At 37.7% G+C, this 144,179-nt stretch overlaps 1 protein-coding gene and 1 pseudogene across 3 annotated transcripts; both read right to left on the reverse strand.

Moving 5' to 3' along the window:
• Positions 1–15,274: 15,274 nt before the first annotated feature.
• LOC131033481 (NAD(P)H-quinone oxidoreductase subunit J, chloroplastic-like) lies at positions 15,275–15,827 on the reverse strand (annotated as a pseudogene).
• A 17,135-nt stretch (positions 15,828–32,962) lies between these two features.
• LOC131044586 (pantoate--beta-alanine ligase) lies at positions 32,963–114,628 on the reverse strand. Of its 3 annotated transcripts, none has more exons than XM_057977943.2 (5): positions 113,946–114,628; positions 78,191–78,304; positions 40,933–41,064; positions 33,362–33,501; positions 32,963–33,192 (listed from the first exon to the last, which is right to left on the reverse strand). In XM_057977943.2, exons 1-4 carry the CDS (start codon positions 114,510–114,512, stop codon positions 33,376–33,378), a joined length of 939 nt encoding a protein of 312 aa, XP_057833926.2. In that variant the 5' UTR covers positions 114,513–114,628; the 3' UTR covers positions 32,963–33,192; positions 33,362–33,375. The 3 variants fall into 3 exon arrangements, with proteins under 3 accessions (XP_057833926.2, XP_057833928.2, XP_057833925.2); XM_057977945.2 differs by having other exon boundaries at positions 32,963–33,272; XM_057977942.2 differs by having other exon boundaries at positions 32,963–33,501.
• Between the last annotated feature and the right edge of the window lie 29,551 nt (positions 114,629–144,179).

The raw sequence follows: 144,179 nt of genomic DNA on the forward strand, positions 1-144,179 counted from the left end.
TTTTCCAATTAAAACAAAATTATTTTTAATCCTATTAAAAATATTAGATAAAAAATATTGAATTCTAATTAATTGATACGTAATACATATTAAATTAAATAGAAATAAAATTAAAAATACATACTTGCATCATGATATCTTTGTCTTCTTTGTTCTCGATATCTTTCTTCCGTTTCGGGAGAATAATTCCTTGAAGTCTTATTTTGCCTTCTCTTCTTGTTCCCCATGCTTTTACAAAAAACCTTCAAATTATTTGCCTTCCAAATAATTTTCAAATATCTTCTCTCATCCAAAAATGCGAATTATTTTAATCATTTGAGTGATAAAAAGCGAAAAAAAATTATGGACATTTATACGATTCCACAAATGAAAAAAAAAATGAAAAATGCGTCGGCCCGAGTTCGAATGAAAGCCGACAGTTAAAAATTGTTGGGTTCGCTCGAACATGGCAGTTACAAAAATGTGCGTGCCAAAATCTAGCTTGCCGGTTCGAGCGAATGGGGGTTCGCTCGAACCCCTTTTGGTTCGAGCGAACCCAATCCGATCGAACACGTGTTCGATCGAAACCCCAAAATTAGAAGTTTCTCCCAAAAAATTTCAGAGTTCTGAAGAATTAATGACTTCGGAGCTCTGGTTCAATACACGAATGAAATAATCTTGATAACCCAAAAATATTAGATGGTAGTACTCGAAGCAATCTTTCCAACGAATATAATTTTGTTATATTTTGAATTTATTATGTTCTTGATTTTTTAATTTTATTAAAAATTGGTTTTTCACCGAACATGAACTTCTCTATTCAACGCATTGGGAAAAATAAGAAACTAATTCAAAAAAATTCTGAAAAATATCTATGCCCTTGGTATTGATGTCTTCTTTCTAACAAAAAAAAAAAAATTGAATTTCGATTTATATAGAACAAGTTATGTGTTCAAACGTAAACCTATGTTTGAATTATGACTAGTCGGACTTCAAAACTTTATAAAATGAAAAATATTGAACATATCACTATAAAACCAAATGCAAGCCCTGGATATTGATGTTACAAACCAAAATTTGAAAGAATTGAGTTTTTATCATTTATAGAAAAAAAGTTATGCGTTTCGGGAGGCACATCACTCTTAAAAAATGTAGTTTGTTGTAAAAAACTACTTTTCGAGGGAGTTGGAAAAAATTTTAAAAAATCTTTCAAAAAAATTTGGAAAAAATGTATATAGAATCTACAAACAAAATGCTAGAAATCACTAATTTACATCATCTTCAAATTTTTAATAGTTTAAAAGTTATAGTTCTCGGAAGTTGAAGATTATTTTAAAAATGTACATCTCAGTGTCAAAAGTGGCAAAAAAGTGGGAACCATTATTGTGAGTTCACCCACAAGTCAGTATCTGTAGAATAGAAACCAAACCGGTTAAAGTCAGACCGGTTAAGGTCTTACAATGTTCTTCACCAGAACAGATCCTGTTAGGAATCTCAATCTCTGTTAGGAGATAAGTCCGATTAAAGACTACCTTGTTAGAGGATTTTAGATTCACAGAAGTGAACCACCTTGTTAGAGGATTTTACAATAGGCTTTTTGGGCCTACCTGGTTAAGGGCTACACACTTGTCAAAGATGTGAGTAATCAACAAGTGTTTGATCTATCTAATAGCACAGCCTGCTTGGTTAGATCCAGTATAACTCACTGCTAATGCATTCTAGCATTACTTCAGTCTTCTCTATCTCTCTCTCAGTTACAACTTGATCTTCTCAGATAAGATCGCTCTTTCAACAACTCAACAAATCACCTTAAACCCTAGCACAACATAAACCCTTTCAGCAACAACCTAAAACCCTAGACATGATGTCCTTTTAAAGGAATCTGATTTCATGTCAGTCCAATAGGATTTCATTACAATTTCCTAGGTTTAATGAGTCTAGACATACTGAATAACACAACACAAAAAGCACCGTCAGTGTGTCGGCACCATCAATCAAACGGTGGATTGGTAACTCATCACAAAATGCCGGTTGGTAACTCATCACAGAGTATTACCGGTTCATACAAAATACCGATTGCCGGTTTGACAAAAATGAAGACTGGTAAGAATGTGTTATGCCGCTTTGCTTCCTCGTACCGCCTGAGATCTACGAACCGCTTGGGGTCGACATGCCGCTTCAAACCGGGAAACATATTCTACAAAATCACCAATAGTCTAACGACTAGAATACAACATACCGGTTGGAACAAATACCTGTTGAGCTCTAGCTCATACATATAAAGGAGATCTCAATACAAGTGTGTCCATCAATGACAATCACAACATAAACATCAAAAATGCCAACAACAACCACGCTATTTAATGAATCCATAGGAGGTAGTTAAGCCATGTTGCGAACCCAAGTGTTGAGCTACAAAACACAAGGAGACCAAGGGTGCACACCTTGCAACATATCTCAGAAAAAGTAGATCCTTAGAAAGGATCTGAGATAGAAGATAGAATCAATGCCCCCCAAGCATAGGGACGAATAGAAGGATTGCACTCCTTCCAAAGAGGTCATACATAAAAAAATGTACCACTTCAAGCAAAGAATAGGTCCTAACCAAGGAACACACATTTACTTGCACGAAGGAAAATCCAACGCGAGAAAGGACATCAAGTTACAAGAAATACAACTCATAGGAAGAGGCAATCTTCAAAGAGGAGAGGGAGATGAATATGCTATCCTTGACCCCCAAGCAAGGAGACAAGGAAAAATTATCTTGTTGCCCAAATATGATTGGAATTGAAGATGCATCACCACACAAGACAAAGAGCCCCCGATAAAGTTAACTACTAATGTCATAGGCTGGGGAGCAAGTTAACTACCTCTTCACCAAGAAAAATTGCAAGCTCGGTTGTAAGAGCTATGTGAGCTCGATCATATTGGTCTTGAACAAATTCTCTAAAAGCTTTACAATTTCCAAGAGAATGAGAAAAACAACAATAAAAAAGGCAATACTCATCACCTTCTTTGTTCTTATTATTATATTTAATGAAAGGAAATATAATATTTTTAATAACACTTCAATCTCCGAAAGATTCTTCCAGCTTATTTTTCTTGATTGTCAATATGGCTAGGTATTGTCTCTCTAGATGTAGGACAAGGTGTGCTAGTGGAAGGAGAAGGATCGTTTTCTTGAGGCAAAATAATTGGTAAAGAAGGAGGAGGATTATTTGATGTAGAAGCATGTTTGGATGGGCAATAGTTTCTATGTCTTGCAAAATACTCTTTAAGTATTTGAACCTTACAAGCATCCTTCATAGATGTTTAAGAATTGGGATATCCTAGGCCTAATTTAGTAAATAGTATGGCAGAGTCTACAAGGATCTTAATTCCTTGTTCATTTTTTTCAAGTCCTTGTCCTCTATAGCCTTGTTTTGAAATAATTCCATATCCAACTTCATAAGATATTTTCAGTTGTGAAGGAGAAGAGCTTTCATTATGATTTTCTTCAAAATTTGTAGTGTAAGGACACATAGAAGGGTCAAAGGGAGAATTATATGAAGAAGGAGAATCAAGAAGGAATATCCTTTGTCAAGAGATTCTCCTTTCTATCATCATTATTCATGTCCTCTTTAGTTGGTTGGGAAGAAGGATCATTATCATCTAAGGCTTCATTGTTTGCTTAATGTTATGTGAGGAGATAGATCATGAATAAAATGCATAAAATCATCTTCCCTACAAATATATTGATGATTAAGATAAGCTCTAGGAGAATAAGGAGGATCTAGAGAGATTGATACACCAACATTTTGGCCTTGCCTCCCCTTGCACTAGATTATGTGTATTAAATTGCTCTTCAATGCTTGATCTCTATGAGAGAGATCATTGATAGGAGTATTTACTCTTTCCTCATTCTCATGAGATACCCTAGGAGAGATACAAGTATGAGCCTTTTCAATGTCATCCCTAGGATTATCATTGGCTACAAAGGTTTTATGTGGTCTACATGTGCAATGCATTTTGTTAAGAATATCATTATAAAACAACAAACAACATGGATAAAAGCTTTGAGAGATGATTTGCAAGTAGGGAATATTTTTGAAATTCTAATGATGCCATATGCAAGAGTACTATGGATGAAAAAAGTAATATAAAGTGAAAGAAGCCATTATCCAACACATGATTTTGATAAATGTAACCAAGAATCAATGTAATCACATGTGAAATAGCAAACCAATCATATTTAGTTAATTCCATTAATTTCATATATGAGTTCAAAATTTAATGAAGTGCATATTAATCAAATTTGAAAATAAAAATCAAAAGTGTTGAAATCAAGTGAGTCAGGTTCACCAAAACGTATTGTTGTAAAATTAGGGTTTCACCAATTAAGATAATAAAACCACTAATCTTACCTAATGGATCATTACATTAAAAGAGGGGGTAAACTCAATAGATCTAGCCACATTTGAAATTGGGAAAAGGGATAAAACACTAATTGAATTTACGAATTTGTTATCTCTCCCTTTTGCATTGAAATTTGAATGTAAATTGTGAAGTTAGGGTAGAACAATGGATAATTGAAGTGAAACAGATTGCTACAAATATCACACAAAACCATAGACAAGGATCTAAGCAAAATAATAAGATCAAAACATGTTCTTGAAAGTTCGAGCTAAATTGTTAGGACTAAGATAGTAGGTCACCCTGGTCCTATAACTCTGAGACGGGTAAATGGGATCTTTCTTGGATCAAGGAGACACACTAGATTCACTGTTGGAAGCTTGAGCAGAAATCTCGGGACCGAGATGGTAGTTCGCTCTTGTCCTCTACTTTTCACTGTGTCGAAATCTAAACATGTTCATCATCATCAACGCTGTTCAAATCCTTCACCACGACTCTTGAATCAACTCCCTAAACACAAAAGGCAAGGAAAAGGGTTGTGGATAGGAGTTTGCGTTAGGTCAAACCCTGGTTTAGGAATTAACCTTGAATAGAATAATGTCAATCTGAAGTAAATACTAGGAGATATAACTCATATCTACAATGGTTGAAAACAAGATTGATGATGCAATGCTCTTTAAATATGATCACAAATGTTGGATGTAATAACACAAACACATGAACATGAATGACCTAATCAAACACACATGCTCGCATGAGGATTGATGTGATTTTGCTCCATGATGCTTGAAGGATGAAATGTTGCCTTAAATGTTTGAGAATGCTTGATGACAAATTCTTAATTGATGCATGAATGATGGGGTATGTGTGTTATCCCCAAATGAATTGATAAGATGTCCTTATATAGGGTCACCTAGGTAAATTACCGATTAGGCCGACCTCCAATGGTCAAGTTGACCCACGAGAATCAAAATCCATTGGGTAGGGAGAAAGCCCACCCAAATTTAAATAGGGTCATGTTTAAGGGGGACCAACGCGGCACACCTCGACCCTCCAAAAAAAGGACCAACAAATCAGCAAATGTGGGGGGCGACAACTCCAGGATGGGGCCCACTCAATGGTATTGATAGGTGACATCAGATTCAGAGCAAAATATGCCAAAATGGGCCTAGGGGGAATGGAGATAAGACACGCTAACATAGGAGCACAAACATGAGGTGTGAATTGTACCTGTTACAATTTAAGACACTACAGACACACACGCATACACATTAGTATGTATTTTTAAATTTTTAATCAACCTTATGTTTGATTACAATGACCTACCTGTAGTAAATTAAAAATAATTTAAAAACTAATTAAAATATAAAAAAAGTACTATCATATTCTAGGCTTTGAGACCTACAAAAGATTGTTTTTCAATTTTCATGAAAATAACCTTGGTTGGAGAAATATAAAGTTAAGAGTTTATTTTTTGTTGAGTTTGTCCCAAAACAAGGGTTAGGTTACCACATAGGCTACTACCTAGACATTTTTAGCTAAAAAAAAGTTCCATCCAAGAATGTTTAAGTCACTTTTGACCAAAAGAATAACTCGATATACATTTAGAATCAAATTAAAATGGATTCTATTTGTATAGAACGTTTCAATTGAAACCATTTCAGCCAAAATTGTTTTGATTGAAATCTTATGTACAAACAGATATCTAGATTTCAATTTTAGTTTCAAATATATATCAAGTTAATTTTTTTGAGTGAAAAAGTTTCAGTAAAAAATCCTTGTGGCACACAAGGGCCATGTAGTTTTAGGAATTATTGTTTCACTTAAAACTATTTTTTTCCATCCCAAAGTGGTACATAGCTCTAAACTTTCATCTAGAAAGAGGAAATCTTAGTTGAGGGAGATAGGCATAAATGTGAAGAAGAATTGATTCATGAATTGTTTGATTTCATTAAGTAAATTGAGTTGTCTTAAGGAATACTTTGCACTTGAGGAGGATTTGTTATACAAATTATCGAATGGAGATGGAGATCAGTTAGCATGGGGGATGGATGTAGGAGTGCATAATACAAGGGAAATCTGCATTGGAGTATCCATGGATAAACAAGAGTGAATGCATGTCAAACTGATCCTATGCCAAGAGGGAACAAAGGAGATATGTTTAGGGCAAGTGGATGGATATAGTAGGTGGATTAAAACCTACAAGTGGTAAAGGAAAGCGGAGAAATGTTTAGAGGAGGTCAATATATGGTAGAAAGAGTTCCATAAGAGGAAATAAATTTAACGACTAAACTTGATGGAGGAGGATAGTATGTGGTTCAACCAAGTACTTGAAGGAAGATACTTATTATAATATACCTAAAATCAATATTGGATCATGCTACATATTGTGTGCATTTTGAAAGGACCACTCAGCTTTGCTTTGTGAACACTGTAATCACAAAATTTCTTACTAGACATGTGTAATGTAGGAGCATCTAGGTCCACATAATCTTGTATCACCAAAAATAGAATAAAGATGTCTAAGGATAATTTTGGTTGTTTGTGGATTTTCGAGTATGTTCACATGACTCTGATGATTAAATAATATTTCAACTAACTTTAGTAGTAAAACAAAAAATAGTTTGTATCTTCAAGAACATCAACTTTTGTAACTTTGGTAGCATCAACTTGTGTGATTTTGGCAAAATCAACCTATCACTATGGTAGCACTATCTTTTGCGACTTCAATATCAACTCATACCAACTACAACTTCAATAGCATATGGGATTCTCAACAAGACAAATGTAATAGCCAATAGCACGAAACCTCATTATAACATAGAATTTAAAGGAAACTTAACTTTTTCTTATATCCAATTCATTTTATTTTGACTCTACCATATTATTTTAGAACGTGTAATTTTCTTTCCTATTATTGTAGAATGTGTGATTTTCTTTGTTACACGGGCATTTTGGACAAAATAATTGGTACTTTTTTCATTTTTGGTGGTTATTTGTCTTCTTATAAATGTAATATGTTCTTGTTCCACTATCTTGGTAGCATTTGGGATTCAACAATTATCCTTTGATCATTATTGTTTCTTCTTTGTCACAACTATTCATTCTAATACCATAATGAGTACGTATATTCCTTTAGGTAGATATTGCATTAATGTTATTATCTATTGGCAACTACATGAGTTTCTAGCTAACTATAATAATAGTTGAGTCATTACCTAGGGTAGGCTCAAAGCATATTTAGTTGAGAAGGGAAGAGAAACCATCGGCAATTTATATGGCAACTCTAAAAGGAAAGTAATATCACCAATCTTCACATGCAAAGGTAGTGAATGTAGAGCAATGAGTACGGAGTGAATGTAGACAAAACAAGAGAGAGAGGGCTAATGAGAGAGGAGGAAAGAGAGTAGACTCCATAAGACATCCTTAGATCAATCACGCATGGTACACAGAGAATACAGAAAGAATGGAGTCAAAGTCTAGAAAAGCCTTCAAAATGTGTGAGATAGTCTAAATTGTGGCCTTTGAAGGGGCATGTAAGAAAAGGCCTATGTGTAGAAGGGAAGTTATAGTAGATCGAATCATGTGTGTGTGGGATTTGGGTTATAACTATGGTGTTGATAAATTATTGTAAGCCATAGTTGCTATAACATGTGGGATTTAATGTGTGGTGAATTTAAGCTCTTATCATCTTGTGAGGGTCAATTTTATTAAATGTAATAAAAATAACATTATTTTGGCTTCTATTTGCCATGTGATTTGTTGCAGTTGAGTGGGTGCTAGGTAAGGTTGTCTTTCATTAAACTCCCTTGCTTAGAATACAATGCACACTTTTCCCCCATCTATATCCTTGGGGTCACCTTTAGTGATCTTTTATCCTTGTTTTTCTTCTCCCCAAGTGTCCCATTGTCTTCTTGTTGCACTTAGCCTTGTCTTCTATCTACTAGGGATTTTATAGAAGGGATTTTTTCTTTTCTAAAACCCTTACTTATATCCTAAGTTTGAAGCACTTGTTTCTATGTTCTTCAGATGGATCTTGTTAGAAAACCCAAAAGGGGCTAATAATGGTATGATCCCCATGAACATTTCCATTTTGTAAGGTTCTTCATCAAAATTGTTTATTGGTCATTCATAGATAAATTTGTGTATGTTGGATATTTTGGCTTATACCAAATAAGTGTGCAATAGAGCAACACAAAGCTCCCTAAAACTTTGATTTCATTTGAAGTATTCAAAAGGTTTGTCATTTCACTTATCTAATGCCCCCAAAGGAAAAAAAAATTAATTTCACACATCTTGTGCCCTAATAAGACACCTATGCCATTTCACAAATCTAGTGCCTTTATTTAGATTGTTGTGCCAATTAGAGTGTCAATTCACTACAAATCAATAATTCCATTATTTCTGCCACTTATATTTTTAATTTTAATTTTTCAATTTTTTCCCTTTTGTATTCTAACCTTGATAATCAAATACCAAATATTTATTTATCTAGACCTTATTCCCTCCCCTCTTCTCATCCAACAAATTAAATAAATATTCATATTTATTTAATTGGCTATTTTATGCATTTTTGCTTAGTCTTATAATCAAATCATGTAGTCCTCGCCTAATTATTTGCACATTCCTAACAATGATCTAAGTCAAGGCTTCATTTGCCCAATTCCTCGCATGCATACACTTGTCACAGCCTGTACACAATGTCTAATTGTGTGTGTTTATTTGTGTCTCGATTCCCTATCTCTAATCTTGAGTGCTAAATTTTGTGTGAATTGGGCGAGTTGCTTTAGTTTGATTTTCTCTTTCATATAAATAGTATGAATTAGGCTAAAATTTCTAAGCAAAATGTTTCAATGGTTTGGCACTTTGTTATATTGATACTTGGGCTTTGTGTTTTGGTTAGTTTTTATATAGAATGGTGAGTACTTTATATGTGGATGCCTCTACTTAGATCAACATTAATCGCAAACTTAATGAGATTCTTTCTCTCTTAACAAATATATAAGGAAAAGATACCCTCTTACTCCTTGTTCGCTTTTTATTAAAAAATAGCAAAACAAGGATGTTGACCATATACAAATACAAGCCAAAAAAGGCTACAAACAACTGGTCAAAAATAATGATAGCAAAGGCCAAAAGAGTACATTTACAACACACTAGCAAAGCAACTAGTAACCCACATCAAGGGTAGGTAGAAGTTTCACCCACAACTCGAGGAAGAATTTGGGACAAAGAGGAAGAATGATCTTTCCTTCATCAACTAACAATAGTCCATGCAACAATATCATTTGGAACGCCAACACAAGGGGGAGCAATCAACCAAGAGTAGGATGTTGACCAAGAGACAAATCCACCATTGAAGGCTAGAGCAGAACAAAAGCAACAAGCGTAGAGGGGTCCACAAGTCCAAGAAGGAACACACCAGTAGCACGAGGTGAAGGAGGATCCACAGGGCCTGAGGAGGCCACACCTGTAGTACGAGGATCATCCTATAAGGAATCATCACCATCCTATTAGAGGAAAAATCAAAAGTCAAGATAGTCAGGTGATCACCATGAGCATCCTTCCACCAAGTGGTAGCACCTCTACAATGTAAAAGAGAAATGTGTGCCCAAGTGGCCAATAGAGAAGCAATGACGATAATGGATGGGGAGACCCTCATAATCCAACAATTGAGTTCATGGCCTATCCCCAACCATAAGAACCATATCCCCAAGAAGAGGTATGGATATGTCAATATCGATCAGAAAGCATGCAAATTTAGAAAGACCCATTGAGGAAGTGGTATCACCAACCTTCAAGAAGCGGCCGATTGAGTTCCCAATGGCCTCAAAAAAATAATTCTCCCAAAAATGAAAGGGAAGGTTGGGAAGACAAACCCACACTAGACACACACTAAGTGGTTCAATAAGAGGGTTGAAGGAGGTTATCCATGGTCTGGTCAAGGGAGAATGGTCACCCCAAGCCCACAGCTTGCTCAAAACCAAATCATGGTCAGTAGAAGAAACAAAGTTGCAACAAAAAAAACCTTTAGCACAAGGGAAAAGCTCAATGTTACCATCAACTAAAGGCTTCCAAGAAACAATCACCCATCGATGAAGAGCTAGGAGAGAAGGCCAGAACCCAACAAATCTACACACCAACCTACAATGGTAGAAATCAAAATTTTCCACCACATCTTGGCCACAAACCACAATAGTGGAAGTCTTGGCACAAGCAAGAGGACAAGGTTTCACCTTGGGAGGGAGCGTAGCAGCAGATCTGGCAACACAGGCAAAGCCCCATCTACTAGCAGTAGAAGAAGGCCCTGGAGGAGGGACCCCAACACTAAAGGGAAAAATAGCCTCACAAGTAGTAGCATCACCCACCACCAAACCAGTAGGAGTCGTAGAGGGGCCATATTAAAAAAACCCAACAGTAGCATCAGAAGGTGCAAAAATTCGAGCACGAGACGCAACGCACACACGGAGCACCAAACCAAATACACCAGGACAACAAACATTGTTGGAGGGGCCACTGTAATAGGGCAAGGATGAGGCAAACCCATGGCCAAAGTAGACCCAAACCCCAACAAACCACAGACTGAGGCAGAAGCAGCACAACCCAAAGGCGTAGAGGTGGGTAAAGTAGTTGAAGAAAATCTTACTCCTTGTTTGTTATGATTATTGAGGCTATGAGGGATCACTCATTATGTGGCTTGTTGAAAGGCTTGAGTTTTCTTTCTAATGATACAATGATTGACTTGCAATTTGTTGATGGCTCCACCCTTTTTTTGCATTTAGTTTAAAAGATTTTTATTCATTTGAGAAAGAGATGAGATTTACTGTATTATCTCTACCTCTAAAATTGTTTTGCATATATCTAGTGTTCTAAGTTGGTTGAATGAGTTCCCTAAGTGGATAAATAATGATTTCTAGTGTTTATAACCCAATGAGATTGTGAGGTACCTTTTTCCTTTTTTCTCTATGGTCCTCTTTAAAAAGAAAGATGGAATTTGATGATCCATAAAGTTGATAACAATTATTAAATGGAATGCCAATCTACTTTCTTTAGTTGGAAGATATTTTGCTAAAAGATGTTTTCATCCTAATTTCTTATATTTTTCCTCTTGTTGGCTAGTGCCAACTAACTAGATTAATTAAATAAAGCAAGCTAATTAGGGATTTTCATTGATCAAACGAAAAGGGAAATAAGAAAATATATGTCATCTTGCAAGAACAATGTGTTAAGCCTTACAGGCTAGGTGGTATGGGTTTAAGTCCAAATTGTTTTAATTAAGTAAATCGGGAGAGAACCCAAACCCTTACACAATAGCCAATGAGATGGAAAAGAGGGATCTCACAAGATGTGACACTACCAAAGAAACCAAAGACTAGTAGGAAATAGAGAACTCAACCTCATGTGAAAGACTAGTCTTACTCGACATGAGCAATGGAATCATCTAGAATCCTACCATGAGAAGAAGAGAGAGGAAGCCTCCCCCTAGGAGGGAAAACAACAAATGATGGGAGAACAATAGAAGGACAAGGTAAAAGCCAAACAATATCCACCGAAGAAGACAAGATTGGAATGAAAGCAATTAGACAAGCAGGAGATCTCAGAGAAGGATCCATCACAAGGTCCATGGGACGAGACAAGGCCACCCTTGAAAAAATACCATCAGAAACCTGAGAAGAAGCACCCTCTGAGGAAACAAGATCCTCAATAGTCAAATGATCATTAGAAGAATTCGGCTACCAAGAAGCACGACCCTTCCTATGATCCTGAGAGCAACTTGAAGCTAAATGGCCAATAAAGAAGCAACAATGACAATGGAAGGGGATCCCTTCATAATCCCATGGCTGAGACCAAGCCCATTCCCCAACCACCAAAACCACATTTGCATGAAGAGGTAAGGAGAGATTAATATCCATCAAAAAACAAGAAAAGGTAGAATGCCCATGAAGGAAGTGGAATAATCAACCTTCAAAAACTGACCAATAGAGTTTCCAATAGATTCATTACACGAAGTCTCCTATAACAAAAGAGGGAGATTCAAAATCCACACCCACACCAGACGCACATTAAGTGGTTCAATAAAGAGGTTAAAAGAACAAGTCCATAGCTTGAGAGAGAAAATTCTCTCCAAGATCATAACTTCCTAAGATCAAATCCATGTCCTCCAAAGAACAAAAAGTAGCAATGAAGAACCCTTTAGCACAAGGGAAAAGTTCAATCTTACCAATCCCAAGAGGCCACCAACATGGGGGCTTCACTTAGTGAACCTGGGTTATAGCACGTGCGTTCATGGCATACTAAAGAATCCCCCTATTTTAAAAAAATATTGCCCTAAATTCCTTTTATGTCACCCCCTCCCAATACACATCCTGAATTAAAAACCCCCTATTTTCACCAAATATTGTATTTTTTCATAGCCGGAATTAAAAACCCCTCTATTTTCACCAATAGGCAATATATTGTGCCCTCATTTTTGGGATATTAAACCCCCCAATATGAATGTCCGTGATATAATATTGCCTAGCCAATGAAGCCCTTGTGGCCGCCAAGAACCCACAACCCAAGGGTGAAGATCTGGTAGGGAAGGCCAAAGACCTGAAAATCTACAAATCAAAGTTATTTGCTAGTAAAAATCTTTATTCTTTGCCATATCTTCTTCACTGAACACCATAGGGGGGGCTAACACAAGGGAGAGGATAAGAAGGCCTACGAGGAGGAGGAAGAACAAAAGACCCAACAACTTGGGCAAAACACACCCCCACCCCTACACCAAAGGAAGCAACCTCTCCAGAACCAGGCACTAGAGGAGGACCATTTGAGACAAGAAAGCTTGAAGCTTAGATAGGGGATGAAATTCTGAAATGAAATGCAATAAAAGAGCCCAATTGTTGAGCAAAAGGCGAGAGAGCACCAAAACAAGCCCTATTACACTCCCTAGAAGCAATAGATCCCCCCACAATACCACTGAGAGTCACAAAACTTGACCCAAGATGCGAGCCAAACATAACAAAAGCGGAACCCACAACCCTCGTGGAGACTCTCAGCAACTCCACAGCACACACGCAAGAAGAATCCACCATCATCTCAAACAAAGAATAACACCCCACTTGGGTTGCCCAACAATGCAAGGGAAGGAACGCCTAATGATTCAAAATCGGTGGGTAGGAGTTTTTGGGTGCAAAAGCGGGAGCAGTGGCCATGATGAGCTATGGTTGTGATTTCGTTTAGGCCACGACTAAACTGGCTCCAAAACCATATTGTCGTACCATAGAAAGTCAATAACACGAAGTTAGTTGTGCATTACAGACCATTGATCGTGCAAGCTACGGCTGTGACTTTTTGAAGGAGTCAATAACACAAAAGTTTATAGTGTCATTTTGGAGCCAGTTTAGCCGTGTCCATTATGTTTAAGTCCAAAATGTTCTTTCAAGGTGTTTTTGTTGTTAAATTGCTTGTGAGCCTTGAAAATAATTGATTTGGCTTTATATGTCCAATAGTTTCCTCAAAGAGAACACTAGTTGACATGGTTTCCATATGTTGGATATTCTATTTGATATTTTGTTGGTATGGTTTAGATTTATGGATATTCTATTTAGATATTCAAAAAAATTGTTATATTTGGAAGAAAAATAATGCCTTAATGCAATGAAAGATTGTGCAAAATCATTTTGAAATTTATATTAATCAAAACAAATTTTATTATGTTTGAATGGCAGCCTAGAGATTATTCATTGGAATGATGGCTTGTGAGATTATTAAATACATTGTTGTCAAAAAATTCTTTAAGTTACTCCTAAATAGGAGTATGCTCTATTGTCCTCTATTGATTAATGCAATAAATTGAATCCCCTCAAGGCTTTCATCTTTCCAAGGATATTTGAGCTAACTAATTCAAAATAATTTAGTCTAATTATCTTGAGCCAATATAATCAATAAATTAGTTGTGGGGGCTACATTTTCATGTCAAGGTGTAAATCTTTATATATTTTTTGTATATAATTAATAAATTGGTTGTGGGGGCTAATTATTATGTCAAGGTTTAAGTTTTGTCTAGTATGTGGTTGTATTGAATATATTGTTCAATATTTTTATGAATGTCCTTATGCTAAACTCGTTGGAACTATTTTTTACTAACTTGGTCATCTTATATGTGCAAGCATGCAATTGGTTGGTCTCACATCACATTCGATTTTATAGATTGCAATCCATCTTTCACAGGAATGGCTCATGCTAACCCGCTAGAAGCAAGAGGAATTAGTACTAAATGGTCAGTTGAATTTACTTTTGCTCAGATTCATGGGTTTGCCAATGCAAGAGATGTACTTGAATTGGTTACCCGACCTCTACGGCGTCAGAAAAATTTAGAAGACTTGGGTCCAACCACTTTGGTCAGAAAATAATAAGTTGAAATTCCAGTAATTGAAAATATCAACATATAGATAATTTTGTGAAATAAAGATCCAAATTGATTCAAATTCATATTATTTTGAATGTTATTTGTGGATGTGAGCCACAGCTAATATTGATTTATTTTTACGGGAGATCCCAAAAATGATTTCTATAATCATTTCAAATCTCCCCATGCTTATATGAGAGATATAAGGGTCATTTCTCTCATTTCTAATGTGTGTTACACCACCGATGAACACGAAAACATTATTTATTTTATTTATTAGATGGACTTAGACAAATGTAGAAGTACAAGCATGAGATTATAAAAAATGGATATCAAAACTATATTTTCCATAAAAAAATGGAATTCGCGAGTAATAGTCATTAATTTTATTCTTTTCTTATATAGATATATATTCTATTTTTTTACATGTATCACCTATGTAGATAGATAGACATAGATCTATACATATAGATCTATGTCTACGTGCATAAACTCTTTTCATACTGGGATTTCATTCTTTTTTTTTTTTTTTGCACTCAATGAGAATCTTGTATTTCATAAAAATCAGGTGCAATATAGTCTTTGCGTAAAGGCCACCCAATCCAACTTTCTGGCATCAATATACGTTTTAGACATGCATGACTTTCATAAAATATTCCCAACATATCATAAGATTCCCGTTCCTGGAAATTAGCACCTTTCCAAATACGTAGAACAGACGGGATTCTGGGATCTTCCCTTGGGACAAATACTTTTATACACACCTCTTTGGGTTGATCTGCATTATCGTTTATTTTCGTAAGATGATATACACTAGCTAAGGAACCCCCTGGTGCTACATCATAAGCACACTGAGAACGAAGATAATTAAAACCATAAACATATAGAGCAACGGCTATAGAGACCCAATCCTCGGCTTTGATCTGTAATGTTTATGTGCCTTGGTAATCAAAACCCAAAGGTCTATGAGCTAACTTATGCTTGGCTAGCCAAGCAGATAATCGACCTTGCATTTCATTACTATTTATTGTCAAAGTATCTGTATAAGGATTTGACATTTCTAATGGAATTTTTCAAATTTATTTTTTATTTCCTGCTCGTTACTTTTTACTAACGATTATTCATTCGCCAGCAACCTCTCGTATTTTCTTCAAATTTTTTAAAGGGTATGATATCTCTGAAATGGGTTCAGATGTTTTGGGAGTTATCTCTAAAGTCGACTCAAACCGAGATTCATAAGATTGATAAAAAAACTTCTCCTCCTTATTTTCAATAAGAATACTGGATCCAAAATGAAACCTATGTTTTCTAGTGAAATACCTCTTTCCTTGTTGAAACTTGTTTCTATCTTCAGATATTTCTTGAGCTATTTTTTCACGAAGTTTTATTATAGCATCTATAATAGCTTCTGGTTTAGGAGGGCAACCCGGCAAATAGATATCCACAGGAATTCACTTATCTACTCCGCGAACGGTACTATAAGAATCTGTACTAAACATTCCTCCTGTAATAGTACAGGCTCCCATAGCAATTACATATTTTGGTTCAGGCATTTGTTCATATAATCTCACTAAAGAAGGAGCCATTTTCATGGTCACGGTTCCGACTGTTATAAGTAAGTCGGCTTGCCTAGGACTGGATCTTGGCACCAAACCGTAACGATCAAAGTCGAATCGCGAACCTATTAATGAAGCAAATTCGATAAAACAACAACTAGTACCATAAAGGAGCGGCCATAGACTAGAGAGTCTCGCCCAATTGGACAGATCGTTTAGAGTAGTGGAAATCACTGAATTTGAAGTTGTTTGATCAAGCAAAGATGATTCTATAGGATTTATCGCCGGCTTTAGATTTAGATAATTTTCTACTCGCCTTTTATTATTCCGAAATTTGGGAGTTAAGACCATTCCAATGCTCCTTTTCTCCATGCATAAACTAAACCAACAATTAAGATAATCACAAAAATAAAAGCTTCTATAAATGTAAATAGACCCAAAATATCAAAACTCATGGCCCACGGATAGAGGAAGACTGTTTCCACATCAAAAACAACGAAAACTAGAATAAGTTATATTTAATACTTCCTCTTAAATTCTTTGGTATATTTAGATTGTTGGTCTTACATCCCATTTGATTTTATAGATTATAATCCATCTATTCCCAAGTGTTCATAATTACTTCCTCTTAGATTTTTTGGTATATTTAGATTGTTAGGAACAATGATGTTTCCAAAAACTATAAGAGGTTATTTACTGATTTCTATCCTGAATAAATGTGGTTATGCAGGTTCACAAAGATAAGGATGATGAACTATGAGATTCTATCTAGATCAACTCCAATTTCAAAGTCTAAAAACAAACTTGCATTTAAACTTGTACGGTAATGTTGAGTGGCCAAAGCATAGGAATATTGAGTTTGTTCTAGTCCATGACAAGTTTCCTAGGAATGTTGTTGCTCAGCCAAATAGTATTTATATTGCGCTTCAAGATAATGATGATGCAATGCTTGGTAATCATTTGCATGTGGCACTTCTACCAAGTAGCCATGTCCCTATTGATGTTATTCCAAGAAGTAATGTTCCTATTGTTGATAGTGTATATTTATCTAATAGTTCTACAATGATAGTGATGATGTTCATTCAACTTATCATGGTGTTCCTGTTAGGTGCTACTAGACTTTTGGCTTCAAGACTACGTGGACTTTAGGCACTTGTATCTTAAATAAGAGATTGATCATTTTGATGAAAAGTAAAAAGAATGATTAATGCAATCCTTGGTGATTTCGTTGCACTTGTGTTATTTTGGTTGTTGGCTATGTTGATAGTTACTTGATTGCATATATGGATGGTTAAATGTATGGTTCTTATGTCTCTTTATGGTAGCATGTTACTATATAAACTATTGTTTAAAGGAGCTTATTTCAATCATTTATGGTCATGGCTAGGAGTGTTATGGTATGATTTGATCTTGCTGATCTTTTTGGTTCAATTTGGTTTCTAGGTACATCTTTCAAGAAGTATCAAGTGTTCTTTGGCCAAAAGTGAGGAATTTTAATGGTTGCTACTTTTATACCTAAGTATATTGAATCCGATTTTTAAAGCACATGCACCATGGAGAGGTTCATGCATTTCATGTTGGCATGGATTAAATAAAGTGCTCCTTGTGGTCAATTAATATTGAATCTAACCACCTTAGACTCTAAATCATAACCTATGTCAACTGCAAAAGATTCCCAAATGTAAGTGTACTCCCTTCATCAAAGTGATCAAGCACTATAATAGAACCTTGAAGAGATTCAGCCCCATCATCTCAAGACTGGGATAGATAGGACCTAGAAGATAGTTAGCATTGAGAATAACATTAAAGTCCAACTTGTGATTAAACAAAGGAAGACCATCTCAATTTGTGGCTTAATTTGAGTTATTACCAAAGCTAGCATTTTTCTCAAAATAAAACATGATCTTCTTTAGAAGTTTCAAGAAAGCAAACACAGTGATGGAGATTACCCTGATCATTACAAAGATATTCGGGCCATCTGATAACAAACTTAAAGTGGTGATATTGTAGATCAAGATCGTTCGTTATTGTTCATCAATGTTGATATATTCAATTACGCAATGTTTCTCATTTTTCAAAAGTACCTTTTCATAACTTTTTGTAGTTATTTAGTTAAAAACAAAATCGAGAATGGAGAGATAGGTTGGAGGCTCTAGGGTTTTTGCCCACCATGAAGGTACACAAACAAACCATTGAGAGCAAGAAGGCGGGGGGAGGGGGGGGGTTGAATTAGTGGATATTTAAACTTTAATTTTTAATCTTTTAAAACACTAAAGACAAAGCGCAAGAATATCAATGAAGAAATGTTGAACAAACATGCACAAGACAAGCACACACATAACACCAAATATATAAGGAAAACCCATTGTGGGGAAAAACCTCGGTGAGAATAACTGCTAGAGTGTACTGCTCTAATCCAACCTCACAGTGAAAATATTTGATTACAAATTTATGGGCACCAACTCAAAGGAGCACCAATCCCTGATCTGAGCACCCACATAGATGATTTGCAATAAAGATAAGTTCAAATTACAATTAAGTTCCTAGCTACAAATGAGGTTTTCTAACACTTTGTTTTTCTGCACTTTTGATCTTTGCTTCTGTCTTGCCTTCGGCTATGCTCTTTGTCTGCAACTTTTCCTCTCTGTCTTTAACAAATTCTCTACCTCTACAACTTCAAATTCTTTTTGTCTCTCCTCTACACTCACTTCAAATAACTTCTCTCTGTGTACTTGCAACTCTTTGTTCTACACCCCCTCTACAACTCTACACTCACCAAGCTTTCTATGCCATCAACAACATGCCTAAAAGATAGTCTTCTTCTTCCTCAAGAAATTTCCTACCATCCATCTAGTTGTACTCTTCTCGAGCTACAAAAATATTTGATCTTCCACCTACCTTGCAGACTATTGACCGTCAGCACTAAATGCACCTTCTCCATCTTCTAGTTCAAATCTCTAAATTTTGATTCAATCCAAATATTATTTTTAGTAGCTTTATCTACTCTTTTGAGGATTTCTCACCGACTAAAGATTTCATATCTTCTCGAAACACTAACACATTTGATCTTGTCTCTGTTATGTAGTCTGGCAACTGTCAACATTAAATGCATCCTTTCCTTGTTTTGTTTCTAACCTCTGTGATCAGATTTGATCAAGCATCCAACTACCATTTTTTATATTCTCATGCATCGACTCTCTGTCAGTATTAATTAACTCTTGCTTAGTTGGTCGAACGTAAAAAAAGAAACTCTCTTTGACAACCAATGTCTCTTCGACAAGGATGCACTTCACCATTTCATGTTTAAGACATCTATGGGTCAACTTGGTCAACAATACAGTCAGACTATCGTGGAGACTCGTGTTCTATTTCTACCATGTGATCAAACAGTCACCATCACTTCTCATTAATCGAACTAGACACTTGTAAGGATCTCGCAGTATCACAAGGCCTGGACATCCTCGATCTTTATTCTTACAATGATGCGTCTGAGTGATACCTCTCTTTCTTCCTTTGCTTTTCCTTCACCTAGCTTGGACACATGTCGTTGAGTCACAACATCGTGACTTAACATTTGCTTGCATCATCAAACCCTACGACGTGCTTTCTTCTATCCTTCTAGCTTCATGTGCCCCAACACAACACGTGGCAGTTGGCCACTTCATCGCAAGCCCTTTTTGATGACATCACCTTTCCATGCGATGGTGCGATATAAGTGACACATCTCAGTCTCTCGCTACTTTACAAGCTAATTTTCCACTATTATCACCAAGCCTCGAGATTGCAACATACCGGCTTTTGTGACCGCTCACGGTTAGATTGCAAGGTCGTGGGTCATAGTGACGATTAACCCTAACCGTTGCGATCATGCGCCTAACATCTTTTGTGACTATTCATGAGTCTATCGTAACATCGCAGCCTTCTCTGGCAATCTAACTTGACAGTTGCAAACTTGTGCTTGAACATGAACCTGACGGTCCATCACAACTTTGGATGCCATACTGGGTCAATCACGACATCAAACACATCACCTCAACGCACCCTCCAAGTTGGGTGGCAAAAACATGAGTCATTGCTCACTTACAAACAATGTGTCGAGCTATATGAATAGCCAATAGTTATGCAACATAGCCAATGTGGGACATATGGTTTAAAAGCCTTACACGTCGTGTTGTCTGAAGATGTTGTCTGAAGAGACTGTCCAACCTGCACTCCATCTGTTTTGTCGGTCTGCATGCATACCTCTATGTAATTCATCCTTTTGGCATCTTAAGGGCTTTTAAACTCGGAGGTAGTTTGTTCATCCAAAAGCCTACTTGCTTTGTTCTCTCTATTCGACCCTGCCTGCACAATGCTTTCTCACTCTGTGACAATGTTGGTAAACAGATTTGTCACTGCGGTCGTTTATCTGAAACTGACCCTATTTGCACGATTAGCAGTTACAAACGTTCCAACAGTTGGAGAGATTGGAGTAAAACCACAACCTTCCTCTGCTTTTGAGAGGGGCAGCTCCCTCGTATGATAGGGGTATTTAGGATTTTTATGTACTTTTAACCTGAAAGTACATAAAGGAGAAAACACAAAACTAGAGAAATATGACTAATAGGAACCCCAATGATAGACATACGAAAACCAACTGAGATTCCACAACTGATAATGATTACAAAGGGGGTTTGAGCACAAAATAAGTGTCGATATGCAATGATGAAGAAATAAAGATAACAAATCTTGACATACGGAAAGAGAAGTTATCTTGACACATCTAACTCAAGATACCAAGAAGTGATTGTGTTTCATTACATCAATTGCATATATTATTGATAATTCACGTGAGCACAAAAAGGAATTACTAATTTAACATACGAAAAATCAGTAATGACAACTTAGAAGAACATCAAAAACATACAAACTTGAAAGCATTCTTTATTGTCTTTGTGAGATTATACAATCTCATAAACCTCATTGTACATAGTGTAAAATTTAAATTCATTACGAGATTCTCTAACAATTTCTGCAGAGTTTCCCCTCTGTCAAAAGTTCCCCCCTTTTACATTACAAATAGCCTAGTACTTATAAGCTTTTCCCTGATAACTAAGTGGTAACTACTTTTTAACCACCTAATAACTACCTTTGCAACATTGAGAAAATAAAAATAAGCTTCATTTTAGTTTTTACTTTTCTCAACTTTTTGTACAAATAAAGCTTATTTTCTAATTTTGTTACAATTATGTGACACGAGTCACTTTTACCGAAAGGTAATTGAAAATCCCCAACTAAGGAATGTTATGTTCGGTTTATCAAGCTCCTTGGTCACTCCATTTGTTTCATCTATGATAGCTTTTGAAATTGTTTCTGATAGTGAGCATTAGTTGTCTTTGCTTTCTCAATTGAATCTATATCTCCCTCATCATCGGACCATTTAGGAAAAAGAAAATTTACATCTTTCCATTTGAAGCAAAAAGATAATTCACCAGGCTAACCATGAGGATGAAAACTTTTAAGTTTACAATGCACTCATAGACTAAGACATTAGACCTTCAAGGACATACATTCCAATCACATCTGCTTAGTGTTATATCATCTTTCTTAAATGCTTTTCCTTCTCTTAAGATAGCTCTAACTTTTGAGCTCTAGCTTCTATCACTTTAATTTGAGGATATACCATATAGTGATTTTTCTTCTTTTCCCAATGAATTAAGTAGATCATATTTTTAATATTTAAAACCAAACCACCAACTCGATCCACTTCTTCATCTTCACCAAGCTCTCCAAAGCTCCATATTTGTCACTATAAAGTCCTATGTTTGAGGAAGACAGCGGTTGTTACATGTCAATGTGATTTCAAGTCTTCTTAAAAATTGTGAATATGCTACCTCTTGATGATCAACTTTAATCCTTTACATCGCATGTTTATGATGCTCTTTATGATACAACATTTGACAAAAAATGTTTAGGCACTCTATGAAACAAGTTGGTGTTGTCTATGATCCCACACTTTGCACGTACGTTAAGTAGAGCATTTCCAAACTTAATGTCTAACAGAAACCTCTGCTAATATACTTCAATGGATGTTTATTACCTGTTCCAAAACCTCTGCAATATCATACCAAACCATAAGACCATATTTCTCTAGTCTTTTTGCCCAGCAGTTCACGTCATTGTCTTTGCTTTCACATTCGCAGCTCACAAACATGGCATGTATATTGTTTATGCTCCCACGATTTGCACTCTTTGTCACACACTTCACGGGAATCACCTATACTTCTACATTTTGCAGCATTGTCTATGCTTCTATATCTGCATTTCTTCAATGATGGCATGTCATGAGATGACATTAATTTGAGACATTTGTCAACCAGTTCATTGCGCTGTCTGCGCTTTAACATTTTGCAAACATATCGGCCAGAGCAGTCACAACTACAACATCTGACGAAATTCCTCTATCCTTTTATGCTTTGACGAATGTCCATACCTCATAAGGAACTGACAAAGGCTGTGGCAATCAAATTTACACCTGTCGTTTTGAATTTGCTAGATAGTTTCTAAAACTTTTTTAACATCCCCACTTTGTATACATTTTGCAATCATTATACATGATGAGACAAGTCTCTTTGAGTTCTGTCAAAAGTTCATCATGTCACGTTCATCTTGTATTAGCCACGGCTTGCATTAATAAGGAAATCATTCAAACCTTTCACTTACCTTGTCTTCGCTTTCAGATTTCATTCATGTCCAATGCAACTGTTGCAACTACAATATAAACAAAAGTTCTTTGTTCTTCCTGTTTTGATGGACATCCATACATTGATCCAAAGCTTTGATTTCGGTCTAGCCTTTTATTCCTTTGTAACAAAGGTTGTAGCATTTTGGAGATCCAACTAAAAACAACGACACTATAAATACTCAAGTCTCTTTCTATATATGATCTCCAGGCACTAGAAAAAGCACATGCACACGACCACCATAGGCTTAGTTGACATCTTACTTATAAGGTTTATTTTATGCTCAAGATAGACAGCGCGAGCTACAAGGCCGACCATGAATACATAATGATAAACTATAGGTGTAAGAAAATAAGAATTACTCATGTGACTGAAACATATAGAACTTTCATCCACTAAACCCTGCACGATTGTAGAACACAAGGAGAGCTTGCAATGTTAGGATATGTTCCACAGTGTTTCATGGATTCAAAGGTTTTGAGAACTTCTTGCAAAATTTATTTTGTGCAGAACCATGTATAATTACGATGTTGCATGGTAGGCATGACCCTTGTGCAACATTCTAGTAAAAGAGTTCACATGTCGTGTCTATACCTCCACATTTCATCAAGAACCATACTCACAGACATTTCACGTACATTGTCTATGCTTCTATATTCTGCAGTTGCGGCATTCTGTCAAACACTTCACAGCATTGGCTATGCTTCCACTTCTGCAGTTTGCAAATAATTCAAATATTTTTTAAACCTCCCCAACAATCCATTTGTGTATAGCTTATCATCACGACATGTCAAGAGAACACATTTCTTTGAAGCATCCTTTATTCATATTGTGAAAAAGGTTAAGGATGCTCCAAAACGGAGCATTTCTAACCTTTTTATGTAACTCATAAAGCGGGCCCACACAAGGTTAGAAAATTAGGTTAGAGATGCTCCATTTTGGAGCAATTCTAACCTCTTTTGTGAGAGGTTATAAATTTGGGTTAAGAATGCTCGAAAATGGAGCATTCCTAACCATTTTCTCTCAAGGGCTACGATTTTGACCTCTAGAAACCATTGACCACGAAGTGGGAAAAAGGAGAAATGAAAATAATGGTATTTTTAAATAAATTTTTCCCCCAAATAATCTCAATAGGAAATATGGAAACCAATTTAAAATATTAAATTATTTTTGAAAAACAATTTAAATATTTCCCATTTAAAATTCAATACCCAAATTTAGGAAAACGGCCATAACTTTCAATTGATAAGGAGTTAGGCTCCGAAATTTGAAGCACATGTTGATGGTAGGGAAATGAGCAAACATCATCATTTATTCCTCATGACAATACCTAGGATGAGGAATTTTAATTATTTGCGAGCGAGGGACATCAAAATTTGAAAGTTTAAAATATAGCAAACTGTGAATTGGGTTCAAGCAAAAATTGGTCACATGACACAAAATGATGCTTAGGACATGTCTATCAAATGATTTCCCTCAATTCTTTGTAATTTTCAAAACTCATCCATTTTTCATATTTTGACTGGCAAAGACCTTCGATCACGTGCTCACTCATTATGCATAGACACATATTTGGGCCTTCATTCAACATTGGGACCAATTTGAAGTTCAGATTTTGGGCAACCTTGATATCAATAGCAATCCAATGCCAACAGACCATGCATGGGCACTCTTAGCAGGTTTATAGAGGAGGGCTTGTTCGAAACCCAAATATTTCGAGGTGGTGACATCCTAGTCGAGTTTGGGAGGATATGTCAAATGGAAGACGAAGTGCTTTCTCTACTAGACGATGGGAACCTAAAGATCAACCGCAGCAAACCCAGAATAAGTGGGGCTTTGCAAAATCTTCTCTGGCTTGAGCACAAGATTCAAGCCATTGGAAGGCAAAATGTTGAAGTCGAAAGCTCAACCAATGCCAAAGATTCAAGAGTAGATACACATTGAAATGAATCAAAGTCGAGTTATTCCATCGAGATTGATAATCTAGAATGGTAGGATACTGTCAAACTATTCAAGGAAAAAGCTTTCTTTATGAAATGGGTTAGAGTCTAGCCGACCTTTTCCAAGGTGCAAAAATGGTGTGACGAGCATTGGGGAAAGAACTTTGTGTTGAAAACTCTCCTAAATCGTTTTTTTCTGGTTATTTGTGAAAATACTCGAGAGAAACAGTGGATTTTGAATAATGGTTGTTTCATGATGAGTGGGATGGGTTTCTATATCAAGGATTATGTGCCAAATTTTGATCCCACTAGGGTTTCCATTGAAGAGATTTTAGATCGGATTCATCTATATAATTTACCCCACGAGTGTTGGGATCTTGAACCTATAAAACTCATTGGGAACAAGATTGGTAAATTTATAAATGTGGATGAGGCTCTGGAAAATAAGGACTTTAGTATGTATGCAAGGATTTGTATCCTTTGGAAACCATTTCCTCCGCTCCCATAAGCAGTAGAAATCCGAACACGACAGTTTTTGGTGGCAGCAGATTGAAGTGGAGAACATAGTAGAGAATTGTAAGGTTTGTAAAGAGATTGGTCACACTATGGAGGAATGTCTCAAAGATAAGAAGGGGAAAGATTTGGAACAAAATATGCTCTCTAATAAGCTTGTTTTTATTAAAGTAAGCAGCAAAACAAGGGTGCTGGCCCTTTATATAACAACCCGTAGGTGGCAAATGAAAGGCAACAAAACAAGGATGAAAAGGCCATGAATATAAAGCCTACCAAATAAGCAACAAACCAAAACCCAACTCAAGAGTGGGGAGACACACCCAAAACTTGAGATAGAGGGGTTTGGGGTGGTGGGGGAGGACTTCCCCTTTCGCCTACAACAAACAGCAGTCTAGGCAATACTACTATTAGGGACATAAAAAGAAGAATCAAGTGAGGAGGTAACCGCAAAGTTTTTGTCCGCAATAGCAGTAGACTATTGCAAAACAACATCCAGAGCAAATTCACCAGGAGCAAATCGATGTTGCAGAACAAGAACAATAGGTGTAGGAGCCTCAGGGACAAAGGAGACCACATCAGTAGTAACGAGGGGGTCAACACAAGCTTCAACAATAGTAAGAGGCACAACCTCGTCCCAAGGGAGTCATCATCCTCTTGTGAGGAGTTGTCAAAATCATAACTAGCAACATTGACAGTCAAGTGATTAGTAGTAGTGTCCTTCCACCAAGCAGCAGCACCTCTGTGGCGAGAGAGAACAATCTGAAGCTAAGTGACCCGTTGAGAAGCATCTCTGACAGTGAAAGGGAAGGCCCTAATAATCCAAAGATTGAGTTCATGGCCTATCCCCAACCATAAGAACCACATCCCCAGGGAGAGGCATAGAGATGTCAATATCAATCAAAATGCGGGAAATGGTAGAATGACCCATGGAAGATGTGGAATCATCAACCTTCAAAAATCGGTCAGTAGCGTTGCCAATGGCCTCGTAACAAGCGTGCTCCCAGAAATGAAGGGGAAGATTAGGAAGGTAGACCCATACCGAATGCACATGAAGTGGTTCAATAAGGGGATTAAAGGAAGTTGTTGTCTAGGGTTTGATGGATAAAGAGTGAACTCCCCAAGTCCACAACTTGCCTAGTACCAAATAACAATTGTGAGAAGAAGCAAAGGAAGCAATGAAAAAGCCTTTAGCACAAGGGAAAAGCTCAATGCTACGAGCAACTAAAGGATTTCAGGAATCACTCACCCAGCGATGCAGGTCCGAAAGAGAAGGCCAAAACCCAGCAAATTTGCATACCAACACACAACATTGATAGAAATCAACATTTTCCACAACCTCTTGGCCACAAACCATCACAAGGGAGGTCTCGGCACAAGAGGATGAATCCCCTTAGGGGGATGAGCAACAGATCTGGCCACGCGAGCAAAGTTTTGCCCACTAACAAAAGGAGGTATGGGAGTGATCTTAACACCCACAATAGGATCACCATCAGCAGCAGAGGCAACAACACCAGAACGAGCAGTCACTCCTGCACCCAAGGCATCATTACCAACTCCCACAACGGAATGTTTCAAATTGGAGGCAACAACACCCACAGCTCCAGTACCCACAACATTAGGTAGGGCACCCAAAAGCCGGGGGGGACACCTGATCCACCCTCAACTAGATGAGCCAGCACAACACCTAGAGATACAACAACAACAACAACAAGTGAAGAGTGCATAGAGGCAGCAACATCCACCTTAGATGCAAGGGTGTTCAAACATTGCAGGGCAGGAGAACTGTTGAGGAGTGCTCATTGTACTTTTGTATGGCTAGACTGTTATTCTAACTAATAAGCTTGTTACTCTGGATAATGGTTTGACTAATCCTCAAGTTCAAGATATTCATCAAAGTGATCCTCGTGGGGGACAATCCCAAATGTCCCTTATGCATCGGCATGATGAGGTGTTTACAATAGTGAACCCTCCTAACAATCCCATTGTTGAAAATGTGGATGTGGATTTTACCGATCCATCAAATAATCGGTCACTAGAGGTAGAAGCTTCAAAATGTGGGTTGGTGCATCTCATTCTAGATGAGTCAGTGGCCCCAACCATAGCTTTAGAGACGTGGGTTTCTTATCGAAGAGAAGGAAACAAGGAGGTTAGAGTTGCAGGTGTTGCTAATATGGAGAAAGTAGTGGTGGCAAATGATAGCTTTGTGGAGTGGTCGGAGCCAGCAAGTAATGACAGGGTGGAGCAAGTTCCATGTCCCATCAAAGAGGGTATCCTTATGGTTGATAGCCTCAACTAGATGGGTGAAGGGGAAGTTGTCTTTGGAAATTCGGTTAAGACTATCTTAGGACCTCAGGAACTAGAAGGAGATAGGAAAGTTGGGGAAACAGAGGATCTACCTCTTAAGGATATTCAGATGTCATTAGTTAGATTGTTCACATTCAACGGTGAGTTTGGTGAAGAGGATTCTTCTACTCTTGGAATCAAACAAGATGGAGTTTCCCCCCTAGTGGAAGAAGAGGATGAGTTTGGTATGGGAGATTCAAAAGGAATTCTTGAAAATTTGTTGTTTCACAAAGGACCTAAGATTTCACCTAAGTCATAGGGTTGTTGAGCAAATTTGTAAGGATATGGAAGGATATGCATCAAGGGGTGAGTCTAGGGCAAAGTCAAGTCAATTTCAAGGGGAATTATGCCAAGAATAGGAATTTCACTCTTGACCCTTCCAAAGGGTCCAAAGCGAATTCCTTTACAAGACACTCCGCCTTGAACCAAATTAGGAGCTAATCCATTCTCAGGCTTGAGTGAAGGCAAAATAATTGTATGAGTGAAGAAATGTGGAGAATGAAGATAGGATTTGAACCCAAGGATGAATATCGCTCCTGACGCTTCCTAAGGGTCTAGAGTGAAATTCATATAAGACCCTATTTCTTCACAAAATCTAGAACTAGATACCAACTTGAGGAGCAAATTCACTTGATCGTGATGGAAGGAAGCCTAACAAAGTATGTCCAAGGCATGAGAAGGAGAAAGGAAGTGATAAATTAGCTCAAAATGAGAATTTCGCTCCTGACCCTTCCAAAGGGTCCAGAGCGAAATCCACTTTTCCTCTATTTTCCTCTTTAATATGACCAAATTTGTTGACTTCTACGGTGTGTTGGGAAGACTTCGATGCATATTTGCCTTTGAGAAGAGGTTTGAGGCAACGAAATGGTGAAAATCAACCTAGAATGAGAATTTCAATCCTGACCCTTCCAAAGGGTCCAGAGCGAAATCCTCATTTGACCCTCTATTTTGCCTAAGGCATCGAAAAGTGAAGATGTTGAGCTAAGTGGATGGCAAATGGACTTGATGGTGGTAAGGAGAGGTGAGTTTGATCAAAATTGAAGGCAAATTGAGGCAATGGAATGTGAAATCAACCTAATTTATGAAATTCGCTCCCGACCCTTCCAAAGGGTTCAGAGCGAAATTCTTAGAAGACACCCATTTCTTCCTTGATTAGACCAAGATCTTAGTTTCTAAGGCATGTTGGGAAGGTTTTGATATGTTCTTGCCTTAGCAAGAGAATGAAAGCATTGAAAACTGAGGATTTTGTCCTAGAATGAGAATTTCGCTCCTGACCCTTCCAAAGGGTCCAGAGCGAAAATCCCCATAAACACTATTTTCTTCCTTGCTTAGACTACCAACCTTGTTCCTTGGGCGTATTTGGAAGTGGATTAACATGTCTTTGCCTTTTGAAGTGATGGAATGTAAAGAAATGAAGGATTTCAGCCTAAAATTAGAATTTCGCTACTGACCCTTCCAAAGGGTCCAGAGCAAAATTCCCAAAATCAACCTTTTTCTCTCAATTTTGTGTCAAGCCAAGTGTGGATTAGGGTGAATTAAGATTGAGGATGTCCTTAAGCATGGATTTAAGTTGCTTGTGCTCACCAAATGTGAAGGAATTGAGCTAAAACGAGAATTTTGCTCCTGGCCCTTCCGAAGGGTCCAGAGCGAAATTCTTGAGAACACCTATTTTCCCCTTGGAGAAAGTCAAATCCTTGGTTTTTATGGCGTGGATAGGAGTGGAGTGTTGTGTCCTTGCCTTTTGAGGTGGATTGAAGTTGAAAAAATGAAGAAATGAGCTCAAGAACATGGATTTCGCTCCTGACCCTTCCAAAGGGTCCAAAGCGAAATTCCTAAAACGTATTCTTTCTTCCAAATTTTGTGTCAACACAAACCTTGATCAAGGTGAAATCAGTTTTGAGTTACCCCTAGGCATGCCTTGGAATGGCTTGCGGCCACCAATGATGGAGATTTTCAATTTCGCTCCTGACCCTTCCAAAGGGTCTAGAGCAAAATCCTACATAGGTCATGTCCCTAGCCATGATTTTTAGAAAAACTCTTCTTTCAAGCCATTTTGAGGTCAAACAAGTGTTGTCTTCGTGAGAGGGGAATCCAAAGTTGAGAGTTAAAGGAAAGCAAGGTATGAAGAATGAATCTAGGTGAAGGAAAACAAGCAAATCAAGAATTTCGCTCCTGACCCTTCCAAAGGGTCCAGAGCGAAATTCCCAAAATCACCTAATTTGCCCATGATTGAGATTAAGAGATGGATTCCCAGGCCTTGATGGAGAGAAGACTAGTGTATGCTTGCCTTGGAAGGAATTTTGGATTAGAGAAATGATAGAATTTGTCCTAGAATGTGAATTTCGCTCCTGACCCTTCCAAAGGGTCCAGAGCGAAATTCCTAAAACCTCTATTTTGCTCCAATTTTGCATCAAACCTAGTGTTGATTGAGATTAAAGGCATCCTTAGACATGCATTTGAGCAAGTTGTGGTCAAAAAATGTGAAGGTTTTGTCCTAAAATGCAAATTTGGCTCCTGACCCTTCCAAAGGGTCCAGAGCGAAATTCCTTATAGGTCTTGTCCTTGGCCAAGGTCCAAAGCGAAATCCTCTTTTTTGGTCTTTTTGGAGGTCAAATCAATGATGTCCTCAGGAGAAAGCGATTCAAAGGTCAAGAGAAGTTCAAGGCAAGGAGATGATGAAATTTGAGCTAAATTGCAAATTTTGCTCCTGACCCTTCCAAAGGGTCCAGACCGAAATTCTTATAGGGTCTGTCCCTTGGGAGGATCTTGACCGAATTTCATTCTAATGCCTTTTTGTTGATGATTTAAGGTAGAAAATGCTATGTGAGATAAATATATCATATGTACTTAATCATCTTTTGGATTGTTTTGCAGGTGGAAGAAAATCAAGCCAGGGCAAGGACGACCTATTCTAAGCCCATCACCATCAAGGACATTCCAGATGCATAAAGGAGGACTCAAGGTGTTTTCAAGCGTTGGAAGACTTCAAGTGTTCGAGGAGTTGCAAGTTAGCCTCAAGACTTCATTCTACCACATGAAGAAACCACATGATGATAGAGAAGAATGACACTTCAAGGCGAGGTATGCTACCAGAGAAAGAAAACTTGACAGTAAGGAAGCCTCATCAAGCACATGGAAGTCAAGGAGGTACATCATTCTTCGCATCAAGGACAAAGGAGGATCAACCAAGATACAAACGTCAGACAAGGTGGCATCTCAGTCACTTTTCATCCAGTTGGATTGGTCCACCTCAGCATGTCCAGATTCAATGTACCTGACTCATCAGGGATGACACGAACTTCGGTGTACCTACCCCTGCTTCCTATTGGTCCTCGCGCCTAGAATGTAATTTTCTCATTGGCTAAGGAAGTTTGTTATAACAAACCCTAATTAGGGTTTCTATCCTTTAATCCTAGCCATTGATTCTAAGTCAATCAGAGCCATCAATTTGTAAAGGGCTCTCTATATAAAGCCTTGGCTCCTTATTTGTAAGGGTTAATAGTCAGAGAATAGTTAGGAGTTAGCAAAAAGAGAGATAGTCAATAATTAGTAGCTCAATAGTAGATAGCATTTTAGAGTAGAAAGATAAGGCAAAGATTGTTGTCAAGACATTGTTGCAAAAGACATGTAAACTTCATTGAAGGAATGGTGAATTATATGTGTCGATTCTACAATTTGCATGGTCTCTATACTTCTCAAGTTTAATTTCATGTTATTAGATGAATGGAGTAAATTTGTATGATCAATGGTGAAATTTGTATATCCATACTACTAGTGGTTTGTTGATTGCAAACTTGCCTTGTGTAGTCAACTGGAATCATTCAACTCAAGCTTAACTTCAATTATCGCTTCTTCATTGATATGCATCAACCTGACGATGTCTATGCTTGTAGCGGTGATCTGAACATCATAAAGTTATTCTTAGAAGATCGCACTAACCTTATGGAGATGATCATAGCATGTCAAAGCAAGACTTAGTTAGAGTTTCATCAAAGGTCATCCATTGCTCCCACATTCTTAGTGTTAGAATTAGATTCCTCTCCAACCCTTACCCTTTTTCCCTTTTTTTAAAAATCAAGGATCAGTAAAGACCCACGTTCCAGTGATATCCAAAGTAAATCAACGCTCAGGTCATCGAATGTAAGTCCCCTTGTGATTCTAGCAAAATCACATCATACCGCAAGGGCTTATCCACACGTAGAGAATCTACAATGAGAACCTTGGAGCTACTTCGATTGATCCTTCTGTGATATCTTCAGCATTCAGGGAAGCTTTATTTAAGAGAGGATAAGGTACATTTAGCTATTTTATTCTATGTTTGGTCGTGTACAAAAGACACATCAACAGGCAGTAGTGTTGATCAGGTGGGAGGATTTGAAGGCTTTTCTGCAGAGAAAGGAAAGAGAACGGGATGGAAAGAGCGGAAGGGGAGTAGACAAGGGCAAGGAGAAGGCAGAATTTGAACTCAAGGACTACTGGGTGTACGGCCCGATTGTGTCTAGTGTGAAGGAGGATTGAATGTCATGAGTATATTTTGTAAATTTTGTGAATTTTGTATACTTTTTGGATGGATGTATCGAATGTATGTAACTAGTAGGGTAAATTTTTATAGGGTTCATATGCTATAGTTTTCAAAGGGCCTATGTATGTAGTGTGTAAATGGTGGAAGGGTAATGTGAAGGTGGATTTCTGGTTTTTGTCAGCTATGGGATGTAAAGGGACTTGTTTTTGTTTGAATGTCAGGAAAGGTTTTCTTTGGAAATATCAGAAAATCTGATGTAATTACTTTTTTGATACTATTAATAAAAAATAATCTTATTACCGACCAAAAAAAAGTCTTTGTAGTTACTTTAAGACTAAACTTAATTTCTAACATATATTAGCCTATTAATTTTCCAAAAAGGAATTATTCATCCATATTACATTTATAAAATGACACTAAAATGTTACTGAAATAAATAAAGGCAAACATAAAAAAAGATAGAAGAAACATACAACTACTATTAACTACAAGGAAATTCCTTGGAGAAAAAGCAGAAACGAAGCCAAACCAATGGTAATAAATCTGTGCTCATTCTCACGGGCAAAACTTCCATGATATTCTACTTTTCTTAGAGAAGTGGGTAACCAAAAGAATTATCTTCAATAGGAAACAGCTGTAATCAATGGGGCATCACACTTATTACAACGCGAATTATTTTAATTAGTGTGATGTCACCCTCTTATTACATTGATATTTCTAATACCACCATGTTATGTCAAGAATGAAAAATGAGGGGCAGTGAACGAAATGAGGTAATTATCTTGGAAAATTTATTTTCACAAAAAATATTTGCCAAAGCCCTTCTGATTACCTACATATAAGCAATTATCTTCTCAATCTCTAGTATAAGTTGAAGCTCAAGTCATTACAACTGAGCTGAACATTTAAATTCTGGTGAAATGAAAAAGAAAAACAGTTATGAAATTCTCTAGCTTTTGCCTAAGTTTTCTTGTAGAAAAATCACTCTAGCATTAACTAACCATTTTCAATAGCTTCAAGAAGTTGGAGCTTGTAGTTCAATATTATCAATCAGCCTGACTCCTCCAAACCAAGCCGCAACACACAGGACAACTGGGAGGTCTATTCTGTCCACATGTTGCAATGTTTCTTGGTCAACTATCTGCAAATAAGTGGAACAGTTAAATAAGATTTCATATTAAGCAAAAAAGAATCTTTTAATTTGGTAAAATAGTTTCCACAGCAACGATCTACCATGCAGAAGAAAACATTAGTTCTGTTGCAACATTCCTGTAATTCTATTGATCCCTCTTTATCTTCATTATGAAGGTCAAACCATAAAGTAGTAGATTTTCTCATGCACATGTTGCCAAATGGTCATTAAAACTATTGTATATAAGACTCATTATTAATCCACAGTAAATGAGATATCAATAATGAAATTAAATATTTCATACTCGCCATGAATTCCACTATATTATTTTCTGTATTCCATGAGTTGATTCCCCAGGACACAAGTTCCCTAGGGGGCAGAGATGGGGAAATGCTTTGGTGACATTCTCAATGCATATCTCCTCTTCCAAGGAATGCTCATCATCAATATTAAAAAATATACAATTGTCAGGAACATTAAAAGTAAGTAAACTTGAAAAAGACAATGAAAAATAAAATCATAAAAACATTTTGAAAGAGAAATTTTTTTTAAATGATAGAAAAACCATAAAAATGTTATATGTTATTCGTTTTAGTTTTTATTCTATTTTTATCTTTCTTGTGCACCGTCATCCCTTAACAGAATGTGGAACATAGACACTCCCTTCGACCCTTTGTATAGACACTCCCTTCGACCCTTTGTAATGTCCCCATTTTGAAATAGGATTTAATAATAAATTAATATATATGAAAAAATTAAAATAATTAAAATTTCGTTAAGTTTAATTAATGCTCAACAAGCTCCCTCAAACATGAGGTATAAAAGGGAGAAGAGAACTTCATTTGAAGCAACGATTTAATAGATATTGAGAAGTGCAGATCTGATTTGAATAATAAGACAGCAATGAGGAGACATGAACCTTTAAATGGATGTCTCTTCCAAAGAGATGCATCTCCTCAATCGAATTTGAAAGTATAAAAGGATATGGAAGGAAAGAAAAAAACAATGGAGCATAGGAATTAAGGAAGGATAAATGGAAGGAGGAATGGGAAGGAAATAAAGGGTTGTGACTCGTTCAAAGGAGAATAATTATGAAAGGTTGTGACTCTCTCAAAGGGTAGAAATGATGAAAGGGTGTGCCTCCCTACATAAAAAGGAAGATACAAAGAGATGGACTGCAGTTGGAGGAAGGGAATGGAAGGAGATCAGCAGATTCCAGAATAGCAATCAGGCAGATAATGATCAGATTAGAAATCCTTATTTGTTAAAGGCTGTAGCATTACTATTCAGTTGTGATATGCTTAGATATGTGTGTGATATGTATGCTTGATGTGTTGGCTATAATAAATAAGGATGTAATTGATGAATAATTCTTAATAAATTGATATAGGCTATTGTGTGAAGTGACTAGATTTCCAATCTGTCTGTCAATTTGCTGCAACCAACCATGAGGTTAGGAAAGGAATACAAGGAGGGAGAAACTGTTATGAGGTCCTCATCTAAACATGCCACCTCATGCTGGTGATGGATAGTCCCATGAGGACATTGGGGTGAAAGGAGTGCTCCACCCTTGGTCTTAGAAGGGAAGGACACTCCGGACACCCTATTGTGACCTCCCCACCAACCTCAGCAAGAGTTGAATATTGGAATAAATTCAAAGGGATCTCAATAATAGACGGTAAATAAGTGGGCACGAGTAGGAAGAGCAGATACAAGTGTCCTCACTAGTACACCGCCTCATGAAGGAAGGATGGCTGAATGCCACATGAGGTCAAGAGGGATGGTATATCCACTCTTGGGCCGAGGGTAGACAGTTGCTTCGGGCACCCTATCATGTCCCCTTATCCGGGCCGTTATGGTTGAACCTAAATAATAAATATTAGATGATTAAGATGATTATGAATATATGTTATCATATCCTAGCAATGATAACTGATATTATATATTGTATTTTTCAATGATTTGTTTAACATGATTGCAAGGTCACAACTAGGATCTATCTTGCTTTGTATTCTTTGGGTAAAGGTTATATCTAGGATCTATCTTGCTTTGTATTCTTTGGGTAAAGGTTATATCTCTAGCTATATTATGTTCTTTGTTTCATTGGATTTGTGAATTTAGGGCAAAATATAAGGTAATCCAAAAAGGGGACATTAAACCCTCCCCCTACTTTCTCTAGATGGAACAAAGGCTCCCTCACTCCCTCAAACCTCTAGTCATGTGCCCTTTCTCTTGTTGCTCGAGATTTGAATTCACTCCCAATTTGAAGTGCTTGCTCTAAGACTTGCCTATGGGTTTGTCGAATGGCTTGAAATTATCAATCTTGGACTTATTCATAAGTTGCCTTACATGCAAAAATTTTGAGTAGGTCTTAAAGAGGCGATTTGGAGGAAATCCACTTCAATTCAGATTTATGGCCTCAAACCTAAGCTATACTAACAAGATTTTGTTTTTCTCATTATATTTGACATATAGGGTCTTGAGGGCATTGGTATGCTCTTCAAAAGATTAACCATGCCCTTGGCAAAGTTAAATGAATTGTTCTTCATACTTGCCAAATGTACTAATAGGATACTTTCAAGGCATCAACACCAGACCAGCTTTTTGTTGGTGAAATTATATAATTGCACCTTATATTAGGTTTACATAGGTAATTCATTTTATTTATATAGGTAAATTAGAAAATAAGAGAAGAAGTCAGTTGTCTTGATTGATGAGATTATTTGCCACCTCTACCTCATTCATCTCCTTTATTGATAATAGTTATGTGCCACCTCCCCCTCATCAAGATGAGTTCACTTAGCACCTCTACTCTTACATGTTAAGTCTGTCCTCTAGTTCACTGCTCCTCTAGGACCCTTTCAACTTAACTTGTGCATGCCTAGAGTGCATTTATTGTAGTCCATTTATTTTGTTTTGCACACCATGAATACAAATATTGAAATGTTGTTATTCTCATCTTATTTGCATTTAAATTAGTGAAATTTTGTTGTTTTTGTTCCAAGGGAGATCTAATTTATTGCTAGTTCTTTATTAAATCTAATATGGTATTTGAGCAAGGTAGTTAAGTCTCAATTAATTCAATGTAGGATATTGTTTATGCTTCTTTTACCTAAGACTTATAGTTTTTGCAAATTGGGTGTGTTTTAATCACTCATTGTAAAAGGCCTCCAAAAAAGGAAATAGATTGTTTCGTTGCAACATACTTTTGGGGAGGTTCTCTCATCCTCCATCTTTTCTCTCCTTAGAAGGGATTTTTATCCTCGAGATTTTCTCCTTTTCTTTTGTGGGATACACCACTTTCTTTGCACCTTGGGATTCTTCATATCGCACATGGGTACCTCATCGTCATCTGCCTTTTTCATAAATAAGAGGACAAACTAGTCACCCAAAGTGAAACGTGTTCAAGAGCTGTCGGAGATTGGGGATCAAGGCTGATATTTGATGTAAGCCAAAATTTGTCAAAGGTTGAGGATTGGGGATGTTACCCGACGTATGCCCGAGTGTCATTGAAGATCGAGGATCAGGGTTTCTTCCTAACTCATGTCAAAGAGTCATCAAAGATCGGATTTTAGGGATAGCATCTAACCTAGCCAGAGTGGAAGGGTGGAAAGGACTCAACAACACAATGGAGTCTGAAGATCGGAGCTACCGCCTAACCCATGCCAAATCGGGGAGGAGGAGAAACTCCAAACACCCGAGAGAGAAGTTTGTACGGCCTATAATGCCAACTTATGATGTAGCATGCGGAAATTCAAATTCGGGCCTTGCACATTTTGGGCCTAGGCCAACTAGTTTGGTATTTGTGTTAGGGGGCATATAAAATTAGAGAAACATTTCGATTGTAATCATCCAAGTTATATCATCATATTTTCTGGTTTTGGGCACTATGTGTTCAAGCTATCTTCTATGGACAAAACCCCATAGAAGACTATGATCAATGGACAAAAAACCATTGGTTGTTGGAATTAGAGGACAAAAAACCTTTGGTTATTTGATAGCATTCTCACTTAGAGAGTGCATTGGAGATTCAAGGATTTACAAGAAAGTTTAGTGAGTCAATGTGTGCATCGTTGATTAAGTTGTATGTTGATGTGTAATAACTGTCATAATAATTACCTTGTTGTAGAGATCATATCATAATCAATATAAGTTACTGCTGAAGTTCGAATCATTTATGCAAGTTTATTTGTGATGTTTAAGTATAAGTAGTTATTGCAATAGATTGGTGAAGATTGTGTTTATGTTATTTGGTGAATATTGTTGTTTACATTGAAAAGTTTGGAAAGCGGCATTAAACCCATACTAGTTGTCTTGCCATGATCTTTTTTTTTTCCCTAAGTTGCACTTAAGGTGGGTATTGTTCACTTGATGTAATTATATAACTGCATCTTGTATCAAGTTTACTTAAGCAGTTCATTTTATTTTTTTAGATAAATTATGAAATCAGAGCACATGTCAAGTCCCTTGGTTGATGGGATTCTTTTCCAACTCTGCCTTGTTCATCTCTTTGATTGAAGTAGTTAGGTACCACCCCTCCCTCATCGAGATGAGTTCACTTGATACTTTTGCTTCTACATGTTGTGTTACTCCTCTAGGACACTTGTCATCTGGACTTGTGTAACCAAAGTCTATACCATGGTTGAAAAACTAGCCAAAACTCTTTTGACTTGTGAGTACTCCCGAGTCAAATGTCAATGAGTTACTCGCCCAAAAACTGTCCGACCAGTTTTTGAAAAACTCCCAGCAATTTTTTCCTATAAAACTCATTAGTAAATGCAAAATATCGTGAGTTTTGTATCAAAAACTTGTCCAAATTCATTTAATTTATTATTTTTTGCTTGCAATTGAAAAAAAACAATTTCCATTGGTGGTAAAGGTTTCAAAGGCCTTAGTTTGGGCTTGGTAGTGGGGGCTCCACCCTTCAACCTTGCCCTCACAAGAGGAGCTGTCCCTCAACCCCATTGGGGGCATTGCCCCCAAACCCCCACAACGGACATTGCCCCTTGACCCCATTGGGGGCATTGCCCCCAAACTCCCACAAGGGGTGCTGCCTCTTGACCCTGTTGTGAGTGTTGCCCCCAGACCCCCATGAGGGGCACTACCCCTCAACCTTATTAGGGCCTCCACTCCCAAATCCCCATTAGTTATTGGAATCTGTCAAATAAAAAACTTGATTACAATGAGGGGGTGAGGGGGAATTGGGATATAACTCTTGATTTGCCTACTTTGACGTTATTATTGCACAACTTGCCAAAAATATTTTTAGATGAGACAACTTCTCCATATGACATGGCTAGTGGAAGTGGCATTATAGCTCATTTAGACTTGAACTTGTTTTTTGGTCTATGGTATGTATTAAATTCTAAAATTAGTAATATGCTCAACAAATTTAGTAATATGTGTTTTTGAAGAACATTTTTAAACATTTATTTATATAAAATGTTTGATAAAATTGCCGAGTTATTGCCAAGTTTTTCACGAGTTTCAAGACTAAGCTTCATGTAACTAGCCATATTATGATTGTGCTTACAAAGACAAAGTGACTAGAAATGACAAGACAAGAATCTTGATCTGATACCACAAGTTCAATGCCCAACAATAATATGGTGTACAACATCAAAATGAGGGTTTAGATGTGTTGTGACCAAGAGTGGCTTATACTAATTCTTTTAAAAAATAATTAGATACCATGATGTAGAGAAGAAACAGAAACACTTCAGAAAAAACCACAAAAAATATGTAAGAGATGTAACGACATGTTATATTATATTCATGAATCTGCAAACTTTGTACAGAATTTGGGAGGTGATGTATGGCTCAACATAATTGGAAACTAACTCCAAAGCTAGAGGCCCTGTTCTCAACGAATATATATTACATATTTAACAAGCGTATGACATGAAGAAGAAATTGGATGAGTACAAGATGAAAACCGTCCAATTTCTGTTGTTTGGCAGTAGTAGCAAAAATCTCTCAGGAATAAATTGGCAAACCAAAATAAAATAAAGAAAGAATTTTTCAAGTAATGGAGGTTTCAACAGAAAAAAAATTGGGTTAGGGTTAAGATTCAGTTTAGGGAAAAATCAGAAAATGTCACAGCACAAAATATAATAAAAAAACAAGAACCCTAATTTTTTTGGACCAAAAGATGATATTTTATCACGAAAAATTACAATTTTTCTTGATAAAATCATCAAAAGTTGGGTTGACTGATTATATCAAAACTGTGATTCTTTAAAAAATTAAATCAGCAGGGGGGTCAAGTGGCAATTAATCAGGATAAATCGGCAATTTCTGCTGTAGATAGACGATGTTTGACCTTCCAGACTTTACCATTTTCAGGAGACAACGCGGAACAAACTCCAAGTTTCTGTTGGGCTACTGGCACCTTTTCTCAAGCCAGAATGAAAATTATCTTGTGTGGTTTCATCCATTGGTGGTTGAAGAGATGAAAGCAAAGGTGGATGGTGTACATTATTTGCTGCAGACCTGGATCTGTGCACAATGATCAGACTCCCAAATCCTCCAAGATGGAAATTTCGAACATTTGAATCTATGTTATTTTTCAATATGGGAAAACAGACAAAAGAGAAAGGGTTAGATGTTGTCAGAGAATAAATCAGCCTGCAGTTATGCATGAACATACGCATGAAGTATATGCATGTTGCCAAATTTCATATTGTAAATTTGGGGTACTTGTTGTATCCAATCTAAATTCTCACGCTCCCCTGCAGCCACAAGTCATTTAATTTAGTGTCTCAAATGTCTGAATCTCAAAGAGCTATAAGGCTTGCTGATTAACGCATCTGTCTGTGTCTGTGTGTGTGTGTAGTTAAACTAGAAGTTAATTTCTACTTAATGAAAACAAAAGGTAGCAGATATTTGGTTGAGAGTGCAAACATATTTAATTGAAAGTCTATTGACACAACTTAATTGCAAGAATTGTGGCATGCAGACTCTACTGTGCTAGCAATCTAAAATTTTAAATATGCACTGGATTGACCATTTTCTACAATATTGCTTATGTAATTCAAAGTTCACTACATTGATAATAACCAATTGCCCATCACTTCAATTTGACTCTAAAACCCCTTGCATTTTTTATAGTTTTTTATCACACATCTTTCTCAAGGGAACAGTAATAATCATAAGAAATAAGCAGACATTTTCTGATTTTCACAAGAACATGCTTAGCGAAGACTTATAACCATAAAATCAGTTGCAGTTAGGGATATTAACATGTGGATGATTGTTTCAAGGAAACAAGAAAAACACACACAACTTGAAAGATAACAGCATTGTATACCATTTCTAAACTTACAATGGTCAAAACAAGTTTGGAAATTGTAATAATATGATTTCCACAGTCCATGATGTTAATGTAAGAAAGCATATGTAATAACTAAAAAGAAGATTTTTTGAATGTTCAAGATTAACCTCCACATAATCAATTTTGCCCCCAGCATTACGAACAGCCTCTAGAACTGAATGTTGCAATATTCCTGTAGAAATTTGTCCATTGCATACAGCATCTTTAACTTGATTTAAAGATCTACAAATAGACAATGCCTGCAGAAACATTGAAGATGTTATAATTATCCTTAGTGTAAACTCTTATATCATCAAATAATATCATACAGTAACTCAACGAAAGGCTGTGTATATAAATACAAGTCATTAGGGAGAAGCAGCTACAGGAAATCCTATCCAAACATATTCAGTATGACTTAAAGAAAATACAAATTGACAACTAGTTGATTCAAGTTTTTGAATTTCTTCACAGACTACACATATTTTATTTTTCCTGACCAGAATTAAAACAGCAAATTACAGCAATTTAGTTCAAGCCCAGGTATAAGCCAATTCATTGCATGTGGACCTGTGGCATTTTCACATATCCCATGGCCAAAGCAATTTCCAACTTTTTCTTCTACGGTTTGGTTAAGTCTGGCCCTACTTGCATGTGCCTTGCTTTTAGGTCACCTACTACAAAAGGTTGAAAGAAAATATTGTAAAAATATGCATAACCTGGTTTTAAAAAGCACTTTAAGAAATTTTAACCACCACATTTATACAAAAATTGCTGTATACACAAGATGCTTTTCAGTATCATTAGACCAGGCAGAAAACATATTGGAAAAAATCAATTTGTACTTCAAAATTATTTTTCATAATCATTCCCTTTGGCAAAAAAAATCATTAAATGAATTCCCAATATCTGTTTTAGGTCAAAAACAGAAATATCTAATAATCCTCAACATTGAAGGTTTTGTATGCAACTACATCCAATTTATGTTCCTCTATTTTTTTGGTTGAACAGAAAATAATATGTAAAAGAAAAAATTAATAACAACCTCAGTCTTAGCTTGAAGAAGGCACAAGAACTGTGGCATTTCATCTGAATACTTTTTAGTGCGATGCATGTCTGCAAAAGGGCAAAGATCAAAAGAACAAAGATAAAGTGATTATGCAAAAGACTCAACCATCCTAGCAATGCCTCTAAATTTCACAAGCAATTGGTGTTTCTACAAGAAGCAATAACTGAACCAGGACCTAATGTCAATCGTAGATCACATACACTCCAATCAACAAATGCTCAAAGATCAAAATAGTGGAATGGAGAGAGAATCCTAAAAGAAAGAAAATAGAGACAACTGCAAGAGAATTTTGAAAATACTCACGTTACTCACATTGAAGGGTGAGAGTAAAGTGTTGTTTATATAGCAAAAACTAGGCAAATACATCCAAGAGGTGCATTAATTCCAACTACCCATAATAGGTGGGAGGTGTTACCTACTTGGTAAATGTCAAAACATGTGGCAACACCTACTCAGACAAAGATAAATGAATGGTTATGAGAGGTAGCATATAAATCCAAAGGAGGGTGTGAAAATTCACAATCCCTATGTAGGAGAGAGTGGCACATGTAGCTGATGGATTGAGCCATGTGGCCTCAAATTAAACAAGTCTAATTAACCTAAGCAAGCTTAATAACGTGTAAAAAAATATTCCCTAACATAAGGAAAATAAAAAACCTACACCAACACCCCCTCTTAAATGTAGCATAGGTGGGTGAAAAGATGGGTCCAAACAAATGAAATCTGATGAGGTACCCATGTACAAAGGGTTCGCCCCCAAAAAGAAGTAAACCAATAAGGGGAATAGCGCCCCCCCTCCCCCACCGGTCCCACAAATAGAGAGAAAATGTCCCCCTTGTAAAGTCCCCTTCTCAGTTCTAGACTGATGGATAGAGTCTTAGCCTATTTTGGAAACCCGTAGGCTAATCAAAGACTAAATTAGGGTTTTTGTCTTCAGGAAGGTTTTTGGAGAGCTGTTTGCAGGAGTTCTACAGTTTGCTCTCTACATTCTTTCTGGGTTTTTCGTGAGCTTCAGGATGTTATCACATGCATTCCAATCAGAGAAGATTTCTGAATTTACTATTTTTAGTAAATTGCGACAAGCCGACGACTGTTTGCTTTATAGGGATGTCTGGGTTATTTGAGAGCTTCAGCGTGGTTTGACATTCAAATTCTTTGGAGATGATTTCCGGACTTACTATTTTTAGTAAGTCATGACTGCTACTTAGAATGTAATGAAAATGACTTTTGACACACTTACTATTTTTAGAAGTATCCTATTTATAGTAAGTACTATTTTTAGAAGTGCTATTTTTGGCAATGGTTCTACAACTCAGCTCAGTGGCTATGTCTGGCAGTGTTATTTTTGGCAGGATCCTGTGTTCGAACTCAGATGACTATTTTTAGCAGTTCAGTTCAGAGCTCCAACTTAGTTCAATTTTGGTGATTTCCAGCACTTCAATCTCAGGCTCAATTTGACAATAATCAGTATTTGGGGAGAAGGTATTTTTAATATATTAATACCTTAGGCATAAGGTTTTAATATTTGATTATTTTATGGATGGACGACTTAGGAAAAGGAGAAAATAATAATTCTATCCTAAGTCTACTTGGGCGAATTATTTCACCCCCTTGCTGGACACCAAAATACAATGCATTATTATTATTCTATATACTTTATGTTATCTCCAAAAGTTCGACTTAAGAGGGGTCATGTTTGAACGCCATTTGCTAAGGGGAAAATATGAAATGCAACGCCTAAGGGGTGAAATGAAATGTAATGGAATTTGGGCGCCATTTGAGTGGAATTTGAATTTGAATTTGGCTGGTGAAAAGTTATAAATACAGGCCTTGGGCTCTCATTTGGATATCCAACCTTGTTATGATAACGAAGTGCAGTCAAAATGTCGTCAGATTCTTACTTCGAGTGATGCATACCTCCCAGTGCCTTAGTTTCGTGCTTGAAAGATAGCGCCTAGCTGAACGTATGACTGTTTCTCATCCAGAGGAGCAGACTAGGCTCAATGTGGTGAAGATTTGTGTGGATTTCTGAGTGTTCTTGTTGCTGGTCGTGAAGTGTGCTAAAGTGAATTTTTGGTCACGGGTCTCAGTGTGTCATTCTCCTCGTTATAGGTATTTCATCTACCTTTCTTTATGGTTTAGGCGATTCATTTTGCACGTTTATAGAGCTTAAAATGGTGTTTTGGATTTTATTTTTGCAAAATTGTACCTTATATGGTCGTACCATGTGGCTGGGCACTTTGGAATGCGTGCATAAATTATTGGGGTCTGTTTGCCATGTTTTGTTGTTCTAGGAATGATCGCCTACCTCCTAGTGATCATTTGCTTTCAGTTTCGTGTCATTTGGTTAAGAATTCGGTGAGTTGTGAGTGTTTTAGTGGGATTTGGTGTTGCTGGTCTGTGTGTTTTCAGCGTACTGGGAGTATATCAGAATTAGAGTTTTTGGTGTTTGGAGTTGGTTTTGGGATAGGACTTGGTTTCATTTGAAGTTGTTGGTCAAGTTATTGCACTTGGATCATCACTCTTATATGCTATGATTCATATTGTTAAGTTGGTAGTAGTACTAACAACAATTTCTATTGTTCTTTCTTGTCCCACTGCATAAGTGGAAGAGGCTGGCCTAGCCGCCTATCTTTGGAATAGTGATTTCCCTTAAATTGTAATCCATATTGTGCATTGTAAAGCTGGTTAGTAGTATTAACAGCTATCTAATTGGATTATTGCTCTTAGTCCCACTGCATAAGTGGAAGAGGCTGGCTTTGCCACCTATTTTGAATATTGTAATACCGTCCTCCCGCTGCATAAGCAGTAGAGTTGATTGTAATTTCATTTCTAATCCTCCCACTGGATAAGCGGTTGAGTGATTGCTTCTTCAGTTTCTTGGCTTGTCCTTGGCTGGTTTACCTCCAACTGATCTTTCAGTATTCTCGTCAGCCCACTGAAAAGTGGAAGGGGCTGGCTTGCCGCCCAAGTATTGTAATCAATTTCAGTTCTTGCATCTAACGATCCCCTCAACACTGTATGCTCTCACCCTCTCAGATTGGGCTCTTGGTGATCAAAAGGTGGAAAGGGTTACTTTCAGCAGTATTGGGATTTCATTTTCTAACCCTAACGGTTGTTTGTGTTGATTGTAAAATCAAATAATTAAAACAAATTAAGGGGGATATTACAGTGGTATCAGAGCTCGTTTTCCTACCAGCCTATGAGTTCAAATTGATCAGAGTTCTCCATGAGTGAAAGAGACATCCGATACTACAGAGAACATAGAAAACAGCAGTATCAAATTCCCATAGTGCCAGTTGAAGAAACTTTTTCATAGGTAGCAGTTGATTTAGTTGATTCTATGGTAGAGAGAACAGCAGAATAGAAAGAAACCCCTGATGCCAGAGTAGAAAGAAAGTTTGATGCCATGATGGATATGATGTCACAGTTGTTGGCCAAACTTAATCAGAATTATGGTGGGACTCCTAATCAGCCCACTAATGGACCTGAAACTAGCACTTATAATAACCCTAGAGGAAATGGAAACGGGAGTAACCATGGAAGCAACACTGGAGGAACACCTGGAGAGTCAGTTATCAAGACCTTTGCAACCCGTCTTCCTACCCAAGGAAGTGCATCAAGCTGACATTGAGATACCAATAGTGGATGAAATAAGGAATAGTTACGTGGAGTATGCTTCTCTCCCTGGAGAGATCTAGAATATCCTCACCTTGGACCAATTTATGAACCAAAAGAAGAAGAGAGGTGGAAGATATGATAACCGCCCTTGTGCTCCACGAGATTATCAGCAAGCCCTTGGAAAGGTTACTCTAGCCCACTTTGACGAGAGTGATAAGTGTTCTGCTAGATCGTGGGTTCAAAATTTGGACAATTATTTGTCCTTGAGACCAATGTCGGAAGAAAATGGAAAAACAGTAATTGAGGTTGTGCATGATGAATCTCTTAATGTTTCTTATGGAGCTAGTGACAGTGTTGAATGCACTCATGTGCTTCTAGAGGAAGAGTAGATGAAAACTGAAGATGTTAAACAGGAGTAAAAAGAGAGGAATTCAGATTGCTTTTGGGATGTCTCCAATGAAGTTCATGTAACTTCATATGATGAGGAAATGGATACATCTAAGGATGCCTACATGGTAAAATTAGAAATGGAAAAGGTTAACAGGTTGTTGAATGGAGATTCATGTTATGAAGCTGAAAATAATGCAGCTAATGAAGAAGTTCCTAATGACCAAGAGGCTGTCCTATTTTGTGAGTTTAAAAAATACCAAGATGATGACATTCAAGGGGCAGATTTAGAAGACCAATCAGAAATCGCATTTAAGAATAATGGTGTTGAGACTCATAATTTGAAGAATGAGCTCGACAAAATTCTGAAAGTCTTTGATTTGGAGCAGTGTCCTAAGTTGGAATTTTCAGATTTAGGACAGCAGGATAGTTGGTCTAAGTTGGAAAAAGGAAATACTTTTCAGATTGTTAATAACCCTCTTTTTGTGATGAGTGTTGATGTGACCTTAGAAAATCCACTCTTTCAGTTGGATGATGAGATGGCTCTTAACCCTGATGACATGAATGAGATATGGGATCCAAGTGTGGTATGTAATTGTGAAGTAGAACAGGTCGAGTTGTCTATTGGGCCATCCAAGTTTGTTGGTGACTTACTCTCTACAAAGGACCATGATGGTGTGGATTGCCATGATTTGATGGTTGACCTCGGAAGCCTACAGTTTGACTAGGAGTATTGCATTGGTGATGAATCTACAAGCATCATTGAATGAATTTTCAGTGGGGGCCAAATGGGAATCTTAGGAGTGCAGCAACAACATGGCAGAGCCACTCCAAGGTTGGTATCTATGCACCAGACCCTCTTCAAGGATTGTTGGTGACAAAAGACGATGGAAGAAGTATACCATGGAGTGTTGTAAATTTGAAAGGTGGTTTTAGTGCTGCTGTTACCTCATGTTTCCGTGACCAAATGAGCCCATTTAAGTTCTTGCAAATGGAATGGAAAGAGATTATGAGTAAAACTTGGTTTCCCACCAAGTTGGTGATTCTTGGGAAGTCACTTCTAGCACATGGTTTGAAAAGAAAATTGATTTTGGCTGAAGTTACTTAGTATTGCAGCAATGGTTCTTCAATGCAAAGGTTATATATTGAAAAATCAGATTTTCTCAACTGTAGATTTGAACAATTTCAGTCCAATCAGCTTATTGTTGGGATTTTTTTTGGGCTTTAGATAGATTAGATGTCTGTTTGGGCTAACCAGTTTGGGTTTTGGTTGAACATCCGGGCACTAGAATATTGTTATTGCTTACACTCAGCTTGTAATGCATTTGGGACAACAGATTTGATCTTAGAGACAGTTTCTATGACAAAGTGCAAGGAGTAGGGAAGAACACCATTGTGGCTGATGCTTTGTCAAGATGGCTGCATTTGAGTTTGTTGGTTGAGATTACTGCAGATTGGAAACACCAAATTATTGCAGAGTATGCCAAAAATCAGTTTGCTACTAGCCTAGTGGAGGACACTTTGCATGACGGAAGGTATCAGATGGATGATGATTTTGATGGAAATATTGTCATTGATGTCAAATGGATTTGTTGATTCATGGAGATTGATGAACAAATTGGATTACTATGTTTTACATTTACTATGGTTACATTATGTCTCAATACAGTGATGATGCAGCGATTATGAATACATATACTACAGCTTCATATATAATATACATCTACAGAAGATGGTAACACAGATGTTGATATATATATATATATATATACAAAGCCCGTATGACAGAGTATTAATCTGTATACATAAAGTCAGCATATGCAGGTTACATTAATGATCCAGACTGCAGTATATATATACAGGTGTGTCATAGTAAAGATGTTGATGATATAGCGTCAGAAGCAATCCTTCAGGGCCATTAAATAGATATCAAATATGAGAATGGCCTATCGGCCTTACATATTTAATAAACCGATTTACTTATGCATTAATATCGAACCTATTGATTCATCGGGTTTGTATAATTAATCATTAAAGTTGGTTATCGGGTTTGTTTTATAAACATTAGACAATCAATTTAATTAACAGATTGTGTTATTAATGAATCGGTTTGTTGAAAGGCAATTATGAAGAGACACGTCTTCTATTGGAAAGACATCGGATTCATTATATATGGAGAATACATCCTTCTTATTGGCAGATCGTGGAAGATAGAAATTAATACTCAGATCGAAATATACAAGAGGCGGATTTAAGATAGATATTCAGTAAGCATACTACAAATTCTCTGGCAAACCAACGTGATCTTCTGTAGCAATCCGACTTATCCTTCTGCAGTTCATGTTCAATGAATCTGATAAGTTAAAGAGTTTCCATTCTGCAGCAATAAGAATTTGATCCAACATACCTTCGGCAGATTGAGTTTTGACAGTTCAATTTCTATATTACCTTGTGTGGGTAATTGTTGTGTGCATAAAGCTTCAAGCAGTGAAGCCATTACTTGTATATCATACTCAGACCTGATTATATAAATAGCTGTTAATTTTTGTGGCTGGGTTTTTCACCTTCATAAGGAAGGTTTTCCCAGGGTAACTTAGTGTTCATACTGTTCGTTTGAGGTGAATTTTGTTTTCTAATATAATCTGATCGTAAATTTAACAAAAGACAGACTCAGATATACATACTCTTAAGGCAGCAGCATATATATAGAGACAGCAAATATATGTATATATACAGACATTGGAATTGTTTATATTAATTGTATAAACAATAAACCTTAAGCAGCAGTTACAGACAAATAAGAAATATTATAAATAGAAAAGGTGGTCTATTAGGTGCAGCAATTAATGTTAAGAAGAGTAGCAAATTACAATAAATTGTTTTGGGGCCCACCTCCTTATAATACAGCCCCACTAAAAGACAAAATAATCCCACGTATAAGAGTTATAAGACAGTGGTTAATTCATTCAGTTTGAAATAAAGATGAATACGTGGCAATTAAAAATATAAATAAACATTATAAATTGTGGAAAGGTGCAAGGTAAGATATCCATTAATTGATGAGTTATTATTGACATTGGTCAACACTGCTTGCCACCCGTAGGATGATATGGTACGTGGTTAAAGAATGAAAAGAAACTGATTAATATTTGTCATACAAACATAGTAAACAGACGATATAGCAAGAACAAAACATTTCCAGAATCCATTCTAACACTGTCAGCAGCAAATACACACTATATAGAGTTATATTATACTCAATCTTTAAGGAGAACGTGGAAATAAAGATGGAAAGTATTTTATGAAGATGAAACGATGGTAATCAGAAAATACATAGTCATTCTACGTGTTACAGAATGTTAAAATATGACGGGACAATGGAATGCGGTGGCAGGTAGAAGATTCACGAGAAACAACACCAAACATTGACTACTGTCAACGCAAGGGAGGAGGTGGCTTCTATGAAGCCTGACTACATTAATAATAACAATATCAAAGGATATTTGAATAAAATCATATACTTAAAAGAATTAATTTATAAAGACATCAGTTCGAATAAAGATATAACTAATGAATCGATTCATTATAGTTGTAACAAATATTTGTTAATTGGTTTGTGAAAGGATATGCGACCTTTCACATAAGGAGACAAATGAATAGTCATGTCTTTTGAAAATAAGACAGACTATATAATTCAGTCTTGTGTAAAAAATTGCATGTGAGTGATTCTGAAAATATAATTCAGATAGAAAAGAGCTTTCAGATGTATATGGTGTGAAAAATAAAAGAAAAGTATATTATGTGAAGAGTGTGTGAAATGAGATAATTCTGAAATTATATTTCAGATAGTTCAGGACAGAAGAGAAGAATATGCAGCAGAAATATAAAGAAAAATAATAGACATGAAGTAAACATAATTATACTTCAGATTCAGATAGGGTGAACAATGAGATAGTTAAATCAGAATTGAAGACAAGATTATGAGAAGTTTGTAACTGATTATAAGAAGAATCAGTAATTAGATTATTGCAATTTTTCATATCAGAACTTAGAAAAGGTGTGTGGCATAATAAGGAAAGTATAATTCTGAAAGTATACTCCAGATAGAGTTGTGTGATGGGTTTAAATATTAAAAAGATAAAATCAGGGATGTAGAAGATGATACAGAATTTGTAAAAAGAATAAATTTGTGTATATGCTGTGGAAATAAATTGTGAATTCGTATAAAGATAATAAATGCTTAATGTTGAAGGTTTAAAGAAATATCAGGTACAGAGTTATGAGAAGATTGTGAAAGACCCAATTTCAGACTATAGCAGATTTGTGAAGCAAACCCAAGCACGTTTATGAAGCAGAATTAAAGCAGATTACAGATAGATGTATGATCACTCAATGGGCAGATTATAGATAGATCTGTGAAAGGTTTATAAACTGATTTGTATCACAGATTTATGAGGAAAGTGTGGCCAGGTTTATATGACTGGTTAGTAATGTTCATCATAGCAGTTTGAAGAAAGGAATTAAGTGTCCATCATCAGTTGAGAAAGCAATTATCAAGGTGGAAATTCAGATTTATATGAAGTGGGTTGGTGCTCACTAATTCTGGATTGGGGAGTTGGTGCTTCCAATGGGTTGGTGCTCACAAACAAAGTTAGGGGTTGGTGCCTACGAAATATTGTAAAAGAAGAAATATATAAAAGCATTGATTTACCGTGGTTTTCTCCCGTAAGGATTTCCACGTATATATCGTGTTCTATTTTGTTTACAATAGTTATATTACATGTGAATGTTGATCAACAATGAATTTGTTTATAAGATAAGTTATATACATGTAATTGAAGTTGAAAAAGTTTAAGTTGGATAAATTTGTTGTTATACTGATTCACCCCCCAACCCCCCCCCCCTCTCAATATAACCGTGTGCTCTTCAGATTTGATACACTATAAAGGTGGAATCTTCTTAGTACCTGATTCCAAGTTCAAGAAGAAGATTCTTCAATCATTTCATGACATCCCCATGGCTGGTCATCAAGGGTATTTCAAGACATATCGGCAGATCCAAGGAAGATTTTCTTGGAAGGGACTCACGGATGAGGTCCTTCGCTACATTATAGAGTGTTCGGTCTGCAAACAGAACAAAGATGCACACACTTTCCCAGCTGGTTTGCTGCAGCCCTTACCTATTCCTAATCAGAGAAGGCCAAGCATTTCAGTAGCTTTTATCGCTGGGCTACCAAGGATGCAAGAGAAAGATTGCATATATGTTGTTGTACACGTATTGGCTAAATTTGCACACTTTTTTGCCATTACCAGCTCATTTGCAGCGGCTCAAATTGCTGATTTCTTCTTCAGAGAAGTATTTAAATTGCGTGGTTTGCCAAAAACCATTGTGAGTGATAGGGACAGCAAGTTCCTAAGCATCTTTTGGCAGGAGATCTTCGGATTGAGTGGTACACTACTCACTCCTAGCACCTGTCATCACCCTCAGACTGATAGACAAACTGAGGTTGTGAATAAGTGGTTAGACGGTTATCTCAGAAAGTATGTGTCAGGGCAGTAGAAGGCTTGGGTGAGATGGCTTCATTTGGGAGAGTATTGTTACAACTCTTCCTATCGCATGTTGATTAGGATGTCTCCTTTCACAACCCTGTATGGATATGAGGCACCTAGCTTTGCTGATTTGATTTCTGGAGATAGTAGAGCCCCTCAAGCGAGGGATATGTTGCAGCAAAGTCAAGACATTCTAAGATATTTGAAGGACAACCTTTAGCATGCACAGAATCAGTAGAAGATGTATGCTGATTGGCAGCGAGTAGAGCACTCTTTTGAGGTTGGAGAAGTGGCTTATCAGTTGGAGTTACCTGAAAATAGCAAGATACATAATGTTTTCCATGTGTCATGCCTCAAGAGGGCACTTGGAAATAATGTGGTAGCTTCATCAGATCTACCTCCCCAGGGTGAGGAGGGACAGTTGGTGTTGATTTCAGAGGCCATTATTGATTCCAGGGAGCATTCGTTGAGGAGGAGGACTCTAAAGATGTATTTGATTTAATGGAAAAACCTTCCAATTGAGGATGCAACTTGGGTAAATGAGCAGATTTTGCAGCATCCAACCTTGCTATTGCTTGAGGACAAGCAATTTTGGGAAGAGCGGACTGTAATGTCCCCTTCTCAGTTCTAGACTGATGGATGGAGTCTTAGCCTATTTTGGAAACCCGTAGGCTAATCAAAGACTAAATTAGGGTTTTTGTCTTCAGGAAGGTTTTCGGAGAGCTGTTTCCAGGAGTTCTACAGTTTGCTCTCTACATTCTTTCTGGGTTTTTCGTGAGCTTTAGGATGCTATGACATGCATTCCAATCAGAGAAGATTTCTGAATTTACTATTTTTGGTAAATTGCGACAGCCCAACGACTGTTTGCTTTATAGGGTTTTCTGGGTTTTTTGACAACTCCAGCGTGGTTTGACATGCAAATTCTTCAGAGATGATTTCCGGACTTGATATTTTTAGTAAGTCATGACTGCTGCTCAGAATGTGATGAAAATGACTTTTGACACACTTACTATTTTTAGCAGTATGCTATTTATAGCAAGTACTATTTTTAGCAATGCTATTTTTGGCAGTGGTTTTGCAGCTCAGCTCAGTGGCTATGTCTAGCAATGTTATTTTTGGCAGAATCCTGTGTTCGAACTCAGATGACTATTTTTAGCAGTTCAGTTCAGAGCTCCAACTCAGTTCCGTTTTGGTGATTTCCAGCACTTCAGTCTCCAGCTCAATTTGGCAATAATCAATATTTGGGGAGAAGGTATTTTTAATATATTAATACCTTAGGCATAAGGTTTTAATATTTGATTATTTTATGGATGAACGACTTAAGAAAAGGAGAAAATAATAATTCTATCCTAAGTCTACTTGGGCGAATTATTTCACCCCCTTGCTGGACACCAAAATACAATGCATTATTATTATTCTATATACTTTATGTTATCTCCAAAAGTTCGACTTAAGAGGGGTCATGTTTGAACGCCATTTGCTAAGGGGAAAATATGAAATGCAACGCCTAAGGGGTGAAATGAAATGTAATGGAATTTGGGCGCCATTTGAGGGAATTTGAATTTGAATTTGGCTGGCAAAAAGTTATAAATACAGGCCTTGGGCTCTCATTTGGATATCCAACCTTGTTATGATAACGAAGTGCATTCGAAATGTCGTCAGATTCTTACTTCGAGGGATGCATACCTCCTAGTGCCTCAGTTTCGTGCTTGAAAGATAGTGCCTAGCTGAACGTATGACTGTTTCTCATCCAGAGGAGCAAATTGGGCTCAATGTGGTCAAGATGCTGGTCGCGAAGTGTGCTGAAGTGAATTTTTGGTCGCGGGTCTCAGTGTGTCATTCTCCTCATTCTGGGTATTTCATCTACCTTTCTTTATGGTTTAGGCGATTCATTTTGCACGTTTATAGAGCTTAAAATGGTGTTTTGGATTTTATTTTTGCAAAACCGTACCTTATATGGTCGTACCATGTGGCTGGGCACTTTGGAATGCGTGCATAAATTATTGGGGTCCGTTTGCCATGTTTTGTTGTCCTGGGAATGATCGCCTACCTCCTAGTGATCATTTGCTTTCAGTTTCGTGTCATTTGGTCAAGAATTGGGTGAATTGTGAGTGTTTTAGTGGGATTTGGTGTTGCTGGTCTGTGTGTTTTCAGCGTGCTGGGAGTATATCAGAATTAGAGTTTTTGGTGTTTGGAGTTGGTTTTGGGGTGTGTGAGTTCATTGGTGTGAAGAGAAAGAACATGGTTTCATTTGCAGTTGTTAGTCATGTTATTGCACTTGATTCATCACTCTTATATGCTATGATTCATATTGTAATGCTGGTAGTAGTACTAACAGCAGTTTCTATTGTTCTTTCTTGTCCCACTGCATAAGTGGAAGAGGCTGGCCTTGCCGCCTATCTTTGGAATAGTGATTTTTCTTAAATTGTAATCCATATTGTGCATTGTAAAGCTGGTTAGTAGTACTAACAACTATCTAATTGGATTATTGCTCTTAGTCCCACTACATAAGTGGAAGAGGCTGACTTTGCCGCCTATTTTGAATATTGTAATATTGTCCTCCCGCTGCATAAGCGGTACAATTGATTGTAATTTCATTTCTAGTCCTCCCGTTGGATAAGCAGTTAAGTGATTGCTTCTTCAGTTTCTTGGCTTGTCCTTGGCTGGTTTACCGCCAAGTGATCTTTTAGTATTCTAATTATCCCGCTGAAAAGTAGCCAAGTATTATAATCAATTTCAGTTTCTTGCATCTAACGATCCCCTCAACACTGTATGCTCTCACCCTCCTAGATTGGGCTCTCGGTGATCAAAAGGTGGAAAGGGTTACTTTAAGCAGTATTGGGATTTCATTTTCTAACCCTAGCGGGTGTTTGTGTTGATTGTAAACTGAAATAATTAAAAAAAATTAAGGGGGATATTACACGCCTCCCTCCCTCCCTCTGCCCCACACACACACACAAAAGTAGAGAGAGGGAAAGTGAAGGATTAAGAAGCCCCTCATAAAGTAGACACTTATGACACCCCCACCAAAGCTCGCAAATGCAGGAACTTGCTTTTAGTGAAAGTTTTGGTGAAAATGTCTACAATCTACTCCGATGTTGAATGGTATTTAAGATCAATCATATTTTCTTGAATCAACTCCCAAATGTAGTCCATATGAATCTCATGTGTTTTGTCCTCTGGTGATGGACTCGATTCCTTGAAATTTGTATAGCACTTTGGTTATCACAATTACAAAAGATGATTGTAGGCTTCCTAAATGGAATGTCGAATTCCGTGAGATTATTTTAAAGCCAAATCACCTTAGTGGTGGCATTAACTGCCCCTCAATACTCAACCTCTATAGATGAAAGAACAATTGCAGATTGCTTCTTGCTCGACCAACAAACTAGATCAAAATCAAGTGTGAAGCAATATCTCAAAGTAGACATGCAATCCTGAGAATCGCCTACCCAATTGAAATCTGTATATCCCACCGAGTCAATATCCACACCAATTGCATACTGAAACCCTTAATTGTAAGTACCCTAAATGTAGTGGAGGATCTGCTTAAGTGCTTTCCAATGCAACTCATGTGGCTCCTGCATGAATCAAGAGACCATGCCCATAGCATATAAAATGCTAGGTCTCCTATCAGTCAAGTAGATGAGACTACCAACAAGTTGTTATAAAGTGGTAGCAACCCAAGGTGAAGAACACTTAGCCTCAAGTTTGACCCCTAACAAAAATGGAGTTGATACAAGGTTACAGTTAGCCATGCTAAATCAAGAGAACATATCAAGAGCATACTTAAGCTATGCAATGAAGATACCTAAAGATGACTCAATGATCTCAATCCCCAAGAAGTAATGAATAGACCTAAGCTTGACATCAAAAATTTATCATATAAAGTAGTTTTTACTACCTTGATGGTGGATGGGGACTCCCCATGATCAACAAGTCATCGACATAGAGAATCAAAAATGTGAGAGCATCATCCTACTACAGAATGTATATGTTTGAATCAAAATGGCATCGAGTGAACCCAATTGTCAAAAGGCAAGACTCCATCTTGGCATGCAAGTGATCTTAAGATAAGAAATATCATATTCTTGATTGATTGTTAATTACAGATGCATGGTATAATGGTACTTCAGAATCAATTGTAGATCAATTAGTGAATTATGCTTGTTGTCTTTACCTGTATGAATTCATTTGCATTCTTTGTTCTTAGCTAGGTATTGTTGTGACCTAATCACACATCACCCCATTCCAAATAGGGACCCCCTACTTTTTAGGTCCTCTTGATCTTTTGGTTTTGGTTCTTTAGGTCTTTTTGCAGCAATCCCTTTGGTCTCCCTGATCTGCAAGTGTTTGATGAAATCTGATCAAGTTTGCAAGTTATTTTAGCGAATTTTTCTAAGTCTGGAACTCATTTGGTCTATTTTAGGGTTTTGCCCTTCAGACTTAGGTTTGAGGTCTTTTCCTTAGGGTTTTGGAAATATGAACATTCCATTGAAATCAGAGCCCTTCAAGGAAGCTACCAATAAAATTTGAGCAAATTCTGAGCACTTACTATTTTTAGTAAGTTTCTATTTTTAGAAAGTTTCACTGTATCCTAGATTGTCTTTATTTGGCCAAAAATCAAACTTACTATTTTTAGTATCATCTTGTCCTAATTTTGCCCTAATTTTGACGTTTTGAAGTACTTACTATTTTTAGTAAGTCTATTTTTGGCAGGTCCATCACAGGGAGTGTTTACTCCCGACGGGGTATGTCTTTAGCAACTAGGAATAAACAAAATAAAGTATACACATAACAGGCATATAAATTACATAGCATGTAAAACACAGAAAATATATGGCAGAAAGATCAGCTTTTATTTCCAACATGTAATAACAACAATACATGCTTCCTTTCCCAAATACAATATATAGATAACTATCACTTGTCGATTGGTTAAGGCCACCAACCGTCGGCAACTGCCAACTGACTCTCGGGAGGTAAAATGTTATTACATTTGCCATTTATTGAGCCTAACAAATTTTATTTATTTAATTATTGACGACATAATTGTCATCTACATAGTGGTCCCAACACTGAAGACAGAACGTTCTTGAAAATCTTCGTCTAAATCCGAAAAGTTAAAAAAGCAAACAAGTGGTCAAAAAAATAGCTGTGTGAAATCCTTTCTTGAAGTGGAAAAAGCATTGAAATCGGTCCAAGGCACGAAAAATCCACTTCATCCTGAAAATGGCATCCCAATCTAGAAAAGGTCAAAAATGGCTAAGTCGGGAAGAAAATCAAAGAAATCCTTACCATGGCGAAAATGCATTCCAAAAGAAGATGGGTGCTAGATGAGGGTCTTGGAGGAAAATCCTCCACAACATGGAAATAGCGCTCCGAATAGAGGATGGGCACCAAATAAGGGAGGTGGAGGAATTTTCCTCCAAGTCAATTTTTCCTCCACAAGGTGATTCTAGCGCCCAAGTTAGAGGATGGGCGCCAAATAGGGGTTGTGGAGGAATTTTCCTCCCAAGCCCAAATTCCTGCACACTATGAAATCAGAGCCCAAGGTTGAAGGAGAGCACCAAAATGTTGAATAGGAGAAATTTTCATGTGCAAAGCAAAATCCAATACCAAGTAAGAATTCCGCCCAAGTCAGTAGTCAGGGCGTTAAAATGAAGTGGTAGAGGAATTTTCCTCCAAGATCAAAATTCCTCCATAAGGTCAAAAATACACTCCAAAATGAGCAAGGGCGCCAAAGTATGGTAAGGGAGGAAAAGTATGGTAAGGGAGGAAAATGTTTTCAGCGCTTAAATTCCTCCACATGGTCATTTCAGCACCCAAGACTAGGAAGGAGCACTAGACAAGGATCAAGGAGGAATTTCTTGATGTGTCAAACATTCCCCCATAACATGGAAAATCTACCCAATTCAAGGGGAAGGGAGCCAAAACAGGACAGGGAAGGAATTTCCTTCCAGGTGATGAATTCCCCCACATGATGAAATTGACGCCCAAGATTGGAAGAGGCGTATTGAAACAAGGGCAAGGAAGAAATTCAAAATTCCTTCCTCAAGTAGAAAATTTCGCCCAGGATGAAGAAAATTCCAAGGCACGCACAAAATTGGCCAAGACAAGGAATTTCCTCTCTCCTGAATTCTAGGAACTCTAAAAAATAGAAAAAGCGATTGATTGATCATAAATCTCCATTCGAACAAGATGAATTCAAAAACACGAAAAAATTCTTTCCAAATGAAAAATTCTCTCCAAAAATCCAGACGAATAGGATTTCTTTCCAAGAGGAAAAATTGAAAAAATTATTTCACAAAAGGAAAATCTTTCAAAGTATCCTTTTTGAATCCAGAATGGAAAGATTTTCACAATCAATGAGTTGGCGACATGCAAAGGGAATATTCCGCATTTATGACACAACTTAAGAAATTATGGAAATTTTCATTTTCGAACTCAACCTTAATGGCAAGCCTGTTTGCATGGCGAGTTGTCAGGGAAACATGACGCATTCTAAATGCAACTGCAAATCTTAACCTCTCGCTAGCTTAGCAGCTTAGTAGGGAAATTCTTTTTAAACGAAGGATTGGAATTCATTTCTCACGCAACTTTTTGAAGAAATTTAAAGTGAGAGAGAGGTGGAGAAAAGTCAACGGGAAAGAATTTATTTATTTCTAAGTTCTTGTTTGTGGAGGTTCTATTTTATTCCAATTTGGGAATTCACACGCTGGAATTCTTTCTTCATCAATTTATTGAATTCCTTATGATGATTTGAATGTTAATTTATTTGTTTTGTAGGAATGGCGAAACTCAGCAAGGCTACGGCTACTTACTGGCAAGCACAAATTAAATATGAGATGAAAGGATTCCTTCCAGAGTCCAAGATTATTTCAAAGTGGAAGGAAATCAGCGACACCAACTTAGGAACTTTCCAACTGGAAGCATTCTAGAACAGAATTTTTGGAACTACAAGACGTGCATCGTCAGCGCTCTCCATCAAATTTGCCAACAGTAGAATTGTCTCAGTTGTCGTCTTCCCTCTAGCCATTCAATGCCCAAAGCTGATTTTAAAGTGCACGAAACATTATAATCCCAGAAGAAGAGCAATTCTGACATCAGATGGCAAGCTTCTGGCTAACCTGACAACCAATGCAATTGGAGAGACATTCAGGATTCCTGCATTCCAATCCACGACTTACAGAACCAAGGATAGAGCTGCAATGATATATGATGTTGGCGTGGAGAGAAGTGCCGAAATAATCAACAAAGTCTAGATGCAGAAGTCAAGGCCGCACATTTCCAAGATGCCCAAACAGATCACCAGTTTTGACTTAAAGCAAGAGTATGCAGACCTCGTGATGATGATGAGTAGGATTATGGGATGTCCACATGCCTTCATATTCGAAACATGGATGTTTTTCTTCATCAACGAAGTAATGGAAGGCAATGGAATAGTGAATTGGGCAAGATTGATCAACCACTATGTGCATGAGTAGCTGAGGAATTTGAAGGAGAAGCGTACCCAATCTTTTTACATGAGTTCATATGTTATATATTCACTGCAAGAATGGGAAAATTTGATGGCTTGCCAGGAAAGGGACCCATGGGATGTGGAGCAGGCCAATTGAAGGTTCACAAATGCTATCCACGGTTAGATCTTTCAAGTTAGTCAGTGACACCTTCAACATGCATTTAACCAAATTATTACAAGGTGAACCCCATACAAGGTTGTTGTCGGTAGCCAAAGCGTTGATATAGAAGTACGGAGCCTGGTATATTCAATTTCCAAAGTTTACCTATATTCGGGTTCAAGGATTCTCTTTTCTGCCGCATAAACTACCGAGGTATCCGACGGACAAAATGATGTTGTTGGAGCTCACTAGACAATTGACCGCCGACGACAAAATTCAAAAGAAGTTGTCAATTGAATTTCCTATTGTTGTAGGTGATTATATAGAAATGTTTCCGACATTGGCAGCGGTTGAAAATTTCGTAGATGAATTGGCATTTTATCACCTGACATCCCATACAACTAGATCCTACTTTGATCCCTACAATAAGATAAGGATGGATGCCGAAGTGAAATTCAAACACAAATTCCACTTGGAGGACTACTGGGCTAACACCAAGGACGATCTTGACATCAGAAAGAGGATGTTCTCCAAGTTGTCCCTTGACATGATCAGACTTTGTGAAATAATTCAAGTGCCGAATCTGGTCAAGGAGGATGGGAATCTAGTTCAACCAAAATTTGAAGGATAGGCCCATTCAGGCTCCGGATTGGTTGGAACCAGAAATTGATGATCTGGATATTTTGACTAGACTGGTCCTAAAATTCACCAAACATTGGGTTGATCAGCACATCACAAGGCTGAAGGCAAGAAATGTTCACCTAAGTTACCAATTGATGGAAAACTTGGATTCCCATAGTGGGGTCATCACAAGCCCAAGCTGAGGAAGGAGAAATTCCGCAGGAAGGAGCCAAGCAAAGTAAAGAGAAGAATGTTCCTAAGAAGGTACGAATGAAGAAGAGAAAAGAAGCCCAGCCGAAAGAGCCTCGATAGAAAAGACCAAGGGTAGGGGAGGTACAGTCGCCAGCTAGCTCTTCCAATTTACAAGAAGTTGAAATGTTTGCATAGGAGGTCCCAAGGAGTCAACCTCAAGACAATGTTCCTGATAATGCACAAGCACAAGATATGCTCAGCATCAATGCTTCTCAAAAACCGGTTCAGCCAGAAATTCAAAGGCAAGAACTTCCTCCCAATCCAAAACAACAGGAGCAAGATGGTTTCATAGAGACAATTCTGGAAGACTTGGAAGAAGTTTTGTTGGAGCAAGTGCCCATGGAAGTTCAGGATTAGCTAGCAACCACTCCAAAATGGTTTAAGGAAAGAATGATTAGAGAGTCGGAAGAAAAAATGGATCCAACACAGGAGTTGGAAAAACTTCTCAACAGAATGGACAGACCAGCAAAAAAGAAGGCAGCTAGGAAGTTTTCAAAGATCACACGAGACGAGTCTGGATCTAGGATATTACATTTGGCTGAGCCTATATTGGATAAAGATAGAAGTGAGATCACGCTTGATGAATATGTGATCACAGAAGTCAACTTAGGGCGTGCTTCCACAGGTGGTGGAAGATTTTGATGAATCTTCCTTGGCAATAAAGGAACAAATGAAAAAGATGAAAGAAAAAATTAAGAGGAAGATCCATTTTTTGTACTTCCCTCCTCTCTTCCTAAGGAATCTATTGATGGTGCTGAAGGAATTAGGAAAAGAGCTCAAGCATGTAAAGTTGAGATTTTAAATGATCCTAATTTTGTCTAAGTGTAAACCTTGTAAGCGTTAACATGTTTTTGAATGACCACGTCGATGATTTTTAAGTGCCTAGGTGTTTTAGGACCTTTTGGAGTTGTTTTCTCGCTCCTAAGAAGTTATTCAGGTTGATTTTGCCCTTTATCCCGATAAGTTTCCTTGTGTTTCGCCCACATTTTGGTGAATTTGCCTAAGTACAGATGAGTTTTATTGAGTTTTGAAGTTTCCTAGTGGTTTTGAGTGGAAAAATCATCATATTCCGGATGAAAATCCATATTCTAAGGGTTAAAAGGTCAAAATTCCAGACTAGAGGTGCTTTTCCCCTCATATTCCTGACTACCCATGATTTTCGCCACTCAAAATCCAGACTGGAAATGGATTTCCCTTGGAATCCAGACATGCCTAATTTTTCCCCCATTCAAAATCCAGACTAAGGGCGATTTTCCACCAAGATGATTAAATTTTATCTTAGTGTTGGGAATTTTCCTGACTACCTTCGAATTTCTCCTAGGGAGTGTGGATGAAGTTGCGGATAACTTAAGTGAGGATTCCTAATGACTATCGATTTTCCACCAGGGCTTTTCATGACGAATTTTGTGGATTTTAGTGCGGATAGTGATTCCAAACTTGGTACGGATTTCCACCAAGTGCAAATTGAAGATTTTTAAGTTTGGATTGCTATCCAGACTAGGGTCGATTTTCCCCTATAGGTGTTTTTTGGACAAAATGATGATTTTAGTCGGGATTTTGACTCCCAACTTGGATCGATTTTCCCTTGAAGGCAATTTTGTGCAATTTATGATGAAATTTTGTCTGGATTTTTATCCAGACATGGGTCGAATTTCCCCAATGTGCATTTTTGAAAATTTTTAATTATTTTTATTTGGATTTTTTAATCCAAATAGGGATTGATTTTCCCCATGGGTCCAATTTTGGATGAAATTTTGAAATCTTTTTAATAATGTGACCCAAATTTAATTGTTTTAATGACGTTGACGACTATTTAAAAAATAAAAACAATTAATAAATGATTTGCAATGAGCATTAAATGATTTTCACCTTCTAGAAGCAAATCTTTGTTAAGATATAGCCCTCATGAATCTAACTAATGGTAAATCGGTTATCATCTGGAGAGTGATATATTAACAGAGCATACAGTTCGGAAATTAAACATAAACAAACTAATTGTTATGAACGGTTGCCTCCGTAGGGGCATGTCCATACGTGGCAACTGCCACATATGGACATGTCCCTACGTAGGCAACCTTTCCTCTTGTATTTAAACCGGATTCAATGATGGAGACGATCAATAACTCACGGCAATCTGTCTTCCAGAATCGCTGTCATTATTCTTCGATCCATATTTCACAACAAGGTATCAGAGCCAGCATATTAAGAGAATAAATTAGACAGCCATATTACCCATAAGCATTTATCGGAAGTAAATAACAAATCAACACAGAGGCTATATACGCAGAGGATATATCCGACTAAGAAAATATTCAAAATGTCAAGTAATCTGAGAGTGGAAGATAGACTCGAAGGAGCCTCCAACTTCGTTTCCTGGAAGATATGAATCATTGCCATTCTTGAAGGACTAGAATTAGAGTCTTACATAGAAGAAAATCTAGACATGCCAAATGATGAACTAGAGAAATCTACCTGGAAAAGGCGTAATAATAAAGCAAAAAAAATAATTATTGACTCAGTCAAAGATCATATTCTTCCATCTATAGCCAAACTGCCTAAAGCGTATGAAGTATTTAAAACCATTAAAAATACATATGAAGTTAACAATGCGAGCAAAATGTTAACCTTGAAACAACAACTTTTAAACATAAAGATGAATAAAGATGATACAATATCTACATACTTTTCAAGGATATCTGAAGTAAAAGACCAATTACAAACTATTGGAAATGAGGTAGATGATCAAGAAATCTCTCTCATAGCCCTAAGAGGATTACCAATTTCATGGGAATCCTACATTCAATGTATTAGTAGAACACCCCCCTTACCCAAATTTGAACAACCTAAGAATGAGTGCATTCAAGAGGAATATCGACTAATCTCAAGAGGATTAGGGCCAAATAAAGAAGGAGAAATCGAAGCACTTAATACAAATACCTTCAACAAAAAGAAAAAGTTCTCCAAACAGAAGAGAGGAAATAAAAACCATCAGAAAAGAGATATGTCTAAAATTCAGTGTTACAAATGCGACAAATATGGGCACACTCACACGAATTGTCCAGAAAGGAAGAAAACACAAGCTACTCTAGCCGAAGTCAAAGGAGAAAACTCACTTTTCTTCTTAGCCCTATCAAGCGAAATAAATACAAATAAAAACACTTGGATCGTAGGCAGTGGAGCATCAAGGCATATAACTGGATTAACAAATCAGTTTGAAACACTTAACGGGCACTCAAGTGAAGAGGTTACTATTGGAGATAACTCCACATATCCTGTGAAAGGAATTGGGACCTGTACTATCAAACTAAGAAATGGAGTATCTCTACAATTAAAGGATGTTCTGTTAATACCTGGAATAAAAAGAAATCTAGTCTCAATCTCAAGCCTAGCTAATCAAGGATATCGGGTTACCTTCAATGAAGATAAAGTTCTACTCTGGCCTAAAAATACAAATATCAAAAATGCCGTAACAGTAGGTTCAAGAGATGGTAGCCTATACAAACTATGCAGTGATCAAAAGGAAGCACTAAATCTTGAAGTTTCAAATAATAATGACTTATGGCACAAAAGATTAGGTCACCTAAGATATAGTGCTCTATCCAACATAAAGAAGATTACTTCAGGACTACCCCAACTAAAATCTGAACACACAGGCATTTGCAAAGGATGTGCCTTGGGAAGGAATGTGAAAGTTTCTTTTCCCTCAAGCGAGCACAAATCAAAAGTTATTTTAGAACTAATTCACTCAGACCTATGCAGTCCCATGTCAACACCATCCCTAACTGGATCCTTATACTACATAATCCTTGTTGATGACTTTTTTCGAAAAACATGGATATATTTTCTAAAGTGCAAAGACTCAAATGAAGTACTATCTAAGTTTAAAGAATTCAAGGCACTAGTAGAAAACCAGTCAGGGAAGAAAATTAAGGTGTTAAGATCTGACAATGGGGGAGAATATACATCTGACAACTTCAAAGACTTTTGTAATTCTGTTGGGATTAAGAGGGAGTATACTGTCCCATATAATCCACAACAGAATGGAGTAGCAGAAAGAAAGAACAGAACCATAATTGAAGCAGCAAAAGCCATGATGCATGACCAAAACTTACACACTTCAATCTGGGCAGAAGCTTCAAATACAGCAGTCTACATTCAAAACAGATGTCCGCACTCAGTTCTAGAAAACATACCTCCTAAAGAAGCTTTTACAGGGAACAAACCAGACTTAAGTCATTTAAGGATATTTGGCTGTCCCGTATATATCCATGTTCCTAAAGAAAAGAGGACAAAACTAGAACCATCCGGAAAAAGAGGTATCTTCATTGGCTATAGTGAAAATACTATAGGATATCGCATTTACATTCCAAGGAAAAAATCTGTTGAGATAAGTAAAGATGTAAAGTTTGAAGAAAACACTACACTCAAAGAACCTGAGGATGATAACATTACTAAAGAAGAAGAAGATCACATAACTGAGATTGAGAGGGAGAATATCATAGAAAATTCCGAACCTTCAGACACTGAGAGGGAGGACATCATAAGAGCTTCTGAACCTCTTGTTGATGAAAATATTGAAACACTCAATAACAAGAAAAGACCTCTATGGGCAAGGAAAATGATTGAAGAGAATAATGTAGAACCAAATGAAATTTCCAAAGAAAATAAGAGAACAAGAACTCTAAAAGGTTATGCTGCACTTCTAACCGAACTCACAAATTCTGAACCAACAAATGTCAGAGAAGCCTTATCAAAACAGGCTTGGAAAGATGCTATGGTTGAAGAATATCAATCTATACTAAAGAATGATGTTTGGGATATAGTGCCTAGACCAAAAGACAAATCAGTTGTCTCATCCAAGTGGTTATTCAAGATCAAATATGCATCTAATGGCAGCATTGAAAAACATAAAGCTCGCTTTGTGGCCAGGGGATTCTCTCAGAAAGCAGGAATTGATTATGAAGAGACATTTGCCCCAGTTGCCCGGTATACGTCAGTAAGAACAATCATTGCAATTGCAACATCCAAAGGATAGAAAATTCACCAAATGGACGTAAAGACTGCCTTCCTAAATGGTTCAATTGAAGAAGAAGTATATATAGAACAACCAGAAGGATTCACCATACGTGATAAAAATTGCTATGTTTGTTAACTAAAGAAAGCTCTCTATGGGTTAAAACAAGCACCTAGGGCCTGGTATGCAAGGATAGACAACCATCTCTCCAAACTAGGGTACTTCAAGAACCTAGCAGATCCCAACATCTACTTCAAGGTTTCAAATGGCAATATGATTATATTGGTCCTTTACGTGGATGATCTTTTGATAACAGGAGAGGATAATCTCATTGAGAAATGTAAGCAAGATCTGGCAGCAAATTTCGATATGAAGGATCTAGGGCTTCTACATTATTTTCTGGGATTAGAAGTATGGCAGAAGAAAAACTACATCTTCCTAAATCAAGGAAAGTACACCACAGATATTCTAACTAGATTTGGGATGATGGAGTGTAAGCCATTAGCTACACCAATGGATAATTTGCACAAGCTGAAAATTGAGGCAGATAATTCAGAACCTACAGATCCCACACTCTACAGACAAATCGTCGGTTCACTCATGTATTTGGTAAATACTCGTCCTGATATCTGCTATGCTACAAATGTATTAAGTCACTTCATGTGCGAACCTAAGAAGATACATCTAATGGCTGCTAAACACATTCTAAGATATTTACGAGGCACAATCGGACTTGGCTTAAAGTATGAAAATGTTGAGATTCAACTTGAAGGATATTCTGATTTTGATTGGGCCGGAAGTACCACTGACCGTAAAAGTACTACAGGGTGTTGCTTCAGTCTTGGTTCTGCTATGATATCTTGGTTCTGCAGAAAACAATCAGCAGTTGCACAAAGCTCCACCGAAGCAAAATATATGGCAACCTCCATGGGAGCTCGTGAAGCAGTATGGCTAAGAAAGTTATTATTTGGATTATTTGGAAAAACTCTGAATTCAACAATAATTCACTGTGATAATCAGAGTTGTATCAAGCTCTCAATAAATCCAGTTTTTCACAATCGATCCAAACATAAGAGATATGGTAGATCGAAACGTCATAAAACTAGTGTACATCAGTACTGAAGAACAAAATGCTGATATCTTCACCAAGCCACTTGCAAGATTGAAGATAGAATACTTCAGAAGTAAACTTGGTATGACTAGATTATAATTGAGATTATTAGGATGAAATTCCTACCATGTGCAATTTGTTCATGAATAAATAAATAAAATGTATATTGCAATATTCTAGTTATGTTCAAGAAGATGACGATCTTCTTATGTTTAAGGTTACTATTTCAAGGTGACGATCTTGACAATAGTTGACCAAGTGTCAAGATTGACTACATTAAGTTGTTGTCCCAGACTGTGCCGGATATCTTGATCCTAAAGTATGTGATCATCTCATGATTGACTTCTTAAGTGATTGTCCCGGACTAAGCCGGATATCATGATATTGAGTTTATTGTCATGACAAGACTATATTAAATGTTGTCCCGAATTGTGTCGGAAGTCATGACAGAATATGCTCCCAAGAAAATTACTTAGATCCACTCCTGCTAAGAGGGAGTGTTAAGATATAGCCCTCGTGAATCTAACTGATGGTAAATCGGTTATTATCTGGAGAGTGATATACTAACAGAGCATACAGTTTGGAAATTAAACATAAACAAACTAATTGTTATGAACGGTTGCCTCCGTAGGGGCATGTCCATACGTGGCAACTGCCACATATGGACATGTCCCTACGTAGGCAACCTTTCCTCTTGTATTTAAACCGGATTCAATGATGGAGACGATCAATAACTCACGGCAATCAGTCTTCCAGAATCGCTGTCATTATTCTTCGATCCATATTTCACAACAATCTTTCCTCAAGCAAGTATAAGTACAAATGTTTTATCCCACATTGCTTGTGCGGTGAAAGTTCAAGGTGAAAGCATGTTTAAAAAGGGAGGTGGCCAGCAATATAATATTATTATATTTGCCAAGTGTGTGCTTGCTAAGGCGATTTTTTCCTCCAACTAGCGAATTTTCATGAAGTGTCAAGTTGACACATTGGGCTGAAGATTGTTTCCATTGATCATTTTTTCTCATTTCCATCCTTGGGGTGATTTTGTTTGGCTGCCATTGGAGTGATTTACTTGCTACATTTTCAGACTTGGCGATTTTTCTAGGGGTGGTGTCATTTTTGGAGGAAGGCGATTTTGTTTTCGGGAGGTTTTTACCTCCATTTTTTGGTGATTGCTCTCCTTGGGTGGTGACGCCATTGCTGGGAGCTTGTTGGTTATCATTCTCAGACCTGATAAACTCTTTTTTCAGACTTGTATGACCTCTATTGTGTAATATCCCCAACAATTTTTATTTTATTTTTTCAACAAGATTACAAACGCAACCACACCAGTTAGGGTTAGAGAAAGAAATCCAAAACCAGCTAGAAGGAACCCTACACCTTTTGTTACCGAGAGCCCAAGATGGGAGGGTGAGAGCATACAGTGGCAGGGGATCGTTAGATACAACTTCAGATAAATGCTTATTACAATAATGGGCGGCAAGCCAGCCCCTTCCACTTTCCAGCGGGAATAGAAAACTAGAAAGCTTGGCGGTCTACCAGTCAAGGAGAACAATGACAAAACCAAGCCCGAATCACTCTACCGCAATATTTCAGCGAGAGGACTGAACACTAACAACAAAACTCAACTCAACCGCTTATGCAGTGGGAGGACCATTACAAACAAAATATCACTCTACCGCTTATGCAGCGGGAGGACAGAATTACAAATATCAAATGTAAGCGGTAAGCCAGCCTCTTCCACTTTTCAGCGGGTATGCTATACAGTCCAGAAGTGGTTGATAGTACTACTATTCAACCTTACAATATAGAGAGATGATTAAAATGGGAGAACAATGTAATCACAATGAAAGCTACCTCTAAAACCAACTCAAACATTAAGCAACTATTGCTGTTCTTAATTCTGAAAATGCATAACACGCAGACCAGCCATTACAGGAATCACCAAAATGCTCATAACTAATTCAAATCTACTCGGATTCACACCAAATCAAAAGCAAATGAGCTAAATGACTTCAGCAAACATTTTAGAACCTCAAACCTACAACTTCAAGTCAAAAAACCAGCAGCACGTATCCCAAGGCATCTATGGAGAATGGCACCCCAGCTGAAAAGTTTGATTTGCAACATAAAATTCAGATCAACGAACTTGCAGCTGCAAATTGGTGGACCTCATTGCCATAGTGGTAGAAAACATCAGAGCCAATACCCAAAATGAAATGATCAACAGGCAGGGAGGTATATTCAAAACACTACTTCAGCCACTTCACTACCAACAACACACCAAAACACCCCTTCACTCAAAAAACTGAAAATACCATAACAAAACCCATCACAATGAAGCTCATTCTATTCCTCTGGATGAGACAGTTAGGTACCATCTCACAAGCACAAAACTGGCACAAGCTAGGAAGCACTCAACTTCGAAGCAATAGTCTAGTACAAATTCGGCAGCACTTCGTTATAAAAAAGTGTTCAAGATGATCCAAATGAGAGCCCAAGTCTTCAATTTATAACCTTTGCCAAGCCAAATTCAAATTCATTTCACCCTCCTAGGCAAAGTTCACCAAAAGCAAATGTCACCACAAAATCGCCATTTTGGATAAATAATCGTTATAACATAAAGTATAAAGAGGGCGCTCAAAAATGACTTAGGGAAATAAATATAACTCAGGCATAAAATCGCCCCCTACACTTAAGTTATATTTTTTTTATTAAAATACCATATTGACCCCTTAAGTCAGAACACCAATTACGCCTAGGCCAAAATAATTAAAGTATTTTATTAAAAAATACTTTTCCCCTTCCAAAAGCTGATTATTGCCAAAAAGAGCTAAGACTAAGTCAGCTGAATTGAACAACTGAACCTGCCAAAAATAGAACTGTCAAATATAGTACTTACTAAAAATAGTAAATCCAGAAAACTTCACCAAAAAGACTGTTCTTCGAACCTTGTATCTCAACTCGAGAAACCCAGAAAAACCCAATAATCAAGACAACTGACATCAACTTACTAAAAATAGTAAGTTCTGCAAACTCCCCTGAACTGATTGCATGTCATACCACTGCGAAGCTTACATAAAACCCAGGAGGAAACTTTGATTCATTCTGCCAAACTCCAATCAGAACATCCCTAAAAACTGCGAAGAATCCTCCTAGAAAATAGGAAACCCTAATTCCTCATTCCAAACAGCCTACAAGTCTCCAGAATAGGCCATTGGACCTCTGATTACTCCTTACCGCGGAGGGGACATTACATATTGCCAGCTGGAACTTCATTTTCAGAATTAATTTTTCGTTGCCCAGCCAATTCCAACCTAGGCGATTGGCATTTGGAGGAGTTTAGTGGAGTTTTTCGTGCATTTTCAGACAATTACACGTTGTTGCAGGTCTAAAACTCCATTGATAGGGGGCTGTCCTCAGAAATACCATTTCCAACCACTTGTCAACATAGGCAATCTTACTTTGGAAGCATTTTTGCTTCATTTCGGGGCCATTTTTCAAGTCTATCTTCATTCCTAAAGGTGTTGGTAAGTCTGAAAACTCGTCTTCAGACTTAACATTCATTTCCAGCCCTACATACATATTCAGATTTACCCATGTTTGCTTTGAGAAATTGATTTTCATCATAGATTTTGCATAACACGCGATTGCAACATGATTTTAAGGACTGATTTACACAGTTGCAGGTTGTCTTCAGACAATTGGTAGCCATCGTCGACTTCGGAAGGGTGTCCTTAGACATCTTTTGTGTGAAAGTTATCCTTTTCACACCTTTCCGTAGTCATTTCTTGATCCAGTATACCCCTTTGCGCTCTATTTTTTGGTAAATTTCCTAAGTGTAAGGAGGTGTCTTCAGACTTTCTTAAGTCTGAAAAATGATTAATTTTACAAGTTTTCATGAGGGTCTTGTACCCTAATTTTATGTATTTACGTTCTATTTTCAGAATTCGTTATAAAAATGGACAAAATTCTTGATTTCCATTACCAAGTTTGTCTACATTTTAAAAAATCAGAACTTTCCTAGTTCTGAAAATAGCTTATTAGGATTGATTTTCTGAAATTCTAACTTCTAGCTTCGTACAAGTACGATGTCGAAGTCCAGAATCAAGGAAAGAAGGGAAGAACAGAGGATAGTTGAGACAGGATTCTATCCAGAATCCAAGATGTCATCCAGATGGAAGGAGATTACAGACACGAACATGAATTTCCTGAACATGGGACAGAAGCGATAGCGGATGTTCGGAATCGGAAGCCAGATTCCTTCCCCAACTTATGTGAACATTATGAAGAGTGATATTTATCAAGCTGCTGGATTCCCGCAGTCCATACAGTGTAGCGAGTTAATCCTAGAGTGTGCACGATGTTATGATCCTCGCTCCCGAATGATCAAGACTCGTAAGGGTGTCATCATTGCCTACCTTGCTGAGGATGCGATTTCTCAAGTGTTTGGAATTCCACGTGGAGTAGACATTAAAGATATAACTAAGGATGAATATGAAGACAAATATAAGAAGAGGATGGATGAGTGTAAGACCGTAGTGAACAAGGAGTGGATGATCGAGCCTAGGACTCATCATTCCAAGGCTCCCAAGACACTCATGTGCACAGACTTCAAAGATGAATATAGTGATTTAGTATTCCTGCTTAACCAAGTGATGGGATCCCACATGGTGCAATATACCATGGATGGATGTTCTATTTCATCCAGGATTGATTGAAAGGGACACTTATCAATTGGTCAAAACTCATTAGTGACAATCTGGATTTTCAGCGAAGGAATGTGGAGAGGTCCAGGTCATTTGCTATGACTTCCTATTTGGTGTACCTACTTGCACGATTTGTTACCTACAAAGGATTGATATGCAAAGGTGAAGTCGAGAATGGACAAGGACAATTCAGGAGTTATGAGTGCTATCCACAGCTGAACATGTATCGAATTGAAGATTATAAGAGGGTGAATGATGCATTCACTATGTACATAACACGAATGTCGCAAGGTGGGATCTACAGAAGGTTGTCTAAGGAGGCAACAGAGCTGATAGAGAAATATGGATCATGGTACATATAGTTTCCCACTTTCACATACCTAAGGATTCATGGATTTCAATCCGAACCTTACAGGCTTCCTAGGTATCCTACAGATAGAGTGATATTACTTGAAGTGGTGAGACAGCTTCTCGAATATGATTCCATCCAGAAGGATAAACATAGAACGGGCATGTCATTTCCTATTTCCGTAGGGAAGACATTGGAGGTTTGCCAATCTGCCGCAGCAGCTAGCACAACAATTGAAGAACTTGCATTCTATCGATTTGCAACATATAGGAAAAGAGAAAGGTTTGATCTGAAGAAGAAAGTTGGAGGGATCAAGGGAGATAGGTTCATCCACAATGTAGACATAGAAGATTATTGGGCCAACCTGATGGACAAGCAGGCAGTGAAAAGAAGAATGTGGTCCAGAATGTCAGTGGATTTCATGAGAAAGTGTGGACTTTTCCTCATTCCTGATCATACTCATCCACAATATGAGAATGAAATGAAGAGGGTGATTATATTGCCTAATTGGTCAGAACAAGAAGTGACAGATTCGAATGTGTGGATGAGAGAGGTCTTGAGTTTCTCCCGAGGATGGGTAGATAATTAGATGAATAGGTTAGTTGATATGGGTGTTACCTTCACTAATAAAAAGATGAAACTAGAGGAATCCTCTTCCGAGGATGATCAAAGGACTATCAGTGATATCAGGATTCACGCGGACGAGGAGAGTCAAGCTCCCAAGCTAAGGAAGAACACACCAGGAGAAGTCAAGGCTAGAGGGAAGAAGATTGAGGAGGTTAAGAAGAAGAAACAAAAGACTATCATTCCCTCACCTATCATTCCTTTACCTTCCCTCAGTGTCCCATCAATCAAGGAAGTTGAAGTGCCAGAACAGAACAAAGAGACTGAGCAATGTTCTAACACAGTGATATTACCAGAGAATATTCAGGATTTACATGCCACAGCTACATCTGCTCCACCTAATGAGGATGATAATCAGTCGGGATCCCCTACTGTCCATTTGGAGGTTAGTTTGGGAAAGAATGTATACGATTTGACCAGGGATAATCTTGATGATGATGATGATGTTATCTCGGCATTGAGAGAGCTTGATCGAGAGATATGTCTCAATGATGGTATGAGATGGCCGTTATTCCTGATTGGCTGATGAGGAGTATGGAGAAAAGTAAGAAGATGATAGAGGCGCAGCCTACTGATGATATTGATGACAACTTAGCTAGGAGCAATAAGGAGAATGAACCTAAGAAAGCTGAGATTTTGTCACACATAGCTAGAGATGAGACAGGAATGCGGATTGCACAAGTGGCTATTCCTATTGGAGATGTGGCGACGGACATTGCTACGCCATGGATTTCCAGATTACTTCAATTGCCCTTGGTCGTACTACAAAAGAGCAGGAATTTCAAGAGGTTGGTGATACCCTTAAGGCAATCAATGCGCCAGATTGGACCGAGAGATAGAGAAAAGAGAGAAGTACGAAGAAGAAAATATCAAACTTAGAGAATATATTGCAGGAATAAGGCGTGAGAATCCCACCCTTATTTCCCCTATTGCAGTTGATCATGGACTACATTCACATTATGAGGTAGTGAGAGATACACTCTCGGAGATGGAGAAATGGATTGAAAGTACAAAGAGACAGGCGGATGATTTCCTTACTCATTTTGTCCAGGCTTATGACAGGACAACCGGGCTCATATTCAAGATACAATATTTGGAGAGAGTTTGGGAAGAATTCCGACCTATTCAAGAGAAGACTATTCCACGCCTCAGAGCTTTGAAATAGATTCCTATATCCACATTGATCAAGGAGAATATTGTGCACAATGGAGATAGATACGATTTTCATGGCTGGTATTGTTCATTGGCCATGAAGAAATCAACTTATGAGAGCGCACAAAAGAGTTGTGCAAAGATGGAAGGATCTATTCATGATATTCAGTCGAAGATCCTTGCCTCAATTGAGGAACTATTGGGAGTTGATGTCAGTGAAGCCAGTGGGTTACACTTAGCAGAATTAAGAGACAAAATGAAGTTCATGTATTTTAATCAGTTGGACTCTTTGAAGAAGAGTCAGATAGATGACTTGGTCTCTTTGTTGATTCATATTCATAATTTGCAAAAGCTCATGCCAGATTGGGAGAACACTTTGGATGCTTGCTCGGATGCATTGGACGTGATTGATTTACAGCAAGATACCTTACCCAGCATTTCCATGGAGGAGTTAGATTTTGTATTAGCTAGATTCTTGGATTATGCTGTGAGAGAAAGAGATACAGGATAAAATCTTCTAGAAGATTTCCTATTTGATGACTAGGTGTCTTTCTGCCATATGTTGGTGGCTCCATTTTTTATGTAAACCCTAATTAGGGCAACTCTAGGGTTTGTTGGCATAATCTTGGCCCTTGATTTTGATTTAATCTTGGCCATCCATTTTTTATGAGACTCTATATATACCTCATTGCCTCTCATTTGTAAGAGAGAGATTTTTGAGAATTGTTGGTAGATGCGACAGATTTGAATATAAATCATTGTTCGACTTGATGGTGATTTTGTTTAAGTGTTGTTTTGCATTCAAGGTTCTCAATTCCTCCAAGTTAGATTAGAATTTGATTTCAATGTTTGTTAGATTGAATGAAAGAATTGTTGAGTATATTTGTGTGGGATCTATTAATCCATAACACTAGCCTCTTGCTGATTGTAAGTGTGCCTTGCATGGTCAACTGGAAATGTATGCAAACTTAACTTCAATTATTATACGTCCATTGCTATGCATCAACTTGGATGGTTTCAATGCTTGATGGTAGTAATTTGAATATCTATGAGATACCCCTTAGATGATTGCACTATGCTTGTGTCAAAATCTGTTCGATTTGATGGTGAGACCTTGCCTAGTTTGATTCCACTAAATTTGTTCATCATTTCCTACATTCATAGGCTTAGAATAGATTTCCTGAACCCTATTCCCTTTTGTTCTTTTTAGAAATTCTTGAAAGAATTAAGTCCAGAACTAAATTGTCAAATCCTAAGTTATCACCACACCCGTTCCATATCCATGATAAGTAAAGTTGATCCGAACAATTGGGTAAGTCCCCAAGTGAAAACAGCAATTCACATCAACCATTGAGTTACCCACTTGTCAAGACCTGACTGTAGAAACCTTAGAATCATTTTAATTGATATTATCCTTAGCAACTGAGGTGATTTTGTTCAAGAGAGGGTAAAGTACTTTGGTATTTTATTGTGATGCTTGCATGTGCATAAAACACACATCAACAGGAGGATGTGCACATTTACCAGGACCTAACCATTCCGCGACTTAGAGCATTAATGACAATTCCAAAGTAGACGTTTATTTATGGGAGGGTTGTCTAGGAAAGTGAAGTTTATGACTTCCCAAGGTGGTTTTATGCCGTCTACACTGGAAAGGAGTCTTTTGAAAGGTTCAGCAGAGAGTCTACATCTTTGAGGAATTCAATCAGGAAAATACAAGGAGAAGTCCTCAACACAATTCAGGCATTATTTGCTAGGAGGTTGACTGAAGATGAATTAACAGTTGACTTCCTGAAGGACGGGTTACATGAATATTTCTTTGTGGAATCATTTTCCAAGGCACATCTGGAAAATGTTTCCTTGTTTTCCAGCACTATGCGAAAAACTCAAGAGGCAGCAACAGATTGGGAGAAGTTTTTCTCCAAGTGCGAAGAAGATATTTCCTTGCTGGAATTTCATATGGAGAATGTGCCAAGTGTTTCCGTAGGAAAATTGGAGGCTGTCATTACAAGATTCATTGCATTTGCCACTAATGAGCGAGATAATGGTCGTCTGTTTTTGGACGAGAATCTTTTGACTGCATGAGGTAGTGGTGCATTCATTGCTGGAATATTTGACCAAGTGGCGGCTGAGTCAATGCATGGTGGAGATAATGGAGCATTTATTACATATGGCCGATTTTGGAGATGGTGGAGCATTTAAGGCATAATGGGCGATTTATTGCATGATGGAGCATTTATTTCACATTGGACGAACTTGAAAGATTGTGATGCATTTAATGCACAATGGACACCATTTTTAGTAGAAAGGAGTTAATTGATAATGGGCATAATGGGTCATTAATGTTATTCCCACCTTGTTGCATCATGTGTTTGGAATCTTTTGGGTCAAACCCTAATTAGGGTTTGCATGTAATCAAGGTTGGAGGCCTATATAAGGGGGTGACCCCTTCATTCGAAAACAGAGGAGATTGTATGAGATTGTTGCAATAAGCTATTGAAGTGATAAATTGTAATACATTGAAAATTCATAGCTTGCATGGTTTCACTTTCCTTAGTTAGAGTAGATTTGTTTCAAGCGCTTAGGTGAATGAAGTTGATTGTAGTGTTATAAGGAGAGGATTGTATGCTCATACCTTTTGTTGATAGCTGATTGTTATCAACAGTGTAAGGTTGGATTGAGCCATTTTAATGTGTGCATTTAATCTGAATTATTGAATGGATATTGTTCTCTGATGGTATTCATTGATGATTTGAAATCTTTCAAACACAACCCTTGAAGATTGCATCCGCTTCATGTAGTTATCTCAACGTGGCGAAGTGAGGTGTGGTTGATCCTATCCTAAACATTGCTATCTATTGAGTTCTTAGTTTTAGAGTAGTCTTCTAAACCCTCTCCCTTTACTTTCAGCATTATACAATCAAAAAGTCCCAAAAAAGAGAGCCATTCATAGCTAAATCATTCGCATAAAATCTCCTTGAAAATTATAAATTTGTCTAAATCTTCTTCAAAGTGTGCGTAAGTCCCCTTGGATTACCAGCTACTTCACCACATGAGCCTATATCCACATAAAGTCGCTAGTATGCAGTCAAAACCTTGGAGTCATCGTATGATCTTCCTGCCATCTTAGCATACATTTAACTTTAATCAAGAGAGGATAAGGTAGCCGTTGGGAAACTTTATTCTGTGTTGGGCATGGTCACAAAATGCACGTCAACAGGTATTTTATATTGCAACTTAAGTTGCAAGCCTTGACAAAGCATTGTATTGGCATGTATTGATGCCTATATGGGATGGGGCATTTGCGCAAGATATGTGGTTCTTTGATGAGTTAATTGTTTATATTCAGTTGCTTTATTCCAAATAGATAAATACTCTCTTTTTTCAATTAAAGCAATGTACTTCAGGGGCCTAAAAGCTCATGTGCACAAACAGATTTTTGGAATGACATGATTGAACACAGGAAGACTTTGTACAATGTTCCCAAGATACAGAGCTTTGTTTGTTGGGCCCTGAAGATTGTGGATACTAGATTGAGTGTGTTAATACTCAAAACTATCAGGTCCAGATTGCCTCTTGATCTTCTTTATGGTTTAATTCATGCTTGCTCCTAGTGTCTTGCACAATGAGCCTCTTGGTTAGTCCTCCTTTCTATCAATTGTCTATTCCACTTGGTTCTCTCCATGTGAAATGTCAAATGTTTGTAATGCATCTTCCCACCCACACATGCAAACTTAGCCAGTTGGGTTTTTTCCAGTGTTCCACGAGGACGCGTCCCCCCCCCTTTTTGGCCACGTCTCCCTGAGGGGGACGTCTCCGGGACGAGGGGACGGGGACGCGACATCCCCCGCCGTCCTGCCACCGCCACCCAATCGCCGTCGGGACGTCTCCGAGTCTCCCAGGGAGACGTGGAGACGTCTCCTTGGGAGACGTCTGGGCATCTCCTCGTCGTTCGAGAGACATGCAAACGTCTCTCGAGGGACAGGGAGACGCCCAAAAGTCTCCCGTCGCCCCCACGTATATGCAATGTTTAAAATTTAAATTTAAAAAAAAGTGACTTTTTGGGGGGTTAAGGGGTAACCCTAATTGGACGTGGGCCAATAGAAAAATAACACCCGACGCCTTTAGAAAATAATAAAATTATTTTTGGCCTCGCGGGGTGCTGCCCCTCAACCCCGCCCTATATCGCGACAGGGAACGCGCAAGGGGCGCTGCCCCTTGACCCCAACTTGGGGGCACTGTCCCCAAACCCCCGTTGAAAAATATTGGTGGAAACCGCACCGATAGAAGTAGGGAAAATTTAACCTCCGAGTCTGATTAGGCTCCATATAACAACACAATTAGCATTGAAAAAATCTTGGTATTTAGATTTAGTATTTCAAATTTCCTATAGTCTCATTTGAAATGTAATTCTTATACTGTAATATTGTCATACATCTTTTCAAAACTAGTTTTTCAAGTACTATATGTATATGTATAACTATATCAGCACCACCACCCCGCCACCCCCCCCGCCGCCATCCCCCCGCCGTCCCCAAACTTAGGCCCTTGGTCCCCCCTTCCCGGAAACGCGTCCCACCGTCCCCAACGCTCGTGGAACACTAGTTTTTTCGCATGTGCTCCAGAAGTAATTACATGCCTGTGTCTACTTTCATGTATTCAATGACTAAAAGCAAATTCTCCAAAACTATAGGGTAAAAAAAACATGTGCACGAGTTTAAGAGTAGAAAAGGAGGATCATTTCATATCTCTATAATTTAGCCTTTTCAACTAGAACTGGTGTGGGACCTATGATTAAAACACACTGACAAACACAACCTCAAATGCATTAATCAAAAAAATGGCCTCAAAAAGAACAGATTCATCTAGTTTCAAAGCCATATTTAAATTTTGAAAATAGTTTGATCCCAATCTATTTTCCAAGTGAGAGCAGTTAATAGTATATTGATAACATGAAAAAAGAATATTCAGAACCAAACAAATCAAACGACTTGAAGACATTTCTGATGTACTAAATTAGATCAACTATGATTTTTTTGCACTTCTCTACATTCTTATATTTTACATTTAGTTAGAAGCTTTTCGAACTCAATCCATAAATTTGTCGTTACAAATGAGTACATCTGTTATTATCTATTGTCTCCCCTGTTCAAATCAGAATTTGTGTATAGATCAAATATTAAAAGTAAAGATGTTATGGCAACCTTGCAATGGAAAAACATACTCCCCTGTTTAAATCAGAATTTGTGTATAGATTCAATATTAAAAGTAAAATGTTGTGGCGACCTTGCAATGGAAAAACATACTTCTTGTCGCTCCTTTGGGGATAGGTGCACATTGCGGGAGCTCAAAGCAAGGCCATCACTATCTCGTACAATTCCACAGCCAACTATCTCCACAGCGAAGTCCAAATCTCGAACCTGCAATGAAAAAAATTATTCAGTTATTTGGCTTTAGAAATATAAAGGTAATAAAAAAAGGAGATTTGGGAACAAGTATGTATAGAAAGAAATAGCACTGATGTTTCAGATCTCCTTCAAGAGTCATTATCAAGACAATAATGATGAAAGATTACAGATACACAGATCCTTATACAGATAATTCTGTTACAAGTGCATGAAGGATAGATTACCTTGTTCCAAAAACATTATTTAAATGCAAACCCACTCAGATTCACTGTAATTTGAACTGAATTGAAAATGAAAACACACAATTGCAGTGGTCATGACAAAGACATTTAGTTAGAACACAAAAACAGATTATTAGTATTAGTAACCAATGCTCAAAACTCTTTCCACTCAGTGTATCACCAGTCCCCACATGTCCTAATCCAATACCACCATCCATGTACAGGCCCTTGCATTACTTAACAATTGAAAAGCCTGCCTGAGACAACGATTAGTGAGGGGAGTCCACCTAGCAATTATTTTTGCTTCACCAATGCAAACTTCGTGAGTCGTGGAGTAGGCAAATGAGACAGTTGCCATTGTGATAGTGTAGGTCTGTCTCACATTGTTAGAGAATTATGAAAAAAAATGGAAAAAAATCTTCTAATTGAGTTGTTTTAACTTTTAAGTATTTTCTGGATTCCCAAGTTGCAGAAAATGTAGGAGCAAACTATGGAAATTGAAGGCAGACATTCTTTTTGATGCCACATCCAATAATGAGGTGAACAAAGAATAGAAGCCAGCTGAGCTATCTTTAATCTATGTGAGGTTGGTAGCCTCCCTTCTCTTGTGCAGATTGGTACTGAACAGAGGTGTATGGACATTTCTCTGTGGATCTGCCAATTAATAAACAAAATATTGAATGAAATGAGGTATAATCGGGCTTGGTTCCTATTGAAGATCAACTCTGATTCGGATAGAGTGAAGGATCAATAAGCAGTAAATATCTCGCTTGCTACCTCTTGGCACTTCTGTTTGACTAGAAGAATGTAGCTTCTTTCCCAAAGTATGCCCGAGTTTATAAGTATACAAAACAAATGGTAAGCGGGCATCACCTGATCAAAGCCAAGGTGAAACAAAGTACAAAAAATACAAACAGATCAAGCCCCATCTTCATTTAAGACACAAAGTCTGGCTTTGAGCAGTCTATCAGCATCTATCTTAATCTGTGAATCACTGAATAGCGAACACGAGGATGGAGAATCAATGAAGGCATCCAAAGATAAGCAATTGATAGGAAGTTATAAGTATTTTTGAAGAGAGCAGAGGAAGGATCTGTTGATGTGGGAAATAATACTGCTACTCTTTCGGCCAACATAGAATAGAATGCTAAGTATCCTATCCTCTCTTGAATAAGGATATCCCTAATGCTATTCTAAATGATCAAAGAGGACAACCTCAAGGTTCCAACTGTTAGGTCTTGATGGCTTAAGATAACTCAGCAGTTGATGTGTTTTGCTAGTAAACACAAGGGGGACTTACGAATGCAACAAGCTAGCCTGCATCTGCTGATGCTTTGAATCTCAAGCTGGGAAAATAAATAACAAAAGAGATAGGGTTTAGGGATCCTATGGACAATGATGGTAATGATTAGTGTTGCGGGTAGACAGATTTCAAATAACTAATTCTTGTTTCACCAGAGATATACTCACAACTTCACAGGGATAGTGCAAGCTACAAGGGAATGAAGGATTTTTAGACTAGAGGTACTCATTCAGGCACCCAATTCTGGCGCAGCCTAAGACAAACACCTACGGTTGAACTAAGCACAATTTTGGGTTCAGACTAACCATACACACAAGCTTACAATCAGCAAACCCCCAATGGTATGAACCTAAAATCAAATCAAATACCCCCCACACTTCACCATTAAAACCACTAAACTCTAACTAGTTAATCAGATGAAAAGAAACCATGCAAACAGAAAAGAACAAAATAACAAACACCATACTTCAATGTTCATTGATTTGTCTCAACTGCCATTACAACAATTTCTTCCAGCAGTCTTATTCTACTCCTAATCTGCTAACTACAGCTACTTGTAGCTTGTTGGTTGCCTAATTCTAAAAAATCTAACCCTTGACAATGAGAGACGTCTTGCCCTTTATAGATTTTACAATTTGAATCAGTGGCCAAGATTGAAGCCATCCAACGGTTGCAATCTACCTTCCAGAAGCTTGGCAGCTTTAACCCATACCTAGTAACTTTCATAACTTCTCAGCTGCTTTCTCAACCACTTCTTCAGCTACTGGCAGCTATTTGACATCAATTTTGCCAATCAGGTAGCTGAGAATAACTGACCTATGTCCCTTTGTTTTAAATACATTAATGGGGACCCACAGGTAGATATTTTACAATAATACAATTCAGTTTTATACACAAATTGATCTTCTGGAATTTCCAGTTGTGCATCTCCTGAATTTGTATACTCTTATGCAATTTGAGTATCTTGATAATGCCTTCCAGAAATTCGAAATAACATCCCTTAGGTCCTTTGTGCTGCAACACGTTCCTCACAGGCACTACTCTATGGTCATCATTTTGAACTTGTGAGTTGGATCTTCATCCTCCGGCCCTAGTGCTCTTCAATCTAAGCTTTAAGTTTCCCCTCGGCTCTTTCCAACGGTGTTGATCTACAAAAGCAAGTTCAACCTAAATCAATCACCTCGAAAAATTTAAGTAATTTTAACAAATATTAAATGTTGTCAAGGCAACATTGGGCTTCGTTTCAGTGAATAAGAGGGGAAAATGAAAGATGTTTACTTTTAAAACAATTCGAACCTCCTTTATCTCATTTCACTTTTGATTCAAGATCGCACCAGTTTAAAGGGAAAAGTTAGGCGATTTAGAACAAAAGTGCCAAAAAGTTCCTTTATTGATTTCACTTAATGTTTTCTTTTTAGGGAAAACTTCGACGAATTTAATTGGAAATGCCAAAACAAAACGCTTCATACTCCGAGGCACATAACTTTATCGAACTCCCTCTTCTTTTCTAATTTCACATTTTGTCCAGTGAAGGAGAAAATTCGGTGATTGAGGGTAAAGTGCCAAAAAAACGATTTTTTTAATTTGGCCTCTTATCGGGATTTAGTCCAGCATCCTTATGTGATGATGGCACAAATTTCACTCCTTTTCATTTTTAGGCTTTGATTAAAAAAAAACTCGAACTTTATATCAGCACTTCAACTTTAGGCGCATTATTTTCGACATTTTAATAAACCACCTTTGGGCTCTCATCGGTATTTCCCTATGAAGCGATAAAAAAAGAAAAGAAGAAAGCTCGAATTTAATATTTTTGTTTTGCCTTGATTTAACATCAGTATTTTATCAAGGTATGAAGGTGTGATAGATGCAGTTCATAAAAATTGCGCTATGCCTCTCTCGGGATTTTTCTTGGCAGATTTGGGGGCATTTGCTAGCGATTTCACCTTCTATGTTCAATGCCTCAAGGATTTTCGGGCTCTAGCGATTTGGTGTGCTCATAGGGAAATCTTCGGCGATTTTAGAGGGTTTGGAAGATTGCACAAGGAGTGATATTAAGCTTTTTCTTCAATGCCCAAGCCTCACCTTTATCGAGGTTTTCTCGACATTTAGAAGGGCGACATGAAGGCATTTATCGGTGATAGAAAACAAGTGCATGAACCCCATTCGATTTGACTCCTCTCTCTCTCACTAGGATATTTGCGACTTCAGCAAAGTCACATTTAGCTTATGCGCTCACTGCTATCAGCATTTTCTCAGGATTTTCAGAGCGAAAATAAGATGAAATGCCCAACTTCGGGGAAGATGTCAAACTTCGGTGTTGACGGGAATAATCATTATGTTATGTTGGTATATTATGTTTATGTTGTCGTCGGTAATAATGAGTTACGGCGGTCAGTTAGTTAGCCGACGGGTAGGTAGTTGGAGTCGCGATGGTTGTGTCGCACCCCTTCGGCTGTCATATATTGTACCATCTCCGGGTGTTGGAGGACATGTAATATGGGCGACAGATTATAATATGAACATCCTTTGACATTAATGGCAAGCTTATTCTGGTACTTCTTTTGTATTGGCATTGTGCATTACTGTTCGATCTCTGTATTCTCCCTGTTTACCCAGTGAGGTAAACATTTGGCGCCGTTGCCGGGGATCGAACCCGGGTCACCCGCGTGACAGGCGAACGGAAGACACAGATGGCGCACAGACACAATGGGCCTACCCGTTGGTGAAGTAAACCCGGAGAACCGACGACAGCAAATTTTACGAGAATTTCATGAGCGCCAGGATGACAGACGTAGGGAAGACCGACGAAGGACAAATAATCCTTAAATTGTGAAAGGAGAGAAATAAAGAACACTGTTAGAAGCAGAAGAATTATGTTGATTGTATACAAAAGAATGAATTAATAAAGACGTGTTGTGTTTTGATTTGTGTTGAGAAACATGAAATTGTATCACAATTAATGCCCAATTTACTGAATAAAGACAGAAATAAGAAATTAGAAACCGACGAGTGGGAGGCTGCGCAGAAGGCTTTGATTCTGGAACAACGTGTAGAACGTAGACGGAGGCTGAGGCAACTTGCCGAAGGACGACCTGCCGAAGGGTTGCCCGAAGGGAACCAAGGAGGTGTCACGGAAGGTGCAGAAGCCGAGAGGAATTTCTACGCGTCGCCAGACTACGGTAGAGCGAGAAGCCTTGAAGAGTTTCTAGAGGAAACTAGGTTACGGAGAGAACTAGTTGAAGAGACTCGAGATCGGTTCAAAAACTTATCTCACGCCACAAAGGGAGGATCACCGAAGGGAGCCGGGCACGGGTGACGACGAAGCGCCACAAAGGGAGGATCACCGAAGGGAGCCTGGCACGGGTCACGACGAAGGGGAAGTTAACCGCACGGTAGGTATAAGGCAGAACACCGTACCTTCGGTCACCACCACAGGAGACATCAGCGGCATCGGAGGAAGTAACCGCACGGTAGGTACAAGGCAGAACACCGTACCTTTGGTCACCACCACAGGAGGCATCAGCGGCATCGGAGGGAGCAGCACCGGAGGGCAGACACAGCCACAACCACCTCCAAGTAGACGATTTCCATCAATGGCGACCAAACAGAAGTTACCCAAATTCAACGGGGATAGCAAAGATGATCCCGCACGGCATTGCCGTACATGCGAAACCATCTGGACAGCCAACGGGGTGACTGACCAGGGTGAATGGATGAAGCAGTTCCCCGCCACACTGAGAGGAGTGGCTATTGACTGGTATTCAAACTTGGATAAAACCGGGGTAACTACGTGGGATGAATTGAAGAAAGCATTCGAGAAGTAATTTCGGCTTCTCCGAGATGATAATGAGATAGTCTCGGGAATCTATGGAACAAAGCAAGGAAAGAAGGAGACCGTACGGGCATATGGCCGCCGGCTAAAGGAATTAGTCGGAAAGATGGAAAGCCAACCGGCTGATGGCTTAAAGAAGCGGTGGTTTGTCGAGGGTCTGAACCCTAAGCTACGACGAAAGATGAAAATTGTGCCTCCGACATCCTACGATGATGCATACAACCGGGCCATGGACTTGGAAAGTGAAAATAAGACGGCCAAAAAGAAGAAGAATAGATCTTCGTCATCCTCTGAAGATGATACGTCGGAAGAAGAGAGTAGCAGTGATGAGAAGCCGAAGAAGAAAGTCACGGCCCTTCAGAAGGATATGGAACGGATGTTAAAAGAGTTTAAGACAATGAAGGGGACCACAAGCAAGGATGATGAACTGTGGTGCACGGATTGTAAGGAGAGCGGCCACACAAAGGGTGTCTGTCCCAAGAAGGCATTCTGTGACATCTGCCAGATCATGGGACATTCTACGAAGGAATGCCCATACAATCTGAAGGCACGTAACCAGCAAGTGCTCTTTGCACATGAGCAGCCCTCCACATCGGATTCAAACAATAATGCATCTTCCGGAGGCTACCGAGGAAACCGACAAGGCGGACGGGGGAATAATAATAATTCCACTAGAAACAGGGTCCAATACGATGCGAAGGGACGCCCGATTATCCAATGTAGGGCCTGTAATCAGTGGGGGCACTTCGCCCGTGATTGCACGAAGGAAGCCACCCCTCAGCACCTCTGCCGTTGGTGTGGGCCAGGCGACCATGAGGACGCAAATTGCCCGCAGGCAGGGGTTAATCTCCTCAACATTGAGAAGGCTGAGAAGACTCGTGAGAAAGAAGTACTGGTGATCACCCGCGCCCAGACGAAAAAAGCCACTTATCCTGACCCCCGTACGGAGAAGGAGAGATTACGGGAGGCAAAGGCCAATATTGAACGTGAGATGACGACCGAACGACGGGACAACGAGGTGGCGAATACATCATCCCGTACGAAAGCGGAAAATAACATCATTGGGCAAATCTTGCAGATGGAGGTGCCGATAAAGGTAAAAGACCTTCTAGACTCTATGCCACAATTGAGGACTGCCATCCTCACCAATGTGCAAAGCACCGTAGCGTCGAGTGCACCACAGGTAGGGGTTCCCGCCACCGCATCGTCGAGTGCACCACAGGTAGGGGTTCCCGCCACCGCTACGAAAAGTACGCCACAGGTGGAGGTTTCCGTCAGCCCTTCGACTGACCCGATGTTACTAGCCGTGAGCAGTGGTAGACACCCAGCTGTGGTAGAAATGGGTATCCGTGGGACCATTCTAAAGGACACCATTGTGGATGGTGGATCTGGGGTGAATGTACTACCAGAAGAAACATGGAAGCTGCTGGGGAAGCCCACCCTGTGGCCACCCACATTCAACCTGGTGGGAGCGGACCAACACGGCATTAAGCCACTCGGCCTGTTGATGGCCCAGCAAGTGACAATTGGTACGCAACCATTCTTGTTAGATTTCGTGGTTATTCCCTCGAAGAAGAAAGGCTATGACGCCATCCTGGGGAGAGTGTGGTTGATCAACGCGAGGGTAAACCACAATTGGAAGAAAAATACACTTTCCATGGAGAAGGGAGGGCGGAAATATACCATTGACCTACACACCCAAAATGTCGGCGAAGAGCTCGCCTCTTCCGACTCGGAGGACTCTAATAAAGGGGAAGGGGGTCCCGATGAAAGTAAGGGCAAGAACGCGATGGAGCCGAACAGTGAAGGGGTGCTTGAATTGGAGGGATGTTCTGAAGATGAGAGATGCTCACTTAACGGGCTCTTCCACTGGCAGATGGAAGATTACGAAATATTCCAAAGCTACAGGCTCGAAGTAGAGGAACCAGAGCAACCAACAGAGGTGTACCTGCCGGAATACAAAGAATATTGGAAGGGAGACACCCCAAACCCTAGCGACATAGATAATTCGAAGAGTGTTGGCAATGATTGGAACCTTGTGTGGAAGACCGCAGTCTTCAAAATATTTATTATTATTCTTCTTCTTCTTATGTACGGGAAGGAGACCATGGTCCCTGTAGAATTTGTGGTTCCAAGTCTTCGGATGGCCATGGAAAATAAACTTGCCACCAATAGGTTCAAATTGAAACCCTACCACGAGAAGCGCGTAGGGGACCTAAGAGGCCGGAAGGACACCCGGGAGTCCGGAGGGGGACCCGAGAGGATGGAAGGGGACTCGAGAGGCCGAGCAGGCGACTCGCCAGGTATAGGACCAAAACAAGAGACTCTCGAGCGAGGAAAACCGAGAAGGATGAAGGGCAATCCTAGAGACACGGGACCCGAGCAGACGACTCTCTAAGACATCTAAATTAGGAGATGAGGAAAAAAAAAAAAAAAAAAAACGTACGGTCGTATGACAGGCGACCGTACAGTCAAAAAAAAAAAATTTAAAAGAAAGAAAAAGTGGCCACCGTACGGTGGACACAGCAGATGGCACCACCGTGCGGTGGCACCACCGACGGTGGGACCACCGTGCGGTGGAAGCCACCGAAGGCCGCGGGAATATAAACGCCGCACAGCAGCCGATGAACAAAACACCACGCCACGCCACGCAAAGGAAGAAAAAAACGAACGCCGAGGAGAGGAGAAGCCGCCACGTCGAGCAAAGGAAAAAAGGAACAACACGCCGCACACGGAGGATAGAAAGAAGACACCGCACACCGCACAACACCGACCACGCACCGCACGGCCTGATCAACACGCACAGCAAGGGTTATGCACACCAACGCGCAGCAGCCTAAAAAAAAAAAAAAAAAAACGACGACAGCCAGATTTCAAATGATTTGCTGGAGTTTGAAGCCAGGACACTGGAAATTCAGAGTAGAAAAGAAAGGTTTTTGGCATCTTGAAATATCACAGAAATGCAGCGCGCCATGGACTTTCGTGGGGTTCTGAAGGTTGTAAATTGGTGTTGGCGGCGGGGGCGCCTTGGTGGATGCACAGAGGGCTCGGGAGGAGCTGACCACCAGGTTGGAGGCAATAGTCGCGTGAGACTTAGTTCAGCGTACCCAGGAGTTGGATGCCGAGAGAGCAGCACGGGTGGCTATCGAGGACAAATTGGCTAGGGAGACAGAATCATTTGAGTAGCAGATGGTGGAAGCTGAGACTGAAAAACGTGTTTTGCAGACAAGTTTGGGTTAGGCCCAGGAGAACTGTGATGGCAAAGGAAGCAATATTGGTGAAATCCGCACTTGAGCATCAGATGGTAGCAGAAAAGGGTTTTCAGGCGAGGACGCAGCAAGTGTATAAGATCCGGGCCCGACTGGCGTCAATAGTTCCTGCCGTTCATCTCTATTTTGTATTAAGTCGTCGGAGTCGACTTCTTTTCTTGGGGGGGATGATGTTGACGGGAATAATCATTATGTTATGTTGGTATATTATGTTTATGTTGTCGTCGGTAATAATGAGTTACGGCGGTCAGTTAGTTAGCCGACGGGTAGGTAGTTGGAGTCGCGACGGTTGTGTCGCACCCCCTCGGCTGTCATATATTGTACCATCTCCGGGTGTTGGAGGACATGTAATATGGGCGACAGATTATAATATGAACATCCTTTGACATTAATGGCAAGCTTATTCTGGTACTTCTTTTGTATTGGCATTGTGCATTACTGTTCGATCTCTGTATTCTCCCTGTTTACCCAGTGAGGTAAACATTCGGCCTCTGCGTTTTTAATTTTCTAAAGTGCCCATATCAAGTTGGGGATAATACTGGCGGGTTTGCTAGGCTCGTTTCTAGATTCCTCTTTCACGCAGGCAGACTACACACAAAGACGGGGGTCCCTTGTCAAGGACGGGGTGTGATGTGCGAGAACAACACGTTCCATTCCAATATTTGTATCTCACTATTAATATGTCTGCTTGTTTGCTAAGAATATATTCCACAAATCCCATCCTTAGCTTTTTAAAGGCAATCGGACTTGTTGTGGCATATTTCACACATCGCCCCATTACAAATGGGGACCCCCAGTAGTTTGCTTTTTAGGGTTTTGTCTTAGCTTTGCAATTTCATAAGTCTTTATTTTCGAGAGTTTAGAGTTAGAGTTTTTCAGGGGTCACCCCAGGTCAAATAGGGATATCATGTGTGCCTGAACGTCACAGAAGTGCTTAGAAGACCCGAAGGACAAAGATCGCAATTGCTTAGGGTCAATTCTGACACCTTCCTATTTTTGTGGGATTCTGCTTTTTCGCTTTTTTTGCTTTTTGATTTTTGGCACTTTGGGACCAATCTGAGAAGCAGCTTTTTGGCCTGCTTTTTGCTTTTTTGCTTTTTTTGTTTTTTCAACTTTTTTGAAAGTTGACCTAGGATTGGGTCCCTTAGGTCATGGCAACAGCATTCCTATCTTCAGAATCAAAAATTTGTCTCCAAGTGGAAAAAGCAAGGTAAAATCTCCAGGCGAGGTATTGTTCCAGATAAACATGAATGGTTGAGCAAGAAAAATCTATTAAGTGTCAATGCCAAAGACAAGTTCAAGGTTAAGTAGCAATGACAAAAATTCAAAATGGCATATAGGTCAGCAAGTCTGCCATGTCAAGATGCAAGGAAAATGGCATGGGGTTGGCAAAGTCCGCCCTATGCACTTAGAACATGGCAAGCAAACCTTGATGTCCGCCATGCCAAAGGTAAGGATGGCAGATATCATGTGCAAAGTTTGCGAAGATTAGTTGCAAGCTAATGCTGAACTTCGCCCTCCTTTTGGCAAGACAAACACCAAGTCCGCCCAACTAGAGAGAAAGATGGTCGACACACTATGAAGTCCGCCTTGGTAAAAGTGTCCTAAGAGAAGCAAACTCCGCCCAAACACTTGCTGGATTTGGCATGGCACATGAAGGTCAAAGTTCGCCCAGCTAGCAAGTCCGCCTTGGGGGGATGGCAAGGTAAGTACCAAGTCCGCCATGCACAAAGTGGCAAAGCAATGTCAAAGTCCGCCCACAAATGGCAAGACCATGCTCAAGTCCGCCACAAAATGGCTCAACAATCTTGAACTCCACCATGCCAAGTTGGCAAATGGCTTCAGGAAGGTAAACTCCGACTTGGGGGGATGGCAAGGTAAGTACCAAGTCCGCCATGCACAAAGTGGCAAAGCAATGTCAAAGTCCGCCCACAAATGGCAAGACCATGCTCAAGTCCACCACAAAATGGCTCAACAATCTTGAACTCCACCATGCCAAGTTGGCAAATGGCTTCAGGAAGGTAAACTCCGCCCTTGGCAAGAAGATGAACAAATGACAAATGACTTGAAAATTATGAGGTCCACCTAGATCAAATTGGCATAATGATGTGCCAAGTCCGCCAAGAACATGAGAAAGTATCTTAACACATGGATAAATTCACCATTGACGAAGGATCAATCAAGTTTGAAGTTGGAAAATAAGTTCAACACTAAGAAAATTTTCGAAAAACACAATTTTCCAACACTTAGAAATTCAAGAGAAGAATCCAAAAGATTCCTTGCCAACTCATTTGAAGGAAGGATGTTTTGGCTAAGGTGGCGCCTAAGGAAAGAATAGAAACTCTCTTCCAAAAGTTTGAAAAGAAAGATTAAATTACCATTTTGGAAGAAATAAAACAAGTCCAAGTTCGATGAATATAGGGAAAAACATAAAAACAAAAAAACAAAAAACATGAAGTTTTTAAAATAATCGAACTCTTCAACTCTATATCTATTCAACTTGTCACTCTCAATTCATTATCAAGTTTGAAGATTGAAGTTCGATTGCAAAAGGGTTTTTCTCTCTCTTGAGGTTATGGAAGATAGATTTTTGAAGGTGGATTTTGAAGATAAAGTTAAATTTCTGAGTTGAAGGACATAATTTCCAAAGAATAAAGTGCTTTTTTCTGAGTTAAAGACAAAATTTTCAGAATTGAAGGCAGATTTTCAGTCACAAGTGCAATTTTGAAGGTTCAAAATCTAAGTTTGATTATATTCTTTTACCCTTCTTCGGTCTTATTCACTTATTCTCGCGAAATTTACTAAGTAATTAGCCAAATTCTGATTTTCCACAAAAAAATAGCTTTTTGACAAGCTGAAAGTGAAAATTTCGAGCAAAAGGTCCAAAAATCAGAGTTAGAATCATCAATTTTCTTGAAAGTAATGTCAATTTTTTTATGTTTATTGCAGGTTGATGACAACCAAAGGAGGACCTTCAAGAAAAGCTCAGATGAAGTTCGCCAATAAAGGATTGCAGCTGGAGTCAAAGATCAATTCCAAGTGCAAAAATGTCACAAACACCAACCTTGGGCACGTGGATTTCAAAGATTTCAAAAGGAGAATGTATGGGCAAGATGGACTCTTGCCAACACCTATTGCTCACCAGATGATGAGAAATAGCATTGTCCAAGCGGCTGGATTTCCACCAGCTATGGAATGTGCTAAGCTTATGGTTGAATGTGCCATACACTACAATGCCCAAGAGAGAGAAATCATTGCACCAGATGGAAGAGTATTGGCTCATCTTGGAGAGTTAGCCATCCAAGAAGCATTTGGGATACCAAATTACAACCGGACTTCCTATAAAACTAAAGAAGAAACCAAGAGACTCTATGAAGACCGGCTTGAGCTCTGCGCGACAAATGTCAATAAGTCGTGGCTAGAAAAGCCAAGGCCTTCCCTCAAGAAAGTGTCAAAGAAGCTGCTACGCACTGACTTTAAAGAAGAATATGGTGACATCATTTTGCTGTTAAACAGAGTGATGGGCAGCCCTTAAGGTGCGCAATTTGAAACATAGATGTATTATTTTATCGAGGAGATCACCTCTAGAGTCAAAATGTTCAATTGGTCCAAGATAATCAGCGACAACCTGAATGAGAAACTGAAGAATTTGGAAAGGACGAAGTCCTTTTACATGAGCTCCTACATTGTCTATCTACTAGCAAAAAACTACAAATACACCGGATTGATTTGCAAAGGCATAGTAGGCGATGGTGAAAATGAATTCAACTCCTATGACTACTATCCACAGCTGCAGCTTACTGAGAATGCCCACTTCAAGTGGGTAAATGATGCGTTCTTGATGTATATCACTAAAACATTGCAAGGAGGAACCCATCAAAGGCTTACTCAAGAAGCCAGGAGCTTGATAAGCAAGTATGGATCCTAGTTTATCCAATTTCCAAGATTCAAATACATAAGAGTTCAGGGATTTACCGGATGTCCTTATCGACTTCCAATCTATCCCACTAATAGAATGATCTTGCTTGAAGTTCTGAGGCAATTAGAAACATACCAAGGCTTCCAAAGAGCAAAGCAGAAAGCAGCCATTTCCTTTCCATTTTTCATTGGGAATATGTTGGAGTCTTGCCCAACAACACAGGGAGCTGAGGGTGCCAGATCGGAAATGCAGTGGTATCCATTCACGTTTTATCGATCCAAGGCTGATTTCGATCCATACAACCATATTGGATCAGTAAATACAAAAAAGTACAAACATAGAGTTGACCTCGAAGATTTTTGGGCAAATGTTGCGAATGAGTTTTTATATCAGGAAAAGACTATGGTCTAGATTGCCAATAAGCTTCATCAGAACAACCGAGCTCTTCCGTGTGCCTGATCAGTTGGAGGATGATGGAGAATAAACTCAGTCGCGCTTTGATGAAAATTGGCCTCTTTCTCCTGTGAAATGGTCAAAACTAGAACTAGCAGATCTAACCACCTTGATGTGGCCATTTGTCGAGTATTCGCAATGGTGGTTTGACCAGCAAGTCCAAGTGCTGAAGTAAAGAGGTGTGACTTTCACTTACAACTTAATGGGTGCCATGGAATCATACCCTTCCAATGAAGAAGCATCTCAAAGTGCTAGGCCAATCGAAAGCATCAATTCAAGAAAAAGGAAGCAGTTGATGACCCTTCAAGGTCAAAGAAGAAGGAAGTTGCGAATGAAGAACTTGCTCAAAAGAAGCAGAGATCAGAGCCATCCCATTCTACTACGTCTAGGAATTTGGACAGCCTAATGATTATTGAGGACCAACCACTTGCTGAAATAAAAATTCCTTCTCCAATCCATGAGGGAAATATTGGTTCAATCCAACAGGAAGATGAAGAACCTCCATCTCCTACAGGCACGGAGATACTTGAATCAGAAAATGAAATGGATATTCTGGGCGATGAATTTCAGGAGGTAATGATTTCCGCTCTTTGAGGAGGACACGATATTCCATGTGAAGAAAGTAATCAGGAAGAAGGTATTGAGCAGCCTATGATTCTTGATTGGTTGAAGGAAAGATTGAAGATAAAAGTACCTATGGAAGTAGTCCAGGAAGAAGATGACACGGTCGATTTCTTGGCCAAAGGTGCGAAGGTTGTTGCAAAGAAGCCTGCCAAGAAGTTTTCCACAATCAAGAAAGATGAGACAGGTTGTCGTACAATTCAGATTGTTGTACCAAAAGTGGACAAGTCAAAAGAAGATATTACTCATCAAAAGTATGAAATAACCACTTTCGACTTGGGACCAACTACAAAGGGTTAAGAGGTGGAAGACTTAGACAATTCAGTCGCTTCCATGAAGGCAAGACTGGACAAGGAGGTAGGAAAGAAGAGAGAATACAAGAAGGAAATTGAACACCTAAAGGAATACATTTAGCACTTGACCAAGCCACTTAACCAAGGCAATCCAACAGTTCCTCTACTTTTGAATTCCTCGCAGGAAGCAATTGAAAATTTTGAAGAAGAAAAAGTGACGGCAAGAGAGACTAAAGAATGGATGGCAAGCAAAAGAGAAGAAGCAGCCACATTCGTGGACAGATTGATGCTGACATATGAGCAAACCTCCTCTTTACTCTCCAGAATTGCGAGCATGGTAGAAGCATGGGCTTACCTTCAGGATGTTAAAGACAAAATTATCTCGTGCCTTGGGGTGTTGAAAGGCGTTCCTAAACAAGAATTGATTGATGGAAAGATAATTGTAGCAGGAGCTACATATGATTTCAACACATGGCATTGGGGATTGGTTGCACGAAGCGAAATCCTGGAGAGGGTAAAGGCTGATAGTATTAAGGCCGAAGAGCAAATTAAAGAAATACAAAGTAAAATCTTCCTTGTAATTGCTGATTTGCTTGAAAAGGAGGCCATATGAGAAAATGATATGCGGTTGGAAAATCTCAAACACAGAGCTTAGAAAATTTTCTTCACCGTCACTGGACCAATCCTGAAGCAAAACTTGACCAAGGCATCAGATTTCCTATCCATCCGGGGTGCCTTCCAAAAACAGGAGTTGGAATGGGAGATTGCATTTGCCGCTTGTGCAGACGACTTGGACAGATGGGAATACAGGATCAATATGCTGCCACATGTCACCATGGAAGACGTCGGCCCGATTGTGTCCAGGTTCATTGAACACACTGCCACTCGCGAGGATAGGGATGTGCCTTCCTAGGAGATAGCTCTTCACGCCACTTGTCTAGCATGCATTTGTCTCTAGTGTTATTTTGGGAAACCCTAATTAGGGTTGTGTCTAAATCTCAATCGTTGATCATAGATCGATCTCGGCCTTTCATTTGTTTTCAGAAACTCTATATAAACTCTCATTCTCTCATTTCATTTTGTGTGGAGAGAATTATGAAATTGTTGCTTAGAGCTATTTTGATAATATAAGTTCATTTGCAGTTTACTTTGAAGCCTTATTATTATCACTTGATTGCATGGTTCCATATTTTCTTCAACATAGAATAGTTTTGCTTAAAGTAAATTTGATTTCAAAGTTGTTGAATGAATGAAGGATTTGATAATATAGGTTGGTGAAACTACTACTCATACTTTCTTTGAATAGATTATTTTTATTCAATGTGTAAAGTTAGCTTGAACTTGTATCGTGGATGCTTAACTTCTACTTTGGGTGAATATTGTTCATTGGATGGTATCATTCGCAGTCTGAAAATCACAAGCACAACCTTAGAAGATTGCACCTACTTTGTCTAGTTGTCCATAGTGTGGCGAAACAAAGTATCGTTGATTGATTTCACCTAATCTTTACTGTCTCTTGAGTTCTTAGGAGTAGCATAAAACTTCTAAACCCTTATCCTTTTATCCTTTTTTAAAGTCCAAAGCTGAAAATCCCCCCCCCAAAAAAAAAAGAGAGTTGTTATTGCTAAATTTGTCTAAATCCTAGCTTGTGATCAGTATTGGTTGAGCGTAAGTCCCCCTTGTATTTCAGCATACATAGCCAAGGAAGCTATCCAACATAAAGTCGCTTGTTCGCACATATAAACCTTGGAGTCGCCGTGTGATCTTTCTTTGCAATCTTGGCATACGTAGTGATTTTGTTCAAGAGAGGATAGAGTGTCCTTGACATTTTATTCTAAATGTTTGGTGAATGATAAAACGTACACCAACAAGACTCTCATGTGTAACCAACACTATACCACATACTGTCCACTCTTTTAAGATTATATGATTCCATATTAATATTGCATCAACACCTAAAACCATGAAAAGAATATTAAATTTTGACCACCATATTATTGAATATTCAGCTGATGATATGTCAATCTGAAGTAGACAAGCTGGCACATGATGTGGACAAGCAACCAACTCAAGCTAACACCCAAGTAGCTCAAACAAGCAAGCAAGTAGCTCAACCAAGCAAACAAGCAGCTCAACCAAGCAAGCAAGTAGCTCAAACACAAAATTGATGGAGATCTAATCAATAATCAGTAGCTTGAAAAGCATCCCATTCCAATTCATAGTTCCCTATTACTTTGAGTAATCCTCCAAAATTTATACAAACTTGATCATCAACCTTTGACACCAATGACAATATATTCAACACCATGCACTAACCATGAGCTTTAATAACAATATTTACAATAGAGGAATCGGCCCAGCAACTACATATGATTCAGATCTGATATAATATGGCAACATAGATGACTGGTTTTGGAAGTGAATTGCCCAGAACAAGAGACTAATAAACCCAGCTATATGTTCTTCTCATACATGGCATTCAAGGTCATCAGCCCTAACTCAAAAATAATATAAAAAATCACACAGATTTGGTTGCGAATGCACAACTTGCTTGGAGGTGTCCCTCACACCAAGCTACAAGATATTAATACCAAGGAAAGGTATTACCTTTAGTGGGAAATAATGTCCCAACCAATATTATTCAGCCAGAAATAATCCTCTTCGATTTGGCATAAGATGTTGAATGAAACTCCAACCTTAAATTGCAAACTCCTTTGTAGGTATCCCAATCTTCAATCAATATACTCAGAAATTTGTCTTCATGAAAGACTTAAAAATTTCTAAATCTTCACAGTTTGACCATTGAAGTGCAACTGTGAATCCTGAGTTGAATTCACCACAGGTTGAGCTAGGTTTTTGTCCAACCAACCAAAATACCCAAGGATTTTCGTCCTAGGGCATGTTGAACCTGCAAAACAAGCTCTCCACAATCCTCTTGAAAGAAATATCAAAACCAAGATGTCCAAATGACTTGCTCTCATCTCTTTTTAAAGGTTCAACTAGATCTTCTAGAAGGATCTGATTTAACCTCATTAAAGCTTCCAAAAGAAACTTTATTTAACAAAGTGACTTTATAATATGAAATTTTTTTACGTAAGTCACTTTAATTAGATTAATTAAAATAAAGCTATCCTTAGGATTTAATTTTATTGGGACAACTTTAAATGATTAACTTAATTATGTATTCCCTTATAATCGCGCACCCTAGCCTACAGACATAAAATAGGCTAGAAATCTACACTGGATGTTCACTCAGAAAAAGGACACATTACAATCCTACCTTCTCGGAGATTGTTTGCCCCCAAGCAATCCGCACCTATATGCCAAAACCAATTACCAAGATCCCATATCAATCTAGGAGGTTTATGCAATCTTCTATTTGAAACACTATGCTAAAACATACCTACAAATAATACCTCCTTATCTCTCCTAGATAGAAGTATGATAATCATGGCATTATCAAACTTACCATGACATGTTGTTGCATTCCCAAATTTCTGCTGCATCACTCTGATAGTACTAAAATTGATAATTATATCCTGTTGCATTACCCTGTGAAGTATTATAATAATCCCTGGATCCCAAGCCTTAGAATCACCATATATCCTCAAGGTGAAAGGATAAGCATAACTCATCAAGTCATCAACACAATTTATCCAACTCCAAATCAATGTCGGGAACAAAAAATTGAGTTGCTCCTCCAAGGAAGAACATAAATCAGCTTGTATGTGAGATAAATATAACTCCAAGTAGCCATGAATTACTTGGTTTTCAAACTCAGATGAAGCAATATTAGCTGAGATACTTGTGCTCTTCAGCTGCAACTTCTTGTCGACATTGTCCAAAGGCTCCAAGTCCCCAAAAAGTATAACCTGACTACTGCTAAAATCTGAAACTGACATTTGATAATCTGATTTCAACAATTTGAAAATGGGTCAGGTACAGCAAGTCTGAAATCTCTTAGAAATAACAAAAGATACAGGCATTCTAATAGCTGGAAATACCTTTGTCATGGCTGTAAATTCCTTCAGAAAAGTGATCAATGGAAACATGCTCCAACTCATGACTAAAATTTCCTTCCAATCTTCTTGGAAGTATGCAATAGGAATCATATGATGGCTGGTAGAAATTAGAGCAGTAACATTAAGAACCCCCTTTAAATATTCTTCCTATCAAAAACCTCCACCATCACTTCCATAGATATTAGATGCTCAACAAAGAAATAGTAGCTCCATCATGCTTATGCTGTGCTATTCTAATTTTCATGTGTGCATCACCATGAGATCTTCTGGTGGTGCTCAAAACTTCAACACAATTCCTAGTCTCCCAATTGTCATGGTACCTCATTCTACTATATAAGCTCATAATCGAAAGATAAACACAATGCAAGGATGATGCAAAATAGAACAAATCCCATTACAAAAAATATGTCTTAGCTGAACTCAAAACATTACCTACCTTGATTTCATGCCAGAATTCAACCAAAGAGAATATTGTCATGATGGCAAAGTCTTCATATAATTCTTATTTTTCCTCATAGTCACTCATCATAACTGTTGTCAATTGCTTAAACAATAGCTTTTCATAGTCTAAGCAACCTTTCCTTTAATTTTTTGTAGGTGTCGTTTTGCTGGAGAAGCTATCATCTTAGCTTCCTTAGCACTCTTTAGCCACTCATCACACCTTTCTAAGTTCCTCACTACATATTTTGTGCTTGCCTGCAACATGACTAGTTTCTTTCCTTCCTCATCGGCACATCCAGATTTAGCTACCACTCTAGATTTTGCATCGCAATTGTTTAGAATTGATGGTAGGAAAGCATTATATTCACTCAATGAATCATCATAAATATCCATACCTTCATATGATGTTTCCATAGTTGGTGATTTAGGAAACTCCAAATCAGCATAATCTTCAAACTCTTCTTTGTCATAGGGACTCATGTACACCTCACTTTTAGATGCACCATGTGATTCTTCTTCCTCAATATCAGCTTCTTTGCTTAAATTATCACCCTGTTGAAATAAACCTGTATTGGATTCATCACATATATGACTAGGTGTACATGCTTCTTGGCATGTGAAGCAATGTTGCTCTTCCTTCAATTGACACTTTTAGAAGCACATGTGGGCTGCAAAACACAAGAAATCAATTCCCCTTCCATCAAATGACCTTTCAATTTTTCCAAATTATGTTCAACCAACCTCTATGAAACTTATGTGCCATTGGTGACACATCCTGCTTTATCCTCCAAACAGACAATAAGTTAGAGAGTTTGATTTTTGCAAATGTCTCCAATATAGCAGCCCTCTTAGTACAGGATGGGTTTGTGACATTATCCAAATCTTTGAAGCTTTCCACAATTAGCCGAAGTACCTCTTTCATAATATTATCATTGAATGGAATAGTGGGAGCTGAAAGCCTCATGATCTCACATTCATGACACCCTTGAACTCTTTCAGTGTTAGCAAATATAAAGCATTGAGCTAACAAATTTCCACCAAAAGCATATGTTGAGTCCTCTTTTGATGCTGCATGAGTTAAGGGTCCAAAACCATGCTTTTGAATGTCCCTTATCAAAGATAAATGATCTCCTGGATCCCAAACCAGAAAATATTGGCAGTTTTGGACAAAAGAATTTATACACCCTTCCACATTTACCATATAAATATGCTTTTCATGATGGTAAAACTGAAATAAATCTCTGCTACTAGTCTCGTATCTTGAGCAGAAAGGATGAGAGTACTTACCTCCTTTAGAGGTAGATGCTTTTGGGAGATTCATTCCAACACAATCATCCTTGTGACTAGTAATCTCAGCATTAGAATCAACTAATACATCCTCCTTAACATGATAACTCTGCTAGTTAATGTCCTGCTGCAATGGCTCGCCTTTTGACAGATTAGTTGATGGTTTATGGACTGGAACATTTGTTTCTATCTTGACCTCTTCGTGTTCAATAAACAAGGTTCACTCCACCAAGACTTCATCAATCTTTTGCTCTGTGTTTAACTGCTCTTTGGGGTTCTTGGACTCATGCTCATTAATCTGCTTCTTTAGCAACTTCTTTTCGATTTGATTCTTGCTTTTCCTCTTTCTTCAACTCACTTCTTCTTCCTCCTTGGGCTCCTTGTCTTTAGTTCGTAGAACTCATCATTACAAATTGCTTAGAACGTTATTTTGCCTAATACCTTACCATTTCATCCTCTGAGCGAAGTGGTAATTGTGGCTCCTCCTCAACTAGACCTTCTTCCCTTTGCAAAAATTTGGCTTTGACTGTCTTCGTAGGAGGATTTATTGAGACTATCTCATTGCTTGAATTGCTTCCATCTGCCATATTTTGACTTGGTCTAGAGGCATTCAATTGATGATCCATTTCCCTCAAGATCTGAACTATTTCTATGCTGGACTTTCTCATGAAGGATTGAAACTCTCTAACCAACTCTCTGCTTTCATAGCTAATGACATCTAGAAGATTTGCCTCTTCACCTTGGTTACTCATGATTTCTTCACTCCTTTGCATGGGTTTATATCTGCATTGCAAAATCGATCCACAAGCTGGCAGGATTACTGCTCTGATACCACTGGAAGAACCCTACTATAATTTCACCAAAATCATGCATTCTTCTTCATACACATTTAGTCAAACACTTTGCATACTTCTGAGAAATAAGGGTTCTATTGCAGGTTTGTTTATTCAATTTTGTACTGGTTTCATTTTATAAGAATGCATGGCATATTGAAAACAAAGCTATAATGTTTCTTTCAATTGATGGTAGATTATTCATAACAAAATAGCAATACATAAGAATACTCTGAAACAACCTTTTATTTACTTAATTGCTGACTGCACTATTGATTCGCAGAGCTAAAAACAGAGATTAATCTGCAATTAATTGCCTGATCTTAATGAGCAGTAAACTGTCAACTCCTTATAAATTGTCTGGGTGCTTGATGAAAACAATACCTTATAAATTGAACAGCCTTTAGGTTTCAGACTCCATGCACTAACCACGAGCTTTAATATCAATATTTACAACAGAGGAATCAGCCCAGTAACTACATATAATTCAAATCTGATATGATATGGCAATGTAGATGATTGGTTTTGGAAGTCAATCACCCAGAACAAGAGACTAATACACCCAACTATATGTTCTTCTCATACATGGCATTCATGGTCATCAGCCCTAACAGAAAATAATATTAAACTCACCCAGATTTGGTTGGGAATGCACCACTTGCCTGTAGGTGTCCCTCATGCCAAGCTACAAGATATTGATAACAAGGAAAGGTATTACCTGTAGTGGAAAATAATGTCCCAACCAATATTATTCAACCAAAGATAATCCTATTCGATTTGGCATAAGATGTTGAACGAAACTCCAACCTTAAATCACAAACTCCTTTGTACGTATCCCAATCTTCAATCAATAAGCTCAGAAATTTGTCTGTTTGCCCTCTCGGGTAAATAACTTAAAGCACACAGATAAAACACGTAATGCAGAATAATAATGCCATAGATATCAGATGCAATATATCAGATGTTATTCCATTCATAATTCGTTGTTGTCCACAAGTTACATTCGGAAATATATAAAGATGTCGAGGGGGTGCGAACGCCAACCGTCGCATCGCAACTGCCACCCCTCGGTTGCCAACTAACCAACAAAATTACAACTTAATTAACTAGTTTTATTTCCGTGTACAATATTGCCGCCAACATCATCCCCCCCAAAAGAAAAGAAGTCGTCTTCGGACGACTTAATACAAAATAGAGATGACATGAAACAGAACTGCTGACGCCAATCGAGCCCAGAACTTACACACTTGTTGCATCCTCGCCTGAAAAATCCTTTTCTGCTACCATCCGATGCTCAAGTGCGGATTTCACCATTATTGCTTCTTTTGACATCAAAGTCCTCCTGTGCCTAAACCAAACTTGTCTGCAAAACACGCGTTTCAGTCTCAGCCTCCACCAACTGCTACTCAAATGATACTGTCTCCCTAGCCAATTTGTCCTCGATAGCCACCCGCGTTGCCCTCTCGGCATCCAACTCCTGGGTACGCTGAACTAAGTCTCACGCTAGTACTGCCTCCAACCCTGTGGTCAGCTCCTCCCGAGCCCTCTATGAATCCACCAAGGCAACCTCACGTCCAGCCGAGACATACTCCAAGTTCCTCAAAGCGTACCATTCCTGCCTGGAGGTGGCCACAACCCGCTGGCACAAAGGCTAGGAGACACCTCAAATCCTCCATCACACTCCCCAAAGGCTAATAATTGAACTGAATAACTCCCTGTTGTCGTACGACTGCGCAGATTCTACAATGCCTTCCCGCAACTCTATTTGGTCGCACCCTCCAAATCCGTCTCCCTCTACGGCTTATGGCTTCCCGCCAATGCTTAGTGTCAGGCTTCTTTCTCACCGTACGGAACAACCCACACTTACCATGACTTCTCAGATGCCCTTCGCCCAACTCGAAAAAGTGTATTGTAGCTCAAAAAATAAACTGGGGGTCTGGGGGTAGCGCCTCCAGCGGGGTCTAGGGCAGCGCCCCTGCCGCCAACACCAATTTACAACCCTCAGAACCATACGAAAGTCCATGGCGCACAGCATTTCTGTAATATTTTAAGATGCCAAAAACCCTTCTTCTCCACTCTGAATTTCTAGTGTCCTGGCTTCAAACTCCAACGAATCATTTTAAATCTGGTCGTCGTCGTTTTTTTTGTTTTTTTTTTCCAACCTCCCCGTATGGTCAACAACAGCACTGACACCTCCAATCATGTGGCCACCTTCCTGTGCGGTCGACACCCTCCTTACCGTACGAACACACCTCCAGCGTACGGACAACATGCTCAAGTGTGCACACCGTATGGTCCTCCTTCCGCACGCCCAACGCAGTTCAACCGTACAGTGACCACTGACGACGAAGCGGCTGTGTGTGTGTTTGTGCGGATGCGTGGTTGTGCGGCTTCGCGCTATGCGGCTCTGTGCGGCTGCGCGCTGTGGCTGTGCGGCTGTGGGTTGCGCACTGTGGAAGTGTTCGGCGCAAGTGTGCGGGCGGGGTTTTATTGGCGGTTGGTGGTGTGCGGTGACCACCGCACGGTGGCATCCACCGCCGGTGGCCCCACCGCACGGTGGTTCCACCGTACAGTGGGCCCACTTTCTTTTTTTTGGCGGTTGGCGGTTGGCGGTTGGCGATGTGCGGTGACCACTGCACGATGGCATCCACCGCCGATGGCCCCACCGCACGGTGGTTCCACCGTCGGTGGTGCCATCGTCGGTGGTGTCACCGTACGGTGGGCCCACTTTCTTCTTCTTTTTTCTTTTTTTTTTTAAATATCGTACCGTCTGTCGTACGACCGTATGGTTTTTTTCAAATTTTTTAAATATATTTTTTGACCGTACGGTCGCCTGTTGTACGACCGTACGGGTTTTTTTTTTTTTTTCATCTCCTAATTTAGTTGTCTAGAGAGTCGTCTGCTCGGGTCCCCTGTCTCTGGGATTGCCCTTCGTCCTTCTCAGTTTTCCTCGCCCGAGAGTCGCCTGTTGTGGTCCTGTGCCTCTTGAGTCGCCTGCCTGGCCTCTCGAGTCCCCTTCCATCCTCTCGGGTCCCCCTCCGGCCTCTCAGGTGTCCGTTTGGCCTCTCGAGTCCCCTGCACGCTTCGCGTGGTAGGGTTTCAATTCGGGCCCGTTGGTGGCCAATCTATTTTCAATGGCCATCCGAAGACCTGGAAACACAAATTCTACAGGGACCACGGTCTCCTTCCCGTACATAAGAAGAAGAAGAATAATAAAGATTTTGAAAGCTGCGGCCTTCCACACAAGGTTCCAATCGTTGCCGACACAATTGATCTTCGGATTATCTACGTCACCGAGGTTTGGGGCGTCTCCCTTCCAATATTCTATGTATTCTGGCAGGTACGCCTCCTCTGTTACTTGCTCTGGTTCCTCTACTTTGAGCCTATAGCTCTGGAACCTCTACTTCGAGCCTATAGCTCTGGAACATTTCATAATCCTCCATTTACCAATGGAAGAGCCCGTTCAATGACCCTGTCTCATCCTCGGAGCACTCTCCTAGTTTGAGAATCCCTTCGTCGTTGGGCTCCCTGCAGCCCCATCCTTCGTCCCTCGGGTAGCCTTTCCCTTCACCCTCCAATTCCGAAGATGATGTCAGTTCCTCGTCAACAACCTAGGTCCTCAGATCAATGGTGTACTTCCGCCCCCCTTTCTCCATAGAAAGGGTGTTGTTTTTCCAGTCGTGGTTCACCTTTGCTGTAACCAGCCACCCTCTGCCTAAGATGGCGTCATACCCCTTCTTCTTGAGTGGGATTACCACAAAATCTAGTATGAAAGGTTGCGTGCTGATGGTGACCGGCTAGGCCATCAGGGTGCCGAGTGGCTTGATGTCGTGCTGGTCTGCACCTACCAAGTTGAACGTGGGTGGCCATATTGTTGGCTTCCCCAGCTTCTTCCACGTATCCTCTAGCAGTACATTCACCCCCGAGCCTCTGTCCACGATGGTGTCTTTGAGGATAGCCCCGAGAATTCCCATCTCTACTACAGCAGGATGCCGACCACTATTTAAGGCCAACAACATTGGGTCAGCCGAGGGGCTGACCGGAACTTCCGCTCGTGTGGCACGCAAAGGTCCCTGCGCAATGGTTTGTATGGAATTAAAAATGGCAGTTCTTAACTGTGGCATTGTTTCTAGAAGGTCCTTTACCCTTATAGGTACTTCCATCTGCAGTACTTGCCCAATGATGTTATTTTCCGCTTCCGTACAGGATGATGTACTCGCCACCTCGTTGTCCCGTCGTTCGGCTGTCATCTCATGTTCAATATTGGCCTTTGCCTCCCGTAATCTCTCCTTCTCCGTACGGGGGTCAGGATAAGTGGTTTTTTTCATCTAGGCGCGGGTGATCGCCAGTACTCCTTTCTCACCAGTCTTCTTAGCCTTCTCAATGTTGAGGAGATTAACCCCTGCCTGTGGGCAATTTGCGTCCTCATGGTCGCCTGGCCCACACCATCGGCAGAGGTGCTGAGGGGTGGCTTCCTTCGTGCAATCACGGGCGAAGTGCCCCCACTGATTACAGGCCCTACATTGGATAATTGGCCGGCCCTTGGCGTCATACTGGATACGGCTTCTGTTATTGTTATTGTTGCTATTCCTTCAGCCACCGCGTCTGTTGTCCCGGTAACCTCCAGATGATGTTGTTGTGTTGGTTTGCGAAGTTCCGACGGCCGGCTGCTCTTGCGTGAAGAGAACTTGTTGGCTCCTGGTTTTCATATTGTAGGGACATTCCTTTGTCAAATGTCCCGCAATCTGACAAATGTCGCAGAAAACCTTCTTGGAACAGGACCCCTTGGTGTGTCCGTCACTCCTACAGTCGGTACACCACACGTCATTTTCTTCAGTCTTACTTGTACTCGCCTTCATGGCTTTGAATTCTTTCAACATTCGTTCCATGTCCTTTTGGAGTGCGTGCACCTTTTTACTTGATTTGCCACCGCTACTGCTTTCTCCGTCAGAATCTTCATCATCGTCAGATGAATATTTATTACTTTTCTTCTTCCTTGATGTTTTGTATTCGCTCTCTAGGTCCATCGCCCTATTATACGCGTCATCATATGACGTAGGGGGTACAATTTTCATTTTTTTCCGTAGGGAGGATTTCAATCCTTCCACAAACCATCGTTTTTTCAAGCCCTCAGCCGGTTGGCTCTCCATTTTACCCAACAATTCCTTTAGTCTCTTGTTGTATGCCCGTACTGTCTCCTTGGTACCTTGTTTGGTACTGTATATCTCTGTTACAATTTCGTTGTCATCACGGAGCAACCGAAACTCCTCCGTGAATTCCTTTTGTAGGTTGGCCCACGTGGCCACTTTTTGCTTATCTACATCGGAGTACCAATCTATGGCGACTCCACGTAACGTGGCTAGAAACTGTTGTACCCAGTCATTCTGGTCTATCACTCCGTTGGCAGACCAAATGGTTTCACATGTACGGCAGTGCCGTAAGGGGTCTTCCTTGCCGTCCCCTGTGAACTTTGGTAATTTTTGTTTACTCGCCATCTCGGGTCGTCTTCCTGGGGGCGGTTGTGCCTATGTCTGTGACCCTGCACTGCTTCCTCCGATGGCGCCGATGGTGTGCCCTGCGTGGGCGACTGGAGGTACGGTGTTTTGCCTGTCGTGTGTGGCACCTACACCCGTACGATTGCCCTCCCCTTTGCTCCCACCCGCGCCCACTCCTGGTTCCCGTTGGTGATCTTCACTCCGTGGTGTAAGGGATAAGTTTCTAAACTGATCCCGAGTCTCTTCGACTAGATCTCTCCTTAACCTTGTTTCCGCCAAAAACTCTTCGTGGCTCCGCGCCCTACGGTGTTCTGGCGACGCGTAGAAACTTCCCTCCGCTTCTACACCCTCCGTGACACCTCCGTGGTTCCCTTCGGGCCACCCTTCGGAAGGTCGTCCTTCGGCAAGTTGCCTCAGCCTCCGTCTCCGTTCTACTTGCTGCTCCAGAATCAAGGCCCTCTGCGCGGCCTCCCACTCGTCTATTTCTGCTTTCTTATTTCTGTCTTTATTTAATATATTTGGTATAAATCACCTCCGTACATAGCAAGCACACACCATGTACACAATTCTTTTATTTTTTTATTTTTCCCTTTCGACCACAATTTATATCAACATTGTGTCGGGATTATTACAGGGTTCAATTCCCCCTTCGCCTCTTGTTCCGTGTGCGCGTCGTCGGTCTCTGGGTTCATCTCACCGACGGGTAGGCCCGTCATGTCCGTGCGCCATCCACGTCTTCCGTTCCCGAGTACGTCTGGGCAACGGCGCCAAATGTTTGCCCTCTCGGGTAAATAACTTAAAGCACACAGATAAAACACGTAATGCAAAATAATAATGCCATAGATATCAGATGCAATATATCAGATGTTATTCCATTCATAATTCGTTGTTGTCCACAAGTTACATTCGGAAATATATAAAAATGCCAAGGGGGTGCGAGCGCCAACCGTCGCATCACAACTGCCACCCCTCGGTTGCCAACTAACCAACACAATTACAACTTAATTAACTAGTTTTATTTCCGTGTACAATATTGCCGCCAACATTGTCTTCATCGAAGACTTCACAAATTTCTAAATCCTCACAATCTGACCATTGAACTGTAACTGTAAAACCTGAGATAAATTCACCAAGGGTTTAGCTGGGTTTTCACCCAATCAACCAAAATACCCAAGGGTTTTTGTCCTAGGGTGCTTTGAACCTGCAAAACAAGCTCTCCACAATTCTCTTGAAATAAATATCAAAACTAAGATGTCCAAATGACTTGCTCTCATCTCTTTTTAAAGGTTCATGTAATAACCCCATTTGATTGCTAAACAAATTGCACAAAAACCTTCCTTAGATGTGAGGAACAATATAATTAAGAGGATCGCTGTCTAAAGGAAGAACAACCAGATTGATCAAAGGATAATTAGTTAAGTTAATGATATGGTCCATAAACAAAAGATAAGACCAACTAGGTGTGTGATTAGTCAAGTTATTTGAAAGAGACATGATGGAAGAGATACAACTCCTCACATTCGAAGGCTATTAGAGGAGGTTCGTATTGTACCAAAGAGGCATTGGAGATTTGTTATTTTACTTATTCAGAGCGGAGTATTAAGACAGCCAATTAAAGATGGTGTATCCACCTGTTGCAAGGCCATAGACGCATGAGAAGAGAGTAAACAAGCAGAGAAGGCATCAGTAGATTGCATGCTTACCTGGAGAAATATCAGGAAAATTGATCAAGGATCAGAACTATAATTCTTCCATACCCGAACCATTGCTGTCCAATTGCTTGATTAGAAAAAAGACATTCAAGCACAACGATCTTATCAGTAATAATCAGACCTTGCATTCTTATATCAATCCTCAAATTGGTGAATCGCAGTAACCAAAGTACATTTTGCAAATACAACCATCAGACCTCATGTGTTGGAATCTATATTAATTTCCAGAACCATATTCTCTTAGAACAACAGATTGGAATTAGCAATCGATAAAGAAGACTATATTATTTCCTTCTTTTTTTCTTTTTTCTTTTTTAAACTCTAGAGGTATCCCCGCGACCCAGCCCAACGCCCAACCTGCCTTACCTTGGGCTGGCTTACTGCCAAGTTGAGGCCAGGAAGGGGCACGTTGATGCAAGGCTAGTCCTCCAGGGATGTATGCAGCCGTCCGCAAGCCACGTGCATCGGGCAAACCCGAGCCTCGATATCGAACTCGAGACCAATGGGGAGCAAACCCACAGCCCAAGCCAACTCCACTACACGTGCAGGCTATATTATTATCATTTCATATTCATATAAGATTCATCACTTAAGTTCTTACTTGAATTTGTCCTTTTTGTAAATCTTGCTTACCAATATTTCCATCATACCTTTCCAATCAAGACCATAGGAACTATAAGCATTATCGACTCAATAAATTGCAAAGATAGAAAAAATCTCACAAGGGACATTACAGTTCAGCTGGATCTTCTAGAAGGATATGTTTTAACCTCCTTAAAGCTTCTAGAAGAAACTTTGTTTAATAAAGTGACTTTATAATATGAAATTTATTATTTTGGCAAGAGTTATTTTGCTTAACAGGTACAAAGCTCACAACTAATACCAGCTACTATCCCCAAACTAATGAACAAACAAACATAGTGAATAAGTGGATCAAGGGGTACTTGAGGAATTATGTTTCAAACAAGTAGACTGCATGGATCAAATGGTTGCACCTGGGTGAATATTGCTACAATACCTCACACCACATGTCCATTGGGATGACACCATAGAGCTCAATATGGTTATGCACTATCTTTTACTGATCTACTACTTTCAAATAGCAGGGCACCAACAGCAAGTGACTCGATGGGTTTAGTCAAAATATATTGAAGGCACTAAAGGATAATCTGCAGCGAACACAGAATCAGTAGAAGACTTATGTAGGTTATAAGAGAACAAAGAGGTCCTTTGAGATGGGAGAATTGGTTTTCCTGAAATTGCAACCTTATAAAAAGACTTTTATTAAAAAGAGTGGAAGTGAAAAGCTAAAACCCCAATACTATGGACTGTACAAAATGGTGAAGCAAATAAGAGAAGTGGCCTACAGCAAGATTCATAGTGTTTTCCATGTGTCTTGTTTGAAGAAAGTCCTAAGTCGGCACATTACGCCCTCATTGGAGTTGTCACCCTTAGACAATGCGGGTAAGTTGATTTTGATTCCAAAAGAGGTGATGGACACCCACATCAAAAAATTGAGGAATGGGAGCATCACAAAGTATCTAGTTAGGTGGAGAAAACTGCCAATCAAAAATGCTACATGGGAAGGGTCTAAGATTCTCAAGCATCCTAATTTACATTGCTTGAGGACAAGTAATCTTGAGAGGGGGAGCCAAGGATGGGACTACTACCCAATACACACTAGAGAGTCATCAGAGGTCGGGGATCGAAGCTGCTGTCCAACACATGCCAAGGAGTCATTGGAGGTCAATGATCAGACCTGTTGCCTAATGCATGCCAAGAAGTCATTAGTGGTTGGGGATAAAAATTGCTTCGCAATGCATGTCAAGGAATCATCAAAGGTTGAGGATCAAACCTACTACCCGGCACCTACCAGGAAGTCATCAATGGTCAAGGATCAAACCTGCTGCCCAACACATGTCAAAGTGTCAGTGGAGATCGCGGTTCAAGGATATCACCTGACCAATGCCACAATGAAAGGATAGCACGAAATCAATGACAAAAGTAGGGATTGGAGGTCGAAGTTAACGTCTAACCCATGCCAAGTCAACAGGCGGGAGAAACTCCAAACCTTCAACAAAGAAGTTTGTAAGGCTTATAAGGCCAACCTGTGACGTAGTGTGTGGAAATTCAAATTTGAGCCTCAGCCCCATTCTGGGTCGACTAGTTGGGTATTTGTGTGTTACGGGGCATAAAAGATTAGGAAAACATTTCAATTATAATCACAGATGTTAAATTATTGTATCTTTTGGGCACTCGTGTTCAGCAATCTTTTGTGGATGGGAACACATAGAAGACTATGATCAATGGACAAAAATCCATCGATTGTCAAAATCAGAAGACGAAAACCCTTTGTTTCTTGAGAGCATTCTCACCCAGAGAGTGCATTGGAGCTTCAAGGATTTGCAAGAAAATTTAGTGAGTCAATGGGACCGAGTGATTGGGATGATGTCAATAATGTTGTTGATATGGAAGGAGAGTTAAGATCTACATTGGCAGACTTGGATGAAAGCAGAGAAAAACACAAAAAGGCAATTGAAAAGATTACTTATTTGAGAAGCTTGCTTGATAAAGGAAAAAAGGTCATTGATAATTTTGAAACAAAGATTGATGAGAAGACTAAAGAATGTTCAAGACTTGAAGAATAAGTGATCAGACTTAAGAAGGAACTAAAAGATGCTAAGGATCAAATTGATAATGGACTAAAACTCAGAGGTGGCAGTGAAGTGCTTGATGCAATGCTTAGTTCTCAAAAACAAAGTAAAGATAAAGGTGGACTAGGTTTTGAAAACAGTGAATGTTCTAAGTCATCTAACAAGAAAGATAAAGGAAAAGAAAAGGTCAAGAATGAATTAAATAACTCTAATAAAGATCAGAATGATTTCATTTCGGACCGGAACTTTCGGAGCTCCCGGAACTTGAAGACCTTCATGAGACCTCCTCCTGCTCTTTCCAAGTATTCCTCATCTTTTATGGTAACTGTTTTTCGTGCAATAAATTTGGACACAAAGCTAGTGAATGTAGAAGTCAAATCAAAAATCAATTCTTCTTCAATGGAAATAGTCACTATTGTAATATGTTTGGACACAAGGCAAGTGAATGCAAAAGTAGGTTGAATTGGAATAGATAGGGAAATTTAGGTTTAACAGAGATGTTCAATCTTTCAATGGATACTATTATGTTGACAATGTATATGGGCACAAAGCTGTTGAGTGCAAGTCAAATAGGAATTTTGGAAGAAGTAGAAATGGCAGAATGAATGGAAGTAAATCACAACAAATTCTAGTATGCTATAACTGTAATGAAGTCGGACATATTGCGAGACAGTGCAGAAGAAGTAATGAGAAGACAGTTGATTCAAAAAAGAAAATTGATACCAAAAAACAGAAGGAGAAAATGAAGATGACATGGATAAAGAAATTAGAAGATAAAGTGGAAGAGAAGATTGAAGATGGATCCGCACCTGCTATGGGTGTTGACCCTTCTTTCGAAAACTAATTCAGATAGCATTATTTGAGGGGGATAACCTGACGCAGATCTCTTGCACCCCCTTATGATTCAAATGCCGAGTTGTTTTCAGCATGGTAGAAGTGAGGAAGGTGATTCCGATGGTTTTTTGAGTGAATTTGTTGGTCTGGAACTTTTTTTGTAGTCTCTAGTGTACATTGTATCATCTTTTCAAGGAACTCTTTGGAAACCCTAAGTGACAAGTATATATTGTTTTGTCAAATTGTGAAGAGGAGCAAAGGCATTACTACATTCGATCGAAGTTATTTTCAAATTGTGATCTTTCTAAGGCTAGTTCTAAAATACTCAGTGTTCTTGATGAGCCTTGACCTGTTCTCGGGACTCATCGTTTATTCCTGGGCTAGAAGACCCTGTCAATGCTTTTTCTATTGTTCCTGACAAATTTAATCATAAAGAGGATATCCACTATTATATTCATGTTTCTTTGGATGAGTATGATCATAGCAAAATCAGTGACTTTAAGAGAATTCATCTAGTTGATGGTTTGCAAAGGTTTAAACCTAATTATGCCAATCTAGGGCACCTGAGGTTGGATACTTGGAACAATTTTCCTATGTTTTCCGATGAAGGGGTAGTAAGAATTATGTTGAGCAAAATTCTAGAAGATTACTTATAATTGGATCAACCAAACCTAATTTCCAAGGAAGCCCTAAGGGGTGTGACCGGTTTATGCTCTATCGGAAAGGTGCCTATTCTGAAATCAGTGAAGAATGAGGAAGTGAACAAGCTAACTGGAGTTGTATCTTATAAGTGAGCCCTCTGAATTGACAACATTGCGAATTTGGGTGAGATATGCGACAACGGGAATTTCATATAAAGTTTATTTCAGAAATCGGGAAGGATCTTCCTCCTCTATGACAGTCTATGTGGCTTATCAAATGGTAAAGGAGAACAAGGATTATGATTTGTGTGAGGTCTTGAGGCGTCAACTACTAGACAACCTCCAAATGACAAAGGATGAGAATTGCCCCTTTCAGTATAGCTCTCTTGTTTTTTGCTTGGTATTCTACTTTCTAAATGCATTGCCCAGAATGACAAATGTTGTGTGAAGAAAAGATGACTGTTGGTGCTCAAGTTAAAGAGTATTTGGATAATTTGGATAATGGTAAGGATGCTTGTTGTAAGTTCTTTATGGATCTCCAGAAGGAGATCATTGGTAAAAACAGAATTTCTCTGTATGTTGTAGATTGGTATAAGAATGAGATTACTTTCATGGTGGATAGGGATAATTGTTTTATGGAGACTGTAGTGTCATGGGTGTCAAAGCTTCCCTATGAAGTATCTGAGGATGAATGCATGGGTATTGTTGAGATTCTTCTTAAATTGCCTAAAGATATGAATGCAGAAAGATTGCAAACTTTTGATGAGATCGTGGGAAAATTTGGTGGTAAGAGAGTTGATGTCGGTGTGTCTTCAAAAGGAGATGTTACAAAAGTAAAAAGGACTAGGAAGTTATCTACAAAGGCCTCTTCCTTTGTTTCTAAAGTATTAAATTTGAGCATATGAGTCCTCTTGAGAAGGAAAGTGCGAACACTATAGTGATGGAAAGTGATGAAGGAGAACCGAAAAAGGCTAGTGTGCAAGGTGTTGTAAAAGAAGAAAAGTTTGTTGCTTCCCTTGCTTCTTTTGGGGAAAGTTCTCCTAAGGTTGATAAAGTACTTGATTTAATTGGACGACCTAATGGTCTGAAGGATATTGGTAACCTATATCTTACAGTTCCTACATATGATCAGGATGTTACTGAACAAGCATTTGTTGCTTATCAGCTCTAGAACAATCTTGTTCTTGGTGATGTTTCAGACTTACTTTCAAAAGTGTTGACGGATATGCTGATTGAGCATATGGCTTCAGTTGATGATGATAGTGGTGATTCAGATGAACCGTGTACTAAGATAAACCTAGCAGACAAGATGACATAAAAATGTGTAAGGGCGCATGAGAATCTTAAACTTAATTTGGAAAATTTGAAAAAAGTGATTGATAATGTTGCATACTTATATCATTACGGTTTGCGATGGTCTGCTGCTATGAAGAAATTTAAGAATAAGATAGACTCTATCGAATCTCCACTTAATGAGTTGGTTTATTCGTTTGATATCTCTAAAGATGGTAATGGTGATATGAGATCTAGTGTTCGTGATCTTCACTCTCAGTTATCCTTGCAACAGAGACAAAGAGATGGCTACATGAGACAATTATGTGATCTGAAAGATGCAATAGAATTGCGGATGTCTTCATTTACCTGGTTGTTGGTAGATGCTGGAAATGTGGAACGAAGTGTGCTAAACTCTGATATCTTTGATGTTGCAATAAATTTGTGTCTTGAATGTGAGTGTCATAGCAGGATTTTGTCTGTTACTATTCGTTCATGGGAGTCCTCTCTTGTGGGGCTTAAGAAATGATTCAGAGACATTTGGCCCAGTAATGTATGATAATTTTATGGACATTGATTGAGTAGTCTATTATCTGAAGGTATTTGTATTCAGTTTGTCCTTTTTATGCTTCAAAGTGATTATTTTTTATAGGGGATTGGTTGAGTAGTCTATTATCTGAAGGTATTTGCACTCAGTTTGTCCTTTTCTATTTTATAGTGATTATTTTTTATAGGGGGAGTTACAGATATATACAACTTGTTTTAACAAAAGAGTTGCCCTTTGTCTTTGATATCAAAGGGGGAGAAGTATTTTGTATATGGAGAGAAGTATTTTTGTGTTGCCATCAATGACAAAGGGAGAGATTGTTGCACATATGAGTTTTGGGTATCATTGATGTCAAACTTATTGGTGGTCCGGTTGTTGGTACTACTGTGATGTCAAACTTATTGGTGGTCTGGTTGTTGGTGCTATTGTGATGTCAAACCTGCTGTTGGTGTTATTGATCTGATTGTTGATTGTTGATGTCTAGTCTTGTTGGTGGTCGGCTATTGGTCTAGAAGTGTCATGATGCAGAAGTATACGGTCTAACAGTATTCTAGTTAAATCTTTGATATTGATTGTATCTAGATGTTGGTCCAAATGTCTATTAGTAAATGATATTATGCAGAGTTGTGTGCATATTTTGTGTAGAATGATGTTTTGCTTTCAAGAATATGTAGATATGCTATGGAAACTAATTGTAAGTGTTCTGGATGGTAAGTGTTGATGATATACTATGTTTTCGGAGGATGGATGTCTTTTTGCTTGGTCTGGAAACTACTCTAGTGAATGGTATCTTTGTCTGGTAATGTATGGTTGTACCAGATATGTATCAGATGGATTTGTGGATTAATAAAGAATGGTTGTGGTGGTCCAATCTTCTTACATTTAAATTTTTCAGTTGGACAAATGTTTCACTATGAGACCTATCTATGTTTGTGATCAAAGTTTGTGCAGTTTCAAGATGTTGCAAAAGAATGTGTTGCATTCCTCGTCTTGCTAGTTCTCTATGGGTGTTGTGGATCATTAGATTATGTTCCTAGCGCGGAATGCTACTTTTGTGGTGGTCCGCATATCTTATTTTTGGGTCCGAATTTAGTGTTTGGGTAAAACAGATCAATACGAACTATCTTATGTGTTTTGGTCTGAGTGGTTGCATGTAAAGTCTTTTTCGTCATATTTGGAATGTGTGTCAACTTGGTGTGAATCTTGACATGTCTCTTTTGCCTTTCGCATGTAATGTTTTGGGTCGATGATGCATATACATGCTATATCTTTAAGCCGACCTAATAGAGGTTATTGATGGTCCGGTTGGTATAAAATGGATAGATCAGTTGGGTTATGAGTTATGGTAATTAGAGATACGACATGGAATGAAGTAAAATATGGTCCAGATGTGTTACAGTGCAGAGATGGAAGTTGGATCAAATGAGTATTAAGCTATGATTTGTTATCTGCATATTGATAGATGCTATTCTCTCTTGCAGTTCAATCTCTTATTATTATTATTATATCTGGACAAGTATTTTCTATCTTGCTTTGAACAAGTGTTCTTCAGTTGTACAAGTCTCTTTTTTGTATCTTGCCCTAAGGTTGTGCGCTTTAGCCTGCATGTTTGGAGCAATGAGCTCCCTAACCTATGGCCTAAATCATTGTAAACACTTATTACATATATTGTGAGTTTGATTCTTTGCGTGAATTTTCCTAATTTGAATTTTCCACGTACTTGTGAGGATGTTTTGTTGTTTCAGTTATTTATTTTCATGCACATGTGGTGAATGGATATTATGGTTTTAATCTACTCAAGTTTAGCATATACTGATTCACCCCAGCCCTCCCCGCCCCCTCCCGGTAGTGTTCAACATGTCCTAGCGCCCCAAAATGCTCTATTAAAAAAATCATTGCATAACAATATATCCCAACACCCACACTTATCCAATGGCGTAGCCCAATAAAGAAGATTATTCAAATCAAAAAGACTGAAAGAAAAATTCCAGCATCACGTTTTACCATGCGACAAATGAGGCGACATTGTTGATAATCCTTCTTCCCAAAGACGGCAAAATCAGGTTCCACAATATTGAACAGTTTGGCAACAACTGTTGCAACTCCCCTGAAGAATATAGGTCTAGATTTTCCACACAGTGGTTTCTCCATCTTCTCAACTCTAATCCATGTTTCATGCCCGTTTCCACTCTTACCCTCCAAACAAGAAATACACCCACTTGCAATATTATCTTGCCCCTTTCCAGCTCCTGCATTATCTTCCCTTACATAGAGATCAGAGGGGACGAATACAGTATCCACACCCAAATCCTTCAGCTTATCCAAATCACCCTCAAAATTTGATGGGTATGTAGAAAAATCCTCGCCAACTGCAAATTGAGCAGGATTGATGTAAATTGAAACCACCACTCTCGTAGCTCTCTTTTTTGCCTCTTCTACAAGTGCCAGGTGACCTCTGTGAAGATACCCCATTGTGGGCACCAGACATATTTTTTCTCCTTGCGCTCTTTTGGTTCTTGACCAATTTCTCATGCTATTCTTATCTCTAATTACTTCAATGTCCTGTTCCATATTTCACAACTCTAGTACTCTGAAATGTTCTGAAATCACTTGGGCAACTGAGCATGAGAATTAAACTCTTTATAGCGGAAGCATAGAAATTACGTTTCATTGGTTTCACAACACCGATCCTATTGTATTTATATGCAATTTTCTAGTAGTATGGTTCATGATTAACTTTGAATTCATCTTTTTTCATATTATTAACCGTCAAAGTTATCAATCAATTTAACATATTTATTATAGCCATATAGTGACAAGTACCGAGATTTGTAGTACTGTAATAACCAGCATGTTTATATTTTGAAATGTGTGAAGAAATATCAAAATTTGAAATATTTTTAATAAATTAGAAAAAATTATTAGATTTATTATTAAAAATTCATAAATTAGAAAAAATTATTAGGTTTATTATTAAAAAATAAGAAGAGTTTAAATAAACAAAAAATGTTCTTAAAAAAAATTATTTCTAAAATCTTATAAGTTATAAACAAGTAAAATATCATTTAATAAGTTTATTAGTATTTATTGCACATAGAATACATTATAAGAACATGAACAACAAAATTATGCATTTCATGATAAATTTCCTTTCTTAAATATTCATTTACCGCTAATACTATCTAGGTATCCAAAAATTCAAAGCTAATTATTCTATAATAAACAAATAGTAGTAAAATATATGATATAATCACTATCAACATATTATAAGTAAAAATAGTATAGATAAAACATTACTATAGGTTTAAACTTATAATCATAACATATGCATGAAAACACAATCAAACATTTAGATGACAATACAAAATGTCATCTATAATATAGATAGTATCAAATTTGAATAGTAATATACTTGATGGAATTATATTAATCATGCAAAATCAAATGTGCTAAGATTCCTGACTATTCTCATTTTTTCTAGTAGAGAATGAATGTCTAGTGCCAGTATTGAAATGTTAGTATATTTTCTATAGACTAAACTAGAAGATGCACCCATCAAATTAAATTATATATTGTACATGTACATTTCTTGCAATGGAGAATGAATGTCTATTGCCAGTATTGAATAGTTACTAACATTTGTTGCGGTAGTGAATGAATGTTTATTTTTAGTACGTATTCAATACTTGACTAAACTAGAAGATGCACGCATCAAATTAAATTATATATTGTACATGTACATTTCTTGCAATGGAGAATGAATGTCTATTGCCAGTATTGAATAGTTACTAACATTTGTTGTGGTAGTGAATGAATGTGCATATTTAGTACGTATTCAATACTTGACTAAACTAGAAGATGCACACATCAAATTAAATTATATATTGTACATGTACATTTCTTGCAATGGAGAATGAATGTCTATTGCTAGTATTGAATAGTTACTAACATTTGTTGCGGTAGTGAATGAACGTGTGTCTTTAGTACGTATTCAATACTCGACTAAACTAGAAGATGCATACATCAAATTAAATTATATATTGTACATGTACATTTCTTGCAATGGAGAATGAATGTCTATTTCCAGTATTGAATAGTTACTAACATTTGATGCGATAGTGAATGAATGTGTATCTTTAGTATGTATTCAATACTTGTGGCACATGTGAGTCCCCTATTTATGTATTGCTCATTTGATAGTGTTTATAATTAAAACATGTGATTTAACTACAGCTGATTTTTGCACGTAAATATATTTGTTATTAACTTTCTCTTTAATATGGATATTAAATATTACAATAATGGATCAAATAAGTTATCAGTTTCTCTCAATTAGTTATAATATTTGACCTTTTTTACAAATATTAAATAATATTTTATATTATTTTAATTATCATAAAAAATGAAGTTAAGATTTTATCTTATAAGTTATTTACTTATGGATAATTAAAAAAGAAATATATTTGATAAAATATTCAATTGAATATATCATTATTAGCTTTCTCTTTGATATGGATATTAAATATTACAACAATGTATCAAACAAGTTATTAGTTTCTCTCAATTAATTATAATATTTGACTTTTTTAACAAATATTAAATAATAATTTAATTATTATGAAATTAATATTTGATCTTATAATTTATTTCCTTATGGATAATTAAAAGATAAATTAAAAATTATATATTTTTGATAAAATATTCAATTGAATGTTTAATTACATTAAATGTCATATATGGTTCAATCATTCTAAAATATTCTCTAAATAAATTATGGAACAACATATGAAATTCAATTTTAAATCTTCACTTCTTGGAGGTTATTCTATTTTCAATGCTTATGTTTGCAAAATATTTAATGAATTTTAAGAATTTAATTTTTTTATATGTTATTATCTTTTTATATTTACAACACAACTTTTGTTAAACATGTATTTTTTAACAATTGACAATAAATGTTATTCACTGTGTTGGGTAAAGTTATTAGATTGTACAAAATTTTATTTCCCTATCAAACTGTGATGATGAAGCATTGAAAGATTGCAACAGTTTGAATTGTTACTAAAGAATAACTTGTAATATCTTATTTATAGTCAAGTATATGACAAGTTATTACATCTAATAAAAAACCATATTTAAATAAAATATGGTCAAGTATTTTCTTACATAGTTGTCAACACCACAATATATCCAATTATTTATGAGTAGTATCCAATATAACCAACTTTTAGGGGCATTCTGGGATAAAGGCTTTGAACTACAAGCAAAAAGCTTTTAACGCCACATTATTTATTATGTGTATTATATTTTTGCATTCAATCATAAATGACATTAGACTATACATATATTTAAAAATTTAATTTTGTTACAAAATTTTATTCCACAAATAAAAATCCATGCAGACTAAAGTTTGTAAAGTACGAAACAAAATCAAAATAAAGACCAAGGATATTATAGATCATTTCAAAATAATCAATATGTATAAAATTTAGTTTCTAAAAATATTATAGATGACTTCAACTATAAATATAAAAATTACTTTCCAAAAATCACTAAACTAGCTAATTTAGAAAAAACAACATGTATAGGGTGTTAAAGATTATTTCATCTCATATATATAACGTTCATATTTGTACGAAATCCCCACATGAAGCAATTAATATCTTTAATGATTTAAGTAATTATTTAGTAAATTAATAAATTGGTTTGATCTAATGAATAAATCTTTAATTAATCTACCAATTGATTGCAATTGCAGAGATGATAAGTAGTAGAATGTACATGCAAAGAGGTGATAAGTGATCAACTATTATCAATTTGGTTAGAATTACATATTTCGTCGAATGGGTATTTATCAACTATTGGCATTAAACTAAGGTTAGGAATACCCCATCATCCCAAACGTGATTTAGTAGAGCATTTATCCTTAAATCCAAGATTTGATAAATTTATTGAATGGAACAAAATCCCTAAATAATAGATTAAAAAACCAAACAAATTTGACAAATCATTTATTAACACTAAGTCAAAGAATGACCTCATTCTTGAGGGAATAATACTGCGTATTCTCCCTAAAGATGACAATATTGACATCATCATGTCTAGTGGGGAGGCTGGGGAGGTTGGCACAATGAACAAGTAAGAGATCCAACTCCTTCCAGAGCTACAAATTCAAGTAGCTAATTCCTTTTACTATAGGTGTGTGGAGACCTCCCTTGAGGCACACCTTGTGCTTGATGAAATTGACTAGCATTTGTGGATGCCTTTGACAAATGAACCATTGTGTTTCGAAGATGAGCTGACTTGTAATTATGGAAGATGGCTCTACTTTGATCTTCTCTACAATTTCTCATATGTTTATTAGGTCCTTCATTCAATTGTTTAATTTAAACTCAGCTAATCCTCCACGCCTTCAAACAAAGGGATCAAATTGATGCCCTAGTGATGATACAACCATAGATTGGTAACTTTGCACAACAAAAATGAATATATGGATTTCGTAGCAAAAAAAGAAAATAAAATCCACATTTATATCAATTGCCCAACTTGAAAGGATAAGACACTACATAGGGGGGAAAAGAATTATAAATTCATTTCAAATCAAAATGGAAACTTTGCCCATTTGATTGACAATTTAGTGTGCTTATCTTTAGTTTTCCTTTTGTTATCTTTTTCCCATCTTTTTCCAACTTAGGGTAAAAAATCAAAATATTTTGACTATTTCAAATGTGAATAGAATGTTTCATTTTTAATAAATGTTCATTTTTTTTATATTTTTTTTATTTCATAGAAATATGTTTATTTGTGAAAAAATAGAATGCACTAAAATTGTTTCAAGCATGAATGGAATGTTTCATTTTTATATATATTTGTTTTTATTTCATAGAAGTGTGAAAAAAAAGAATGTACTAAAATTGTTTCAACTTTGAAAAGAATGTTTCATTTTTAAAAGCTTTAAAAATAAAATTAAAAATTTTAAGTTTCTCAAATTAATTTCATTTTAGTTATTTAATTTAATTTTATTAACACTCATAAGCACATCAGATTAAATACTTTAGTTTTTATTAATGGATGTTTTTGACATCCATATGTGAGTGTAATATGCCTCTCGACATAAACATATTTATTATGTAGTTGATAAGGGAGAGGGCTTAGGTCAGTACATGGGATAATAGTTGACAACCTAGGCCCTACCAAATGTCAATTCAATGGCCAAACCTAAACATAACTAGCACTTGCACCAAAATGAGGTGCAATGGTTAAGATATTGAGGGTATAAAATCACATAACGTAAAAATTGCATCTATTAGTAATAATTACTTGTAATGTAAAAGGAGGAGAGAGAGAGAGAGAGAGAGAGAGAGAGATGTGGAAATCTAAAGAGGTGAGAGAGGATACGAGAGATATAGGTAAGGGAGAAGAGGGAGGAAGAGAGGGGGCCATATGAAGGAGATATAACTAATTAATTTATTCTTATATTCATAAGTTGACAACCTTATATTTATTATATACTAGCATACCTATAATTAGAGGAATATAGGTAAAGTACGCCAAAAGATATCATATTTGTTCATTATTTCACTTTAGAAAATATTATATTATTATATTATAATAACAAGCATACCTATCTTGGCTCATTGATGGGCTTGTGAGGGATAATCCTTCTGGGAACAATAAATTTGATGTTTCTTAGAGGGCTCTAGAGAAAGGCTAGGTGAATATCAACTTTGATGGTGCCTCTAGAGGAAATCCAAGTATTTCAGGGGCAGGATGTGTGGCTCGGGATGATGAAGGGAAAACTACGATCAAAGGTGCTCAAAGATTGCAGAATGGGACAAATAATGAGGTGGAGGCTTAGGCGGCGCTTCTGGCAGTTGAATTAGCTCACATATTAAACATTTCAAAGTTGCATTTAGAGGGAGATTCCAAAATAATTACAGATGCAATCTCAAAGGAATCAACTCCATGCTAGTGAATCAATAAGTTCATTTCTATCATTTGTTCAAAGTTGAATAATTTCAAAGATTTAAAAATTTCCCATGTTAAACAGGAGGGAAATGGAGAAGATGACTATTTATCCAATGTGGCGTGTGACCTAGAACCCCAAACTGTCCGATGGTGGAATAGTTTAGATGAGGAGGTGACTTGGCAAATTTAATTGTATACGGTGATAATTGCTTCCAAATTTTGTAGTACTTCAACATCTCATCATCTCATATGTCGTGCTTTTGAGGTAGTTTTTTCTTGCATAATTAAATTCTCCCCTTAATTTGTCATCAAAACAAGAGCTGTGAGGCAGCATGAGTCCCTGCCTAGTGCCAAAAATAGGCAAAATTGATTTGTGCAAATGCAGATGTTTGTGTAAAACATGGGGGAGGATGTTATTTTATTTTATAATATTATACAAGAATATTAAATATTGATATTAAAAACAATAATAACATTAATTGAAAAATAAATTCAATATTAACAAAAAAAATATTATATAAATTGAACATAAATACAATTAAATTCTGAAATAAATTAAATTTAAAAAATTAATGCTATATAATTCAAGTAAAAAGTTCAAAATAAATTAAACTATATTAAAATTGATACAATTTACATTTTAACTTTTACATTAAAAAATACAAATAAAATCATAATAAAAAAGCTCAGGTAAAACCGGGAATAAATTGCAGGTAATTAAAAAAAACATTTTATACACATTTAATGCAAAACAACACGAGTTTTTTCAGTCAGCCCATGGGTTTTCCGTTTTTGCCTATAAAGCTCATTAAACTAGGGATGTTGCCTCCTCCGAATCGAATAGTATTTGTCGGCAGTCCTTGAGCCAGGGTTTGGAGAAGCTCTTTACGTACGCACATCATGGTCTTGCAGATCGATAGTCTTGGTGAGGCCGCTGGTTGTAGATAGCGTGTAAATTCTTTTCAAAAACATAGGTAAAAAAATTTAGAATTGTGAAATTAATCATAGTTTCGAAAAAAAAAATTAACGGCAACAACCAATGATAAAAGCAAAAACTAATTTCACTTTAATTATTAATTCTATTAAATAGCAAAACATTAGAAAATGTGAGAAAAGCCACAAAATAATTAAATGTGATTGGTTGTCACGGTTTTCAAAGCAAATTAATAGGCAGAGATGAAAACATTAGTTTCGCCTATAGATAGGCGAGACTAACAAGTGTTTAATTTATTAAAAATACTAAAAAATATTGATAATTACTTTATAATTTTTGTAATTATATAATATAATTAAAATAGTCAGCTGTCAGAGCATTAAATTTATTTTCATTAATTAAAAATATATAAAAAATTTATATTTAATTTAATTCTTTTTTAATGATATTTACTATCGGAAATTCAGTTTTGCAATATAACCAACTTCCTTCAACTATACTAACAAATATTCCTTACCATATTATAAAGAAAAATATTCGGCACTACGTGCTGCATTTTTTTTCCCAAAATGTTGACGCTTAAAATCAAACTATTCTACAAGAAGGTTGCGTGTTGTACCAGATTTACACATGGCGAGCGAGATATTCTAATGTAGTTGCTGTCCATGCGGCAGTAAAGGCGGCCTCCGTTCAAAATGGTGGTCTTTGCAGCGAAAGAAAGAAAGAGCACAAGTTATTTTTTGTAAATGGCAGACTCGAAGTCAGAGCAAAATCACCTTCATTCTCTACACGCGTATGGTGAAGTGAATAAAACATTGAGGCAAAGTGACGTTAGAATTGTGAAATTAATCATAGTTTCGAAAAAAAAAATTAACGGCAACAACCAATGATAAAAGCAAAAACTAATTTCACTTTAATTATTAATTCTATTAAATAGCAAAACATTAGAAAATGTGAGAAAAGCCAAAAAATAATTAAATGTGATTGGTTGTCACGGATTTCAAAGCAAATTAATAGGCAGAGATGAAAACATTAGTTTCCGCCTATAGATAGGTGGGACTAATAATAAATATATTTTTGTATAAAATGAACTGTCACAAATATTGTTATGAAAATCTGACAAAGCATACTATAAGTATATATTTAAAAAATGATGAAATACAACTGAAAAGTGGACAAAGATCAGAGACCATTAAATTCCAAACTACAGGCCAGAACGATCAATTTCCATGGACGGATGAAATCTGGTTGGAGAATTTGAAGTTTCTTGAGCTGTATGGAAACAACAGAAAAAGCAAATGTTTGTGAAGAAGAAAGGGACGGAATAACTGCAAATTTCTCCAATCGGGTGGTGGAAAACCCTCTTTTTTAAAGAGTAGAGGAGAATTCAAGTCGATTCCATTTATCCACAGTAAGATTCCCGAGGAAGCTTGCCAACAAGACTTTCCCAACAAGACATGGACGTCATGTGCAGCGGCCCCACCAACTAAAAACAGAAATCAAAATAGAGAACTTTATTTCGCATTCGTAATAAATACTTAAAAACTCGCGCATATCTTGGTTTCCTGGAGAGCCGCAGAGTTACACCCTGCTGGCACACTCATCGATGAAATACCCAATACGGAGTACATACGGTAAGGGCTTTCTTTTAACTAGAGCTGTTTGGTTTTAACTCACGCAGTAACAATAATAGCACTTCCGCCAACTCGACTTTGACGCCGGGGTTGACCTGCGGACGTGGCAGACAATTTGTTTGCTATTTTCATCTCTGCAATCTTCGGGGGACATTCTCGTATAATGACCCAGGCTGTTAAAACATTAGAAAATGTGAGAAAACCCAAAAAATAATTAAATGTGATTGGTTGTCACGGATTTCAAAGCAAATTAATAGGCAGAGATGAAAACATTAGTTTCCGCCTATAGATAGGCGGGACTAACAATGATTGTTGGGATTGGCGGTATGTGAGGTGGCATGTTTCACGGTATATGATGAGGTTGTTAGTATTTACTTTTTAGAAACCTCCAAAATTTTTGGCATTGTGAGTAGGGTCTTTTGCAAGGCAAGTGATGAATTTCTATCAGTATTGGGTGTTCTTACGGGTATTGGCTTTGTGTGGAAATGGAGGAAAATTCTACTCTCTATTCCATGAAGCAGCAACTTGCCTTCCTTGGGGCCATTTCAAACAAAAGACTGAGAGGTATTTTTCGGTGTGATGAGGAAGCTTTTCTTGATATTATTAAACGAATCCTGGTCAGCGATTATCTTGTGTCCAAGTAATGATACAGGACTAATGTGGACATTGTGTCCATGGTGGCGGCCTAGGGTTTAATTTTTGGCACAAAATAGGAGGTTGATTGGGTCCTGAAATCTTGTATTCTGGCCCATTTTTTGTGTGGCCTGGTCTCATTGTTGGGGCATGCGATGTCGGGGCATGGTTTTAGGCGGTCTTATGGTGAGAGTGTGATGTCGGAATGAACCAAGGTTGAGTTTCGGCCTTTCCTACTGTGGAGAGATGGTGTAGACTAGGTGGCGCGAATGGAGGAGGCTCGAGAAGCATGAGAAGATCTTATGGTTTTTGTCCAGACTGCATAGATTGAGCGTGAGATGGTGCATGCTACAAAGAAGAAAAAAGACCGCAATTTGAAGGTTAAAGCAGAGTTTCTAGATGGGTCGGGCTCTACGTCTAGTTGGAATGTGGTATGATGGTACGAGGACTAAAGGGTGGTTGTGAGCCGGTGAGGGTTTTCAAACAAATTTTGTTCGAATTTAGATGTTGCAGGGTATCCATTTTGTCTATCTGGAGATTGGTTGCCCTATTTTTTGTACTTCATGTTTAAGGCTTGTATTTTTGTCTGTGTTAATGCTCGTCATGGGCTTTAGTATGTAAATGTTGGTGTCTATGGTAGTATTAACATTCGGGGATTATGTATATCTAGAAAGATTGTTGGGGTAGACTTTATGGTTTGGTGCAAATTTTTGTTATAGTTTTGGGTTGGGCAAAATATTGTAGTGGGGGATGGTCGCCTGTGCTGACAGAATTTTCGGAATATGTAATTTTATTTTCTATATTAATAAAATATAATCATTATCGATATAAAAATACAAGCATACCTATCTTTAGAGGAATATAGGTAAAGTAAGTTGTACATAAGATATCATATTTGTTCATTATTCCACTTCGAAATTTATTATATTATTATATTGTAATTATTAATATTGAAATTTTTATGATATTATGATATTTTTAATTAATATTAAATTATTATTAAGATATGATTATATTATTATGTTTTAATATATTATTGTTTTTATATTACCAAATTATTATTATATTTTTATTTTATATTCTTTCTTATCCTTGAGAAAAAAGTGGACTTTATGTAGGGATACTTTCAATCCCCCATAATTAATGATATTAGATTGAGATAATTATGAAGTTAACTAATTGCATGATGGAGATAGACAAATTGATTAATCAAGTTAAATTAAGAGTGAGTAGAGTTGAGAGGTGGAAGTGAAGATATAATTAGCATTAAAGAATTAAAAATTAATTAATTGAGTGCATGAGAAGAGAAAATAAATAAAATAAAATATAAAACATATTAATATTTTTTTTATTTCCACGCATTTAAGTGCCACAAACATGTCAAATTAAATGCTTCTAGTTTTTATTGATCGACGTTTTTGCATCCATATGTGAGTATAATACATCTTCAGCGTAATTATCCAGGTTCCTTAAAACTTAAGTAAGAAAAAATTAACTTTAAATATAATACTAATGGGAGAGGGATATGAGATCTAAGTACTAACAAGAAGTAACAAGGAGTTTATGTTCATCCAATATAAGTAATAACAATATCTGATTATGACTCAGTTTCTATCAGTCATCCCTATTTAAATTATAAGGGTGTTTTTAATTTTCATAAAGCAATTTTGGTATCTTTTATGCATATCTCATGTTTTTCCCTCATTGTGTGAACTAGGGCCAACCTATGTACCTTCCTATGTTTCAAACATTTCACCTAATGGTGGAATCGCTATGGAAACCCTTAATCCAACCTGAAATCACCAAGATATGTGCATTGAAAACTCCAAAGGAATCTAACCCCCCAAACCATACAAAGATGAATTTGTAAAAAGGATTGAGAGAAAGGAAAGGTATTATAATCTATTGAAAATCAATATGTTGGTAGGCAAATTGCAATAACACGACAAGTTACTTACCTCAAGATTTTGCACAAACTATGTTAACCTGTTAGTGGATGGTGAAGAATGTTTTAGCTTCCTAAATGATAACAAAGATAGAACAAATATGTCAAAGAAATAACATAGTGCTTGGTAATTTAATAGACATGCATCCAAAATATAGATTCATAACTCAACAACCAACATAAAATATTGAACAAGGTATGAGTATCCATCAAACGTAAAAGTAGATAAAACTATAGCTTCAATCATTTAGTAAAATATTTGTGAAAATTAAAACAAATGTAGAGATCTAAACTAAGTGTGGGCTCATATGTTAAATTTGGAATCTTAGACAATGTATGCAAAGCAAAAGACATCATCTTTGGTATCATTTCTTTTCCTAGACATCTTACAGTGTGGTCATTAAAGTGGAATAAGATTTTATAATTAACATTCATAAAAAATGACAGATGCCACATTACATTGATTAGCAATGATATTAGACAAAATCATGCACCAATAATCATTACAAGTTGACATCTAATCCATTTGAATAGATACAAAACATAAAAAAATAAAAAATATAGAACAAAATTGATTTATTTTAACATACCTACTTTAGTTGAATAATTTGGCTATCATATAGGTAATCTACGAAAGGTTGCTCAATTTTTTAGAGTTGAGGGAACTTTTCAAAAAGCTACAACATAAAATTCCAACCATCATTCCTCTTAAATAACAAAACTATAAGCTGGTAGATTAAAAGGAAGGAATACTTATCCCAAATCAAATTGTTTGTGGAAGTTGTCAATAAACTATAATTTCTCTTCCAATTAAGATAATTATAAATAAGGAAAACTTGCAAATTATGCAACATATACTTTCTCTTCTAGTTAAGAGTAATATTAATAAGGAAAACTTACAATTTATAGTTCCCTTCTCTCTTTTGGTTTGTCAGACCCTGTGGTTTTGAGTTTTGTGTGGTTTTGACCCTTTTTGGTGTTGGTCGATTTTGGATTTGGTTATGAGGTTTGGCTAAGCCTTTTGGATTCTTGTGTGGTATTCATACTTCTGATAATGATGTACTTTGTGTTATATGATTGTGAGTGATGATTTATATGTTGATGATGATGTGCTTATTTGATGTTTGACTATGTTCTCTGGGTTCATATGTGACTTTGATACTCTATGCTATGTGGATTGTTAGAATAATGATGTTCTCATACTGTTGTTTACGATTTGATCTTTTGGAGATATCCTTGCCTTGAGAGTTGGATGATTATTGAGATGTATTTTATATGTAATGTTAGGATATTATCTTTATGCTCATAGATGATTATTTGTTCTGATCTTACACTGTATAGTATCTCTCATGTGTTTGGGTGAAAGGGAAAAGCGCCGCACTGCTCTCTATGGGTAAGCTATGTCGCTTCCCTTCTCTTTTCACGGTTTGTGGATTATATGTTTTATATGAACATGTTTGACAGTTCGCTTATGCAACTGCAAGTACCGAGCATCGACTCTACCTGAATCTTCAGGTTTGAGTGTGCTCTTCAACCCAATGGTAAAGTGGAAAAAGGGAGATATCAGTTAGACCCTTGTCGAGCACCATAGTTCTTTGTTGTCGGTCATGTTAATGTTGGTCCTATTGGCTTTCTGAGTTGTTTAGTCTCGGTCCCTGACCCTTGTGTTAGTATAATATTTTGTTAGCGAAAAGTATTAATATAAATGTTTTATAGGAAATTAATTATTAATGGTTAATTAATTAATATAATTGAAATTGCTCATTATTTTATTCAATTGATTACATTAGTAAATGATTTAATCTAATCTATTGTTTAGAAAATAAATTTATAAAAAGGAAATTAGTTATTCGAATTCTATTGTGCTTTTGGAAATTAATTCAAAAAGGCAAATTAATATTTAATTAATTTTATTTAAATATTTGCATGTGTGGGAGTTACAAATGAACTAATTAATGGGAATTAAATAATATGGGATCTTGCATCCATTTGGGAGTTACATTGGTGAAAAAAGCTTATCTTTGGAATATCCTTGGAGGAAATAGATGTTTTTTATTGGTTTTGCTGTGAAGTATTCCTCTCTTTCTTTGTATATGTTTTCTCTTCTGGTTATGGGGTTTTGGTAGAAGAAATTGGGGGAAATTTCTAGCTTTGGGAAAAAAATGAATTTGGAAAGTTTGTTTGGAACATTCTGGATTGGAGCTCATTGGATTGGTGCCCTGTGATTACCAGTTATGTCTATGTTCTCCTTTCCAGATAGCATAATAAGGTAGGGATTCTGCTTCTTTCTTTTGCATGTTAAAAATTATCCTTATTTTAAAAGAAAATCAATTTGTTAGTGTTTATTGAAAAGAGAAAATAAAAATAAAGATTGTCTGATAATGGGTTTAGATCTTAGAGAAAATGGGATTAGATTAGATCTATTTGTTTTCTATGTTTTAAAAATCTTAATTCAAAAAAAACAAAAAAAAACTTAAATTTATCTCGAGGCTCTGATTTTGTAAGGTTTTAAATTGGTCTTTATTTTTATCTCATTTGAAAATTTGGGGTTGTTTCAATTTATTTATCAATTTGGGTAATGGGCATTAGGAATTTGTTTAGTTTTATCTAGTGAGCTCTCTGTAATGGGCATGTTTCGATTTTATCATATCAGTATGAATTTTGCATAGAGATTATTGTTAGAAGTTTCATTTCATTTATTCATATTTTATCGATTGTAATTATAAATGTTTGTTTAGTTTTTATTGTTCGTATACTACTTGTTGGGAGGGGGCGTGGGGAGTCGAGACTCTACCCACGACACCCCTTCCCTGTGGCCTCCATAGTTGTGGGGTTTCCACAGCCTGTGGTACTAGCCCACGACTATGGGTAGCCATAGTTGTGGGAAACCACAACATGTGGTAGTCCACAGCTGTGGGAAACCATGGGTCGTGGGTGCCCACATAGCCGTAAGCCGAATACCTCCGTTGGTAAATAACTCATTTAAGGTTATATATATATATATATATAGTTCGATATAATTTATTAAATTGTTTTTCACTTTAAAAGTTCATATTTAGATTTGATATTGGTGATTATATATTGTTAGATATAATTTATTAAATTGTTTTTCACTTTAAAAGTTCATATTTAGATTTGATATTGGTGATTATGTCATATATATATATATATATATATATATATATATATATATATATATATATATATATATATATATATATATATATATATATATATATATATATATATATATATATATATATATATATATATATATATATGATTCATATATTCATATATATTTTATCAATTTGTGGAATAATGCAGTTACTAAATATGTATTCAAATTCTGAAGTGTTTATGCTTTAAAGTGATGGTATATTTTTATTTATTATATATATATTTCCCTTGAGCTCTAAAGATTTGCTTAGCGTAATTGATCAATTCATGATTGAAGAATGGCATTAATGGAATATGTTATCTTGAATGATTGAATAATGAAATGTTATCTTAAATTGTGCAAATAAATAGGAATAAAATGTGTCATATGTTTTATATTTGGGTTATTAGTAAATTAAAGTTGAATTTGAATTAATGGATGTATGGAAATTAATTTGGTCTCCTTGATTTTATATTAAGATTAGATCCTTTTATGTTTGACTTAATGAGACCATGAAAGTGCTTAGATTCTTTCCTACCATTGTGGGTCACATGGTCATGTTGTTTAATGTTTTTTATTCCAGAGGCTAGGCCACTGTTTGGGTTTTATCTGAGCTATTTCCTCATCGTCTTGGATTGTATTGAGATTGTTGTTCTACATGGGTTCTATTGTTTCGTGTTGCATTGAACCTTCTAAAATAATAAATTTTTATAGTAAGTGGACTAAGTCTTGCTATGGCTGGAAACCTTGTCACCTCGTGTTTTGGGTGTCATCGCCTTGTGTTTTATTTTGGATTCCTAGGTGCAAGTCAAGGGGGAGTAGCTTTCATTGGGGGTTGGGACCCAAAGTGGTCGCCAGGGTAACTCAATGGGATTTTTGTAATCAAGTGAAAACCTAATTAATGAACTGGGGTGGGTTATTAGTTCAGACTAATAAAGATAATATTGTTGCCTCTTTTGCCTGCAAACGCTCGTATAGGTTTGGGGTAAGTAGAGAAGGCTTGGAATGGTATCCATTAATCTTGTCCCTTTGAAAGGTTGGTCTTGTCCACTAGTGTATGTATGGTGGTCGAGGGTCGAGAGAGGTCACCAGGGTAACCCAGGATGGGGGCGAGGACCTAGTGAAGACGTACTAGGGTAACTCATGCAACCTAGTGATGCACTCTTCCCTATTGCTACCTAGTGGTAACTTGCATCTTTGCCCTTCCGTGGAATGTACTTAGCCTCTGAAAGTGGTTGGGTAACATGATATTTATCCTTTTGTGGATTTCTTTGGGCCTCTGGAAGTTGGTTATTGACTTTTGTGACTCTAGTGATGTTTCACTTGTGAACCTCATGTGTTTTGTCTTGTTGATTCTCTTGTGAATTATGTATTGTTGATTCTCTTGTGAGCCTCATGTGTTATGTCTTGTTGATTCTCTTGTGAGTTTAGTCTTGATGGTGCTCTTGTGAGTCATGTTGGTACCCTTGTATGTTTGCTTCTTCCTTATGGGTCTGGCTAATACCTCCTAGCACGGGGGGTGGACCTTATGGTACTACATGGTTAGGTGGAGTGTTATTCACACCCATTGGGTTTTGGCTCGTCTGCTTCATGATCGAGAAGGTTCGTGAGAAGATTGAAGACTTTTATTATTGTACCAAAATCATGTATTCATCCCATCATGGGGCTCTTGGAAATTGTATCGTTATTGATCCATTGGAATGTAATTGATGTTCATATGTAAACTCTCAAGAAATGTATCATGGAATCATGTACCTATGTTATTGAACGATATTGTATTATGAATAGCAGTTATTTATTGGATGGTGTTCAATCATGAGTTGCATCATTATGGGGCCTTGAGGACGATTGCTAGTTTTTATTTGTGTATCATTATTTATCTTGTTGTATGTATCTCAATGCATTAGTAATGTAATCTTTATTAAAAAAAATTTAAAAAAAGATTATTCGCATTTTCATTGCTTTTATGGTTTAAGTCCTCTCGGCCTCATAGCGGGGCGTGACACAATTTTCATAAAATTGATACATGTACTATTGCAAGCTGACTAGACTAAGCATAAGTTGATTGGACCATGCACTACTTATTGGATCCATATTCAAATAGAACTAAAAATTAAACTGAAAGAAGCTAAAAAAAGCAGTCATTATAAGACGATTGAAAATGCATGTTTTCAAAATATTTTAGTTATTTAATTTAATAATATTTTAGTTATTTAATTTAATTTAATTTATGTTAAGTTATTTAATTTAATTTTTTAATTCTTAAACAATTCTTTAATTTTAATTTGCTTATTTTTTCTCTTAATTCAATATTAAAAATAAAATAATGTTATTCCTTTTAATGTATCAAACCATGAAATCAACAAACTTAGAATATTGATAAATTTCAACTCGAGTTTACTTAATTTAAGTTATTTAATTCAATTTATTTGACACTCATAAGCACATCAAATTAAATGACTTTAGTTTTTATGAACGAACATTTTTACATCCATATGTGAGTGTAATATGCCTCTCAGGGTAATAAATTGAAATTATAAGTTTCATATCATTTAAATGGAAAAGTGTTGCTTCCATTAGATATACATTTGGTTGCAATTATAATTTTCTTCATGTGCACCACCACTTGTTTCAGTCTTTTTGTCAATACACGAGTCTACAAGAATTGGTGATAATTATTCACAAACAAAAACATTTGAAATAATTATAGAATTTAAAATAACTATCAATTAGGATTACAATCATATTATAATTGATTAAAATATTTATAGATATTTTATAATTATTTTAAATTTTGGAATAACAATTGATAACTTAGATAAATATTTTATTTACATTGAAACCCTAAAATTAAATAATTTTATATTTAAAATAGGATCCATATAATTTAAATTCGAATTCTAACCTAATTAACTTTAATGTAAAAAATCAAATCTTACTTAAATTAAATTAACACATTCTAATTAATTATAACTATACTTCTAATTTAATTAAAAATATATATAATTATAATTATAACTTCATCCATGATCATTAATTTTTTTTATCAAAAGCTTTAGGGGGAGGATGGCGTCGCGAGCGGTTGCTGGTGTCGAGCCAGGGCACCCGAGCCCTAGCTCGTGAGTGTTGTTTCTAGGTCTGTGTTCGGTGGGGAGGGGTGAGAGGTTGGGTGCAGCATTCGGCGACGCCTTGGTTGGTCAGGTCGTGTGCTGGTGGCTGCGGGGGGGTCGCGGTAGGGGTGTGGGTGCTGGGTTCGGGGGTTTTGGTTATGCGTCGGCGGGGGGGTGTTTGGGGCTTTCTTTTGTTTTTGTCTTTTCTGTGGGGTTGGGGGCTTTGTTTTCTGCTACCTCTCGGTGGTGCTTGGGAGGGGTGGTGGTTTCTTTTGTTGTCGGGTTTCCTTGCTTGACCCTTTTGGGGTGGGGTTCTTGGGAGGATAAGTGTCGAGTTTTGGTGGAGAGGCTTCGAAGGATCATCCCGTCTTGGATTTTTGGGCTGTGGTGGGTTCAAAAACCCCATCCCAAAGTATCAAGACTTTTGATAATAAGCTTTTTGCCTCAGATTCGGGGTTTGGCAGTGTTGGTGGCTCTCGGATTACAAAGATTAATGGTTGTCTGGAGAGATGCAGTGAGAGGCCGAGGTTGGTTATTCGTCCGGAGATGATAGCTGAAGATGTTGAATACTTTTCAAAACACTCGCTATATTGCAAGTTTTTGGGGATGAGGGTTTCCTTGCAGTTTTTGGAAAACTGGGCACAGAGGACTTGGGCACCGGAAGGGGAAATGGAGATTATGTTGCTGGCAAACAACTACATCATGGTTACTTTTAATTGCATGGACAATCGTAATAGGGTTTTTGAAGGAGGCGTGTACTATTAGAACTAGGTGGGGTTGTTTGTCGAACCTCGACATGCGGGGTTTAAACCTTCGGAGGATCTCTCGAATAGGGTACTAGTGTGGGTTCGCTTACCGCGCTTTCCGGTGGAATGTTGTCGGGAGGATGTATTGAGGATGCTCACTTCATTGCTGGGGAAGCCAGTGGAGCCTTCAACGCAAACCCTGGGGAGAAAGGTAATGACTTTTGCTCACATATGTGTTGAAATTGATCTTAGCAAACCCTTGCCACATGCTATAGATATGTGTATGGGCTCTTATTCTTGGGTGCAATAGTTGGATTATGAGACTTTACCATTTCGATGTCGTCTGTGTCATTAGTATGGTCATCTACAGCGCAAGTTTCCTAGGTATAAACTGGTGGTGAGCCAACCTCAGCAGTCGGCCCATAACCTAGATGGGGCTGATAAAGGAAAGGTTGCTTTGTCGGATGGGGTAGGGGGTGCTGATGGTTTTGTCTCTGTTAAGACTAAGAACAGGAATCGAGGACAAAATAGGTCTTTGCAGGAGAGACAAGAGGAGGATACCTTTAACAGATTCAAAGCCCTAGATGAGCTTAACCAATAGGAAGTGAATTCGGGGTTAACCCCTTTGGATCAAGGTGCTTTAGGGGTGGTTCTGGGAAGCGTGATCGGGGACTCTACTCAAGCTTTGCAAGTGGCTAGAAGCCAGCATATGGAGATGGATCAGCCAGTAGTGGTCCAGCTGGGATCCACTTTTGGTGCGGAAGTGAATTTGGTTGGGGGGGAGGGTTCTTCGGCAGCTCAGAAATTGGAACCGACAAGGGGTAAAAGTCATAAGACCCTTGCACACCTAGGTCTTCATCAAAAAGATATTAAGAAAGGTTCTGCAAAGAAGAATTCAAAGGTTGGCAGAAAGAGGGATTTGGATAAGATCAAACTGATTGGGGGAAATTTGGTTGAGTCAGGGTCAGTTAAGACTCTGGATTCTCACTTTTCCAATCTTCTGAAATGATTGTGCTATCATGGAATGTAAGGGGCTTGAATAGTGGCCCTAGACAAAAAGTTGTTCGGGAATTGATTAGGAGTCATTCTCCTGATGTCTTGTTCCTGTAGGAAACTAAAAGTTATGTGGAAAGTATGATGGGTGTGGTGCCGAAGCTGTGGGGGCGAGGCGAGTGTCAGTGTGTGGGGGCAGCTGGCTCCTTTGCTGGGGTGGCCTGCCTTTGGAACCCCTCGAGGATTCGTCCTATCTGGTGGGTTGCTTCTAGATCTTCTTTGTTTGGAGTTGCCTATAGTCTTGATACTAGGGAATATATTTTGTTTACCAATATTTATGTCCCCACTGATCTTCTGGGTAAGCAGAATTTATGGTCTCACATTTCTTTTATGCGAGGACTATTCCCTTTTCACCCCTGGATTATGGCAGGAGATTTTAATGCCATTTTAGAGTTGTGTGAGAAGAAGGGTGGTGTTCTGCATTTGGAACCTTCTTCTTTCCTTCTCCAGGATAGTATATCTTCATTGAATCTTGTTGAAATTAAGCCTGGTAATGGCCTGTTTACTTGGAACAACAGGAGGGTAGGGTAGTATTGGATTGCGGAGAGGTTGGACCACTTTCTGGTTTCTAGTTTTTGGGTTGGACCATTGGCCCATAAAGTTGGTGTCTTCTTCTGCTTGGCTCGCTTGCACTCCTTCATTCAAATTCTAGCTTATGTGGTTGTGGGATCCTTCTTTGCAGGATCATGTTGCAGGATGGTGGAGGAAAGGGAGGCCAACCTTTGGCACTATTATGTACAATTTTGCCAAGCAAATGCAATTTGTTAAGGTTCATCTTAAATGGTGGAACCACCAGTGTTTTGGGAATATTTATCATGCTAAGAAGGATGCTCAATTAGTGTTGAATGACATTACCAGGGAGATAAGAGAGCATGGTTTGACTGAAGCCTTGCTTAGGGAGGAAGACAGGGTTGTCAAGGAGTTAGAGGAATGGGAGCTTAGGGAGGAAATCTATTGGAAACAAAGAGCTTGTATTGATTGGCTTCAAGCAGGGGACAAGAATACTACGTTCTTCTTCAACTCAGTGAAAGCAAGAAGACATGGTAATTCTATTCCTATTCTAGTCAATGATAGAGGTGAGCAGTGTTTATCCTTGCAGGAGATCTCTAGGGAGGCCTTACAGTATTTTCGGTCCATCTTTAGTGAGGATAATCAGGGGGAATCAGATGAGGAGAATCAGGTTCTTGCTTGTATTCCTTCTATAGTTACTAGGGAGATGAATGAGCAGCTTATGGGTCCTATTCCGTTGGAAGAACTTGAGAGGATTGTTTTCCTCATGAGGAAAGGAAAAGCCCCTGGTCCAGATGGGTTCCCAGTTGAGTTCTTTCAAGTTTTATGGGATATTATCAAATTGGACTTGTTGGAGGTGGTCCAAGAGTCTCAAAGGAACAAGCAGATGCTTTGTGCTTTGAATGTGACTTTCATTGCACTAATCTCCAAGTGTGATGGGGCTAACCGGTTAGGCCAGGTCCATCCTATCTCTCTCTGTAATGTGATCTGTAAGATCATTTCTAAGGTGATAGCAGAGAGGTTGAAGAACTGGCTTGGGGATGTCATCTCTGAGGAGTAGAGTGGGTTTGTGGAGGGTCGCCATATTCTGTATGGGGTGGTCATTGCTACTGAGACCATTCATTCCATGGTAGCTTCCAAGGAAAAAGCTATGTTTATTAAGCTGGATATGGCTAAGGCCTATGATAGAGTTTGTTGGTCCTTTCTCCAGAAGATCCTTATGGCCTTTGGCTTTGCTGATGAATGGATTCAAAAGGTTATGAGTTGTGTTATGTCTACCTCTTTCTCGGTGCTAATCAATGGAGATCATACAAAGTTGTTTAGTGCTTCTAGGGGTCTTCGCTAGGGGGACCCCCTCTTCCCATACTTATTCATTCTTCTGGCTGAGGGTCTAGGGAGGTTGATTAAGCATAATGTGGGTTTGGGGATTATTCAAGGTTGGAATTGGGGAATTGACCTGCATCCTCAATCCCATTTGCAGTTTGTTGATGACACGACCCTGATGGGACAAGCTCGGATTAGAGAAGCCTCGAATCTGTGCAAAGTTTTGGATGTTTATCTTGTGGCTTTGGGTCGTTATCAATGAGGATAAATATTTCATTATCTTTTTCAACACTCCAGGAAATATCCAGAGGAGGATTACTCATATCCTAAGATTCCAGGTCGGTTCTCTCCCCTTAACTTACCTGGGTATTCCTATCTATACTGGTAACCCTCCCAGGGATTTGTGGTAGGGTATCTTGGATAAATTTTGCATGAAGGTTGAGCATTGGACTCATAGATGGTTATCTTTTGCTGGGAGGGTTCAACTGATCCAGTTGGTGGTTCAGGCTCTTCCGATTTATCGGTGTATGCTCCAAGTGGCCCCTAAGTGGTTCCTGAAGGGTTTGGATTCTCTGGAAAGGCAATTCTTATGGGCAGGCAGTCTGTTCTCCTACAAATGGTGTCCTGTCAATTGGGACTTGGTGTGTAGCCCGAAACAGTCAGGTGGGCTTGGCTTAAAGCAGTCTGTTTTATTTGGGGAGGCTTTGGCGACTAAATTATATTGGAGATGGTGTGTTGAATAGGACCGAGGTTGGGATAGAATCTTGGCCCACAAATACATGCAGAGGATCCCGAAGGAGGAAATCCCAAGGTATCCACTTAAGGGAAAAGGTTCTTGAATTTGGAGTACTCTCAAGAAAGGGGCCTCTCTTATAAAGGCAGGACTTTTCTGGATATGTAAGAGGGGGGAAGAGGTGCTTTTATGGTTTGACTCGTGGGATGGGTATCCCCCATCGTTGATCAGTTTCCCAATCTTGGGACTCTTTGCCAGAGGTTCCTGGAGGTAGGATGTTCTAGGGTGAGAGACTTTAAGGTTGTTTATAGGTGTGGGCATTTGGAGTTGGAGCAATGGAAGACTCCTAATGAATGGTTGATTGCTGATATGGATGAAGAGTGTGTTGAACTATATAGCGTCTTGGCAAGCAAACATTGTAGCTCCCTTAAGGGTAGGGATAGACTTGCTTGGTCCCCGAATCCTAAGGGCATTTTCACTATTGCTAGTGGTTACCAGGAGTTGTTGTCCCGGAGATTGGAGGGGAGGGAGGTGCCTTGGTGGAAATAGGTGTGGAATAATTTTTCTTGGCCGGAGTGTAACTGTTTCGCTTGGACTTTGGCTTTGAATAGATGTCTTACTTAGGACAATATTCATAAGAGGGGATTCCTTGGGCCTTCCATCTGTGTCTTGTGTGGTAGTGGGGAGGAGGATTCCTCACACCTGTTCTTCAGGTGTCCTTTCTTGCTGCTAATTTGGCATTATTGGTGGGAGTGTGGAAGCATCCTTGTGTTCATGTAGATTCTTTGGTGGATTTTTGAAGCAGTTTGGGCAGGCCTCCCATCCTGTCCTCTTTTCTCTAGACTGTCTGGAATATTGGGCCTATTTTCAGCCTTTGGCAGATCTGGCTGGAGAGGAATAGGAGGATCTTTAGGGAGGTCAGATTGTTAGTACAACAAGTGTGGAATAGAATCATTGGTATGATTTAGGACACAGTGGAAGCTAAATGTGTGGTGAATTTTCCTCTAGATAGAGGAGAGACTGATATTGTGAGTAGGTTGGGTCTGCAAGAGATGTCACCTACCTTGGCATGTGTCAGGAGAAATAGACATGTTATGAAGAAAGTTCAAAGGATGGGAAGGTGGACACCCCCTCAAGATGAGTTCATCAAGATTAACACAGATGGTTCCTCTAGGGGTAATCCGGGTCCTACTGGGATTGGTGGTGTTGGTAGGGATAGCAGGGGAGAGGTAGTCTTCTTCTTCTTGGCGCATAAAGGGCAGTAGTCTAATAATTTTATGGAGGAATTAGCAATTTATATTCCCTGGAGCGCGTCTTGGAGATGGGGTGGCAGCAGGTTATCTGCAAATCGGATTCGCAAATTATTGTTAATTTATTGATTGAGCAGAAAGTGAGTGGGGTGCATTGGCAGTTGGCAAGCATCATTCACCAGATTCTTGATATTTTCTCTATGATGGAGAAGGTGTCTTTCATTCACATTCCTTGTGAATGGAATAGAGCAGCTGATTGTCTGGATAAGTGGGCTTCGGAGCATGATGATGACTGGAAAGTTGAAGGGTGGGAGCAACTTTCCCCGAATTATTGTCTGAACCTGCATAGGATATTTGTTGAGGATATGGATAGTTATGAAGCCGACTGATTTTGGGTTGGGTTTGTGGTCCCCCCTACGGCCTGGAGACTCTGGTTCTCTCTTGGGTTGGTTGTGGGTTCCCCTCTTGGGGCTCTGAGACTCTAGTTCTCTATTGTAATTCTTGATTAAGTTCTTTAATAAATTTTTACCCCTTTATTCAAAAAAAAAATTATAACTTAATCTACATAACTAAATTTTATTAATAGAATATAATAATAAACTTAATCATAAATCTAATTCTAAATTATTATTTTAAGATTATATTATTTTAATTATATTTATATAATATTAATTATAACTCGCAATTAAATTTATTGTAAATATAATTAGAAAATTCTCAATATTTTTTGCAAGGAGAATTGAATAATCATGTTAAATTCTCTCCAATAGAAATGTATAGGGAGGTGGGACATAAAAGGGCCTTCGATGGAAAAGTCTAAAATAGTATTGAGAGAGAAATCAAATAAGAGCAAGCTTCAAAAAGCAAGTAATAAAAATTAAGAGCTTTATGATTTCTCTTACTAGGGTTTAATTCTTTTCAAAACCTCACATTGCAAAGAAACGAGGCACTATATGAACTACTGTAAAGTGAAACAACTATGCATAAAACTAAATGTACTCATCTTAGAGAAATAGAATAAAGATGAGGTGTATCGTTGCCTAATGACTCTGGAATTTGTAGGAAAGTTGTATTCACAATATTGTAATGTCTCTATTTGTCTCTAATCATATCATGCACTTAGTTAACACATTCATGCAATCAATCAACTCATCAATCAAAACCATTATCTAACCGAGACAATATTGTAATGTCTCTATTTATCTCTGTAGACACCTAAAATTGTCCAGTCTAATTAAATAAATATTTTATTTATTTAATTATTTTAGCCTAATTCTTCTATTAATTAAATAAATCTTTATTTATTTAATTAATTCATTTACCCTCTTCTAGCCTTATTTCTCATTTAAATAAATACATATATTTATTTAAATTATCCTTTTCCTAAATTAAATAAATATCTTATTTATTTAATTGATCCCACTTCCTCTATTAATTAAATAAATCTTTATTTATTTAATTAATTCATTAACCTTTTCTACCCATGACACATGTCATTCATCTTAATTCCTACACTGCCTACCTCTTTCATTATTTTATTATTTCTTTTACCTACCCTCTAATCATAGCCGACTTCCTTTAACACCTCTCAATCTTATCCCTCCATTTCATATAGTGTCTTCTATATAAGGAGATGCTTCCCTCATTATCAAACCCTAATGAATCATCTTTTATGCAATTGACTACACTACGATCCTACTTGCAACCACATTTTGTTCTTTGTTGAGCTCTTGTGCACATAAAATCTGAGAGCAAATATATCAAGCAAGATCAATGGAGATAGGAAGAATGGAGATCCAAACCCTATTGGACATGTGATGGTATAATCTTTGTGATTTCGTTTGATTTGCATTGTCTTAGGTAACCTTCATATGTTATGGTGGATCTTTGTTGTTGTTAGGCTAGGGTTTTGTGGTTGAATCTATTTAGCCTTTCAATATCGTTATTATTGTTATCCATTTTCACTATATACAGTCTCTAATATTATGAAATTAGTCAAGTTTTAGAGGTGTAACTTGGAACTAGGGTTTCACCAAGTAGGATAAGGCCACCAATTAACCAAATTAGCCAATACGTTGAATGAGGAATGGATCCAATAGATCTAGCCTCAATCCAACTAAGCAAAGGGTTGAGATTTATAATTAGGTTCACTTGGTTAGGGCTTAGTTCCCTCTTTCTAATTTGAATTGTTAAAATGTTGAAAATTGGGTAAAATAGGTGATTATTGAAGAGATCGAGCATAAACAATGAGCTACAGACGTCGTACTATTCACAATATTGTAATGTGTCTATTTGTCTCTTGTCATTGTGTCATTTTGAGAGATAATGAGAGAGTTTGAAGTCTAAAAGGTTGAGGGTAAGTCTTGCAAGTAGTTCTGGACCCCACAAAAGTAAGACTCGTTGTTGAAGCCAAGGAGGCGTTGTGAAGGGTAGTCATAAGCCAGGAAATTGTAGCAACAAACGCATATCAAAATTCTGAGTAAGATCTAAAAGCTTTTTATATTTTAAGAAATGGAAAGTTGTAAGAGTTTAAATACTAGCATGTCTGGAATTGCACCCTTGCATGATATCATTGAAGAAAAGGATGTTACAGTAGATGAACAAGGAAACTTCAAATTTCTCGAGGTCCATATTATTGATCTTTATCCTAAAAGGGAATAAAAGTTAGGCTAATGACTATTGTAAGACAGACTGAGTTAAACTTGCAAGTCCAAGGTCAAGGCATTCATCCAGTTTATTTACCCTTTATTGATCCCAAAGATGTTAAAAGATGGAAAGAAAAGGGATACTTTCATGTGCACTTTTCTTATATAGATATCATTGTTCATCCATAATTTAATTATGACATTGGTGTTGAATATTTTACTTCTCTGATAGACACAAGATGTCGAATTTGGGACCAAGGACTAGTTGCACAATTTAGAAGAGTCTTAGATCCTGAAAGGGGTGATGGGAAATTGGCTATAAGACCAAATTTCACAATTTCTCTTGACGATAAATATATTTGTTCTGCTTTCTATTTGTTACTTGAGGTCAAAGGTATAGATTTACAACCTGAATCAATTTATACCACTATTGGAGGTAGATGCATATATCATCTACTAAATATTGTTTTCCCTCCATCAAATTTCTCATCAGGAGTGTCCTACCTAGAAGGGAATAATAAGTTAGATTATGGAAGACACATTGATTTTGAAGGTTTTCATATTGGTTTTCCTATTATAGAAAAACTCGTCCAAGATAATAGAGGTCCAAGATTCCAAGATCTAGACACGCCTCCTCATCATGTGTTGTCTTTAACTCCTAGGGTCCAAAGAAGGAAGCTATCTAAAGTAAACCTTGTTACAGATCCAGAGGTGTTCATTATTGAACAACCAGTAAATAATGATTCTTGTAAAAGTAATTTTAGAGGAATTCATTATAGGGCTATAAACTTGAGAAACATTCCAAGTTCCATAAACAAGCCATATATTGATTATAATCCTGAAGAAGCCTCTACCTCATGTACAAAATATCTCCTAAAAATGACAAGTATCTTCCAAAAAATCTTTAAATCCTTGTCCTTCTAGGTCTTCTATGGCAACACTCTCAGACCTGAGCAATAATCCTAAGCTCATGGATGCTTTGGCAAGGCAAGTGAGTCTAAAGCTTGCATTGACCCAAAAAGAAAAAGAAAAACCAGAGCAAGATAGTAAGGGAAAAGGGATTAAGATAAGTAAGATGCCAGAAAAAGCAGCCATGATTAGGGAATCTCTCCCAAGAGAACAAGAAGAGAGGAGAATAAGATTTCAAATAAACATCAAGGGGAATAAAGAAGAGCTTACTAGCTATGAACCAGGTAGATGACTAACCCCTGAGTTATTCACCATACTTAACGAGGACTCTAAACTTTGGGGTAGATACGAGTCCAGGTTGCATACAAAGATTGGTCCACCACAAAAAAACTCTGAGGCTTAAAGAAATTGGCTTTCTTAATGGAATATATTAGCTCAAGAAAATATTAATGATATAGCTCTTGATGTCTCTAGGAATTTACAAATTTTTGAAAGCAACCATGTTCAAATAAATGCTATGTATATAGAGTTTTCTTCAATAACCCATAGCCAACAAAGAGCTGAACAAGACATATCAGGAAATAAAGCATTGGTTGATTTAGTCTCTAAAAAGATAGATAAGATTAGAGCTTATGTCAAAAAGATCAGGGTAACTCAGGCCAAATATGATAGTTCTGAAGAAGAAGATAAAAAGAAACCTCAAGAAAAACCTTCAACAAAAGTTATTATACAGAGAAGAAAAGGGCTTTCTGATGATGATGAACCTGAAAAGGTTCTTAGATCTCATAGCACAAAGGAACATAGTAGTGTTGTGGTATAAATAGATTGGTTACAAGAAAATGGGATAACTAAACAAATTAGTGAATCTGTGTATGCAGAACCAGATAAAGATTCTAAAACGGAATATATTCAAGAAACAATAGTAGAAAATGGACATTATTGATAAAGATACTTCAAATCTAGCATCAGAAAAAGAACCAATCATGGAACTCCCATTAGAAGGAGAAGGAGAATGGGAACAATTTGCCAAAATTAATGATGGTTTTGATGAAAGCATGGGAGAAAATAGTTCACTCAGTCCTCTCACCTAGAATACTTGTCCTAAGAAATTAAGGCCGCAAGCTACAAGTTGGTATATCTTGAATATTGATGAATCGATTGATCCTTATGATGCAATTATTGTATGGTGTGATTCTTTAAAAAAATTCTTTGATACCAGAATATCTTGGACAAAATCACAAAAAAGTAGCATATACAGCCAGACTATTCTCAAGGAAATTAAGAGATTGGTGGGAAGGATTGCCCGGATGAAGGCCCTAGAGATGCTATAGGTGATCAAACTAAAGATTTTGAGGAAGCTCTTGTTAAAGATCTAAACCTTGGAAAACAAGATATAATGATTGTCGGGTTTGCATCATTAAAATTTAAAATGATTGATGAATTTTGTATAGCCACCAAAAACAAGGCTAGGAAAGCTATAGGAATCTAATATACTTTGAAATTAAGGAATTTAAGCTTGCTACATAGATATAATTTGGTTTTTGAAAAGTATTTGTTTCAAGCTCGCCTACAAAATAATGAGTCATCCAAAAGACATTATCTAAACTCTTTGCCTTATCAACTGGGAAGTTGGGTAGAAGATTGTGTGATGAACAAGAAGGGTTTTCAAGTCCAAAATTGCACATTTGCTGAACTAAAAAATGTTATAGCAAACAAGCTACAAAAACATTATCTCTTAAAAGAAATTAGCCAAAAGGATAGTGAGTTTAATTCTATATGTAATCTTAAGGAATCCTATAGTCAACCCCCAAATAAGGATTTCAAGGAGTTTGCTTTAGTCAAAAAAATTAAAAAGAAATGTTCTTGCAAAAAGCATAAGAAGAAATCTTATTTTGCTCCTAACTCATACTATATCGGTGAAATGAAATCTTTTCCTCACCCCAGGAGAAGATTTAGAGTTTCTTTGATCAAAAGAAATTAGTTTAAACGAAAAGGTTTTAGACCTCCACCATATATATTATGAAAGAAAACAACCTCTAAAAAGGCTTCAAAACAGGTTAAATGTTTCATTTGTAATGGACCTCATTATGCAACAGATTGCAAAAGGAAAATGAACGTAGCAGCTAAAGTATATGCAGTTTTTCAACAACAAAACACTAAGTGGGATGTTATTCCAGGATATCAGGGATTTATTAAGGAAGATGATTATTTTGAACTCCTTCCCACGGGATTAGAAACTTATAATATGGTAAAAGAAAAAGGAAAAGAAAAATTGGTATATTCTGAAGAAGAAAAGCAAGATTATGTAGTCAACCTTCTAAGAGAAAAATTGAGCGAAACTCAGAATAGGTACGATACAAAAAAAAGTAGAGATCCATATAGAGAAACTGAATCTAGAAAAGAAAGAAGGTCTACAGGACGAAGACATTTAAAGAAATTAAATGATCTCAAAGAAGAAATGAAACATATAAATGAAGAATTATCAGCACATGGAAAGAAAATGGCAGGTTATAAGATTCCACCATGGCAATCAGAACACCAAAATAAGCCAAAGAATAGTACCAACAAATTTGATGAATATGACTATGATAGAGAATCAGATTCAGAAGTAGAATTTGACCCAAAAAAGAAAATGGCATTAAAAAGTCAAAGTAATGACCCAATTGTCATCCTCAAAAAGTTAGATTTGATAAGGATGATGTGGAAGAGTTAACCAAGTTGGTTAAGGAATAAAAAAACAAATAAGAACACTCAATCAGTCTATGGGAGAAATCAGAGATGTTTTATTCAAGGCTCAAATAAATAAAACCTACACAGAACCTGAAGAATGGGAAAAAGAAAAATATTATGTTGTTACACTATTAGAAAATAATGTTGTATAAGGCACATTGAATTTGATGTATTCATTGACTCGGGATCAACAAGATCTTTTTCCAAAACAAAAGCAATTCCAAAAACGTTTTGGAAGCCAAAACCAGAATTACCAAGAGGACATTCTATCACATGGGAAAACTTGAAATGGGGTAGGTATGCACAAGATGTTCATATCAAGATTCATGGTAAAGAATTTATTACAAATTTTGTAGAGGTCAATGATATGGATAGTGATATTTTACTAAGACATTTGTTCCTGCTCAAATATGAACCTTTCATTCTTAGAAGAACACAAATCTCTTTACATCGTAAAGATGAAGAAGTTAAAATTCCAATTTTGAAGGTAGTTACTTATAGATTGGAAGGATTAGGGAAGAATTCTACAATAGAATGGGAAAAAGAGGTTCTAGAAGATTAGAATGAAAAAGAATTATCTCAAATTACAGAAAGATATGAGAAAGATTGTTGTAGCATGAATCCTCTACAATTTTGGTTTGCAGAACAAGAAGAATGTGAAATTAAAATAAGACCAGAATGCATGTCCATTATACCCCACGAACCTGCATATTTATTAAGCCCCACTGAAGTCAAAGAAATGGATGAACATTTGAATAAGCTGCTAGAAGGAAATTTCATAAGAGAAAGTAAAAGTCCATTTCAATGTCCTGCATTTTTAGTAAATAAAAGAGCTGAAAGAGAAAGAGGTAAAAAGAGACTTTGCATAAATTATAGACCTCTTAATTACATTATATTGTCATTCAATTATCCCATACCATTCAGCTCAGATTTAATTAGAAGAGTGACAAATAAA

The sequence above is a fragment of the Cryptomeria japonica genome, chromosome 9 (genome assembly GCF_030272615.1).
Source record: "Cryptomeria japonica chromosome 9, Sugi_1.0, whole genome shotgun sequence".
Lineage (NCBI taxonomy): Eukaryota > Viridiplantae > Streptophyta > Pinopsida > Cupressales > Cupressaceae > Cryptomeria > Cryptomeria japonica.

Excerpts from the sequence above, each read along its gene's own strand:
- LOC131044586 (XM_057977943.2), bottom strand. The coding sequence starts at position 114,512 with ATGGAACAGGACATTGAAGTAATTAGAGATAAGAATAGCATGAGAAAT. Across the intron at positions 78,305-113,945 it reads GTCGCCTCATTTGTCGCATG|GTTCGAGATTTGGACTTCGC; the intron begins GTAAAACGTGAT and ends TTTTCATTGCAG. Across the intron at positions 41,065-78,190 it reads CCCCAAAGGAGCGACAAGAA|GCATTGTCTATTTGTAGATC; the intron begins GTATGTTTTTCC and ends ATGTTTCTGCAG.